General features: G+C 38.5%; 13 protein-coding genes, 1 long non-coding RNA gene, 1 other non-coding gene and 1 pseudogene across 17 annotated transcripts in view; 11 read left to right on the top strand and 5 right to left on the bottom strand.

The window, feature by feature from the left end:
* Positions 1 to 1,319: 1,319 nt before the first annotated feature.
* LOC140933125 (chondroitin sulfate ABC exolyase-like) lies at positions 1,320 to 7,854 on the bottom strand. Its single transcript, XM_073382639.1, has 3 exons — positions 7,788 to 7,854; positions 3,314 to 5,325; positions 1,320 to 2,744 (listed from the first exon to the last, which is right to left on the bottom strand). Exons 1-3 carry the CDS (start codon positions 7,852 to 7,854, stop codon positions 1,320 to 1,322), a joined length of 3,504 nt encoding a protein of 1,167 aa, XP_073238740.1.
* Positions 7,855 to 10,722: 2,868 nt separating this feature from the next.
* Positions 10,723 to 12,078, top strand: LOC140935047 (endoglucanase A-like). Its single transcript, XM_073384582.1, has one exon. The coding sequence runs from the start codon at positions 10,801 to 10,803 to the stop codon at positions 11,920 to 11,922; it is 1,122 nt and encodes a 373-aa protein (XP_073240683.1). The 5' UTR covers positions 10,723 to 10,800; the 3' UTR covers positions 11,923 to 12,078.
* Positions 12,079 to 14,605: 2,527 nt separating this feature from the next.
* LOC140933123 (chondroitin sulfate ABC exolyase-like) lies at positions 14,606 to 19,272 on the top strand. The gene is made up of 3 exons (XM_073382638.1): positions 14,606 to 14,690; positions 15,196 to 17,192; positions 17,593 to 19,272. Exons 1-3 carry the CDS (start codon positions 14,606 to 14,608, stop codon positions 19,069 to 19,071), a joined length of 3,561 nt encoding a protein of 1,186 aa, XP_073238739.1. The 3' UTR covers positions 19,072 to 19,272.
* A 9,673-nt stretch (positions 19,273 to 28,945) lies between these two features.
* Positions 28,946 to 32,947, top strand: LOC140934972 (chondroitin sulfate ABC exolyase-like). The gene is made up of 2 exons (XM_073384525.1): positions 28,946 to 30,578; positions 30,975 to 32,947. Exons 1-2 carry the CDS (start codon positions 29,082 to 29,084, stop codon positions 32,451 to 32,453), a joined length of 2,976 nt encoding a protein of 991 aa, XP_073240626.1. The 5' UTR covers positions 28,946 to 29,081; the 3' UTR covers positions 32,454 to 32,947.
* Positions 32,948 to 37,964: 5,017 nt separating this feature from the next.
* LOC140933120 (chondroitin sulfate ABC exolyase-like) lies at positions 37,965 to 43,046 on the top strand (annotated as a pseudogene).
* Positions 43,047 to 46,423: 3,377 nt separating this feature from the next.
* LOC140933118 (acetylcholine receptor subunit alpha-type acr-16-like) lies at positions 46,424 to 51,386 on the bottom strand. The gene is made up of 6 exons (XM_073382635.1): positions 51,186 to 51,386; positions 49,502 to 49,546; positions 48,658 to 48,767; positions 48,222 to 48,344; positions 47,464 to 47,619; positions 46,424 to 47,094 (listed from the first exon to the last, which is right to left on the bottom strand). The coding sequence occupies exons 1-6, from the start codon at positions 51,384 to 51,386 to the stop codon at positions 46,509 to 46,511; spliced, it is 1,221 nt and encodes a 406-aa protein (XP_073238736.1). The 3' UTR covers positions 46,424 to 46,508.
* Positions 51,387 to 55,196: 3,810 nt separating this feature from the next.
* Positions 55,197 to 62,488, bottom strand: LOC140935136 (uncharacterized). The gene is made up of 5 exons (XM_073384671.1): positions 62,340 to 62,488; positions 59,923 to 60,019; positions 58,250 to 58,282; positions 56,808 to 56,915; positions 55,197 to 56,332 (listed from the first exon to the last, which is right to left on the bottom strand). Exons 2-5 carry the CDS (start codon positions 59,962 to 59,964, stop codon positions 56,183 to 56,185), a joined length of 333 nt encoding a protein of 110 aa, XP_073240772.1. The 5' UTR covers positions 59,965 to 60,019; positions 62,340 to 62,488; the 3' UTR covers positions 55,197 to 56,182.
* Positions 57,004 to 57,076, top strand: Trnat-ggu (transfer RNA threonine (anticodon GGU)). Its single transcript has one exon. It is a non-coding gene; the product is annotated as a tRNA-Thr (tRNA).
* A 712-nt stretch (positions 62,489 to 63,200) lies between the features above and the next one.
* LOC140935135 (uncharacterized) lies at positions 63,201 to 68,589 on the top strand. Of its 3 annotated transcripts, none has more exons than XM_073384668.1 (4): positions 63,201 to 63,363; positions 66,685 to 66,748; positions 67,388 to 67,498; positions 67,727 to 68,589. In XM_073384668.1, exons 2-4 carry the CDS (start codon positions 66,710 to 66,712, stop codon positions 67,880 to 67,882), a joined length of 306 nt encoding a protein of 101 aa, XP_073240769.1. In that variant the 5' UTR covers positions 63,201 to 63,363; positions 66,685 to 66,709; the 3' UTR covers positions 67,883 to 68,589. The 3 variants fall into 3 exon arrangements, with proteins under 3 accessions (XP_073240769.1, XP_073240771.1, XP_073240770.1); XM_073384670.1 differs by lacking the exon at positions 63,201 to 63,363 and adding an exon at positions 63,551 to 63,574; XM_073384669.1 differs by lacking the exon at positions 63,201 to 63,363 and adding an exon at positions 65,536 to 65,598.
* A 71-nt stretch (positions 68,590 to 68,660) lies between these two features.
* LOC140933117 (uncharacterized) lies at positions 68,661 to 78,012 on the bottom strand. The gene is made up of 4 exons (XM_073382634.1): positions 78,001 to 78,012; positions 76,931 to 77,170; positions 75,745 to 75,858; positions 68,661 to 69,525 (listed from the first exon to the last, which is right to left on the bottom strand). The coding sequence occupies exons 1-4, from the start codon at positions 78,010 to 78,012 to the stop codon at positions 69,394 to 69,396; spliced, it is 498 nt and encodes a 165-aa protein (XP_073238735.1). The 3' UTR covers positions 68,661 to 69,393.
* On the bottom strand, positions 70,439 to 72,214 carry LOC140932779 (uncharacterized). The gene is made up of 3 exons (XM_073382291.1): positions 72,159 to 72,214; positions 71,184 to 71,563; positions 70,439 to 70,636 (listed from the first exon to the last, which is right to left on the bottom strand). The coding sequence occupies exons 1-3, from the start codon at positions 72,184 to 72,186 to the stop codon at positions 70,439 to 70,441; spliced, it is 606 nt and encodes a 201-aa protein (XP_073238392.1). The 5' UTR covers positions 72,187 to 72,214.
* Positions 78,013 to 88,893: 10,881 nt separating the features above from the next.
* On the top strand, positions 88,894 to 92,483 carry LOC140935480 (trafficking regulator of GLUT4 1-like). The gene is made up of 5 exons (XM_073385024.1): positions 88,894 to 88,986; positions 90,477 to 90,586; positions 90,798 to 91,057; positions 91,504 to 91,629; positions 92,108 to 92,483. Exons 2-5 carry the CDS (start codon positions 90,550 to 90,552, stop codon positions 92,261 to 92,263), a joined length of 579 nt encoding a protein of 192 aa, XP_073241125.1. The 5' UTR covers positions 88,894 to 88,986; positions 90,477 to 90,549; the 3' UTR covers positions 92,264 to 92,483.
* Positions 92,484 to 97,195: 4,712 nt separating this feature from the next.
* LOC140932670 (trafficking regulator of GLUT4 1-like) lies at positions 97,196 to 100,694 on the top strand. The gene is made up of 5 exons (XM_073382188.1): positions 97,196 to 97,296; positions 98,789 to 98,904; positions 99,113 to 99,372; positions 99,703 to 99,828; positions 100,313 to 100,694. Exons 2-5 carry the CDS (start codon positions 98,862 to 98,864, stop codon positions 100,475 to 100,477), a joined length of 594 nt encoding a protein of 197 aa, XP_073238289.1. The 5' UTR covers positions 97,196 to 97,296; positions 98,789 to 98,861; the 3' UTR covers positions 100,478 to 100,694.
* Positions 100,695 to 104,881: 4,187 nt separating this feature from the next.
* LOC140934979 (uncharacterized) lies at positions 104,882 to 106,464 on the top strand. The gene is made up of 3 exons (XR_012165147.1): positions 104,882 to 104,944; positions 105,556 to 105,653; positions 106,352 to 106,464. It is a non-coding gene; the product is annotated as an uncharacterized lncRNA (long non-coding RNA).
* A 2,666-nt stretch (positions 106,465 to 109,130) lies between these two features.
* Positions 109,131 to 120,697, top strand: part of LOC140934949 (proline rich transmembrane protein 1B-like) — a 12,463-nt gene continuing 896 nt past the window's right edge. Inside the window, exons 1-4 of the mRNA XM_073384506.1 lie at positions 109,131 to 109,193; positions 109,511 to 109,553; positions 119,278 to 119,354; positions 119,467 to 119,580. Coding sequence (XP_073240607.1) covers positions 109,529 to 109,553; positions 119,278 to 119,354; positions 119,467 to 119,580 — 216 coding nt within the window. The 5' untranslated portion in view covers positions 109,131 to 109,193; positions 109,511 to 109,528. The remainder of the gene's footprint in view (positions 109,194 to 109,510; positions 109,554 to 119,277; positions 119,355 to 119,466; positions 119,581 to 120,697) is intronic.
* On the top strand, positions 114,109 to 117,365 carry LOC140932778 (transmembrane protein 233-like). Its single transcript, XM_073382290.1, has 5 exons — positions 114,109 to 114,205; positions 114,533 to 114,578; positions 115,192 to 115,289; positions 116,114 to 116,224; positions 117,213 to 117,365. Exons 2-5 carry the CDS (start codon positions 114,551 to 114,553, stop codon positions 117,363 to 117,365), a joined length of 390 nt encoding a protein of 129 aa, XP_073238391.1. The 5' UTR covers positions 114,109 to 114,205; positions 114,533 to 114,550.

The raw sequence follows: 120,697 nt of genomic DNA, 5'->3' as shown, positions 1-120,697 counted from the left end.
ATGTCTCCAAGTTTTACTCCTGACGTCGCTGAATTCATTAAAATTAATAAAACAAAAATTGCTTTCAGGGGTCAATTTAATAAATCTTTTACAAGTGTACTTTACAGGTGTAGCTTTTGTCTTCAGGCTCTTTAACAATTATTCCTCTAGCCCGAATGGGCTCTGAGTCAATAGCCCATGAGGCCATTGACTTAGAGGCCATGAGGGCGAGAGGAATAATTGTTTTAGTAAAATCCAACTAGTTGGTCAAAAATATCGCGAATAAAAAATTTTTAGCTAGTCAAAAAGCCCGCGCTTTTCTCTACTAGTGGGCTATAACATATGGCCTAGTAGTAGCTCAACCAATCAGAATGCAGCATTGATAATAGACCACAAGTTAGATTTTACTAAAAAACAATAGCTGCACTTGTAAAAGTTTTATTAAATTGACCCCAGGTCCAGGCAGAGATCATTCGTTTCTTTATTTCTATTCCTCCAAGCCTCGATACCGGGTTTGAATTTTAACATATCTAAATTGTCTATTCCTACCCTTTTATATGAGTTTACTGCCTAGAAAATGGATTATTTCTTGCGCTCTATACTACTAATACCTATCTTCGAATTTTGTTTCTGACATGATCGGTTAATAAAGCGTCACAGAAATATGTTGGGGAGTTTGAACAACACTTCGACCCGAGAAAGTCCTTTGTCTTATCTATAATGGCCCGTCATCTCGCTAGCCCGCACCGCAGACGGAACTAAACTTCTAGTTAAGTCCGTCTGCGAAATAACACAGAAATCCTTGTTCTGGGCCGCACCTGTGTACCAGGATTTGAGTACGCGCCATGATTCCCCTTTTAAAAAAGCCAGTGTCGATTTGCCAACCAGGTTGAAGGGAAATTCGAAACGCATTCCCAGTAATTCGTTGCGTCTGTTTGGGGGGTGGGGGGGGGGGGGGGGGGGGCAGAGGTCAATATTTGGCAAGTCCAGATATCCCAGATATCACCTTCAATAAATGACTCTTTAGACAATGCTTCAAAGAGGCGAGATCTTGAAGGTGTTGGCAGGGCTTTGAGAGGTAGAAGATGCGAAACATATCAGTTGATTTTTAACCTTTCTAAGGAGGTAAAGCTATGGATCTTTGGGTTCACCTTCGGTAAATCATGTAGTAAAATTATTCTTAAGGAAGTCGCATGTAGGCGTCCCACGTGCTAGGTGTTGCGTGTTACTGGCAGCGCTATAACATGGTGTATCTCTAGATAGATATTGAACGATTCAGTTTGACACGTACGTTTAAGGTTTCAGTAATTTACTTTATTTCATGCTTTGCTTTCCATTTTTTACTTCAACATCAATTTTACCTCAACACTAAAACCATTTTTGAGATTTAAGAAGCGAACTGTTTTACCATCAGATAAAACCCAAACATTGGCTTTGTAGCACTTTGGATTTCCGTGGGTTTGGGCATACACAATGCTCTGCTGGACCGCTCTTCTCAGGGTCACCTCTAGTTGTCTCTCAGCACTTGATGCATGGTACAGCTCCTCTTGTCCCACATCGTCTGAGCCACGTAAAGGACCATTTTTAGTGGGTAGATTTAAGTCGGGAGAGCTTATACTGATGTAGATTGAATCCGCTGTTTTCTCTGCCATGATAAGACAATTTGGTCCACTCACCGCCTCTACTGGGCCATCAGGTGGGAGTGACGCTGAGGCTTCAAACATTGCATAACCTGTCACAGGGTTACTACGCACTACCCACGACTCGGGAGACTTCAGAAACTGGACTATATGGGCGACCTCATCTGTCTGCAAAACTTTGTAAACTTCCTTTCCTGCTGTCCGTTGGTCCGTTGTGATATTATTTAGATTTTCGTGGTACCCATCTGTAGGAATCAAAACAGCGTATTCATAACTCGAGGGGAACTTTCCATGTTCGATCCATGCTGTAGCGTAACGTGCAGATGTATCCTTATCTCCATCATCAGTCTTGGAAGGTTGATCTTTCACGTGGACTTTCAAGATTGATTTGCTGGGCTCCGGTATGTAGTAAAAGTTGCCCTTAGCATCAGTGAGAGATGTGTAACTTTTTCCAGAACCTGGTGTTAGTGCATCAAATTTATTGTCATGATATTTTTTAACGCCATCGATTGTGATAAACGATGACGTCACGCCGTCTAGAAGCCTGTCTTGGAACAGTGTCGTTTGCACTGACTTTCCATTTGTTTCTGCGGCCCGAATGTTGCTCCCTAAGCAAACTAGTAAGTTTTCAAAAAAGAACACCGATTTCTTAAAAATAAAACTGATGTTCTTTCGCCAGTCCTTAAAATCGTAGTTTGGTTGTTCAAAGTCCATGGCAAAGAGTCCGTTTTCAAGCTTGTTTGTACCTTTAAACGTCACCCCTCCAGCCAGAGGCCGCGGATTGTAAAACCTAGCCTTTTTCAATTTTAATTCATCAATGTCGGGTGTTCCTATGGCGATGGTTGTAGCACCAGGGACTTTGGCCCAATCCCACCCGTTCGCGACATCGTGGACCTCAAGACTCTTTTCACTGTTTGCAACGAGGAGAGCACCATGACTGGAAAACATTCCGAAGACATTTTCATCCTTAGAGCTTTCAAAATCCCAGAGAAAACTATTAAACCCTTTGGCAGTCACAGCCCAGTCTTTGCGTCGGTGAATAGATAGAGCTGCAAAGTTCTTGGACCAGTGACCTTGAGGGGAGAGCTCGGGAAATACACCTTGAGCGTCAGCAACGGTTTTCACCTAAAACAAATTAAGAATGGCTTTTATTTGTTTACGAGTATGTTTCTATTCATATTATTACTGCTTTGGGGTATACAGTATTGTACACAGGTAAAGGAGCGACATTGGAAAAAATGAAACACAGGAAAAAATAACGGATTCCCAGTTTTGGATATTTTTGGGTATTTAAAAAAAAACCCACAAAAATCGCAAATTTGGAAGAGTGAGACAAGTCCCAATCAGGGAACCTGGTTGGGAATTCCCTGGTTGAGACTTGTCTCGCTTTGCCAAATTTGTGATTTTTGTGGGTATTCTTTAAATACCCAAAAATATCCAAAAATGGGAATCCGTTATTTTTTCCCTTGAAAATGACGGTGATTTTAAACCCTTGGTGATTAAAATATTCATTTTACATTTTGGGACTGAATATGATGATTTTCATTTGGCTTATACAACTGACTGAATTAGTTGACGCAGTTTTACATTGAGGAGCTTTCATTAAAACGTGTATATCGTCCGTTAAGCATATCCCCATTGCCACGGACGTGCAGAGAAACAAAAATGTTTACCAAAAAAAGGAAATTACTTACTGCCTCCATGATGTCCAGGGATCCTAAACTGTTGAGATAGCACTTGGCTTTTTTAGGGCCTCCATCTGCTAAGTAACTACTCACGTCAGGATCGTCATACAAGCGTAAAAACATTTCCGCTCCACTCCCATTTGTAACTGTTATACTTGTTGACAATGCTGATAGCACCTTGGATGAATGGGAAACGCTGATGTAAGCATATCCCGGTAATACAGCCTTGATAAGGGCTTTGTTGTAGTAATGGGGAAAACGTCCATTGACACTGTTTGGCGTTGAAGACTTGACCGCTATTATGCGCAGCGTTTCAAGTCCTCGTCTGATGTTTTCGGTAGATGAAGCTGACAAAGCGAATTCAGTTCCTCCGAGAAGGTAGTGAACCAACGCTGCTACATGTAGGGCTTGTGGAACGTATGCGGATCCATAAAACGCTTTGTGGTGAAATCCTACAAAGTCTGGTTTGATGACTCCCCCAAGGCCTTCATTCACAGCCATTGCGTTATTGAACCACCGAACTAAAGCATCCATGTCCCGAATTTTGGCTTTGAGTTCGTCCTCGTTGCCGCTTGGCATCACCAGAACGATAATAAGTCTGTATAGCAGGAGCGTTATCATACGGTCAGCAGTTGTGCCTTTAAGTTCGAACTCTGGTAACTGATAAATCTCTCTAAAGTCGTTGTACCATTTGGCTGTTTCTATCAGGTCGAGCAATCTCGTTTTATTTGAGGGAATTCTCAAAGAGTCTCGGAGAAGGAACAACGTGTTCATGAATCCGGCACCGTCTCTGTTCCATTCATGATCTAACGAGCCGAAGCCACTGCCATCTGTAAATCCTTGTTGTTTTGCAAAATCAAGAAGATTGTTTATCTTGTTAAGGCGATCAAGGTTTAGAGTTTTTATCGCTTTTTCCACGTCTTCCTGTCTAAGTGGCCTTGGTTTTGGTAAATAGTCTTTAAAGAGCTTTTTCATTCCCTTATCTTCCCCTGCAATTGCATTATAAGCATTATTTTCCTTGTCATTGTCCCCAGAGTTCAGCTCCTCCAGATGCTTTTTGGCAGCCTCTGCTATTTCGTTAGGTCGTGATCGCAAGTAGTATTCCAGAGCCAAAGGAAGCATAATTTTTTCAAAGATAAAACCAAATTTTCTTGTGCTCTTGTCCTTTTTCGTTCCATATCTGCAGTCTCTGCAAAACAAAGGAGGACCTACGATCTTTCCGTCTGCATCGAAGTTCAGTTTGTCGTATTCTTTATGCGCGTGCTTAACAGTGCTCATGAGGGATTTCCATCTTTTGTCAAGGAAGGAATCTTTCTCAAAGTTGGAAGACGTTTTGTTCTCGTCGCAAAACCAATTTCTCATTCGAGCTGTGATAAGCTCTAAGCTCTTTACCTTTTTATCGTCAATTTTCAGGGGCAATGCAGGACACCGTTGCTGACTCCAGTGGTATGTACGTTGCCAGGTATTGCTAGCGTCATAAAGGTCTACACCACCGATCGGAGGAACTACTTTGTCCCGTGACTGCTTACCAAAACTTCCCTCGAATCCAAGTAAATCCATATAAATGGTGTCAGCGTCATTTAGAAAAAAAGTCACTTCATCGATTTCAACCGACTTTTTGCTCAGTGACTTACCTTTCACTTTACATTCTGAGAATTTGACCCAAATTCCTCTCCATCCTTGAAAGTCAAGATTCACTTGGAACTTTCCGAGCAGGTTTTGGGATTGTTTAAATTCTATGTCCATTGTTTTGTTTTCAGTAGGCGCTTCCTTGTAGAACCAAACTTTTACACCTCCTCGTTTCAGCCACTGATGTGGAATTTTAGGTAATTTCGGATGCTTCAGTTGGAGCGTGGATGGACCGGAGGTATTCCATTTTAGTGAGTTCTTTAAATGCTTGACGGTCAATGGGTTGATGGACAGTGATACATTCGCGTTTGCGTCTGGGATGGTTTTAAAGCAGTTTAATTGATTTGGATCCTCAAAATCAAAGATGTCATCGTGATGACAAGGAGGCTGAGCTGCAGCGAAAACAAGAGGTGAATAAGTCACTTTAAGCTGCAAAGTTTGTACTTCTAAATGTTTCGTAACTTTTGCAGACGGACATGTAAGGATGTACTATTTTGTCAAATGAAGCGTAGACTGATTTTCCTGAAGTTCTTTTCTGCAACAGTTTCCTATATTTCTGTGACATTTTACGTTAGTGAAGGACTTTTTGAAAGTCTACGTTCGTTCATGATCATCTGCTTCTCTTTAGGTTTTTACAATCTGTGTACAAATATGTATAGTAATTTTAATTTCCTTAATGATGCACATACTCTTATGAATGTTTGGACTACAATGGAAATTGAAAAACGGATACATCCTGCTTAGAGCCACTACGCTACGTCATAGGTCAGGGTAACGACAGAATGGCTGCAAGAGCCTTATTTGCATATTAACCCTTACCTACAAACGATGTCTCATGCGCAATGCTTTGAGGATTGTTAGGGAACATAAAGACGAAACCGTAAACACTTTTTCAAACAAATCCAATTGACAGTTTTTTAGTTATTATAAAAAGAGAGAAAATTCCACATTTTTGGCTTTTGCAAAAATTCTGTCTATACGATTTTTCTCTCTCTCTCTCTCTCTCTTAAAACAATTATTTCTTAGTACTGAATAAATCCTGAAATTTTCAGATGGGGTCGTACGGCTAGGTTTTAAGGTCAGAGCCTTTAAAGGTCTCGTTTCCAGTCCCCTTTTTGGATGCTCGGTCACTATATTTCGCTTTGTACTACCCAATGAAATGTTTTAAGAAGATAAAATGATAATTTACATGAATTGCAGTGATAAAAAGTTCAGTAGAGACCTTCAGCTGCTCAAAACGATCTAATCTGAAAAAGTCGATAGTTTTATCTGAAAACTGTAGTAAGCCACCTCAAGCAGTTGCGAAAAGAAAGGTTGAAAAAACTACGGCCTTGCCGAGATTGGAAACCTGACCTTTGCAGTACTGGTGCAGCGCTCTAACCAATTGAGGTAGCAAGAAAAACTGAGAAAGGCAATTAATTTGGATCGTAATACACCCGGGAAAGACGAAGATAAAATGAAGAATATAATTTTTAAACATTTGAACTGTGGAATGAAGAAATAAAAGAAGAGAAGATCATCACAGTTAAATAAGCAATTAATGCAATTGTGAAAAGAAAATCTGAAAAAATACAGGCTTGCTAGGTTCAGCACTCTCGCCAATTGCGCTAGAAGAGAAGATTAATAAAGGATACTGGTGCAGCGGGCAGAGTATACTACTCAAAGTATGCAATTGAAAACTCCTGATGTTAACAGCCAGATGTCACAAGAACAGCACATGGGAATCACTCAACACCAGCAAAGTATAAATTCAATGTTGTAGATCGAGTCAAGATCAGTTAGCATAAAAGAATAGTTGAGAGAGGTCTCTTGCCATCTTGGACGGGGGAGACTCTTATCATTGCTCAGCGATTTCACCGAGATCCAACAGTTTGTCGCCTGATGAAAGTAGACAGTGATTTAATCCAAGGGACCTTTTATGAATGAAAGCCACAGAAAGTGATGGAGACCACTTGTCTCGTACAGAAAAAGTTTTAGTGTACCGAGAAATAGGTTCAAAAGAAAGAAGTACTGGTCCACTGGGAAGGCTTTCAGAGGAAATCTGGGTCCCGTTTAAACAACTGGTAACATTGCAACAAGTGGGATTGAAGACAATGAGTTTACGTAACACTTTCTAGTACGCTAGCAGTATTCCAAGATCTCTTAACGTGCGGTACTACCTCAACAAATCTTTTTGAAAGACGGAGCAAAATAGGAGGTAGTTTGGAATGACTGAAAAGGAAAGGTTAGAGCCAATCTACGGCTCAAACTGCATTGAATGATCAATATCGACCGATCCTTCATCTATTTTGCTCAGGCCCATTTCTGTCGCCTCAACCTGCATCCCGAAGAGAGAGCAGATGTCTGTAAATATCGACCAGAGGTCGGGAAATCAAAATTATTAAAAATCCAAAAAAAAAAATTCTGTACACCACCCTAGGTATTCTAGTTATGAAAATATAAATTTCAGTTTCATTGGATCATTAGTTTGGCTATACGGCGACTGTCAAGTTCGGGCGATTGACGGCCTCCGAGAGGCCGCTTTTTCGGGCCCCGTAGACCGAGCTACGAAAAGACCTTATGATTTCAATAGAATTCAAATATCATTCAGCTCAAAAAGCTTCTCATCGTTTTAAAAGGGTTCTAGTACACATATTGAGTAGTCATTATTTTAAATTGATTGCAATAAGAATATTTTATGGATTTTTTAATGCTTACAAAATTGTAAGGATTTAACACGAGAAAAATATTGTCTTATTTTTAAGGGTTATTATGCTGAAGAGGACCTCGGAGGGGTTACCCTTCAGGAGCCTCGACATGTCACGAGTCAAGTGAAAGGTCGTTTTAGACTTGATAGCGATACGTAGCGTTTTACCTGAGGCAAAAGCTAACTTCACGTGCAGCAGCAGTAGACATGCTTGCAGTAAAACACCAAACAGCATATTTCGGTTTCTCTTCTTTTCTGTTCAGTAAAAATAGCACAATAAAAATGTCAAAAATTCAGTTCAAACGGTTTCTTTGGGAGCAATTTGATACTCAATTATATATGTATATAATTCAAGCGTAAGCTGGTACTAATTTTACCCATGTAACAACTACCTTACGGCTGGGCTTTGCGGTTTTGTTATCTTGATACGGGCCCCAGGGGTAGTCCCTTATATAAGCCATGTAAATATGTGCAGCCTCAAAGGGTATGTTTTTTGCGCTGTTTGGGTCTGAGAACGGGTATACATTTTGCCCATTTTGGTCTGGAATCGTGTATGGTTTTTGAGGGAGCTTCGGGAGTCTATGAACGTATTTGTCGTTTCAATTCAATTGAATAAAAAAAGAAATAGTAATATACGAATACGAAGTGGATTTAAGGAACTCTTTTATTTGGCGTTGTAATCTAAGTAATGATGACATAAATTCTTAGAGACTATAAACGAGTATGGAAAATGATATTTTTTGGTCTGAAAGAGGGTCAGGATTTGGAGAACCGGGCGGCACACCCCCACAAAGAATTCCCAAGAGTACTCTCAGGGACTGTGTCTGACCTTAGTGCAGTAAATTGCCTAAAATGTGAAGAGCCTACCAGCAGAAAGGTCTCAAGATAGCGATGTCCAGCAAATTTACATGATGCACTTAAGATTAATTCTGCAAACTTAAACTAAGAAACACAACACTCAATGGTCATAGTTGGTCAAAAATAATGATTAATAGTACTATACTTACGTTTTTCGAAGTTTTGAGAGCACTCTAAAAAAACTGCCCCTCAGAAGAACTGCCTTCTTGCTTTTCGAGGCGTGTTTTTCAATTTTTCTTACACTCTTACCCTTGATTTTGTTTCAATGAAAGTAATGAAATATAAATTACAAAATTTGTTGAATTTGAGGACCTGTCTAGATACTCACAACGTAAATAAAATAAGAGGATTGTCATTGGACGCTTGTAACAGAGATTTCTTTCTGTGATTCCTTCACATCAAGTATTAAATGGATGCAGCGTACGAGTATAAGTAAATGTTAAACCTGATATTCTACCACTACAACAAAATAGATCAAAGCATTATGTAAAAACTCACACCTAGCTGTGTAAGCAAATTCATTTAAAGTTCATTAAACCCAGGTTAACTTGATTAAGTTTAACTTTTCATAGATTTCGGCCAATTTTTGAAGAATGTAAAAACTGGTTTTTTAAGCCTTACAGAACTTAATATTTTACTAGAAAGGAAGTCCTTCCCACTAGAAATAGGAGAAAAGAGAAAAGCCAATTTAAAAAAATTATGTTTTCGAAGAGGAAGGCACCCCTTTCGCACCATACCTGCTTCGGGGAGTGGTTACTAGATGGGTACCAGAAAAAACAGGTCGGAGGATCAATACTTGCTTCAGCTAAAGTATAGTTTTGTTTGTTTTGTTTTTGTTTTTTTTTTACAAAAAATATTTATTACAACATTTGCTCTAAGAGCCTAAAGGACTAATTTAGAGAACTTTCGCTGTATTACATTTGAATATTTTAAAAATACAAATGCACGTCAAGATCGAACACACGCACATAAAAAAGCGAAAGAGTAATAAGAAAAAACAAAAATATATATATAAAAGAAAAAACACGTACACAGCAACTGACAGAAGCGATTTGATAGCAAAATAAACGACTGGACAAGCTGAAACAACCTAACGTTAATTTGAAAATCAGCCGCCGTGGTAGAAATACCGTTTGAAAGCCAATCTATTTTTTTCTTATCTGAGGCACAATGCCAACTATTTCCAAGTAATTGATTCATACCTGTAGACGGGTTAAATGTGTCATTTGAATGGAGTACGTCTCCAAATACTAGGCTCTAGTGTCTACCTCCAAGGTTTGAAAATCCTTAGATTGTGTCAAGAATTGATTGCTTTTCTGTCTCAACTGGAAATAAAGTTCTTTTGCAGTTCATAGTATCGTCAGATACTAATTTTTGTATTAATTCAATTCCGGCTTTACTTCATAAATTTTTTGTTGTTCTGTTTTAGAGGTTCAAAAGGTGTCATTAGCATTTCGCGTTTAGATTTTTTTTCACTTTCCACCCAATCTCAGTCTCTTAGAGGAAAATTTGATACAGTTCGAGAAATGAAATTTGTTCTATGTTTCCATCCCGTGCAAATGTTCAAGTTTCAGGTGATTTTGAGATTTGGAAAACTAGCAGGTAACTTGTTGGATTGACGTTGTTTGCAAACGAAACCATTGAATCTTCAGAAGGACACTTTAAGGATGTTCTTTTTGTCAGGAACAGCCCAATTTTATGTCACATCTTGAAGAATATAGTCTGTTTCAGGCTCCAAGAAATTGAGACCACGAAAATAAAATGGGAGGAAACTAGGGGCGGAGTTGAGTCCTTCATTGAGTCTTGTGGAAGAGGATCTCTTGACATGAAATGCATGTTACTGGGAGTTACCTTAAATGCAAATCGGAAGCGTGTGGTTTTCATTGAAAAATTATTTAATTGAAAAATTGACGCCATACAATGATCCTGTTACTGATGTCCGTTACTCAGAACGAGGCTCAGGACCCTACTAGGTAATATAGGCCCTCGATCGTTCTGTCGTATGGACCTCGCTGCGTTCCATTCATAGCACCACGACCATTTTTACCAATATTACCCAGTACGACCCTTACGCTTGGTAGGCCTTCTAGGAGTTAGTAATACCAGTGATACAACCCCAAGATGTGATTCGTCTTGTCAAATTTTCTGACATTTGGTACAATGTAAGATTTCTAAATTGTTTTGTTCGATTGTCATTACTTTAAGCCTTCATTGTAAACCGTTAGTTTATGACAGATACTCTTATAGTTCGATCTATGTGACAGAGAATTACAAATAGTTTAGTTTCACCGTTAACTCTTAAGTTAAATACGTATTTACAAAGATGTCCAAATTGCCGTCGATTTCAGTGGCTTCGGCCACAAAGTTTGTCATTCTACTTGCCATTAGTCTGCTCTTCGGCAATTTTCTTATGGTTGTACAATCTAATGCGATCTCCCCGAAACGATACCAAAAACTAATTGGTCCAGGATTTTCAACAAACTGGTTTAAAACAGCCGAGCCGATGGCGAAGTACAGTGAACAAAATATCATCGATGTCCGCAACAAAAACTTCTCTAACCTCAGATTACGATGTAGAGCAGATCTCTACTCGTACGATTACACGGCGATAAACTTCACTTGGTTTCTTGGAAACTTAACAACTGTCGTTGATCATTGTTTAAAAAACAAAGTGATCCCAATTATTTCGTGGATCCACCACCACGCTGAGGCATTTGCGTCTGAAGATGATCGCGTAGCTTACGTGGCTTGGTGGACGGCTGTGGCAAACGAATTAAAAGACAAGGACTATAAACTGAGTTTTAACCTCTTTACAGAGCTGGGAACAGATGATTGTGGAAACAATTGCGGCGAAAGTCTTCGTGAGAGATCAGACAAGTACAACAATTGGACTTCCGATGTGGTGAAGGCAATCCGTGCGACAGGTGGAAAGAACGATCAACGAATTCTCATCCTTGGATCGCCAGGAAAAACAGCAAAAGATCTGGAAAAAATCGAGCCTGAAATCTACGAAAACGACGACTATATAATGGCCGAGTGGCATATTTATGCTTCAGGTCCAAACAAAAAGCCTGGCGGGCAAAAATTTTGGAAGAAAAATGGGACCGATAAAGGACGAGATAATGTGAAACTTGCGATTGAACCTGCGACCAACTTTACGCGAGATAGGGGAATTCTGACCTATCTCGGTGCATGGATGCCACAAGACAACAAAAACGGAGACCTGAATCAGCAAGAGGTCATCAATTTTGCTCGCTATTTCGTGGAACAGCTTTGCAATGCAGGTGTACCGTGGTCTTTGAACGTCCTGGATCGTTATTATGATACCAAAGAGAAGAGGTGGTTGAAAGAAAAGCAGGATATAAAAGGACGGTCCCTTAACATGTCAGAAGTATTGGAAAACATACGCGACGTGATGCCAAAAGATCCGAAAGCATGTTATTGAAAACGGAAAGACCCAAAGATATTTAGGCTAAGTTCTTCTAGGTACTAGGAAAAGAGGACAGATGAAGTTTAAGAAAAGACAAGTGCAATGAAACAATAATAATATATATCAATGTAATATTTTCTGTGTTAGAATAATTGTATAGATTTAGCCAAGGCCAAGGTCACATAGTATCTTTTAAGAAATGCCTTTCTTCAGTAATTCAGTTATTGCCATAATCATGAAATAAAATGAATTCCTCCTGATAAAAATAATTTGGTCCTGCATTTAATTAAAAACCAATAACTGGTCAACGAAGAACTTTAAAAACACGGCGTAACCTCAAACAGTTGTGCACCTGAACCTACCGTACAGTCGTGTGACACTGGACGATCAGTCATGGCGATCGAGCAGACGCGTAATTTCCAGCTCTATGACACCCTAAATAGGTTTGTTACACATTTCATCCTTGAAATTTAGCTTCAAAAACTTTTAGTTATTCCAAATACCACCACTTTCTCCTGTAATGGATTGTCATTTACTTAACTCTTAGTTATAATTTATTCAAATACTGTTAAAACACAAGCATGAGAAAGAAATTTGCAGAAATAGACTTTAACTTATTGAAATGTCGCTGTTTTGAATAATCTTCACAATTAAAATTATTACTAGAGGTAATCATTGATTAGGAATCCCCGTTCGTCACTTACGGAAACGAAATCGACTTGAAAGGCGTCCAGTTTCCCGCCCGAAATGCCCCTGATAAAATTAATAGGGGAGGCTAATGGGCAGTCATCCGCGACACCTCGGAAATTTGTGGCTTTGTAGCACAGGAAAACCAAGATTAGGATGCGATCTGACGAACGGAAATTTTTCTTGTCTATTTTGTCTTAGGTCTTTGCATTTCTAAACGGAGATTTTCACAATACAGTCTCTTGCCCCAATATGTATATACCGGCTGAATCGACTTGGAAAAGACAATAGTAGACAATATATTTATCGTTCTATTCGCTTTGCTTTTATTTGTTGAGGAAGAGAGGACAACACTTAAATATAGAAGGAATAACAAGACACTCTGGTCAATTACAACGCAATTTTTAGTTTTTTGTAACTGATAATTCCATTAGATTACGATATAACTTAGAAAGAAGGATTCGTTTTGAATTTTTAAACCTAACAGTTTTTGGCGTCATGCTGTGACCCTACCAACAAGGCGCGGTTTGACATCGTCAGCTTTCACCCCAGAATTCACCTAAAACTGTCTACAGCCACCCCACCTTAAAGCCACCACCATTTTATCCCAACATGAAGCCCATTCATGATGAAGTACTACACCTGCAAACGCAATGGTATTGGTATTTAAGCAGGATGAAATTTTACGTTGTCCATAAATTATGACCTAAGGTCACAAAACTACCATCCAAAATTGGTACAGCCGGCACTTGCACTGGAGCGGATTTCAACCAAATGGTAAGTTGAGAGTCTTGAGGTATGGGGAACTTTTTGGAACTTACCATCATTGTGAGAACAAAGAAATAATGATTTTTAAAGTTTTTTTAAAGTTTGTTTGTCGGTCGTTTTTGTTTTTTCTCACATAAAATGAAACATGATCATCCCCTTTCTAGGTCTTGATTCATCGCTGCTGAAAACTCGATTAGACTCACTACCAAATATTGTCAAGTTAAGATTTGCCTTGTAACCATCTGTACCATCGGCGGAACCTCAGTCTTTTAAACTGAACTTCAGATCCTTATTTTTACCGCGTTTGGCTGTGCTAGCATTTAGATTAATTCTCAGACGTAAAGTTTTCCCAGTTAACGCAATATATGTTTATAAGAAGATGCTTATCGATATCGTAAAAATTAACAACGATTCAAACACACATCATTCTGTCCTCATAAAACAACAATCTAAACAAAAACTTTCTAATGCCTAAGGGCAAGGAAGAATGTATTCTTTCTATCTTGTTTAGGGTCGTCTGCGTTAGAAATGTTTATGACAGACCAATTTAAAAAGTTTGAAAACAACTCATCGACAAAAGATAAGTCAAGTTAGGTATTAATAAATCACAGGATGTCTTGAACTTGAACTTCAGCCGGCTTTTCAGGTTACGAACTGACAAGTTCCTGGACTGTATTTAATTAAGTGTTTGCTAGCCTCGTAGATAGCGTATTTTTCTTATTTTTCTGTATCAGTTAAAAGCTGTGAAATTGAAGTCCATTAAGAAATCTTCATCGTACCTTCTATTCTTTGTCCTCTTTTTTCCACACCAGTCACATTCATTGTTACTAAACAGGTCACACTGTGATCTGCCAGTCGAGTGGGAGAACACATTCTTTCAACTTGTGCTATGGCTTATTTCCACTAAGATGTCAAATTTAATAGAAACAAAAATGAGTAGAATAATAGCCAAAATTCAATAAAGAAATTAGAGCAGCATTATAATCTCTTTCCGAGGCCTGCTACGGCCTAGGGTTACTAACGCGACGTTACTTTCCAAAAACATGCCTATCCCTTTTGCACTTCTTCTTCCGTTTCGGTGGAAACCAAGCAGAGAAAATCATTCAGAGGGCAATTTCCCTTTCTCTCAAAGTATTTTCGGATTTTCAGCATGTTTTTTGTGCCAATTGTAAAAAGATAAAGGTGACTGAGGTTCCAGGTTTGTTAATTTATTACCCTATTTCACATCATTCTAGGTACAAGTATGAGACTGATCATATTGAAGTTTCTTGCTCTTCAACTGGTCTGCTTTGTCTGGTCTATCGTTCCGGCAACAAGAGCTCAACCCAGTAGGTACCTTTATATTAATCGGCGTAGTAGTAGCATAAAATCCTAACCCCACGAAAATTCTGCAATAAACGCACGTTAAACAAGTCTTCTTCACTGGCTTTTACTTTAAGACCATGCAATGAAATATGCCCTCCAATTGTTCACTGCGTAACACAACGACCATTTCATCCTTTGTCCTTCTTTTCTCAATTATAGTGCTGAACTTTAATATTAGCTGTTGCATATGTGTTCACTGTTTCCTTAATGTTGACATTAAGAATCATACGCATATTATGGTCTCTAAATATTTGGATTTCCCATACTCTCCTAATTTGGTTTAACATTTTTCTGGTCCAACTCACTGGGATAAATTACTTACTATGCAAATTACGGTGAAGAATAAAGAACAATTTTAGATTTGTTTGGTCCTGGAACTTTTGTGCACTTTTCTCAAACCGGACAATGTAATGTTGGTATCCACCCTACACCTGCATTAACCTGAGTGTGTTTCATTTTCTTTCCTAGGCCCACCCCCTTGCACCTACCGTTATGACAAGCTATTTGACTTTGAGACTGCATCAGAAGTGGCTTGTTTTCACGGTTCTCCTGGAACCGTGACGCAATCCGCTAAGACCACTAACCCGGTGACTGTCAAGCACGGAAGATATTCTTTAAAATGGGAACCTCGCAGTGGTTCTCTTGACTCAAATTTGAAACTAAAATTTTCATCGGGCTCAGAAATTCCAACCAATTGGCTTAGAAAGGGAGGAGTAAAAGTCTGGTTTTACAAAGAACGGCCATCAGTTGGAAAAACCCTAAAAGTAGAATTTAAAAATTCTGGCATTCTTGTCGCCACTTTCACGGCTCATTTGGCCTTTGAAGGGTGGAGAGGAGTTTGGGTAAAGTTTCAAGAATGCAAACTGACCAGTACTAGTTTGGATAGACCGGCTAAAGTTGATGAGGTGAACTTTGTACTTAGGGAGGCCGATACAATTTACATTGATTTACTCCAATTTGTCAAGAGCATGGCAAAACAATCACGTGACAAAGTTGTTCCTCCCATCAGTCCATTTGGCCTGGATCTGTACGATCCCAGTAACACATGGCAAATGACCTACAAGTGGAGCCAACAAACCATTCCACCCTCACCTCTAACAATTGACGTCTCTAAAAAAATAAGTTTGGAAATGATTAAAAGCCGTCTGAACAACTGGTACTGCGATGAGGCGAAAACTACTGTCAAATTTCCAGCTGGTAGCTTCCTTGAAAAGCGATGGAATTCGCTGTCAGGACCTTTTAGGAAGGCACATGAAGATTATGACGCTCTAGATTTCGATTCAAGTCATAGAGTTATTGGACCACCTCTCTTCTGCAGAGACTGTAGATATCCAAAGAAGTTTGGAGAGATAATGGAAAAAATCCTCTTTCGTTTATCGCTAGAATATTATATAAGGTCACGGATTCCAGAAATAAGAGACACTGTCGCTGCCTATCTGAATGATCTTAACAATCCAGCAGCTAAAGACAGTGCGTGCAGAGCCATTGCAGGGAGAGACAGAAATATGGTAAGCCAATTTAAAAGCTACCTTCCTGCGTCTGGACCCATTAGCTCAGAACAGGTAGAAAATGCGATAAAACAACTCAACATTCACCGTCTAAACAAGATTAACAACCTTCTAGATTATGTAAAACAACAAGGCCTTGCAGACGGAAGTGGTCTTGGATGTTTAGACCACGAATGGAATGTAGATGGTGCTGGATTTATGCACTCTTTGTTTCTTCTTAAAGACTCTCTGCGGAAACCAAAAAATAATGCTAGATTGTTGGACTTGATAAAGACAGCCAAATGGTACAACGACTTTGGAGAGATTTATCAATCACCGACGTTTGAAATCAAAGGAACGACTGCTGACCGCATGATCACGCTGATGTTATTTAGGTTGATGATTGTCCTGATAATGCCAAGTAACACTGATGATGATTTCAAAGCCAAAATTCGGGACATGGATGCTTTAGTTCGGTGGATGAACAATGCTCTTGCTGTGAACGAAGGTCTCGGAGGAGTCATCAAACCTGACTTTGTTGGGCATCACCATAAAGCCTTTTATGGATCCGCTTACGTGCCGCAGGCGTTACATACCGCAGCCTTGGTTCACTACCTTCTTGAAGGAACAGCATTCGCTTTATCGGCGTCGTCCGAAAACAACATCAGGCGGGGACTTGAAACTATGCGTATCATTGCAGTGAAGTATTCCACACCAAACAGTGTTAACGGACGTATGCCAAATTATGCTAACAAGTTAATTCTAAAAGGTCTTTTACCTGCCTTTGCTTATATCAGCGTTTCACATCCCCCTATTGGGCCTTCAGAAATAGCTGGTGGCTGTGTAGCTAGCGCCAATAAACCGGAAATGTTTTTGAGGTTATATAACGATCCATCCGCGAACAGTTATTTGGAAGATGGAGGTCACAAAGGGAAGTACTATTACAACAGTTTGGGCTCTCTGGACATCATGGAAGCGGTAAGTGCTAGCTCCTATATGTATTTTGAAATAGCTTTCGGCTCCCACATTAAGGTTAACTAACTTCCCAGCAAAGTTCAAAGACTTTTCTTTCATCCTCATTCCCTTGTATTTAGAAGCTGAATGAATATGATCTAAGTATTTATTTTGCACAATACATTCAGACTGTTGCTGGCTCAAAAAAGAGCAAATGTTTGGGAAAAGTAAAAAATATCCTGTGGTCACGTGTTGATGGACCTGTTCAGGCGACTATAATTCTACGAAATATCCACATACAAATCAGATATCCCGAATTTTTGCCGATGTTAAATTTATTGTTATTTCTGCAAGAGCAAAGGGTAGGGTAGAGTAGTTTTGACATGATATGTTTTAATATGCTCATATGATCCATCGAATGTAGGTAAAAACCATCGCGGAAAACAAAGGCATTACTCCCGAGTCCTCCCCTGAAGGTCACTGGTCCAAGAATTTTGCCGTTCTATCCATCCATCGACGCAAAGATTGGGCTGTAACAGTGAAGGGATTTAATAGTTTTCTCTGGGATTTTGAGAAAGCCAATGACGAAAATGTTTTTGGAATGTTTGGTAGTCATGGTGCTCTTCTGATCGCCAACAGTGAAACAAACCTTGAAGTACATGACGTTGAAAATGGCTGGGATTGGGCCAAGGTCCCTGGAGCAACAACTATTGCCTTAGAAACTGATCCTTCCTCGGGTACAAAGAACTTTGACGACTTAAAATTACCAAAGGGAAGGTTTTACAATCCAAAAGACCTTGCTGGGGGTCTGACGTTTAAGGGTACAAGCACATTGAAGAATGGCGTTTTTGGCATGGATTTTGAACAGCCAACTTACGAACTGGAGACAGCGGATTGGCGACACTCCGTAACTTTTGAATTTAAAAAATCAGTTTTCTTTTTTGAAAATTTGCTGGTTTGCCTAGGAAGTGACATTTCAGCATCAAACACTGATGGGAGAATTGTTCAAACAACGCTCTTTCAAGACAAAATTACAGGCGGGGTGTCCATTAAGATAAACGGTGCTGTAACGAGATCTGCTGCTGTAGTAACTCCTTCAGTCTCAGGACAACTTTATACAACACTCACTGACACCAAAGACAACTTTTACTACATACCAGATGGCAGTAAAGGTTTATTAAAAGTCCACGCTACTAATCAGGATTCCTGGCTAGAGAGCGGAGCAGCATCGAGCCCAACAACAGGGATATACGGTACTGCATGGTTTGATCACGGTGATTCGCCCTCTGGAACCTCATCTGAATACGAGTACGCAGTCTTAATTCCTACTACATCATATGATGCAACACCAACTGACCTTACAAATGCTCAGCAATCTACAGGATCGAAAGTTTACAAAGTTTTACAAAAGGATGACGTTGCTCATATCGTGCAGTTTCATAGGTCGACAAAGTCATCTCCCACATCCGCTCTCAGCCATTCTATCACTGGCTACGTCCTTTTCCCTTCAGTGGCACCCGTATCACTTACTAGCCTTGGTCCTTTGGCGGAAGTCAACTCGGGAGATTGCCTTATCATGGTCGAGGAAACGTCAGAGTTTATTCACCTCAGCATTAGCTCTCCAAGCTTAAATCTTGCAAGGAAGTCAGGGGCAACTCCTTTGACCAATTCTGATGACGTGGGGCAAGCGGAGTTGTACCAGTCGTCAAGCAGAGAGCGTGAAATTGAGGTTACCTTGAGAAAAAAGGTACAAAAAAGCTTCGTTTCCCTCCAGACTCACGGCAACCCTGATAGTTACAAACCAAACGTATGGGTGGATACCAGTGGCTTAAAAGTCACCTTTCCAAATCTCAAGAATGGTTTCAGTGTTGAGGTACAACTAAAGAAATCATCAGTGCCGTGACTCTCAAGTAGGCATTGGTTTCATCCGTCACATATAACAAATCATTTAAAAAGTGGTAAATAGGCTTCTGGTTTTGATTGGCTTATAATATAATAACTAATTGTTTAGAAAAAAGGAATCCGCTCACTTAAGAGACCAGCTCCACCCTTTCCGCTTTCACAATCTTAGTGTCGGTCACAAGTATTTCCTTTTGTCTAGCCTGTTTTTCCAGTAAAATTGACCAATAAAAAAATATATATGCCCTTGTCTTCCTCTCAGAACTAGTTATCAATGATATTCCTACTTTCAAGTACATCCATGTCAGCAGTACAGGCAGCACTATGTAGATCTTTTAGTCTTAAGCCAGGCGAAAAACAAGACATTTATCGAGCGAGAAACAACTAGCAAACCTGTCCAACGGGGCAAGCCACATCAGAAAAGACAAAAGGCTATGGCATCAACGACGTTACTGTATTCCTGCCCTCGTTAATGAGATTGCTCCCAAAAAAGTGATCTAACCGGTGCGCCCTATACTACTAATATTAGAATTAATTTCAAGGTTTTTAAATTTTACTCAACAAGTATTTACTATGATGTTTATTAAAGCCATTGCCGAAGCTCAAATTCCATGTATATTTTTTTTGTCTACTGGAAGGTTTGGGGAATCCAAATTTTGTTGTCCGTTGTCAGTTAAAAATTCCCGCCATTGTAGGTTATCGGTAAATCTCAGGTGAAAAATGCAAGTTAATTAGTCGACGGTGATATTTTCCTACTGGTAATCCCGTTTTTTCAGTAGTCAGTTGTATTTGCCCCCGTTTGTCGTTGGTCATGTAACTCCATTCCAGACTCTTGTACTGTGTTGAGATTAAGCATCTTGCGCTTTTGGGAAATCACAACAAACGAAATCGTAAATATACAGTCATCCAACTTTTGAACAACTGGTACCTGGAGTTCAAACATACCAAACATAATGGGTTTTCAAAGTCCCCCTTTTAAATCTCGAAGAAAGCAAAGCAAAGTATTTTCGTTCACACTGGCTTTTTTGCATATTTTTCACCTGACCACACTAAAACGGTTGGAGACGGTACCATCGAGCGAGACCTGGTATTATGCATGTGTGAAATCATTATCTCGACCCCAATTAATTAAAGCGTTGAAGTAATCATATGTGGTCCTTGGTAGGCTTTGTGCTTTTCCCCCTGCGCTGGAAAGCATTTGATTCTTAAAAGCAAAGATTATACTCAATGAAAACAAAATGTTCAAATTATCGTAGGATATTCGCTTCGTGTATTTTCTGGTAAATGTAGTTGAACAATAAATTCCCTAACGGGGCACAAACAAGGAAATATATCCTGTCTCAGCTCAACTTATTAGCTCTCAATGCAAGCGGTAATGTCATCTGCGAGCGTCTCACGGATCTAAAGAAACGATTTTCGTTGAGTAGCAGATTGGGTAGGATGTAGCTTAGGAAAGGATGCGTCCTCAACAATTCGAGTACTTGAGGAAAGGATTACAGCAGTGGCTTCCTTCGGCTGGCCCCTGACGGACTGGAGGCGGTGGCTATGGAGGTTTTGTGGCTCAAAGCTTGAGGGATTAAGTACATTAATCTTTTTCAAATGAATTTTACCACCAAAGAGAATCGACACGCACGCGCACTAGCACATCGAGATACCCCCGGCTGGAGAGTGAGCCTTTGGTCAAGGCTGCTTAAAATAGATTTATACGTCATGAGAAGAACACAAATAAATAGTAAGAAAAAAACTACTAGACGGAGGACAGGAGTGAGATTTGATGTTATTAAACTCACTATTATCCGATACAAACTTTCATGATACTCACTAAAGAGGGAAAGGAAAGTGGAGAATAAGATGGCTCTAAGTGGAGAATAACTTGGCTCTAAGTTTACGCTTAAAATTAAGAACAGAGTTGCAGAGTTTAAAGGAATTGTCCAAACTGTTCCACAGACTTACTTTACAAAATGTCCTTACCAGAATAAGGGAATTTGCAAAAGCTGAGGGCTTCTAGTCGTGCGACCACTTACTTCACCACGTGTTAGAAACTTCGATGGGATGTGGGAGCGGAGGCAGTCATTCACTTGAAAACAAGCACGGCGTGACTGAATTATTGTTGCAGTTTTTCCCTGCAAAACCAGGGAGGCATGTGCAATTTTAGTCATTGACTATAAATATCGATTTAAGAAACGGATTTATGCCAAAAAAATTAGTTCTTATTTTCAATGTTCTTAAAATCGAGCGGTCTACTCCTTGCTGTGTTGTTTAGATCGTCGAAAGCACGGTTTTTAAAACCGTTTCAGCCAAAACTCTTTTTAATTTTAGAAAATTAAAGGCCCCAGTTAGGAGAGAGTCGGGTAACTGACATTTATACCGCGATCAATAACTGTGACGCACGCTTTTTGTCTCGCTATGAGAGCGAAACAAAAGGAGGGGCATAAATAGAGCAATCCCTTTAAACTCCTAGCCGTCGCGCGATCATCAATTAGAGCTATAGATCACAAAAATCCTTCTTTAATTCCGCCGCCACCCTGGCTGTCTCCTTTGAAATCTGTACAGTTCTTGTATTAACTTTCCATCAACTCGATGGGCGTTTATGTATCCCCACCTTTGTGGAACGAATTATTGTGAGGTACCTGTCGTTACAGGAGCAGGTTTTAGAAGACAAAATTGTTATACCGTGCCTGTTTTATTCTACAAACCGAGCGTGCCGCAGACTCGCAGCGCACACATTGTATTTTCATCAGCTTGGTCGCGGTCTAAATAAAATTTGTTGACGGTTGACTACCTTTTTTTGTACACAATCCCGTCAAGCAAGGGGAAAAACGATAAAAAAAAGGGCATTATCACCTTTCATGGTTTTACCAAGCCAATACACTGCAATGTATTTTATTGAAAAGTTTCAGTACCTATTATTCTAAAAGCTTCGCGAAACTAAAATGTCTTTTTGCACATTGTCTTTGGTTTTGATATTTGACATTGAAAACGTGGTAGAGGTCATCATAGAGGAACACTGGTATCCTATACAAGATTGTAACCAGCCGGAGGGGGAACATCAGGTAGAAATCTACGAAAACGACGACTATATAATGGCCGAGTGGCATATTTATGCCTCAGGTCCAAACAAAAAGCCTGACGGGCAAAAATTCTGGAAGAAAAAGGGGACCGATAAAGGACGAGATAATGTGAAACTTGCGATTGAACCTGCGACCAACTTTACGCGAGATCTTTGCAATGCAGGTGTACCGTGGTCTTTGAACGTCCTGGATCGTTATTATGATACCAAAGAGAAGAGGTGGTTGAAAGAAAAGCAGGAAATAAAAGGAAGGTCCCTTAACATGTCAGAAGTATTGGAAAACATACGCGACGTAATGCCAAAAGATCCGAAAGCATGTTATTGAAAACAGAAAGACCCAAAGATATTCAGGCTAAGTTCTTCTAGGTATTAGGAAAAGAGGACAGATGAAGTTTAAGAAAAGACAAGTGCAATGAAACAATAATAATATATATCGATGTAAAATTTTGTGTTTATAAACTTTCATTATGAAAAAAGTCGTTTAATAATTGACAGAATAATTGTATAGATTTAGCCAAGGCCAAGGTCACGTGGTATCTTATGAGAAATTTCTTTCTTCAGTAATTCAACTATTGCCATAATCATGAAGTAAAATGAATTCCTCCTGAAAAAAATTAATTTGGTCCTGCGGTCACTTAAAAACCAATAACAGGTCAACAAAGAACGTTAAAAACACGGTGTAACCTCAAACAGTTGTGCACCTGAACCCGTCGTACGGTCATGTGACACTGGTCAGTCAAGGCAAGCAGACGTGTAATTTCCAGCTCCAGGACACCCAAAATAAGTTTGCACATTTCATCCTTAAAATTTAGCTTCAAAAACTTTTAGTTATTTCAAATACCACCCACTTTCTCCTGTAATGGGTTGTCATTTACTTAACTCTTAGTTATTCAAATACTGTTAAAACACAAACATGACAAAGAATTTGCGGAAATAACCTTACTGTGAAATTTCGCTGTTTTAAATAATCTCCACAATTAAAATTATTACTAGAGGTAATCATTGATTAGAAATCGCCGTTCGTCACTTACGGAAACGAAATCGACTTGAAATGAGTCCAATTTCCCGGCCAAGATGCCCCTGATAAAATTAATAGGGGAGGCTAATCGGCAGTGGTCGGCGATACATCGAAAATTTGTGGCTTTATACCACAGGAACACCAAGATTAGGATGCGATCTGACGAACGCGAAAATGTAAATTTTTCTTGTCTATTTTGTCTTAGGTCTTTGCATTTCTAAACGGAGATTTTCACAATACAGTCTCTTGTCCCAATATGTATACACCGGCTGAATCGAATTGGAAAAGACAAAAGTAGACAATATATTTATCGTTCTATTTTTGTTTTTGTAACTGATAATTCCATTAAATTACGATATAACCTAAGAAGGTTTTAAATTTTATGGAAGCAAGGATTCGTTTTTAATCTTTAAACCTAACAGTCTTTGGCGTCATGCTTTGACCCTGCCAACACGCACTGTTTCACATCATCAGCTTTCACCCCGGAATTCACCTAAAACTGTCTACAGCTATCCCACCTTAAAGCCACCTTCATTGTATCGCAACATGGCGCCCATTCATGATGAAGTACTACACCTGCAAACGCAATAGTAATGATATTCAAGCACAATGAAATTTTACGTTGTACATAAATTATGACACAAGATCACAAAACTACGATGAAAAATTGGTACAGCCGGCACTTGCACTGGAGCGGATTTCAACCAAATGGTAAGTTGATTGTCTTGAGGTATGGGAAATATTTTTTTAGAACTTACCATCATTTTAAAAACAAAGAAATTATGATTTTCAATTTTTTTTAAAAGTTTGTTTGTCGGTCGTATTTGTTTTTTCTCACATAAAATGAAAAATGATGATCCAAGTAAAACAATGCGCTTTTCTATGTCTTCATTCATCAATGTTTAAAACTCGATTAGACTCACTGCGAAATATTGTTAAGATTTGCCTTGTAACCAACTGGAACCGGCGGAACCTCAGTCTTTTAAACTGAACTTCAGATCCTTATTTTTACCACATTTGGCTTTGTTAGCATTTAGATTAATTCTCAGATGTAACGTTTTCCCAGTTAACTTACTATATGTTTAAAACAAGATGTTTGTCGAAATCGTAAAAATTAACAACGATTCAAACATACATCATTTTGTCCTCTTAAAACAACAATCTAAACAAAAACTTTCTGATGCCTTCATGGCAAGGGAGAATATGCTCTTTCTATCTTATTTAGGGTCGTCCGCATTAGAAATTTTTATGACAGACGAAAGTAAAAAGTTTGAAAACAACTTGTCAACAAAAAATAAGTCAGGCTAGGTATAACTGAATCACAGGATATGTTGAACTTGAACTTCAGTTCCTGCTCTTTTTCGAACCTTCCTTTATAACTCAAACTGTTGTCAAAGTTTCCGCCGTCTTTCCAGTTTACGAGCTTCAACTACAAGTTCCCGGACTGTATTTGATAAAGTGTTTGCTACCCTTGTAGATAGCATATTTTTCGTATGTTTCTGTATCAGTAAAAATCCGTGAAAGTGAAGTCCATTAAGAAATCTTCATCGTACCTTTTGATCTTTAACCTCTTTTTTCCACACCAGTCACATTCATTGTTACTAAACAGGTCACACTGTGATCTGTCAGTCGAGTCGGAGAACACATTCCTTGAACTTGTACTATGGCTTATTTGCTCTAAGATGTCAAATTATATTTAATTCTTCTTGATAATTTTTTCTGTTTCAAAAAATATTGAAACAAAAATAAGTAGAATAATAGACAGGGGTATTCTGACCTATCTTGATGCATGGATGCCACCAGACAACAAAGAGGAGGACCTGAATCAGCAAGAGGTCATCAATTTTGCTCGCTATTTCGTGGAACAGCTTTGCAATGCAGGTGTACCGTGGTCTTTGAACGTCCTGGATCGTTATTATGATACCAAAGAGAAGAGGTGGTTGAAAGAAAAGCAGGAAATAAAAGGACGGTCCCTTAACATGTCAGAAGTGTTGGAAAACATACGCGACGTGATGCCAAAAGATCCGAAAGCATGTTATTGAAAGACCCACAGATATTTAGGCTAAGTTCTTCCAGGTACTAGGAAAAGAGGACAGATGAGGTTTAAGAAAAGACAAGTACAATGAAATAATAATATATATCCATGTAATATTTTCTGTTTATGAACTGTGATTATGAAAAAAGTCGTTTAACAATTGTCAGAATAATTGTATAGATTTAGCCAAGGCCAATGTCACATGGCATCTTTTGAGAAATTTCTTTCTTCAGAAATTCAACTATTGCCATAATCATGAAGTAAAATGAATTCTTCCTGAAAAAAATTAATTTGGTCCTGCGATCACTTAAAAACCAATAACAGGTCAACAAAGAACGTTAAAAACACGGCGTAACCTCAAACAGTTGTGCACCTGAACCCGCCGTACGGTCATGTGAAACTGGTCAGTCATGGCGATCGAGCAGACGTGTAATTTCCACCCCCAGGACACCCAGAATAAGTTTGCACATTTCATCCTTAAAATTTAGCTTCAAAAACTTTTAGTTATTTCAAATATCACCCACTTTCTCCTGTAATGGATTGTCATTTACTTAACTCTTTGTTGTTCAAATACTGTTGAAACACAAACATGACAAAGAATTTGCGGAAATAAGCTAATTGTGAAATTTCGCTGTTTTAAATAATCTCCACAATTAAAATTATTACTAGAGGTAATCATTGATTAGGAATCCCCGTTCGTCACTTACGGAAACGAAATCGACTTGAAATGAGTCCAATTTCCCGGCCAAGATGCTCATGATAAAATTAATAGGGGAGGCTAATCGGCAGTGGTCGGCGATACATCGGAAATTTGTGGCTTTGTAACACAGGAACACCAAGATTACGATGAGATCTGACGAACGCGAAAATGCAAATTTTTCTTGTTTATTTTGTCTTAGGTCTTTGCATTTCTAAACGGGCACTTTCACAATACAGTCTCTTGTCCCAATATGTATACACCGGCTGAATCGAATTGGAAAAGACAAAAGTAGACAATATATTTATCGTTCTATTCGCTTTGTTTTTATTTGTTGAGGAAGAGAGGACAACAGTTAAATATAGAAGGAATAACAAGACACTCTGGTCAATTACAACGCAATTTTTTTTTGCTTTTATAACTGATAATTCCATTAAATTACGATGTAACTTAGCAAGTTTTAAATTTTATGGAAGCAAGGATTCGTTTTGAATCTTTAAACATAACAGTCTTTGGCGTCATGCTGTGACCCTGCCAACACGCACTGTTTCACATCATCAGCTTTCACCCCGGAATTCACCTAAAACTGTCTACAGCTACCCCACCTTAAAGCCACCTTCATTTTATCGCAACATGGCGCCCATTCATGATGAAGTACTAACCTGCAAACGCAATGGTAATGATATTCAAGCACGATGAAATTTGACGTTGTACATAAATTATGACATAAGATCACAAAACTACGATCAAAAATTGGTACAGCCGGCACTTGCACTGGAGTGGATTTCAACCAAATGGTAAGTTGATTGTCTTGAGATATGGGAAATATTTTTTTAGAATTTACCATCATTTTAAAAACAAAGGAATTATGATTTTCAACTTTTTTTTAAAAGTTTGTTTGTCGGTCGTATTTGTTTTTTCTCACATAAAATGAAAAATGATGATCCAAGTAAAACAATGCGCCTTTCTAAGTCTTCATTCATCAATGTTTAAAACTCGATTAGAGTCACTGCCAAATATTGTCGTATATTGTCAAGATTTGCCTTGTAACCAACTTGAACCGGCGGAACCTCAGTCTTTTAAACTGAACTTCTGATCCTTATTTTTAGCGCATTTGACTGTGTTAGTATTCCGATTAATTCTCAGACGTAACCTTTTCCCAGTTAACTTACTATATGTTTAAAACAAGATGTTTGTCGAAATCGTAAAAATTAACAACGATTCAAACATACATCATTTTGTCCTCTTAAAACAACAATCTAAACAAAAACTTTCTGATGCCTTTATGGCAAGGGGGAATATGTTCTTTCTATCTTATTTAGGGTCGTCCGCATTAGAATTTTTATGACAGACGAAAGTAAAAGTTTGAAAACAACTTGTCAACAAAAGATAAGTCAGGCTAGGTATAACTGAATCACAGGATATGTTGAACTTGAACTTCAGTTCCTGCTCTTTTTCGAACCTTCCTTTATAACTCAAACTGTTGTCAAAGTTTCCGCCGTCTTTCCAGTTTACGAGCTTCAACTACAAGTTCCCGGACTGTATTTGATAAAGTGTTTGCTACCCTTGTAGACAGTGTATTTTTCGTATGTTTCTGTATCAGTAAAAATCCGTGAAAGTGAAGTCCATTAAGAAATCTTCATCGTACCTTTTGATCTTTAACCTCTTTTTTCCACACCAGTCACATTCATTGTTACTAAACAGGTCACACTGTGATCTGTCAGTCGAGTCGGAGAACACATTCCTTGAACTTGTACTATGGCTTATTTGCTCTAAGGTGTCAAATTATATTTAATTCTTCTTGATAATTTTTTCTGTTTCAAAAAATACTGAAACAAAAATAAGTAGAATAATAGCCAAAATTCGATAAGGAAATTAGAGCAGCATTATAGTCTCTTTCCGAGACCTGCTAAGGCCTAGAGTTACTAACGTGACGTTACTTTCCCACAAACATGCCTATCCCTTTTGCACTTCTTCCTATTTTCGGTGGAAACCAAGCAAAGAAAATCATGCAGAGGGCAACTGCTCTTTCTCTTAAAATATTCGCGGATTTTCAGCATGTTTTTTGATGCCAATTGTAAAAATAAAAAAGGTAACTGAGATTCCAGATTTTTAATTTCTATTACCCTATTTCACATCATTCTAGGTACAAGTATGAGATTGATCATATTGAAGTTTCTTGCTCTTCGACTGCTCTGCTTTGTCTGGTCTACCGTTCCGGCAACAAGAGCTCAAAGTAGGTACCTTATATCACAGTTAGCCCAGTAGTAGCATAAAATCTTAACCCCAACTTTAAGGCCATGCAATGAAATTTGCCCTCCAATTGTTCACTGGGTAACACAAGAAGCATTTTCGTCCTTCTTTTTTGAATTGTTGTGCTAATAACTTTAATATCAGCTGTTGCATATGTGTTCAGTGTTTCCAAGATCTTGACATTGATAATCATACGGATATTATATGGTCTCTAAATTTTTGGCTATCCTTCACTCTCTTAATTACGTTCAACATTTTTCTGGTCCAACTCACTAGGATAAATTACTTACTATGCAAATAACAGTGAAGAGTAAATGACAGTTGTATATTTGTTTTGTCCTTGAACTTTTGTGCACGTTTTTCAAACTGGACAATGTAATGTTGGTATCCACCCTACACCTGCATTAACCTGTGTTTCATTTTCTTTCTTAGGCCCACCTTCTTGCACCCACCAGTATGATGAGCTATTTGACTTTGAGACTGCATCAGAACTGAATTGTTTTCAAGCTACCCCCGCAGCTCATGGAACCGTGACGCAATCCGCTAAAACCTCTAACCCAGTGACTGTCAAGCATGGAAGCTATTCTTTGAAATGGGAACCTCCTAGTGGTTCTCCTAACCCAAGCTTGAAACTAAAATTTTCATCGGGCTCAGAAATTCCAACCAATTGGCTTAGAAAGGGAGGAGTAAAAGTCTGGTTTTACAAAGAACGGCCATCACTAGGAAAAACCCTAAAAGTAGAATTTAAAAATTCTGGCATTCTTGTCGCCACTTTCACGGCTCATTTGGCCTTTGAAGGGTGGAGAGGAGTTTGGGTAGAGTTTCAAGAATGCAAACTGACCAGTACTAGCTTGGATAGACCGACTAAAGTCGATGAGGTGAACTTTGTACTTAGGGAGGCCGATACAATTTACATAGATTTGCTCCAATTTGTTAGGAGTATGGCAAAACAATCACGTGACAAAGTTGTTCCTCCTATCAGTCCATTCGGCCTGGATCTGTATGATCCCAGTAACACATGGCAACAGACCTACAAATGGAGCCAACAAACCATTCCACCCTCACCTCCAACAATTGACGTCTCTAAAAAAATCAGTTTGGAAATGATTGAAAGCCGTCTGAACAACTGGTACTGCGATGAGGCGAAAACTACTGTCAAATTTCCAGCTGGTAGCTTCCTTGAAAAGCGATGGAATTCGCTCGCAGGGCCTTTTAGGAAGGCACATCAAGATTATGATGCTCTAGATTTCGATTCAAGTCATAAAGTCATTGGACCACCTCTCTTCTGCCGAGACTGTAGATATCCAAAGAAGTTTGGAGAGATAATGGAAAAAATCCTGTTTCGTTTGTCGCTGGAATATTATATAAGGTCACGGATTCCAGAAATAAGAGACACTGTCGCTGCCTATCTGAATGATCTTAACAATCCAGCAGCCAAAAACGATGCCTGCAGAGCCATTGCAGGTAGAGACAGAAATATGGTAGACCAATTTAAAAGCTACCTTCCTGCGTCTGGACCCATTAGCTCAGAACAGGTAGAAAATGCAATAAAACGACTCAACATTCACCGTCTAAACAAGATTAACAACCTTCTAGATTATGTAAAACAACAAGGCCTTGCAGACGGAAGTGGTCTTGGATGTTTAGACCACGAATGGAATATAGATGGTGCTGGATTTATGCACTCTTTGTTTCTTCTTAAAGACTCTCTGCGGAAACCAATAAATGATTCTAGATTGTTGGACTTGATAAAGACAGCCAAATGGTACAACGATTTTGGAGAGATTTATCAATCACCGACGTTTGAAATCAAAGGAACGACTACTGACCGCATGATCACGCTGATGTTATTTAGGCTGATGATTGTCCTGATAATGCCAAGTAACACTGATGATGATTTCAAAGCCAAAATTCGGGACATGGATGCTTTAGTTCGGTGGATGAACAATGCTCTTGCTGTGAACGAAGGTCTCGGAGGAGTCATCAAACCTGACTTTGTTGGGCATCATCATAAAGCTTTTTATGGATCCGCTTATGTGCCACAGGCGTTACATACCGCAGCCTTGGTTCACTACCTTCTTGAAGGAACAGCATTCGCTTTATCGGCGTCGTCTGAAAACAACATCAGGCGGGGACTTGAAACTATGCGTATCATTGCGGTGAAGTATTCCACACCAAATAGTGTTAACGGACGTATGCCAAATTATGCTAACGAGTTGATCCTGAAAGCTCTTTTACCTGCCTTTGCTTATATCAGCGTTTCACATCCCCCTATTGGGCCTTCAGAAATAGCTGGTGGCTGTGTAGCTAGCGACAATAAAACGGAAATGTTTTTGAGGTTATATAACGATCCATCCGTGAACAGTTATTTGGAAGATGGAGGTTACAAAGCGAAGTACTATTACAACAGTTTGGGCTCTCTGGACATCATGGAAGCGGTAAGTGCTAGCTCCGATTTTTTGAAATAGTTTCCGGCTCCCACATTAAGGTTAACAAACTTCCTAGCAAAGTTCAATGACTTTTCTTTCATCCTCATTCCTTCGTATTTAGAAGCTCAATGAATATAATCTAGGTATTTATTTTTTGCATAACACATTCAGACTGTTGCTGGCTCAAAAAAGAGCAAATGTTTGGGAAAAGTAAAACATTTCCTGTGGTCACGTGCTGATGAACCTGTTCAGGTGACTATAATTCTACGAGATATCCCCATACAAATCAAATATCCCGAATTTCCCGATATTAATTTGATTTTTTTTTTTGCAAGAGCAAAGAGTAGGGAAGGGTACTTTTGACATGATATGTTTTAATATGCTCATATGATCCATCGAATATAGGTTAAAACCATCGCGGAAAACAAAGGCATTACTTCCGAGTCCTCCCCTGAAGGTCACTGGTCCAAGAATTTTGCCGTTCTATCCATTCATCGACGCAAAGATTGGGCTGTAACAGTGAAGGGATTTAATAGTTTTCTCTGGGATTTTGAGAACTCCAATGATGAAAATGTTTTTGGAATGTTTGGTAGTCATGGTGCTCTTCTGATTGCCAACAGTGAAACAAACCTTGAAGTACATGACGTTGAAAATGGCTGGGATTGGGCCAAGGTCCCTGGAGCAACAACTATTGCCTTAGAAACTGATCCTTCGTCGGGTACAAAGGACTTTGATGACTTAAAATTACCAAAGGGAAGGTTTTACAATCCCAAAAACCTTGCTGGGGGTCTGACGTTTAAGGGTACAAGCACATTGAAGAATGGCGTTTTTGGCATGGATTTTGAACAGCCCACTTATGAACTGGAGGCAGCGGATTGGCGACACGCCGTAACTTTTGAATTTAAAAAATCAGTTTTCTTTTTTGAAAATTTGCTAGTTTGCCTAGGAAGTGACATTTCAGCATCAAACACTGATGGGAAAATTGTTCAAACAACGCTCTTTCAAGACAAAATTACAGGCGGGCTGTCCATTAAGATAAACGGTGCTGTAACGAGATCTGCCGCTGTAGTAACTCCTTCAGTCTCAGGACAACTTTATACAACACTCACTGACACCAAAGACAACTTTTACTACATACCAGATGGCAGTAAAGGTTTATTAAAAGTCCACGCTGCTAATCAGGATTCCTGGCTAGAGAGCGGAGCAGCATCGAGCCCAACAACAGGGATGTACGGTACTGCATGGTTTGATCACGGTGATTCGCCCTCTGGAACCTCATCTGAATACGAGTACGCAGTCTTAATTCCTACTACATCATATGATGCAACACCAACTGACCTTACAACTGCCCAGCAATCTACAGGATTGAAAGTTTACAAAGTTTTACAAAAGGATGACGTTGCTCATATCGTGCAGTTTTATAGGTCGACAAAGTCATCTCCCCCCTCCGCTCTCAGCCATTCTATCACTGGCTATGTCCTTTTCCCTTCAGCGGCACCCGTATCACTTACTAGCCTTGGTCTATTGGCGGAAGTCAACTCGGGAGATTGCCTTATCATGGTCGAGGAAACGTCAAGGTTTATTCACCTCAGCATTAGTTCTCCAAGCTTAAATCTTACAAGGAAGTCAGGGGCAACTCCTTTGACCAATTCTGATGACGTGGGGCAAGCGGAGTTGTACCAGTCGTCAAGCAGAGAGCGTGAAATTGAGGTTACCTTGAGAAAAAAGGTACAAAAAAGCTTCGTTTCCCTCCAGACTCACGGCAACCCTGATAGTTACAAACCAAACGTATGGGTGGATACCAGTGGCTTAAAAGTCACCTTTCCAAATCTCAAGAATGGTTTCAGTGTTGAGGTACAACTAAAGAAATCACCAGTGCCGTGACTCTCAAGTAGGCATTGGTTTCATCCGTCACATATAACAAATCATTTAAAAAGTGATAAATAGGTTTCTGGTTTTGATAGGCTTATAATATAATAACTAATTGTTTAGAAAAAAGGAATCCGCTCACTTAAGAGACCAGCTCCACCCTTTCCGCTTTCACAATCTTAGTGTCGGTCACAAGTATTTCCTTTTGTCTAGCCTGTTTTTCCAGTAAAATTGACCAATAAAAAAATCAATATGCCCTTGTCTTCCTCTCAGAACTAGTTATGAATGATATTCCTACCTTCAAGTACATCCATGTCAGTAGTACAGGCAGCACTATGTAGATCTTTTAGTCTTAAGCCAGGCGAAAAACAAGACATTTATCGAGCGAGAAACAACTAGCAAACCTGTCCAACGGGGCAAACCACATCAGAAAAGACAAAAGGCTATGACATCAACGACGTTACTGTATTCCTGCCCTCGTTAATGAGATTGCTCCCCAAAAAGTGATCTAACCGCGCCGGTGCGCCCTATACTACTAATATTAGAATCAATTTCAAGGTTTTTAAATTTTACTCAACAAGTATTTACTATGATGTTTATTAAAGCCATTGCCGAACTCAAATTCCATGTATATTTTTTTGGTATATTTTTTTTGTCTACTGGAGGGTTTGGGGAATCCAAATTTCGTTGTCCGTTGTCAGTTAAAAATTCCCGCCATTGTAGGTTATCGGTAAATCTCAGGTGAAAAATGCAAGTTAATTAGTCGACGGTGATATTTTCCTACTGGTAATCCCTTTTTTTCAGTAGTCAGTTGTATTTGCCCCCGTTTGTCGTTGGTCATGTAACTCCATTCCAGACTCTTATACTGTGTTGAGATTAAACATCTTGCGCTTTTGGGAAATCACAACAAACGAAATCGTAAATACAGTCATCCAACTTTTGAACGACTGGTACCTGGAGTTCAAACATACCAAACATAATGCGTTTTCAAAAGTCCCCCTTTTAAATCTCGAAGAAAGCAAAGCAAAGTATTTTCGTTCACACTGGCTTTTTTGCATATTTTTCACCTGACCACACTAAAACGGTTGGAGACGGTACCATCGAGCGAGACCTGGTATTATGCATGTGTGAAATCATTATCTCGACCCCAATTAATTAAAGCGTTGAAGTAATCATATGTGGTCCTTGGTAGGCTTTGTGCTTTTCCCCCTGCGCTGGAAAGCATTTGATTCTTAAAAGCAAAGATTATACTCAATGAAAACAAAATGTTCAAATTATCGTAGGATATTCGCTTCGTGTATTTTCTGGTAAATGTAGTTGAATTTTTAATTCCCTAACGGGGCATAAACAAGGAAATATATCCTGTCTCAGTTCAACTTATAAGCTCTCAATGCAAGCGGTAATGTCATCTGCGAGCGTCTCACGGATCTAAAGAAACGATTTTCGTTGAGTAGCAGAGTGGGTAGGATATAGCTTAGGAAAGGATGCGTCCTCAACAATTCGAGTACTTGAGGAAAGGATTACAGCAGTGGCTTCCTTCGGCTAGCACCTGACGGACTGGAGGCGGTGGCTATGGAGGTTTTGTGGCTCAAAGCTTGAGGGATTAAGTACATTAATCTTTTTCAAATGAATTTTACCACCAAAGAGAATCGACACGCACGCGCAATAGCACATCGAGATACCCCCGGCTTGAGAGTGAGCCTTTGGTCAAGGCTGCTTAAAATAGATTTATACGCCATGAGAAGAACACAAATAAATAGTTAGAAAAAAACTACTAGACGGAGGACAGGAGTGAGATTTGATGTCATTAAACTCACTATTATACGATACAAACTTTCATGATACTCACTAAAGAGGGCTTTTCAGCGACAAATGAATACAATCATTACAGTTAAGCTAATACGACAACACGATAGTAAGTCTAAAAATTACAATGATACAATGTTTTTATATAAAAGAATAAGAAAGCTAAAAAATGTTCGCTAAAATTACAAGATAAAAACTTATAACGAAAAAAGTAGCTAAGACTGACAGGAAAGGAAAGCGGAGAGTAACTTGGCACTAAGTTTATGCTTAAAATTAAGAACAGAGTTGCAGAGTTTAAAGGAATTGCCCAAACTGTTCCACAGACTTACGTTACAGAATGTCCTTTGTCCAGAATAAGGGAATTTGCAAAAGTTGAGAAATTCTAGTCGTGCGACTACTTACTTCACCACGTGTTAGAACTTCGATGGTAAGTGGGAGCGGAGCCCGTCATAAACTTGAAAGCAAGCACTGTGTCATTGAATTATTGTAGCAGTTATTCCCTGCAAAACTAGGGACGCATGTGCAATTGTAGTCATTGACTATGAATATCGATTGAAGAAACGGATTTATGCCAAAAAAAATTTAGTTCTTATTTTCAACTTTTTTAAAATCGAGCGGTCTACTCCTTGCCGTGGTTTTTAGATGGTCGAAAGCACGGTTTTTTTAAACCGTTTCAGCCAAAAACCTTCTTAATTTTAGAAAATTAAAAGCCCCAGTTAGGAGAGAGTCGGGTACACAATCCCGTCAAGTAAGGGGAAAAACGATAATAAAGGGCATTATCACCTTTTATTGTTTTACCAAGCCAATACACTGCCATGTGTTTATTGAAAAGTTTCGGTACCTATTATTCTAAAGCTTCGCGAAACTAACATTTCTTTTTGCACATTGTCTTTGGTTTTGATATTTGAGATTGAAAACGTGGTAGAGGTCATCATAGAAGAACACTGGTATCCTATACAAGATTGTAACCAGCCGGAGGGGGACATCAGGTAGTAACTAGGTGGTTGCACAAGATAATTCTAGATCAATTATAGATACGTCTGAGTTTCTACTGATGTTAATTTGGAAAGGGCAAATGTATGAGGCTCCGAAAAAATACATACGTTTGTCAAACATTGTTTATTTCCGAACCCACTAAATCTAGTAAAGAAAAAAAAGACTATACCCGGGCATAGCCCCTTAGTTTATTTTGATGGATATAGTTGCAACCCCTCCGGCTGCAATTTAAAATTGTTATGGCCTCAAGCAGGTTTCGCGGCGATTTCGTTCTGCTCAGTTCCTTGAAAACCGATTAGCTCTAAAAATAACTTACTCAAATTCTAACCCAAAATTGAATTTTCTTATCGTAGGGCAGTGTAGTTTTAGTTCTTGAAACTAAGCCTCTTCGTAAAATCTTCCAATAGCAAGGTTTCCTAAGATTTTTGGCTTTACAATGGATTAAAATACAGATAATATACCTTACTCCAGAAATAGGGCTTCAGGAATACGTCCTTGTATGGATCGGATACCAAAAGGGAAAGCAACGAATAAAAATTCATAGCGTTAGCTTGTAAGTAAAGGCAGGCAATTTAAAAGCTACTGACACCACGATAGTTTTGAATGCTTAGCAACAGTGCTACGAAAGTAGGTAGCCTGGTAACATGGTTCCGGAAAACAGGAATACCAACTGGCGGTTGGTTGACCTAACAAGGGTTTTACAGAACGCATTTAAAATAGTATTCTTTTATACTCTGTTGACTGTCAAATAATTAAGAGATCAACTTGGAAGAAAGAAAAAAAATGGAATAAAAACCCAGTTTAAAAGACAAACTCCTCTTTGGACTGAATTGCGATTGTCCTCAAAACTAATGGCTATAAAATGGTTTTGTCATACCAAGTGGACATGCAGACCCATTAATGCCTACTGTAAGGGTTAGGGTTAGAAAGAGTTTTACTCAGTCACCGTGAGAGATATTGGAGCTATTCATTATAGAGTCGTGGTTACCATGTCTTTCAGAAAGGAGCAGACATCTGTTAAAACCTACAAAGTTACAAATAGATAAAGGGGTCCTGGATTATGCCAGAACAACAACAGGAAGCCACCAGATATTCTCTTCTTGTTCCAAGTTGATCACTTATCCAAGAGATTGGAAACAACAGCATTGAGCTACCACGTAATTTAACACGACGTAACTATTTTAAAAGGAAGTATATCATTTTAAAAAGGAACCATATTTGCCACAAGGTGTCTATTCAAGCTACATGTCGCCTTTAAGTGAAATGATATTAGTGCTCTAATGAAAGCAATGTACCTGTCAATGGAGGCGTGTTGATTTTGGAACCGTGGAAGGAACTTGTCTGTAATAAATATGAGATCAGACTAAGCTAGTAAGGTTGCATCTATAAAAACGTCAACAGATCGTATCAGCTCCACCTTCAGTCTCCAGCAGCACTGCAGAGCAAACTAGAAACTGCTTTGGGTAAGTTGAGTTTAATTTCTACCTTTTGTGATGAACATAAGTTCGACAGCCTTTCTTATACTAGGCTAGCTTCCTGGAACGATGTGATTGATCTGAACGTTGTTTGCCTCTGTTTCAGAATGGGATATTTAAAATTATGATAGAAAATTTATAATCAGTGTGAAGCGAATGGGAGCTTTTTAGTATTTTCAGACAGTCGTAGTTAATGAGATAAACCAGCGGCAAGGCCTTTTCCAGTTTTCCAAAAATCTGAAGAAAACTGTAACTGTATTTCTTATTCATACTCGTCAAGTGTATAATAACCACACTAACCATGATATCCCTTATCCCCTCGTGTGAAATATCCACAATATAATGACCAGACGGTCATTTTTTCCACTTTCTTTGGCGTCGGCCTTCGAACGAGCGCGCTCCCTTGAAGAAAAAATGATCCCAGGTTAACCATACCTGTGTTTTTAACTTTTATTTTTCCTCAAATTTCCGATATCACGCACGCTCAGGAACTGTCCATTTCTTACCTCTCGTAAATTAATGTTCTATCACTGATTTGTTTCAAACAAATCTACGCATTGCCAACTGGGATTAAATCAAGTCACAAAAAAGTTGAGCATTGAATATTTAGCATCCTAGACTTCAAGATAACATTATTCACTCCCTTTATGTTGAACGCAGGTGAAGGTTTGAGAAACATGTTAACGTTTCTCGTTGTTTCACTTTTGTACCACGTTTGGTTCATGGTTCCGTTATGGCAGGCTCAAGCACAGGGTAGGTATTAAACGTCTTGTTTGACTCGCCAGGCAAATGTAGAGTCAAGGTAAGTTTCCAGGAAGAAAGCAAAGCTCTATCTATCAAACACAGAACTTAAATAAAGTACTGTCGTCATTGCCATCTTCTCAAATTTCAATTTTGTCATATCACTTAAATCAATAAGGCTTCTTTCCAGGAATAAGTCTTCCGGCATACCTGGTACCTTCATTAATTTTGTTAACCTCTCGAGACCTGGTATAAAGCTTGTGATTGTAATTGCAAAATGCACGCTTGTTCACAAAGTCACATTTCGGGACCTTGTGTAAAAACTAAAACCTACAACTGTTATTCATTCAAAATATTTCTTCATTTCTGATAGTCTTTAATCCTCCGGCTAATTCGTAAAAACCAGCTGACGCTGATCAAATTAGAAAGACCCGATTAATTTGGAGCAATATACTATCGTTACGGTTGCATATTGCTCCAACATGCAATTGCAGCGCCATTGTTTTCCATGCTATGCTTTGATTTTGGTTTGTACAATGAAGCATGTGAAGAAAAACAAGTCATTTACATGAGTTTACCTTTTCTTCCGTTAGTTTCTCCTGCTTGTGTCTACAATAACGACAAGAAATTTGATTTCGAGGTTAAAGGCGAAGAAAATTGTTTCAAGCCTACTCCACCAGAGTCCGGTACCGTAACAAGATCCAACAAAATGGTTGTTGTCAAGCATGGTTCACATTCGTTGAAGTGGGTGGCTTTTAGTGCCTCTAGCCTGAAGCTGGAATTGAAACTTCAAACTCGACCAGGGTCCGAAATTCCAAATGATTGGTTGAGACGAGGCGGCGTAAAAGTTTGGTTTTACAAAGAAAGGCCATCACCAGGGAAAACATTAACTGTAGAATTTAAAAATTCCAGAAAACCTGTTGCCAGATTTCAAGCTAATCTTGACTTTGAAGGGTGGAGAGGAGTGTGGGTCAAATTCGATGAATGCAAAATTGATAGTGCCAGCTTGAAAAAACCGACTGTAATTAATGAGGTCAACTTTGTCCTTAACGGGGCGGACACAATTTATATAGATTTTCTTCAATTTCTGAAAAGTATTGGTGGCCAGTCCCGCGACAAAGTTGTTCCTCCTATCAGTCCATTTGGATTGGAAATCTATGGCATAGGAAACACCTGGCAGCAGACTTATAAGTGGAGTCAACAAGCCATTCCTCCATTACCTTCGACAGTCGACAAGTCCAAAAAAATTAGCCTAGAATTGATCGAAAGCCGTCTGATTAACTGGTACTGCTCAGAAAACAAAACTTCTCCCCACTTTCCAAGTGGCAGCTTTCTCAGGAGGCGTTGGAATTCCCTCTCAAGGATTATCAAAAAGGCGCATGAAGAGTACGGTACTCTAGACCTGGATTCGATCAGTGGTAAAGTCATAGGTCCACCTCTCTTCTGCCGAGACTGCAGAGGTTCTGAAAAGTTTGGTACCATTTTAGAAAAAATCCTCTTACCCTTATCACTTGAATTTTACATAAGATCTCGAAGCAAAGAAATAAAAGATACTGTCGCTGCGTTTCTGGGTGACCTCAACTCTGACGCCAAGGGCAATGCCTTAAAAGCCATAGCAGGTGACAACAAAAACATGATAAATCAATTAAAAAGCTACTTTCCCCCTTCAGGGCGTCTTACCCCTGACCTACTGAAAAAGGCAATAATTAAACTCAACCTTCATCGTCTAAACAAGATCAACAACATTCTAGATTATATAAAGCAACAAGGATTTGCAGACGGCAGTGGCCTTGGATCATTGGACCACGAGTGGAATCGAAACGGAGCTGGATTTATGCATAGTCTGTTCCTTATTAAGGACTCTCTTAAAAACAAATCCAAATTGTTGGACTTGATAAAGACAGCCAAATGGTTCAATGAGTTTGGAGAGATTTATCAATCGCCCTCGTTTGAAATCAAAGGAACGACTGCTGACCGAATTATCACGCTGATGTTGTTTAGATTAATGACTGTCCTGGTAATGCCAAGTAGCACTGATGATGAAATCAAAGCCAAAATTCGAGACATGGAAGCCCTAGTTCGGTGGATGAACAACGCTCTGGCTGTGAACGAAGGTCTCGGAGGAGTCATCAAACCTGACTTTGTCGGATATCACCATAAAGCCTTCTATGGACCCGCTTACGTGCCTCAGGCGTTACACACTGCTGCCTTGGTTTACTACCTTCTTGGGGGAACTGAATTCGCTTTATCGGCTTCATCAGAAAACAATATCAGACGGGGACTTGAAACGATGCGTATAATTGCGGTGAAGTATTCCACACCAAACAGTGTTAACGGACGTATGCCAAGCTATTCTAACAAAAAGATTTTAATTCTACTACCTGCCTTTGCTTACATCAGTGTTTCCCATCCGTGCACTGAGCAATCAGAAATAGCTGCTAGCAGTGCAGTTAGCACGAATAAACCGGAAATGTTTTTAAGGTTATATAACGACACAACCGTCAACAGTTATCTGGAAGATGGAGGTTACAAAGTGAAGTACTATTACAACAGTTTGGGCTCTCTGGACATCATGGAAGCGGTAAGTTCAGCTGCCTTAGTTTCTGAAACTGATTCGATAACTATTGTTATCATTAATTCAAAAGATTTCGCCGTTTCTGATGGGCTTGAAACCTCCGGCTAATTAACAATTATTCCTCGAGCCCAAATGGGCTCTGAGTCAATGGGCTATTGACTGGCGAGAGGAATAATTGCAGTAGTAAAATCCAACTGGTTGTTCAAAAATATCGAGACAAAACAACTTTAGCTGGTTAAAAATAGACTTTTAAATCCTTTTTTGCCGCTTGGGCTATAACATATAGCCTGGTAGTAGCTCAACCAATCAGAACGCAGCATTTATAATAGACCACTAGTTGGATTTTACTAATTTTCCATAACGAACTGACGTTGACCAAATTTGGAAGAAGCAAGCAATATACCTGAAAAGAAAAGATCTATTTTAAACTTTTGCGTATTTGATCCGTCAATCAAATCGTACGTTTTAATGGTTTCCTCTCTGATTTTGTTGAGATCTCTTTGTGTGTATATACTAAAACAATTATTCTTTTCAATCTCAGTGAATAGTGACTTTAGGAATATTTACCTCGTATGAAAGCCGAATTCATTAATTGCTTTATTATTCATTCAAAACAATTCCTAGTTTAAAAACAAGCCAAAACATGCTTACCTTCGTCAATGTTAAGTTCACCTCGATAGTGCATGTTTAGAAGATAAAGTGCTGTTCAGGTCTGCAAATATACTCCAAAATAGCAGATGTCCGTCCAGTTGTCTTCTTGCTATGTTTTTAGACAATATTTCGTCGTGAAACGAGTAAAATGTTCCGCCGACTGTTCGGCCCTTTTTCTTTCACAGCCAAAACAACTCAACCTCTTCCTCGGGTCTTCACGGTTAACGGTGCAATAACCTGCAACTGTGCCGCCTTTTTGACGCCATCGGTTGATTAATCGCAAAATTCTTCCAAATTTGGTCAACAGTAGCTGGTTATGGTGAATTATGCGTGTGCATTTAGCAAATCAGAAATGGAGAAATATTTTGAATGAATAATAATTAGCCATTATTAAACTCGGCTTTCGTATCATCTGAAGAATTATGAAGAACGAGGAGGGTGTTATCCGCCGAGGCCGGATAACACCCTCCGTGATAGGAAAGCCGAATTCAATAATTGTTTTATAATTCATTCAAAATAATTCCTAGTTAAAAAACAAGCTAAAACATGCTTACCTTCATCGATGTTAAGTTCATCTTCGATAGTGCATATTTATCGGCAAGTTTAGGAGATAAAGGGTTTTTCAGTTCTGCAAATACTCTTCAGATAGCAGATGTCGTCTGTCGAGTTGTCTTCTTGCTGTTCTTGCTATGTTTTTAGCCAATAGTTCGCCTACTCGTGAAACGAGTGAAATGTTCCGCCATTTGGTATCCTCTACCAAAACAACTCAACCTCGTTCCCAGGTCTTCTCGTTTAACCGTTGAATAATCTGGCAAATTTGCCTCACGATTGGCGTAATCAGTTCACATATCGCAAAATTCTTCTAAATTTGGTCGACAATAAATGGTCATGATGAATTATGCGTGGGATTTTAGGCAATCAGAAACGGAGAAATATTTTTAATGAATAATAATTTTCTTTGTATAAAGGTTAAAGATAATGCTAAATTGAGAGGCGTTTATCCCGAGTCCTCCCCTGAAGGTCACTGGTCCAAGAATTTTGCTGCTCTGTCTATCCATCGACGCAAAAACTGGGCTGTTACAGTCAAGGGATTTAATCGTTTTCTCTGGGATTTTGAGAACAAAAAGAATGAAAACGTTTTTGGCATGTTTGCCAGTCATGGTGCTTTGCTGATTGCCAACAGTGAAAGTTCATGACGTCGAAAATGGTTGGGATTGGACCAAAGTCCCTGGAGCAACGACACTCGCATTGGACCTTAATGCTTTGAAATTGAAAAAAGGAAGGTTTTACAACCCAAAGGATTTGGTAGGAGGTCTCACGTTTAAAGGTACCAGTATCTTGGAAAATGGTATTTTTGGCATGGATTTTGAACAGCCAAACTATAGTCTGAGCGATTGGCGAAAAAAGATAGATTTCGAGTTCAAAAAATCGGTTTTCTTTTTTGAAAATTTGCTAGTTTGTTTAGGAAGCGACATAGTAGCAAAAAACACTGGAGGTAAAATCGTTCAGACAACGCTTTTTCAAGACAAGCTGACAGAATCACTTTCCATAAAGATTAATGGGGTAGTAAAAAGACTCTCGACGTCTATTTCGAAATCAACACCGTCGAAACAAGGACAAAAATTTTCGACGCTTACTGACACAAAAGGGAATTTTTACTACATACCAGATGCCAGTAAGGATATGTTAAAGGTGCACATTAAAAATCAAATATCCAAAACAGAGGACGGGAAAACTCCTACATTCGGGAAGTACGGTACGGCGTGGCTCGAACATGTTGGCTTTCCTTCACAATACGAATATGCAGTCATAATTCCGACTCCAACATATTCTCCAACACCATATAAACTAGCATCCGCCCAGGAAACAAAAATGAAAGCTTATAACGTGCTGGAGAAAAGTAAGGTAGCTCATGTCGTTCAGTTTGTCATATTGCCTAAGACCTGGACCCCACTCAACCATCCCGTTACAGCCTATGTCATTTTCCAACCATCTACATCTCTTCCCACCAATGGTCCGGTAGCGGAAGTCAACAGAGGAAATATTCTAATCATGGTTGAGGAGACTGTGGAGTTTATTCACCTCAGCATCAGCTCCCCAAGTATAAATCTTGAAGTAAAGCGACGTTTAAATAACTCAGGTGACGCGAGGGAAGAAGAATTGTATCAATCATCGAGCAGAGAGCGTAAAATAACGGTCACACTGAAGACACCAGTACAGCGAAGTATCGTTTCCCTCATGGTCCATGATGACCCGGATAGTTACAAGCCTAATGTATGGGTGGATGATGCAGGCCAAAAAATCACCTTCCTGAATCTCAAGAATGGCTTCAGCGTTGAAGTGAAACTGAAGAAAAAGCCGTGAGTTTTCATTTTCTTGTCTTTGATTATTAAAAATATGATTTAGAATAACACGGTACATCTAAGTAGTTCTGCCTTTTTCATTTGTTAACTGCGGAAATTCAACTAGTTGTTAATGAATAACTGTGCTTTCGCCCGATGTAAGAATCAGGATGCCGGAATCCGAGAAATTATTGTTTGTGGAAACCGAAATCCGGGAAAATTTTAATGTCATCTTGAAGTGTTCCCCCCCCCCCCCCCCCCACCCAAAAGAAAAGGAGGGTTTTTGTGTGTAACTCTTGCAGGATTCGTCAAAATGTCAAAAATAAGGTATCGCTACAAAGATCTATGCTTGTTAAATTCGCTTCTTAACAGCTGAAACTTTAATGGGTCTAGAAATGTATAATCTGCTTGTTCTACAAAGGGGAGAAAAGGACCTCACCCGTCCAAAAGCATTAAAATGCGTGGATATAATGCGTATTCGTTTCCTTCAATTGCCTGTCTCTTTTACAGTTTTATGGTTGTAAAATGTTTTCGTATTGTATCGTCAGTACAGGCCTAATCAGTAGTCCAGTTTCGAATTCGCCGCGGCCGCTGAATAGAAGCACTGAAGACTCATTTACACAAGACAGCCTCGACCTAACGTAAAATGTTTACAAATACCGGCTAGCAGGTGCCTGAATTGAAGTTAAAAACAATAAACACAGTTGTAAACAGGTCTTATTCTGATTGGAATGAGTGAATATAGTTACCTTAGGTCGAGGCTAACCCTGAATAAATGAGTCCTCAGTGATTCCATTGAGCGGCCGCGACGAATTCGATCCCGATTGCAGTTCTAGGTTAGATCCTCGAATCTGTTGCCATCCATTTTACAAATCTTCTGTTTAGTTCTATGAACAATAAAACACTTGAAGAAAGACAAATCTTGACATGATCTCTCTTGTTCAATTCTGTTTTTTTTTCCTCTTAGAAAACAGAAATCTCCCAATGACTTTCCAGAAGCTGTCCATTGGTAGAGGCTTCTCCATGATTTCTGAACGCGGAAAATGACGGATCGAAAAAGTAGCTGTTTCAGCGACTGAACTGTTTCCCACTGTTAAGCACTCAACAAAATTCCGCTAAAGTAAACCGTAGAAGAATATTTAGTGATCTAATATATTGATTTGAATGGTTAATTAAAATCTGAAGTTATCATGATCGATATTGCATGAAAATTTAAAAATTATCGCGCGATAAATTGCAACTTATTACATGATAAACAGAAGCTGGAACGTTGCACGTGGAGAGATACAAACGACTATTTGCAGAAAACCGACACATACCGACCAATTACTAGACCAGTCTTTGCACAACCCGACCTCTCACAAGGCTACAACTAACCGGACTTTGACGAGACGAGCGCAACTAGTTTGCGACTCACCTGACAGCCTACAAGACGAGACTGATTATCTTAACAACGTTTTTAGTAAGAACAATTACAACACGGACTTCGTTAGACGGAATACTCACAGTAACACTGATTCCAACACTCAGACCAACGGGGCGGCACATATACCTATATGAGGGAGTACCGCCCCCGTCCCCCCCGGGATTGTTTTTATTGTGGGACACGAGGCCGGATGATTTATTCTCCTTATTTCATTGCACAATCTGAGAGGCATTTCGCAAGATTGATACGAATGAACTTCATGATATATAATCGTGATTTTACTCACCAGACTAGGCAAAGAGTAATTTATAAAACCTTAAAATATCCACATGATAAGGAGGACCGAGTCCAAACTCATCCAACGAAATGAGAAAATAATATATCCACCAGGGCCCTGTTCCTGAAAGGCCGATCTAGGATTAAAGTTTTGTTCTGTTTGATTGTATTTTACATTCCTGTTAGGGTATAACATGTTGTGTTATCATTACTGTAGTTTGTTGTTGTCGCGGGTGACTAAGCAGTCTAGAAAAGGTATCTTACCATTTTCTTCGATCTCCTTGGTAACCTGTATGTCCGCGTTCTGTCTGTTAAGGTGTTAAGGCGTCGATTCTTTCTTTGTGTACGGCAGTAAATGTGTCGTCAACGTAACGTTACCAGAGAGGTATAGCTGGGGCTTGTTCCTCGATGTTTGCATGACAATTTCTGCTACAACAACAGAATCTGGAGAGCCCATAGCTGTACCGTGTAACTGTTTGTAATGTCTGCCGTTGTACTGAAAGTACGTCGAAGTCAAACAGAGGTTGAGTAGGTCCATAATGTCGTCTGTAGGTAGTGGTAGTTCAACAGTAGAGTTCTTAATAGCGTTCTCAGTACAGTTTAGAACCATTTAAAGTGGAATACAGGTGAACAGTGGTTTCACGTCAAAGGACACTAGTTTGTGGTCGTCCGGTATATGTATTGTCTTAATGGCGTCAATAAAGTTCTTAGTGGACTGTAGTTAGTTTTGAAACTCCTCATAAGTAAGAAATTGTCCATTCTCCTGTAGGAGATCCTTTATTGAAATATTTCCTTTTGCAAACCATTCCCTTATAAAGAAAGGATTTCCATTTCCATGTTTTGTTCATTCTTTTGTTTAAGTTGACGTTTTTATTTGGACGAAGAACGACAGTATATCTGTATAAAAATAGGTAGTTTTGGGTGTAGATACCTTGGGTCGTAGTTGCATCTTAACAAAAAGTTGAGACCTCCCGGTTTAACTGCAACGGTGTGGAGCGATTCTTGGACCACTTTCCTAACTATACTGCTGTCTGTGTTTTTTTTGACATTAAGCTGCAAGCCTGAAATGTCTCCAAAATTATTTATGGTAACAAATGCATTTTCCACAGAGCTAATATCAGCACAGAGTAAATTAGTATCATCCGCAAATTGGCTTATTCAGCTTCATTTCCAAAAAAATAGATTCCTTTCATAAGATTGTTTTGACGAATTTTAGCAGCTAAAATTTGCGGCGCTGAGAACAAAGAGGTATGGGGAGAGTGGACACCCCTGTCTTACTCCTTTCGAGGGCTTAAACCATTTGGTTGCAAATCCATCATTTAAAAATTGCTGTTTCAATATTTACATAAAAAACGCTAATCCATCTTTTAACTCTCTCCAAAATTCAAAGTATCTAACATTCTATTGATATACGGCCATTCAAGAGTATCAAACGCTTTTTTAAAATCTAATGACAATAATATCCCTGATAGGTTTTGAGCTTTTGTATATTCTGTTATATCACTAATCAGCCTTATGTTCTCGCCAATATAGCGACCTTTAATAAATCCTTTTTTATCAGAGTAGATTATTTTTGGTAGCATTTGTTCGATTCTCCTTGCAACAGCTTTCCCTGCAATCTTGTAGTCGGTGTTAAGTAAGGTGATTGGCCTCCAGTATTTTCATGGAGGAAACAATTTTTCAAGAGTTTCATGGGTTCAATCTAAGTTGAAAGTTTGTTATACCTGTTTCGTATTTTCAAAAAGAAAAATTTTTGTATTTGGCACCATCGTCGTAATCGAGTCAGTGGGGAGCTTGAAAGAACATCGAGAGTGAAACAATAGTGATTAACAGTGCAAAGAAAACAATGAAGAATTTATCCAAAATACGGGCAGCAGTTTTCCATTCGTTTCTCTTTAAGATATCGTCACTTGTCATGATTCTCCGGCGTTTGCCAAATGAATTCCTTGATCCAAAGAACCTTCCGAGCCAGTCAAGAATAATTAAACGAACCCACATTGGCATCTCACCATCACCATGGTGACCGTAAGAGTAATTAAGCACTAGGCAGGTTGCTGCCAATGAGAGGGAGATTAGAACCATGGTGATAATATAGAACTTGCCCAAAAGAGGAGCGCCATCGGATGTAGAAGGGAGGTTCTGATAGACAAACTGTAAGAAAACAATCATAGCTAACAGCACAGTGATTCCAAGCTGCATTCTCTCTCCGGATTCCGGTGGAAGATAGAAGCCTATCAGGACCATAGTGGTGATGATCAAAGCAGGGATAATCAGATACAGTGTGTAAAACAATGACTTACGCCGAACGTGAATGGTGTAGGTAATGTCAACGTACGGTTTAGGGCAGCAGTCGTACAACTTTGAACTTCTGAAATGACAAATATTAGCACGCCTAAAGTCATTAAAGTTTTGCAAGTAATGTTTCCTTCTTTTGTGTTTCTTTCCCTTTTTTACAGTTTGTTTTTGTTGTTTCATTCGTGTCAATTAAAATCAATTCAGTAGCCGTCAACCGTAACCCACCTCGTTTTGTCTAGTTGTAAAATTTCCAATATTGTGAAGTGTATTTACATAAAGTAAATTTGTTATTGTAGTGAACACGTTTGTCGTTGTAACAGTTTTAAGACTGTGTAATTCGCTCGAAATTATTGGACAATAAAGTTAGATAATTTATTGCCAGACAATCATATACTATAAACAAGCAGACAACTATACACTATAAACTGTAAGCTACAGTCACCTTTTCTGTTCTATATTTAGTAGTTGCCATTCACCATGTTCTGTGTAGATGTCATCACTTGAGGCATTCGTAAGAATGCGCATGTCCAAGCGGCTTTCATCGTGAGTCCAGCTGCCAAATTTCATGGGACACTTTTGTTCGTCAAACGGGAAATATCTTACGAGGATATAAGCATGATTTTATGTTAACGTTATAAACAACATGGCCCTTACTTTATAAACTTAACAAGGGGAAAAAATCAGTAATGTCGTAATTATGAAATTGAACGTGATCTTTGCAGTAGAATGAACAATCCAAGCGGTTGAAAAAGAACCTGAAAAAATTCAGGCTTGACCGGGAATCGAACCCAATTGATGACTGGATGCAACGCTTCATTCATTGCGCTTATCAAGCCAACTGAAGAGCAACGGCTATTGTGAGTTCGTTATATACCTGATGGTGGAAATGACATGAAAAATTAATGCCATAATTGCAGGATTCTAGAGGGAAACGGGCATAGCAGTTACACCCATTCATTTCCTAATGATTATACCTAAGCAATGAATGATTTGTATTTTTCCTTCTAGGATGCTAGAAATTTACCAAGTGTTGGAACAGTCCATCAGACCATTGATTTGACAGCGATCTGGTCACTCAGCTTAATTCTAAAACGAGGACCATCCAAAAGGCGTGTTTTTGTAAGTTAAATAGATCATATTCTCATTTAAAGCTCTTGTCAAGCTTAACCTAATGATGACGTTGCTAACGCCAGTGTTTACCTGACGTCCAATCGGCAGACTGTCACAAACATTGCTGGAGCTAACCATATCGTTCGTCCATTTGAATAGATGACAACGTCTGTCTTGTACTTGTGTGTCCCTCCAGGAAATGTAAATTCCGCACTTAAGTTGCAAAGAAATTGAAAAGCAATTACCAGACTTAAAAATCAGTCTTAATAAGTAAAGTGAGTTCAAGTACCTAAATTGACCTTAAGGCAACCAAACATTAAGAAGTTCTTTTTATATCGTCTAGAAGTACTTTTTAATATACCTTAGAGGGAATGCTTTATAAAGACGGGCCGTTGACACATCCTTAAACTGCAAGGTGCTTTCCCCGGCCCCCACTTGAGCAGTATGTTAATCAGATACAACGTGTTCAGTAACAGGAACGATTTTTTATCCCTCTTGGACTGGATATGGTAGTTCGAACCAATACCTGTTATAAAGCACGATATCTGGAACCCACACTTTGGAAGCGTCTACATTGATCTCGTCGATACCACCGAAATCAGATGCATTCCACGTCAAAAGGGGGTTGATCCATTCCTGAAAAAATGTTGCGTACCATGATACTCTATATTCACCTAAATCTGACATTTTAAGCGAGATGGAAAGAACGTGACAAAGTTTCAAAAACGTAAATTCTTTAACAGCGATGTTAGGGACTTCGGAAATCGAGTAAAAGAGCCCAAAAATGACGCACTGCGCATGCTTGGAAATGACCTTTCGCTGCAGCGCCAAATCCTACAATGACCTGTCTTGTGGAGTAGTCGCTACTACGCGAGTTTAAAACTCACCTTTTTTCCCTAGTTTTCACAATCACTGGTTTTAAAATCTTTATCAAGAAAGTATTTGACACTTCTGGTTTTCCAATAATTACGTCTTCCCTGCGTTTTGTTGATTAACAGAGAAAGCAAATGAACGAGAAATCCCGTAGTCATTGTTTGGGCGCCGCTTTCTTAAAATTGAAATTTGGCGGGCTACGGTGACGTACTCTCCCCACGACTCTGCATCCACGACCGCCGTAGTAGAAGTAGCCGTAGCGATTTGTTTAAAGTCCCTAAAACCCCTGACGGCGACCATGTTTAAGAGCTGTCTTTGAACAACAACAACAACCCAGTTCGATTAGATATTCCCGTATTTGCCGTGGCACTTCTAAATGAACATACATGAGGTAAAACCAACAAAACGGTCAAAGAGTACAGGAAACAGGTTCTGTCTTCCACAGAGTTAACTGAAAAGTGTTATCGGGTTTAGATGTTGATAATTGCCATAATTACCTGATAGGTGTAGAGGATTACTTGTAAGAGTTGTTCATTGTCCTTCTAAACGGAATAAGAGTAAAACAGAGCGTGCTGTGAGGGCCTTAACGGCAGAATTGACTTTTTCAAATGAGTTTTCTTGACTCAATCAATTGTAGAATTAGTGGTAACGTTTAAAGTACACCTAATTGCAATAACGTTGTCATAGAAAAAAGCAAAAAGCAAAAAGCCAAATAGGAATAAATTAACCATGTGATTTACATCTGCGTATTTTAATTCAGTAGTTAACAATTATTTAAGAATTCATTCACAATAACAAGAGATAATTATGTAATTCCGCGCTGTAAGATAGACAGGCGCCATAGTCATTTTAGAGCCAACATTCTCCATCAACATGTACAGACGTCGCACAATTCGAAAAAGAAAAAGGTAAATTGACGCGAGCAATGTTATGTCTTAGTTGTCGCACTTTCAGTCGCCAATCTCTTATGTCCTAACAAACGAAGCTTGGTCTGTGGATCAGGTGAGGAACTGGCGGAGGACCCCCTTATCCTCTCCGCGATGAAAAGTCCTGCCTACGCCCCTGATTTGCTGCTTGAAAATTGTGATCAGATGGTGTTGTGCACTGCAAACCATACGCAGACTGGCTTTTCTATTTAGCACTAATCTAAAACACGCTTTGAGTTCCTGGAATTTACCCCAGGCTATATTTATTAAAAGAAAATGGAGCTATTATTTCTTTAGTAGTTATCCGATACACCTTTGTAATTCGAGCACGTTTGAAATTCAGTGGATGAATCAGCCTCGAAGAAGCCGGCTGATGCAAATGATTTCTCTCATATTACGCGATTAATATTCAGCTATAAGCTTGTGTGTTGTGAATGTTGCAAGCTATGATAATTACATGCTAATTAATTCCTATTTAACTTTTTGCTTTTTGCTTTTTGCTTTTTTCTATGACAACCTTATTGCAATTAGGTGTATCTCATCACTGGCTAGAATATTCTCACGTTAAAACTTTTAAAACTACTGCTACAGATGCATTTGCAGCCACCCCACCTACTTTTGAACTATGATACCATATTGAGGGTGTGATATAATTGCGCAGCCAAGTGTATTTCTAACAGACTTAAAGTTTGCTTGTTAGTGAGTAGGAATCGAAATGCATTTCCTGGAGAGGTTTGTTTTTAAACGGTATGTATATTTAACTCTATATTGTTACTGTGCTACGTCATAAATGATACGGGACATATACAGTGAACCTGAATCGTGTTTATTGTTTTTCTTTAACATACAGCGGCCACTTTATTCTATCGAATCAACAAACTAAAATTCCTTTAACTTATTGGTCGCTAATACAACTTGTGTTGGCGAATAATGCTTTAAATTATAACAAGTATGGGGATACTACTTACTGATAAGCTTTGTGAATATAAGGGAGGTATTACCTATATCTGAAAACCCAGCAGGTAAATACACGAACTTTCTCTCGCAATTTCATTTCGTTATTCCAGTTGATAAAAGTTATTTTCATTCGCATAAAAGTAAAATAAAATACAATAAAGTAATACTGTAGGCACCATCCTTGGGGCTTTTTCGTGACTCGCTTACCCTCGTTAGCTCTCATTTAAGTTTTTCATCTGTTTGCTATTCCAGTATCTCTAATTAATTTCATTAACACTTACTATTTATTCCTACTTACCAAATCTATTATCTGTTTGAGTTTTGCTCTAAATATGACGACCACTTGGGAATTTCTTTTGAGGACGGGTCGAGAAGATTTGCTGTAGTTTTGAAACAGGTTACGTAACAGTCTCTGTTCATCATTCAGTACAGCCGCTATTAAGAAAATGGCGGTTAATCGCTCAAACACGATGAACTTGTTAATCTTCAAATTATTCATATGATTACAGTTTATGACAAAAATATAGGATAACGAAGAGCTTGGACAAAGAGTAAATGAATATTAAAACAATTCACTTAATGATTTCGGTTCTGATAGGAAATGGGAAATTAAACAGAGCCAGAAGAGCGTAGTTGGTCTCAACCTGGTCTGTTGTTTAGGCGGATATTAAACACCCTTCTCGATCTACAAACCTTTTGGTATCATACTCTGCCTCAGCTAATAATTTTGAAATATTTTTATCAATATTAAATCAAACAAGAAAAAAAAAGAATATCTAGATACAGCAGTTTGCAAAAAGAGAATTTGAACACACTCCATTTTATATCATCAGCAGTTTTTTTAAAATCTCCTGACGTCGATTTGAGGGTTAAGGCAGTTACCGCCCGATTTCAAATGTTCCTATTCATTGGTAACTTAAAACATGGCTAAGAACTTTCGCTGTAATATTTTGAGTAACAGTACAAGACAAAATGATATTTTCGTAAACATATACAAGGGTCTCAATAGGGTAGAATCATTTACAGTTAACAGCAGATAGGCCCCTGGTCAGAGGTTATTATTATTCATTCAAAATATTTCTCTGTTTCTTTTTGGCTGAAATCCCCCGGCTAATTCTTCATAACCAGGAAGCGTTGACCAAACATAGAAGACGTTTACGATATCCGGTAAAATGACGTCAATAGTACAGGTTATGGTCAGAAAAAGTGACGGCAACGGAAAAGTATTATCTCGACGAGATTGCGCCGTTGTCTCAATTTTTTTGGTGGAGCCAACGACTAAAATTTTAGGCTGTTTTACGGCTAGCGGTCAACCCCACTGAGACCTTCATTAAGATTGATGAATCTTACTCACCACGTGTTCTAAAAACGAGAGCTGTCGACAATGTTATAAGCAGAGTGAGCAGGATTTTAGACATCTACAAAAGCAACAGAGACAGAAAAAGCGTAGTAATGTGTTAGATTTCTTTGCATTTTAAATTATTGCGTCCTGTTTTAAGCTGTTAAATGTAAAAATCGGAACGCGCTTGTCAAGTTGTTTTAATATGTGTATATAATATGAATACAGTCGACTCCCGATAACTCGAATCTTTAAGGGAAATCTTAAATAGTTCGAGTTAGCGGGAGTTCGAAGTAAATAACCGAAACTATAAAGAAATGGGATGGGGAATGAATTCAAGTAACATGCACACTTCAAAGCTTGATAAATACTCAGTGCTGGACACTGTGTTTAACCTGGACTGACCAAAAACTACAGACAGAGAATACGTGGACGGGTTGTTAAAATAAATTCAATGTTTCGGACTGCAGTGCACTTCTTTATTCGACTTGTCAGGCGCTCAAAGCATAGCTCGAGTTATCGAGGGTAAATTTATATAAATATGATCTGAAAGGAAACAAAACTTACTTCGACTATCGAGGGTTCAAGTTACTGAGGGTAAAATTATAGTAAATGTATGAAGGAAATCCAGGGGAAATCGATTTTGGTTCGTGTTTGCGTGGGATTTGAGTTAGCGAGGGTCCGCTGAATTATCGGGAGTGAACTGTTCAGGCCTTTGATGCTTTGACCGCATCACTTGATAAGATCAATTTTTTTGTACTGGAAAGATACTGATAGAAGTTAACATTTTTCAACACATATAATAAAATTAGATTATTTCATATTCATATTTTACTTTTGTTAGTAGAACAAATCACTTAAAGTCATTATGAAAGAAATTTCACATACATGCGCGACCTATTTTGTCTTTCTAAAACCTGAATGGACAGGATCGAGAAAAACGTTTTCATTTTTGTATGTTGTAGGGAAAGGACGTGAAAATAAACTTCCTAATAATATGCTTGAGGATTATTTTGTGGTACTTCATTGAAACTGACGATAGTTTCCTTGAGTAGTAAAGTACAGTTGAAAGTGTCTTTAATAAAGGCAGCGAAGCCTGCCATCGAAATTGAAATGGTCGTCCAAGTTTGTCACGTTAGCGGTACTTCGATGATCCATTAAATCTAGAACCTTCAACTTCTTTAGATTGACCGAAGAAGTTTTCAAAAGGTGTACATTCAGTCAGAAGTTTTTGTAAGGCCATTCCCCCCTTTTTTTTTCGTTTAGCGTCGAATGCGTTTCCTGATATTGGGTCGGTCGGTCGGTCGGATTAAATTCAATGTTCCTGTTTTGTTCCTGTTTTTCGCTATACTATTACTATGCTCATTTATCAGATTAAAAGAATTACTTCCACTGAAAAGTGGTTTAACTAAGTAGTTACTTTTTTTTTGAAAACGCCAAAAATTTGGGTCGGTCGGACGCTAAACGGAGTAAAAAAAAGAGGATTGCCTAGCTAATAGCATTGTCTTGTGTTCGGCCACTTAAAGTATCTATAAAACCCAGGAGACTTTGTGAAAAATTTTCGTTGCTTTTTATGTTTCAGCGTGTACCACAGGCCATTAATGACGGCATGAGACAAGTGCAACAAATATCGCAAGTCACCATACTATCATGACAGTGAATAGTTTACGTAGGACTCATTAAATTTTGATTTATACAGTGCATATTATCTTTGAGCCGATCACTGTTCTTTCTGGGGGACGTTTTGTTAGGTATGATCATGTTTGTGATCGGTGGATTTTGTGGGGTTGATCGATTTGTCTCATGCGTGAAATAACAGAACTTACCTCTGACATTAAATTGAATGACTTCCTTGTTAACAAAGCAGATGATTCCTTCTAACGGCACTAGTTAGATAAAAAATATTCTGCCTTTGGGTGAAACAAAGTTATTTTGGTTTTAAATCAGCGTTTCGAACGTTCAAACAAGGCAGAAACTGGACCGTATTATACACGGTATTTCAACAACTGTGATTAAAAATCACCACTAATCAGAAATACGTCAATGCATTTCTTTATATTCAGCTTATTAATTCAAATCACATTCAAACGTTAATGCAAATGTCTGTCTCCCTTAAAAAGTCGTTAATTATAACAACTTCTTAAAGGGTTTTCAAAAAGATGTCATGAAATCGCTAATTTTTTTAAAACTGTAAAGGAATATTTCCAGGTCAAAAACAGTAAAATTAAAAAGAACATACAATATTGTATCAGTTTTCTGAATTATAGCAGCAGAATAGACCACAGAGGCCTTAACTTAAATTGTAGCTTTTAAGTGCCATGTACAGTTTTCAGAAAAAGGTGATACAATTTAAAGTGGTAATAAATGTTTGATTTCTTCTGTTGTACGTTGAATATTACTTCTTGCAAAATTACCATGCACACTGCACGAAATCTTCTAATTGCTTTTCGTCAGTTATTATTTTATAAAATAATCCTCACTTTAATAGTTCAGTACAAATACTGTGGTGAGCTATCTGATTTTTTTTTCTGATAAAATAAGATAAGTAAATCACGGTAGCATACCGGAAAAACCTGTGATTGTGACTGAGTTATTGTCGCTATACCTTGAAGGATGCGATGGCGACCGGCTTCATTCTGATTCCTTTTCAAGATATTGACAGTTTGCAAATTACCGTATCTTGTTTTTCATGGCGTCTTTATGATTTAAGTTAAGTCTAACATGTCCCATGACTAGAAAAATCTGTATTTGTCCTAGTCGTGCAGTGGAAAAAGATACTTATTTTATAGTTTTGAGTTGAAGGTGTATTATTCCGCGTCATCGTTGCTTAAGCTCCCTAATATTAAATGTTGATTGTATTTGCGAAAGTTACTTGAGGGAGATATGCATCTTATTCTATATCTATCTGGCTAAAGTGGATAGATGGTTATCTAATGGTAATAAATGATTGGCCAGGCGATACGCAGTACATGAGGTTGTCAAGTTCCAGTATATTTTCAAATAATAAAATCGTGACATAAAACAATTGATTTGAATAAGAATAATTTTTGTTTATTGCATATAACGAGTCAAAAATATGTGTAAGTTGCTTTCAATTGATACACATGCCAGGATAGTAGACATACATAACAGTAAACGCGTACAAATATTCATTCAGAGCATCATAATCACAAATTCATAAACAATAATGACAATTTGGTTGAAATTTGCAATCAACTATAAATTATCAATTACTGCACAGTAGCTATTATGAGTACTCTGATTGCCTGAATCCACCTACAATTATTAGAAATAACTGATGCCATTATTCTAAGTTCAAAATTCACTTGAGAAACAATTAATGTTCTTTAGTTTCCGTGCCATAGTTGTGTTAACGATAGTTAAGAAAAGAACTTGAATATGACGGAAAAAATAAAAGGGCTACTTTTTGTACTGATATAAAAACTCTGACCAGATTTTTCATTCTTTTTCTACCTGTAGTGACCTGTCGTTGTGTAATGATTTACAGCTAGAAAATTATGCTGTTTACCTTTCTTATGTGATTTAAACCCGTTCAATCCATTTATGGGAAAACAATAAAATGGCACTCAAGCAGATGTCGTTTATTTGCCTAACGAGGCAAAAAGGATTATAAGGGTTGCTTACCATTTGCACAATAAACCACCCCGTTTAAAATCTCGTGCGTAAACATTCAACCACTATTATTAACTTTATAGAAAAAGAACACGCTACAAAATATATCGAAGCTTATATGCTCCACATTTCGTTCCATATCCACTTTCATCTTCCTAAATTATTATTATGCCAATTTTTTTTTTTCGATGAGTAGGGTCATGATTTTTCCAGCGCACTGAGTTGTCCGCTGCATTTTTTTTTCTTAACGTTAGTAAGGGGTAAATACTTGGGTTGAAAGTGGGCCGTGACTTATCTCATGCAATATAGCATTTTGATTGTTTCTACGCCAGAACTGGAACAATTGCAAATATAAAAATACAGAATAACACGATAGCAACTCCAAAGAAGATTGCCATTATTGCTGAAAACTTTGCATCTCTCGAGGCATCTTCCGCTCTCTTTAACTCATCTGCTTCGAATCGCTTGTTTGTCTGCAAGAAGTATGAATAGAAAATGATATTAAGTCACACTAGCGATACAGGGATTCGATCGTTTTTCCTTTTTTCTTTTCTTTTTCTTCTTTTTAAAATTGTTCTTGTAAGGCGCGGAAAAAAAAAAAATTCACAAGCTCTTACCAGTCTTTAAATACTCTCTGTCCTCACATTCACTCCAGACCTTTTTTTTAAAGAGTACTAGTGCCCGCAGGGCTCAAACCAACGCAAAAATAAGACTAAGAGACCCATCCCATCACCCCCTGCTTCCGCCGCTCGAGTTACGAAGAGGACTGAGGACGAGTCAGGCTGTTTTCATTTTGTCCAAAATCTATTGCGCCGCTAAAAGCCATGGATTGGTCAAGTGAAGCTAATTATTCTTGTTTATATTTTCTGTTTATATTTTTTATTTACCATTCTTTCAAAACATCTTATTCCAGTTTAAGTGTATACACTCTTAACCCGCGTTACTTACAAGATATGACATGACAAAAGCCAGCGAGCCAACCAAAGGACAAAAGAATATGGAAACTATGGCCAGTAGGCGGTAGTCATTTGGAGGAGCCTCTCGTAATGGCGCAAACTGAAAAAAAAAAAGAGTTGTCAGTTAAAATACATGATTAAAAATTGTAATCTAAGCAACGCAAATATTGACCTCACTCCCAGTGTGTGGCTTCATAGCTCAGTTGGTAGAGCAACGTACCGGTAATGCTGAGGTCACGGGTTCGAATCCCGTTGAAGCCCTGATTTTTTCAGGCTTCTTTTTTCCAATTACTTAAATTGGAAAATTTACTGCGATGATCATTCTTCACTTTCGCAAATATGCTTCGAAGAAAAACTTTTAAGGGATAACCATGAATGAATAAACTCAGTATACTCTCTGAATATTTTCTACTCAATTCTATTCTCAGTCTTCATTTTTGTTCCATCCATCCCCATTCGTTCACTGAGCCCATCGGTTAACTGTGGATTATAGCAGTAAATGCCCTTCGTTTCACGGTGGTTAAGGGGGATTTTTAAAGCCGCGAGCAGAGATATTCGCGTTTCACTGTGGTTAAAGAGGATCGTTAAAGCCGCGAGATATTTGCGCTTCACGGTGGTTAAAACGAGATCTCCGCGTGTTAAGGTGGTTAAAGAGGATCGTTAAAGCGAGAAAACCGCGTTTTAGGGTGGTGAGAACTGAGATAGCCGCCACAGAATTAAAAGGTTCTGAATTATCACTTATACAACGCTGCGACAAAATTTCATTATTCAAATGGTACGTTTTCCAAAAGCTTATAGGAAACCTTTTTCAACACTTGTTTTCTTGACTTTTTCTCTGGTTTATATAGCCGTGAAATAAGGAGACTGTACACTTCTCTAAGTGTTTCAGTTAACACATTAAAATATATATTCATTCTTAACTAACTTTATTGAATTCGCCACGTTGACTCAACTCGGTGACTGGGAATGAAACAAGACTTCCGTCCCTATTGATAACCCCTTCATTACCCACCCACACCACCGGGGTCTACGCCCCCTGCTCTTAACGAACAGCATTGTGGGTTCTTTACGTCCCACATGATCAGAAAAGTGAAAGAGCTGTGGGACAGGACCTACGGTTTTTCTTCCTTATCCGATAACTCTAGAATGTCTAATCATTTTGTAGATGTCTCAACAACGGCAGCACATTCTCCTCAGTTATTTAAGACTCTGAGTGTTGGTCCGGCCGGGGTTTTAACCAGCGACCTCCCACTCGGCAGACCGTCGCTTACCCAATTGAACTAGCCGGGCGGGCGGTTCCTCGGCTTGCAAAAGAAAGAGAAACAGAAAACATCAACATAGCAAAGGAAATTCAAGAACGATAACAGATTGATGATTTTTTTTTTTAATCAAGCTGTTATTGTTCTTGAAAGAAAGAGACATTTAATCACTCACGCGCTCTGCCTGCATGCTAAAACCAAGTGGTTCCTGAAAAAAGAAATTGGGCAAATAAATAATTTATGGAAGGAGTGACTAGCAAGATTTATTTCATACCAACATAACTGAAAAGAAAAAAGAATAAAGAATGTACAGAAATAACTGGTTCGTTTATACGCGATGCATCTTTTAAAGCTTCAAGAGTAAGGCCAGCGTCAAACGTTGAACTTCACATGGGACGAACCTCAAATGCTTTATGACCGAGAATAGTAGATTTTGAATCAGTCATGCAGTTTTGAGACTCCTTTTTTTTATTCGCAGATCATTCTTGTCTTTGCAAGTCTCCTCTTGTTTGTCACGTAAACGTCATTATCGTGGGGGGATCCATGTCAAATAATTCACGACCAGCGGTCTTGATCAGTCTAATTATTCGAACAATTCAAAAATTTTAAACAGGGTTGTCAAGAGTTAATGAAATAAAGTTGAGTGCGTCTTTTTTCTACAATTGTTGTAAGAGTCAGCATAAAGAAAACTGAGGATTTTTCATGCCACACCATCTCAACTAACGTATCTGACTTTTCCTGTGTGTAGTTCTTCTCTCCTTCCCCAATGTGGAGAGTCTCGTTTTTTGCAAATGGGCATGTCAATCAACATTGGGGAGGGCGTAACGGGACATTTGTCTCAACAAATGTGACGACTACTTATGGTGTTTTTGAACACGGAAATCATGGTAAGAGTTGATGGAATAGAAGCTTTTGGCTCAGTGTTAACTTTAAGACCTGGGGTAATGGCCAACACGTAACGGGCAGGCTGATCGCCCGAGAGGGATACCTTTTTCAGGCTTCCGGTATATCAAAGGGTAGGGATTTCACTAGGTAAGTTTATTCACACTTACTAAAAAAAGTACATAATTACAATAATGATAGGAAATGAAAAAGAAGCAAATCAGAGCTACTAATACATGTTACAATAAATATTACATTGGAAAAGTGCGTAGCAGTGGCCAAAGGAGCAAAGCTTTCGGGTGCTTTCAAGTATAGAGCGGTTTTCATTTGAGTGTCGAAAAGTAATTGGTTTTGCGCTTTCTACACGATGCGATTGGCTTAAAAGATTCGCGCCACCTTTTCATCCAATCAGAAGTAAAACCAAAGCCAATTGTGACGCGCTCGCATGCATTTTCCCGCGCTTTGCGTCAGCCACATGTAATTACTTCGAGTTTTGATTGGTTCAATGTATTGTCTGTGTCCTATGTGATTGGCCAGAGTAATTACTTTGGTTTTGGTTTTACGACACTCAAACGAAAACCACTCTATTGAAGGGAAGGGAAATCCGTGTCATTGTCGTCTGTGAAAGGGCTTAAATGGGCCAACAGGTTCATTTTAATGCTGTGAAAAAAAATAAGAAAACTTTCTGGTTTAGTGATTTATTCATATTTAAGAGACGGTGCATTTACAGCAGTTAAAAGTGATGCAACGTTTTAAACTAATATGGGTATCATGAATAAAAGGTATACGAAATGGGTACCTTTTCTGCCAAAAATGGTATATGAAAGGGTAAGGGGTTGGATCTCGGGGCGAAGCCTTCCTTCATAAAATCCGGGACTTTACGAGCGCCGAAGATTGGATCTGCATTTCATTTAACTCAATGTATCATTCACTGCATAGAAATACTGCATATTAAATAATATGTACCTGCACGCCTCCTTCATATTTGCCTGATTCGACTTCGTCCATTGAGACAAGGAAATTTCAGTAGTCCCAAATTTGCAATGACTACGAAGCAGTAAGACTAGAGAGAAAAAATCAGATGTTGTCACTCATCTTAACCTATGGAAAATGACCAAGAATATAGCGATTCTTCCAGGACCTATTTTAAAAAGGACCTCATACCCAATACATATATGTTTCTGGCGCTGCAAATATCCAGAAAAAAGGCCAAATATTCACTGATCCTATCCCTGAATCGACTTACCCAATGGATTCTCTCTGCAAGAATCTTTAAGACTGAGATTGGGGACCTGAGGAATTGCCCAAGTGCGACCATGCCGCTGAGATGAGGGCAAGGCGTTTATTTCCTCGCCATTTTCTGGTTCAACCTATCATTACAGCTTTATAAAAATACAACCAAAGAACTTATGAACTCTCTTAGGCCGAGCAAGAAACGTTTCTCACGGTCTAACCTGACATAAAACGAGTGTGTTTCAGGCGAGTTCAAGTCAATTTGAAAGAGACGGATTCCTTTTCTTCAAACCAGTGATATACAGAATGTATATCACATTTCCAATGGTTTTAAAAGGCCGTATATGTACTGTTCAGTCGCATTTCATAGGACAGCAAAGGCCTTGTAAACAATCAGCCCCTGGCACAGAACTAAGGCCATTACCTCCACACTCGGCTCTCGGATCGACTAGGTAACTCAAAAATAAAAATAGGAGACTGTTCTCTGCTTTTCTTGCGGACATGCAATGCTATCCGGTAGATAAAGAATAGAAGATGATCGAATAGTATCCCATGATGCATTTTTCCAAGAGCATCAAGCAATATCGCAGTCATGGCAGATTTCATCGGAAATAAGGTCGTTTTCTCGTCGGCTTATTCTTTTTTCTGCCAGTAGAGTACGAACTGCAACGGCACAGAACTGGAATAAGTCGTTTTAACGACACCGGAGTGGTTGGCCGATAGAGTTTGGTGCGCTAAATTCTGATTCATTCATTGACTTCGGTTTCAGTCGGGTTCGAGTCCTCACTCCTACTTATTACTTCCGCAACGGTCCGAATACCTGTTCATTGCGACAAAGAGTGGCAGAAACCTATCCGATATGTGACGACCTACTTTTAAGATCGGCGCAGCTTCGTTCTGTTTTGGAAATCGCGTCGAAAACACCGTCTTATGTGTGAACAGAAGCCTTATCCCGAATGGTTTTAGCCAGGTGGGTGGACTCCGCATATGAAAGGGGTGGGGATGCTCGTCGTCTCGCTTAGGGGCCGGAAAGGTCTTGTTTAAGGTTGTACGTGAAAAAATATAAAAATATAATATTGTCCGTGTTTTAACATGGTCTCTTTTAGGGGTCAAAAAAGCTTGGGCCACGCCCAGATCGGTCTCTTTCAGGGGTTTAATTCAAAATTTCCGACGAGTATCCCCACCCCTTTCATATGCAGAGCCCCCCCCCCCGGGGGTTTAAGCAATCCAGTATAGCGTGCACAAAACCTTAAACTGACTGACACTTATGTCACGCAGCTAATTATGGCTAGCATAAATTACTATATGAAGCAATAAACTCAACAGCATTTTTTTTAAAAAAGGCAAATCAAAATGAAGATGCACATTTGAAATGCCAGTGCTGACAATGAGAAATTGATCTGACTAAACGCTGTCACAGATGACGTATCAGGAATAGGTAATAGTTGAGGTGAGCGAAGAGACAAATGCCAGATTACTTCTGAGTTCACTGTCTAGCATGTATGTGTATAGAATCAATTTAAGAAAACAGAGCAACCAGTAAATATTTTAAATTGGAAACGTGAACGAAACAATGTTGTCAGCAAATGTTTGTAATACATGCATGTAGCAATGTGCCACAAACACAGTTGTGACCGTGAGCGAATCGAGTGAGCCACCCACCACCGTGAGGCATTTCGTTTGTTAGTGAGTCAGGGATGCTGCATGAGTCATAACTTCCTCTTCAAAGATAACACTCACGCTCAGTTTTTGTTTTGCCTTATTGTGCTGGTCCTCAGAAAGAAGCGAAATAAAACTGTAATAATCTATCACGAGAGAAAATGAATGGATCAACAGCTTGTATGGCAAAATCGTTATCGAGCGCTTGGCAACCATGGAGTGCCGTTATCTAGTTATCTCGTACTACTGGCTATATCAAATTCAGCTCAGCGTCTATGGGAAGTCATCGCAAGAATAAATTCGACATTTTGTTCCGCGAAAAAGTGTATTTGAGTTGCGTGCGTGCGTAACCTTGTTGTCGGTGATGCGAAACGTATTTTGTCTAAATATTACGGCAAAACTACTCTTGTTTAGAGACTCCAAGCAAGTGATAACCTGGGTTTATGCCATACTTAAGTGAATGACTAACGTGAAAGAAAAATAGTTTTTACCTTTAACTTGCTAGAGTGGCGTCGTCTCTTGTGGACATTTATTGATCACAGATGTTACTACGCCTGCTACGCACCCAAGAGGCACACATCAAATACAAGCGGACAATACATAATACACATTACTTGAATAGTTGTTTTGAAAATAAGGCCACCAAACCGGATCCACTAAACTTCTTATAAAAATCCCTGATCCAATATCAAACAAAAAAAAAGGATTCAATAGTGAGGGAGGGGAGGGTCGACATGACTGAAAGATTTACAACATTGGAAAAGACACATTTCGATCTTGCGGATTTATTTCGCATCAGTGTAAGTAATTATGCGCAGCTCAATGTTTACGGAGTGCATGTTTCAGTCGATTCGTTTTGCCAGTTCTTTCTTCCCTTAAATGTAACCAGGGTCTTGAGCATGCTAGCATTTTATGCATCCAATAGTATAAAGTACATTTTTCTGTTTTAAGATTTAATTTTCACTCGGTTTTCAGAGAAACGCAACACTTTGCCAATTTAACAGACACCGATATAGCTAAGGCAGTGGAAACCCAGCGAAACTTGAACGAACTTTTTGTACAAGAGTTCCGTTCAATATTGATTAGGGCTTGTTGTTGTCTTATTTAACAAAGTTTTAAGATTAGAGATTGGAATAAACTCCTTCCGTTCGACAGTTCACAAAATGTAAGTTTTAATTCGCGCCATTACTCACGCACTCATTCTTTCAAAGCACATTTTTTCTTCCACTTTCCACTCTTTCGGTCGGTGAAATGCCAAACAATGCTTCTATTATTAGTCATAGTACAATCACTTCCGTCTTTGTTATGCAAACCATCGGTACTTTAGCACATACCATTCATGCTTGATGCAAGGTCACGCTTGTGGTGAAGTCGAGCTGCGTGCGGGTTTTGCTCAAAACAGCTTTTCGCAACTTCTCCGAAGCTTTACAGCAAGAATTTCTTACTTAACAAGGAAATTGTGACAACGTGCAGTGAAGTCAAGTCCAGGAGGAACTACAGACACACTTTGTTAAGGTAAATCGTGAATTGCCCGCCTTCAATTTGCTTGCAGTTATGTAAAGCGTCTCAAGCGAAGAATACCCGAAATCCTTTTTTAACTTTTGCCTTTAGAGCTATAACAGCGTTAAAGCACGGTTTAGATTCTTTCCTGATCTTAATAGGTTATTGCTGCTTTCCATTTCGGTACAAGCAAAAACTCAACGGCATCTAAAACCCATTTCAAAAGCTATTTGTTTATCACTAGTGCGGATGGCTAGGATGCCATGCGTGAATAATTATATCCAAAACCCTAAGATATCCTTTCCGTATTGCAAATGATGGCATGGAAGTTAGACTCGATCAAGCTTTTGATATAGAAATGTAGTCAATCGGAAGTCAATTTGATTCTCCTGATTTCAAAGGTTTCTAATTATTGAATGACTAATATCAAAAGGACTTGGACATTTGACTAAAGTTTAGCTTTTAATAAATATAAACCCAGAAGAGAACTTTGTACTACACTGTAAAGGGATCCTAGGATGTATCTATTTTAAGACCACTTTCTCTCGAATTTCCTCCTCGATACCTTGATCACATTTCCTAATCCATTTCGTTATATCTAACTGAACCTCATCTCTGTGCTAATTCACTGTAACGTTTATGCCAGCGGGCAATATGATAATATTTTATAGGACGAAATATATGTTTTAATAGGGTACCACGTATTTGTAAGTCAACGTTTTTATCGGGACTTAATAATAATATAATAACGGTGAAACCTTTCAAAACTTCCGCTTGAAATAAGATAATAGTTGTGAGGATAAACTCATCCAAACCTAGACTAACGTTTATTTCGCAATATGGCACTTTGACGATTACTTGTCCATTCAACCGTATCCACCAGTCTGTTGTTTTTTTTCGGTTTTTGACACGAAATCTTACATAAGTTAATTCTTGCTTTGCAACCACGTGAAAAGGCGGCCATGTCTGCCGGCAAAATGATACACTTTTTGTTCGAGAATTTGCATGAAAAAAAGAGGGTGGATTCATTTGTTTTTAAGTTTAGATTCATTTGCAGTATATTATATTCATTATAGCCAAACCGTCCTCCGCCCCCTTTGTAGATAAGATAGTCGGTCAAGATGGCCACCTGAAGCGCTCCTTCTCGACCATCTTACGGAAAAATAAAGCACTGTGAGCAGTCTAACCCTTTGCGACATTGAGTGCTTCTGATGGGAAATTTTGTTTTTGATTTTAAAATTCGGATATCGGAAATGCAATAAAACATCTTATCCAAAATGGACTTCAAATCCAAGAAATCTGTTCTCAAGGTGGATTTCAGTCAAGAAGTCCAACTCCGGATTTCACTGAATTACTCGGTCTTTAATGTTATTTTTAGGAAATACGAAAAAGGAATTGCAAAAATGTTCTTGTGAACAGTGGTCTTTTTCTTCTTATTATAATACGCGTATCTTAAGACCGCTGTTTATGTGGAGAATAGTTTTGCCAATTTCCGCGGGAAAAGAGATGAAAGAAAAATCAATGAACCTCCGGACTTGGATTGCTGAAGGTGATTCTCTAGAAAACGAACCTGACGTAGATTTTCGGTGCAATTTGGTGCACTGTTGTAAGAAGTCAAGAGAACGTTAAAAGAGGTAGACTCGCAGTCTCTTATTTTTCTTTACAAATTTACAAAAGCCAAGCACGTGAACCGCTATAAACGAGTGCGCAAGCCCGAGAAGGAAAAAAATAAGAGACTGCTGACTCTTTTGTTCTGTCTGGGGACAACAAAGCTGTCAAGGTAATTAAACCCGAGTAACTTGAAACAAGTTTATAAATAGAACATAAACAACTGAAAAATTAAACTTTCTTCAAATCCGGTAAGATTGCTTTGAATTTCTTTCCTTGTGGAAATTTACAGAAATATCCTTAAACGTTTTAGTTTACAAGCGATTATCGCTTGATTCGTTATTGTTCGCAGTTGGTTGTGACGCGTGACTATTTTTTACCGCTTGCAACTCCACAGAGACCAGTCAATGATCTGTCAACAGCTGTAAATTTGACCAATCGGTTACTCCGTCTCTGGGCTGACGGAGGGCTTGTTTACTAGACTCCACAGTCCGTCTTTTCTCGTCTCGTCCTAAACCCTTATGTAACATACCGTCGTGGTTTCCAATCGCGCTGGCTGAGATAAGAACTAAACGGATTTTAAGAGAAAAGGCGAACTACCAGCAGTCTATAAAAGAGAGGGTCACCCTGCTCGTTTTCACGGTACAGTGCTGCTAAATACAGCTATTTAGACACCTTTGGTAATAACTGCACGCAGCCCAAAACTTGTAGACAAAAAGGCGCCATGATGATGCCTGTGCGTGATAAGGCACGCGCTTGACTTATCCGCTTAAGGGCCCCTTAACTTGCAAAAGGACGCAACATTGGTGGCTAACAACTCCCAACATTGTTGGATGTTACAGTTGCGTCCGTTTGCACACTCTGTTGCATGTTGCTGAGTGTTATTAAGAGTGGTTGTGCAAAGTTTGAAACCGGTCAAACGTTTGAGCCATCAACTCCCAACATTTCTTTTGTTCCGTATCTCCAAACCGTAACGCAACAATGTTGGATCCGTTTACACAGCTCTTCCAACTTTGTTGGGGCCTCGCACGCGCCAAAGATGGCTGTAGAATTCAAGTTTACTAAGTCTCATGGGGTTGTATCCTTCGCACTAAGCACTGCAGGTCCCAACATTGTTGGTTTTGTTGCATCCATTTTCACACCACTGAATTATGGACGCAACAATCTTTTTATTGTTGGCCCAACAACGTTGGAACTTGCTGCGTCCGTTTGCCAGAAGCTTAGCGTATCAGTCTTTTGATGCCTGTGTTTCTAGTTGACGCTTCAAAGTAGACTTAATATGTATGCCGGTTGTTCGACTCGTCACAGTTAAAACCTTAATTTGCCATTTAAAAATGATGTTTCTTTAGAAGCTCTCATTTTCAAATGTACCCGCCTGTTACTCTTAAGTACCCGCTTGTGCAAAAACTTATTGAAACCCCTGCACGCCGCTGTCATATGTACAGAATGAGATGCGCAGTGCAAAACTTACACTGACCTTAATTGAAATTGAACTTGAGGATGGATTTCTCGTCACTGAAATCCGTTTTTCGAGTTCAAGTTTGAATTTCAAAATCTAAATCCAGATTTCCCAATGACAAGCACCCACATAGTTCCGATCAGCATAATTTTGTACTTTTTCAAGAATCCATTGAAAATATTTTAAAAATATCTTATTAATAATTTGTCAATTTTTGGTCAACAGTTGCTGAAACGAAAAACTTACTTTCCCACTTGTTTATATCTTAGGAATCTTGTAATCTGACCGTGCAACATGGAGCAAATGAAGTTTGAAGAAGATCCAGCTTATCAGGTGTGCATCTAACTTTCAATTTAATTTTTCACTTTTAACAAATGAAACCTTCGCCTGGGATGGTGGGTAACTTCTTTAACACCAACCAGAGCGCATCTCAGTCCCCAGGCATGGTTTCAGAAGATCTTTGTTGTTCTAAAAGCAAGCTGTCCGACCACGCGACTAATCTGACACAAAGAGCAGTACAATAACACAAATTCCGATCGGATCACTATTTCTTTAAGCAGTTGAAACTAGGTTATATTAATTTTGGGGAAGATTGGTTCTCGTCCAAACACTCGCACAATTTTGAGGACCGCTCAAAACAAGAGCGTCAACAGTGCGGCATTTTCAATCTAGCGTCGAGCGATTTACCTCCACCGGTCCTTATCACCGCTCAGACAACTTCCTCTTGGATACATTTCGGTCGACTGAGTCACCTGTTTTTGGAAAAGACATCAGAATTGTAAACTAATGCAGCTATGAAGGACTCTTATATAGTTTACCACTGATTCAGGTATAAAAGCAAATCAAAGATAAACAGCTTCCTCGTCCAATCAAGGAAGCGAAAAGGTAGTGTTTCCTTTATTAATTCCTCTGATCAGTCCTCGAATCTAAAAGTGTAATAAACTTAGTCAAAGCATTTTGTATTCCCAACAGGAGGCTTGCAGGCGATTGTTGTTCAGTGATGGCACACGAACAGCTCTTGTTATTAGCTCTCTGCTGACGCTTTTCCCCATTGGAATAATTTCTTTGGTGTTTTGGATTCTGGTAAGCACTCAATTACATTGTTATTGGAAGCGCTGTTTTGAACATTTTCTAAAAAATGTATTCTTATTTGTCTCGCTTAATCAATTACTTACTCACTCAAAAATTAACCCAGCCACTCAACTCGCTCATACCCTCAGCCTGTTCATCCATCCATCCATCCATCCTTCTTCTTTTTCTGGGCACAGGTATAACGGATGCAAAACTAAATCTCTTTTTTTTTTCTTGTAGGCACGAAGGGCTGGGTCAATGGGACGCAAGAAGAAGGAAGCAGAAAACTTTCACGAGGCCGAAAACATGGCTCTGACGTCAATTTCGTTTGGATTGTGTGCCATACTAACTATTTTAATCTGCATTCCACAGTTAAAGGGCGCAGGTGTCAAGTGAGACGACTGTTTATAACGATTATTTGGGTTTCAGGTCAAAACGCACCAAACTGCACTTGTAATTCTTAAGTAAATTTTTCATGTAAACTCGGGGAAGACGAAGAAAAGTTTGCTATGTTTTTCCACTGCCATGTAATTCTTTAGACCTAAGCACCTTAACCCTGACTTTTCCTTAAAATACTGTTTGCACTTGTATAATTTCTAGTCTAGTCTTAAGGCCCATAATCATTATAGCACTGCAGCTTTTGACTGGATCTGACAGTCTTCATAAGCAACAACTGAGCTCTTTATGTGTATTTTTAGGTGGCAAAATGGGATTAAAATTGCGGGTGTAATGATAACCCCCTCTTCTAACTAGAGATAGCGTCGGACATGGATGGCCTATGTCCTGGTTAAGGATTTTGAACCCCTCCTAATCGATTTCAGGATTGGCCTTGGCGTTCCCAGATTGTTATTTGCTTCTGATGTTCGCCCAGCTTTCGCCCAGTCTGTTCTCTTGAACCCTAGCTGTCTTCCTGTGTAATACTGTTTGCAACTCAGTTCTTGTATTTGCAGTATAGCCAGCTAAAGTGCAGATTTGTGCGTTCCTAGTTTACTGAAAACCAAAACGACGTCCACGAGGACACTTTCTCGCTATTGTCTTTTTGTAGAATTGTTGTATAGGGTTTTGCATAAACTTTGTTAAATAAAATAACACCATTATAATAACGACTTCAGACTGTATTGCATTTATGTTTCTTAATCGGTTCTCCTACTAGACATCCCTTGTTAAGTTATGGGTTAAGATGCTCGTAATGGCTTTGAGGTCACAAGTCGTTCAAAAGGCATGGGTGTCATCGCGGACAAAAGCATTTTATCGATTTGTGACGTGTCTCAAGGATAAATCTGGATATTTTTCCCAAGAATTCTGGCCACTTTAGACCGCAAGGACAATGCTATTGCAAATTCTTAATCAGGCCGTTTTAAGCAGCAAAAATGAGGGTTCTTGTCGGAGTAGTTAGCGGAATTTAGAGCTCACTTTAGGACAGCCAACGAGTGTATGTATCTCTTTGTTGCTAATTGAAGACCAAGAAGTCTATAGTCCTTTTGATATCCAATCTGAGCGCCAATTTCCGAAAGAACGAGGACAAAAGCAGCAGAAAAGCTACAAAAGCAAAAACATTTATGTCCAAGTAGCGCCGCCCGCCTCCCATACCGTGCATTCCTGGTTCCCGCCCCTTTATTCATTGCTTTAGCCCATTTTTGATTGCGAAATATTAAGTATCGTTACAGAGCTTCCCCTTATTTCTCTAGCTTCCTGCATCAAGACTAAGGCTAATGGACATAGAAAATTAAAGAAAAAAGAAAAAATAATAACGTGGTCTATGAAGTTGGGTGGAGTTGTTCTTTAGAGAGGGGAAGACTTAACAGTCACAAAAAGAACTAATTAACTTGTGGTCTATAAATGACCATGTCATGTCTCAATGTTCTGTATTCCTTTAAAACTGAGCCCCAATTTAGCTTCCATATAAGCTAATATACTGCATAAAAAATAAATATCCACAAAGGTAAACCGGTTATTATGGCAAGCACATTTAGCCACATAGCAGCGTTTGAGTTTCTGACTGCTTCTTGGTGATCTCCTCTTTTGAGTGACTCGTTGACCTAAAACCGAACGTGAAACAAAGATTATGTGAGAAAAACTAGACACATTTGATAGTAAAGTTTAATCAGTTTACACACAATTGTTAGCGGATTCAATTCATCGTGTATAGGTTGCTATAATGAATTTATTACTTTTTTAGCGTAACTTAATATGAAAGGAGTGTCAGTTCAGGGTAAAGAATAATTTAAAAATTGTACATTAGTTTTCTAATTTGCTGGAAATGATGACTACATTGGAAATACGTGTACGCGTCCTCTGGGATACGCAGAGGATCTAACATGGCCAGGGGAGCACAAGATCAGTAAGAGAGCCTGTACCAACTTCTTGCTCCTTTTTGCGATTTCTGCTGCTGAGCTTTACTTTCTGGTGAACACCACTACAATTTCCTAAAAATACTATTTGCCTACGACATGAAAAAAATAAAACTTACGAGGGTTAGGGTTAGGATTAGTCGTAGGTCATAACTAAACAGACCGGTAGGCAAATGCAAAGTAACAATGGCCGAAATTATCTTACCAGATAAGAAAACACAAAGGCTATTATTCCAAGTGGCATACAAAATATGACAGAAAAAATAGATAGTGCCATCCAAATTGAAGGAGCCGGAGCCACTACAACAGGTCTCTAAATTTAGATATACAGAAGTAAATATTAGTAGTGTACGTGATTAGATTTATACAAGCAAGTTATCTGCTGTTAAAACAGCTTTACATTCTTATTCGTTAAGCCGTTTATTACGATACCAGTGACAAATCGTCAACCAAGTTTCAACTCTTGTAGTGAAGCCAGCACCTTTTAATTTCTGTTGGAGAAAAGTGTTCTCAGATTCTGGGGAGGAGATTCTACTTGCGAGATACAAAGAAACCGAATTCGAACTTCGAAACACATCACATAACCGCGCCACGTCAATGATTATATAAAACTGTAAAATACCTGCTGCATTTGTGCAAGCTGAGCTGTCTGCACAGGTAAACCATTATGCATGTGTGTCACTTGTGGCACAGGTGGCCGATTTGGTGTAGTAATTATAGTTGCTGCACCACTGTAAGGAGGCTGCTGAACGGTGACAGGTGGGGCATGGTACGGCGGCGGTTGATCTTGGTAACCGTGCTATCATAATCGCCACAAAGCAAAGCACAAAAATTAAACACTGTTTTATCACTGTGCAATCTATCATTAAGATCCATTAAGGTTTGAACATAATCAATGAGCTTTTGATTTAAGAAAACATATCTGTTAGGAAGTTTAACGCAAAAGCAGAGAAAACAAAATACCACGCGAGATCAGTTTATTCGTGTGCTTTTGATGAAAAGAAACTTTTTACTCTGAGTAGATTCCGAGAAAAATGAAAAAAATTGGCACAACTAAGTACCTTTTTTTAAAGAATATCCCTCCCTATTTTTTAACTTCATGGTAGGTGAGATGTAACTACTGGTCACGCCTTCTACTTTTTACAGCGGTTGCGCCGATGTTTACTCCGGCCCCAAGTAAAAACATTAAGGCCAAATAATATAAGAAGCGTATGTCATCAGTGCATCGACATTTCGATGAACATTGGGAAAGAGTACCTTATTTCTCCAGCTTGTGATAATTTTTATTTCTTTTTGCCTGTTGGCGCATTAAAAAACGTTACAATGGTGTTAAGACATAGTCTTACATTGGTATATGACGTAGAAGAAACTTGGACTGATTGTTGACCAGTAGGTGGTGCTGTATGAAGTGGGACGCCAGACTGTGCCAACACAACACCACCAAAGTTCGGTCGAGCCTGAGAATTTCCTTGAAGTGGGACGCCAGGCTGTGCCAATACAACACCACCAAGGTTCGGTCGAGCTTGAGATGTGCCTTGAAGTTGGACGCCAGGTTGTCCCAACACAACACCACCAAGGTTCGGTCGAGCCTGAGAAGTTCCAGACAGTATCTGCCTTGCTTGTCGATTAGGAAACTGAATCTGACCCAAATCAATTCCACCAGTGTCGCCTCCCAGGTTAAGCTCTAGATTTGCGTCAATGCTTAATCCGCCATCGCAGCTTAAACCTTATGACATAGGTTTCAAGTTCAAGAGTTAAGTTTATTGTTTTGCGATAAGACGTGCGAGGCAGAAGAAGTTCTTAATATTTTACAAGCTAATGGCGAGGAGGCCCAAAGGAAACCACCATGCTTAAAAGGAATAGGCTCCTTCAAATAATTATTATAACGAAGTAAACTGAGAGGTATACATGCCGTAAAATCAATGAAAGATCTACAGTAAATATTAAAACATATTATTAGAGAATTAGTTCGGCGAAAAAATGTCAAGCGAAGATAATAAGGAAAAGATCCCTATTCCGTTTACGAATTAGAAACATTTCTTTTGCCCCCATGTAAGGCGATCCAAGACAGTCTTGGATTATATTCTGAATTCCACGTTGTGGATTCCGGAGCTACTGGATTCCGAATTCTTTGTCAGTGGAACTTGGATTCTGGATTACAATTGTTTGCGGGATTCCGGATCCGGATTCCACAAGCAAAAATTTCCCGGATTCCGGAATCTGCATTACCTTGCACGAGGCAATTTCTTCAGAGGCCGATCAGTCAATTCGCTGCACTATTTCCATACAAATATACAAAAAAACCTGTTAGCTCTTGTTACCTGAGAAGTCGAGTTGCAAATCCTCCATGATTTACCTTGCCTGTATCACTGGCACCCTTCAAAGGTGATTAATATTCTGTAAGCTGTTATTTGCAAATAAACTACTGACACATAGATTTACACAGGGACAATATCAACAATAAAAAAGTATTGAACTTGTACATATAGTGCAAGTGCTTGTTTTATGCCTCATTCTCTTTAATGTTTCCGCATAGCGCCTTTAGATTGCCATGCCTGTGTCTCAGCTTTGAGTTGCCCCCTCTGCCTCATTGACGGAAACTGCGTTCTACCATTTCATCCACTTTCTTCCCAGGCTTATGAAGGCCCCCCTTTTTTATGGGAAGAAATTAACTATGTTTTTGATCTTCTGCTGCGTGACCTCCAAAATCATGCCTTGTAGATTTTTTTTATGGAGAATTGATACCGCCATCTTCGCTTAATTAAATAAGTCCCTCCGTCTATTAAGCCCCCACCCCACCCCCGTAAACATGCTTGAAATAAATAAGCGTCCTAGGGGGCTTAATACTGGAGAAGATTCACGGTAGGTCACATGACAAGCATTATTATCTTTTCTGCAAACATAAACCATTTTTCTATTTTTTAAAAAAGCTTTAAACATTATTTTCAACAAAAATTCGAAAAACTCTGTGGTTTCTGCTACAAATGACTTGACGCTAACCATCAGTCGACAAACATGTGCCAAGACGAAAAAAGGGACCGCTTTTAAAAATCAATAATTTTGAAAAAAAAACAAGGAAAAAAAAAACAAAAACAAAAATTTTTAGGGGTTGTTATCAACAGTACGTTCGATAAATTTGGCTCTTAAAATTCACGCAGATATGGATCCAACATGCTTGAACGCAGTAACGTTAGTTATATTGACTGAGTACTTTAACCACTGAATTTTTAGTCGAATTACTTCCTTAGTCCATTCGTCCTTTTAAGCTGCTTTTGCAGTCATGTCCCAGTGGCGCCGTAAACAAAAAAAGGCGAGTAGTAATAAATTTTAACTTGTTTAAAAACAGAATAACTGGAAAACTAGAAAGATCAAGAGCTACAGAAGCACTGATCTGTGCGGCTCATCCCGATACACCAGCCGTTATGTAGCTTGGCCATATTCAATGTTGCCTTTGTGGCGATCGATTGGTCTTTCCATTTGATTTCACAATGCCTTCTTGAGACTAGATGGCGCTTATGCACAAGGACGGCCAGTCCGCAACTTGTGCCGCAAGGAATATTGGCTGTGAGCGCTGAACGTTATTCACAACACGATGGTTTAATCCCACGTTAGGACAGAAAATTCTTGACGAGCTTCGAAGAATCGAACTTTCGCTGCAATAATGAACTTTATTGAAGCGAAGCGATGAGACGTTAAAGATGTTAAAAAGAAGCGATGCGTGGCAAAGCGGTGAATAGGCGGTGTAGACGAAGAAAGCGGTTTACAAAGCGGTTTCGAAAAGTAAGAAATAAATACAGCGAAAGGTATAGTTAGATTAACCAGAAAATACCTTTTAAAACTACAAAAACAAACTTTGAATTTCATGAATACGATGCAAAAAAAAGGCTTTATAAAACGTAACATGCACAAAGTGAAAAAACTTACTTCTGTGTCCGCGTTAGGGATTTCACAGCGTTGACGTTGAGCCTTACTTTGATCTTAACACGATGACACTTTGACTAGAACTGAAAAAGTTTTCTGAGCACGTTTGACAATGCTAACTAATACAAAGGATGATAGATTTCTTTGTTTGTAAATCATACGTAGGCAAGTATATCCATGGCAAAAACCACAAATACTATAAGATAATAACGCAAAAGAAACTACAAATGGTTCGAAAGGAAATACTAAAAACCAGAAAATATTTGGCAGTAACATTCCCGGTCTCTTAAACACTACAAGTTGTTTAACACTATGAAAATCAGGATATATACAGAAAACTAAGCAGACAGTTTAACTAAAACATAAATTCAGTTTGTAGCTTAAACTTTATCATGCATTAAATGTTCAAATAATGTTCATTTGTTTACTGTCTGTGTAAAATTGTAAGCAACTTCTTCCGTGTCTTGAGTAGCATCCATCCGTTCCTCTGCGGTCAGCAAAAGGATTAGCTTGTTAACCGGTATATGCAGCTCTGTTGTGTGCTTTCTAAGGACGACACTTCTGACGAGACCTTTAGAATCTGGCTCTACTCTGGTTACCACGCTCATAGGCCAAACATTGCGAGGTGCGTTTTCATCTCTAACTAGAACGACGTCGTCGACCTTCAGGTTGCCCTTTACTTTGTTCTACTTGGCCCTCTCCTGAAGCGTTGGTACGTAATCCCGTTTCCATCGCGACCAAAACAGGTTGCAGAGGTACTGAACACGACGCCAACGTCGGCGATTGTAGACGTCACTGCGTTGGAACTTGCCAGGCGGTGGCAGGACAAAGCATGTCTTCATTGTCAGGATCTGGTTTGGTGATAGAGGGTAAGGGTCCTTAACATCGCTGGAGATAACAGTCAGAGGTCTTGAGTTGATGATAGATTCAACTTCACACATAAGGGTCTGTAAGGATTCATAATCTATACGACTTCAGTGTTCACGTAATAGAGTATCAAGAATTCGACGTGCCCGTCCGCATTTGTCTTTCCCAGACCTGCAGCAGGGGGATTGAATTTCCAGTCTATGTTTTGCCATGTGATGTCTCAATGCTCCGTATTCCTTTATTACTGAGCCCCAATTTAGCTTCTACATAAGATAAAATATTGCATAAAAAATAAATATGCACAAAGGTAAACCGCTTATTATGGCAAGCACATTTAGACACTTAGCAATGTTTGAGTTTCTGAGTGCTCCTTGGTGATCTCCTCTTTTGAGTGACTCGTTGACCTGAAACCAAACGTGAAAAAAGATTATGTGAGTAAAAAATGGACAAATTTGATAATAAACTTTTTGGACGCTAAAGTTTAATCAGTCTTGAACTTTTTACATACAATTGTTAGCGGATTAAATTCATGTGTACAGCTTGCTGAATGAATTTATTATTTTTTTAGCGCAACTTAAGATAAAAGGAGTGTCAGTTCAGGGTAAAGAATAATTTAAAATTGTATATAAATTTTCTAAATTGTTGGAAATGATGACTGTATTGGAAATACGTGTACGCGTCCGCTGGGATACACAGAGGATCTAACGTGGCCAGGGGAGCACAAGAACAGTAAGAGAGCCCGTATCCACTACTTGATCCTTGTTTAAGAGGTAATTCTTCTCCCAGAATTAGTAGAAACAAGTCTACCATGAGGAAATATAATATCTGTTAATGAGGCAATAGCCAGTAAGGTATCAGGGTTAAGTTTTTCTTCTGATTTTGACGCAATGTCCTTATTGACTATTTGCGATTTCTACTGCTGAGCTTTACTTTCTGGTGAACACCACTACAGTTTTTTGAAGATACTATTTGCCTACGAAATGAGAAAATTACAACAGATTCACTCTCACACCTCCTGTATTCCCAAACTTACGAGGGTTAGGATTAAGATAAGCTGTAGCTCATAAGTAAACAGACCGGTAGGCAAATGCAAACTAACGATGGCCGAAATTATCTTACCAGATAAGAAAACACAAAGGCTACTATTCCAAGTGGTAGCGTACAAAATATGACAGAAAAAATAGAAAGTGCCATCCAGTTTGAAGGAGGAGCCGGAGCCACTACAACAGGTCTCTAAATTTAGATATACAGAAGTAAATATTAGTAGTGTATGTGATTAGATTAATACAAGCAAGTTTTCTGCTGTTAAAACAACTAGCTTAATTCTTATTCGTTAACCCGTTTATTATGACACCAGTGACAATATAGCCAACAAAGCTTCAACTCTTGTAGTGAAGCCAGCACCTTTTAATTTCTGTTGGAAAAAAGTGATCTCAGATTCTGGGGAGGAGATTTTACTTGCAAGATACAAAGGAAAAAACTCTGAACCTCCATGCGAATTCGAACTTCGAAACACATCACACATAACCGCGCCCCGTCAACGATTATATAAAACTGTATAATACCTGCTGCATTTGTGCAAGCTGAGCTGTTTGCAAAGGTAAACCATTATGCATGTGAGTCACTTGTGGCACAGGTGGCCTATTTGGTGTAGTAATTATAGTTGCTGCACCACTGTAAGGAGGCTGCTGAAGGGTGACAGGTGGGGCATGGTACGGAGGCGGCTGAACTTGGTAACCGTGCTATCATAATTGCCACAAAGCAAAGTACAAAAATTAAACATTGTTTTATCACTGTGCTATCTATCATTAAGATCCATTAAGGTTTGAACATAATCAATGAGCTTTTGATTTAAGAAAAAATATCTGTTAGGAAGTTTAACGCAAAGACGCGAAAAATACCACGCGAGTCAGAGGGATATTTATCAAAATCAGTTAAATTCGTGTGCTTTTAATGAAAATAAAGTTTTTACTCCGAGTAGATTCCGTGAAAAATGAAAAGATTGGTACAACTAGGTACCTTTTTTTAAAAAAGAATATCCCTCCCTATTTTTTAACTTCATGGTAGGTGAGATGTAACTACTGTTCAAGCCTTATACTTTTTTACGGCGGTTAGCCGATGTTTACTCCGGCCGCAAGTAAAAACATTAAGGCCAAATAATACAAGAAGCGTGTGTCATCAGTGCATCGACATTTCGATGAAGATTGGGAAAGAGTACCTTATTTCTCCAGCTTGTGATAATCTTTATTTTTTTGCCTGTTGGCGCATTAAAAAACGTTACAATGGTGTTAAGACATAGTCTTACATTGGTATATGATGTAGTAGAAACTTGGACTGATTGTTGACCAGTAGGTGGTGCTGTATGAAGTGGGACGCCAGACTGTGCCAACACAACACCACCAAAGTTCGGTAGAGCCTGAGAATTTCCTTGAAGTGGGACGCCAGGCTGTGCCAATACAACACCATCAAGGTTCGGTCGAGCCTGAGATGTGCCTTGAAGTTGGACGCCAGGTTGTGCCAATACAACACCACCAAGGTTTAAGCTCTAGATTTGCGTCAATGCTCAATTCGCCATCGCAGCTTAAACCTTATGACATAGGTGTCAAGTTTAAGAGTCAAGTTTATGGCTTTGCCATAAGATATGCAAAGCAGAAGAAGTTCTAAATATTAAAAAGCTAATGGCGAGGAAGCCCAAAGGAAACCACCAGGATTAAAAGGAATAGGCTCCCTCAAAAAATTATAATAACGAAGTAAACTGAGAGGCAAAATCAATGAAAGAGCTACAGTAAATTTTATAATTTATTTTTTTCTAAGCTTGCGAGCGGGCGGAATCCTCCATATCCTGCAATCTGAGTGGTTGCGAGAGCAGGCGGCATTTTACGATCTTGCCCGCTAACCCCCCTTAACCCGGGCGGAATCGTTGGCAGTTTCATTTACAAGTTTGTTTGTTGTTTGTGAACGAGAAAAAACCGTCATTTTCAAACCATTTTTCTCTTAAAACTTACATTGTTATTAGCATTAGTTAGGGAAAATTGAATTTTGGTATTCAGACAAAAAATCTGAATGGAGAATCAAGCAAGTCAGCCACGAAAATCGCTAAAGAAGGCAAAACAGGTGGCTCGTGAAGTCGCTTCACTAGCTTTATAACCGCGCTGTAAGTTCTGCAATCTTGCTTTTATGCACCGTTTATTGGACATGTTTGCTCTGTTTGTAGTTTTGTTTTCCATTTTTCCTGTATGAATCTACATTGTATCTTTTTTCATTGAATTTTGCCTCACTAGTTTTCTACTTATCAGAAAAGGTTGTTGTCAATGATTGCATTTAGCTTCCAATCTTAAATAAACAACACGAATCAATTTTTCAGCAGTCCATTACCGTAGTTTTCATTTCTTTCAATAACTTGTTACTCAAATCGCCTTCTTTTATTCGAATTCAATTCAAAACCTTTAAACTGGTAGGTGCAATTAGGTCCTTTGTGCAGTTTTCATCCTGCTCGATTGAACTAATTATCTTAAGCAATTTTTGAATTTATTAAGCCGAAGAAAATCCTTGCTTTTTTTTCCTGGGGCTTTTAATATCAAGCTCGTCAATTCTTTTATCCTTGTTTGACACTTAGCCTGAATTGTCTAGCAAGACACAAAATCCTTTCTTTATTCTAAAAGAGAGCAGTATAAAGTGCCATAATATAAATTACCGAGCTAAAAATCGTGTTGCAATGTTTTGTTTTGGTTTGCAATCGATCGCACGCTTCATCAACGAACTCGCCCTACTTCAACACATATAGGTTGGAGAGTGAAGTAAAATTTTTTTGAAACTTTTAAATCTCAGTACGAAAAAAATAAAAATGCTTTTCACCGGCCTAGGTCGGTACTTAATGGGAGAAACTGTGCCCTCGGGCGGTACTCAAAACCTCGGGCACAGTTTCTCCCAATACGGACCTCCCAGCCGCTGAATAACATATATATTATTAGATAATTAGTTAGGCTAAAAATGTCAAGCGAAGATAATAAGGAAAAGATTCCTGTTCTGTAAACCAATCAAGAACGTGAACATTTCTTTCACTCCAGTGTAAGGCGATCCAAGACAGTCTTGGATTATATTCTGAATTCCACGTTGTGGATTCCGGAGCTACTGGATTCCGAATTCTTAGTCACTGGAACTTGGATTCCGGATTCCGGATTCCACCAGCGGAAATTTCCCGGATTCCGGAATCTGCATGAGGCAATTTCTTCAGAGGCCGAGCAGTCAGCTCGTTGCACTATTCCCATACAAATATACAAAAGGATTTTTTACCTGAGAAGTCGAGTTGTAAATCCTCCATGATTTCCCTTGCCTGTATTGTTGGCACCTTTCAAAGGTGATTAATGTTCTGTAAGCTGTTATTTGCAAATAAAATACACATAGATTTACACAGGGACAATATAAACAATCAAAAAATTATTGAACTTGACGCTACTTATGACTTCGCATCTCTTAACTATAGCAACCATCAGTCGATAAACATGTTCCAGGAGGGAAAAAGGGACCGCTTCTAAAGATAAATAATTTTGAAAACAAAAAAGAAAAAACATTCTTTAGGGGTTGTCATCAACAATACGTTCGATAAATTCGGCTCTTAAAATTCACGCAGATGTGGATCCAACATGCTTGAACGCAGTAACGTTAGTTATATTGACTGAGTACTTTAACCACTGAATTTTTAGTCGAATTACTTCCTTAGTCCATTCGTCCTTTTAAGTCGCTTTTGCAGTCATGTCACAGTGGCGCCGTAAACAAAAAAAGGCGAGTAGTAATAAATTCTAACTTGTTTAAAAACAGTTTAAAACAGAATAACTGAAAAAAAGAGAGAGATCAAGAGCTACAGACGCACTGATCTGTGCGGCTCATCCCGATACACCGGAAGTTATGTAGCTTGGCCATGTTCAATTTTGCCTTTGTGACGATCGATTGGTCTTTCCATTTGATTTCATAATGCCTACATGTCTTATAATTCTAGATTTTCTTAAGTCTGAAAAAAGCAAAAACTGAAATGACTACTTACCAATAAGACTTAGCTGGCAGGGACAGTCCCTTGAGACTAGATGGCGCTTATGCACAGGGACGGCCAGTCCGCAACTTGTGCTGCAAAGAATATTGGTTTTTAATGAAATTGCGGCCAGGTTACATTAAAAGCTAGCCATATTACTGCTGTCGTTACAGTATTCTTGCTGAAACGACGGTGGAACGCAGTTTACGCAGTTGAGTAACATAAATAGACCTTTAAAAATAGCAGAAAGGCCACCTCACAGTTCCGGGTCTTCTACGAAGGGTCATCATTTTTTTGGAGTGGCCGGCTGTATAATTTTTTTTTCTACGCAAAGGAAATTGTTTTTAGCACAGTCAGTTGTCATTTGTTTGTTAAAGAACTGCACCTTTGATATCTAAGTGTTTTTTGATATGTTTTTTTTTAATATACGCAATAGCTTTACAACGTCGAAAAAACTTGTTGTCTTATAATATTTATGATATTACGATCCTATGATTTAAGCAATCAAGTTATCCGGTAGCAATAATGATCTAAGTGGAACTTTTCATATCCAACCCAGCGGTTGCCTTTGTGTGGGACATTTTTCGCATTATAATGACACCGTCGGTAATACCTTTTGGTGACCAATCCATTTAAACCCACTATAAGCCCACTGAAACCTTTTAATGCACACACTTTACCTCGTGCCACCCTCCGGGGGTAAAAAGAGGCTTCATTAAAAAAGATTACTTAGAACAAACTCTTCAAAAACGACATTTGATGAGTGTCTTGCGAACTTTAAACAACGCCTCGAAGCACGCGGGTACCCTATACAAAATATAGAAAGATCGTTGTCAGAGGTCAACTTTGACCAAAGACAATCGGCGCTAAAACAAATGCAAAAAAGTAAAAAGAGACTCTTTCATTTCGTTACAACATATCACCCCAGCGGTACAAGATCTTTAAAAGACATTGATGGCAAACTGGAGCCGAATAGAAAATCAGCCTCTGCTGAAAACAATTTTTAGAAGACCTCCGATCATATCCTTCAAAAGAGGTAAATCTCTGAAAGACATGCTTGTAAGAGCAAAAATGTAACTCGAAGGCATTTGATAATGCGACGCAACCACAAAAACCACATTGGGAGTCGTGCAGGTCTGTCTTTGACTTCCTTTTATTGTTCAGTAATTAATAGCTTGGGACCAGGCTCCTTAAGAGTGTGTCCATGAGAAAACCAGGCAGAACCAGGCAGGGGGTGATAATGCTCAAATCACCGATTTCGCTCAAACTTGGTACAAATGTTAGGTATCAGGAGTTAGCTTATGTGACAGAATGTCAGGTCAAAATATTAAATTCCCTGGGAGATCCGGGCTCCCCCTGTAAAAATCGCCATTTTGCCCGTTTATGCATAATTAATTAGCTAACTTTACGATGCCAGTGCAACAAACAGAAAAGCCACCTGGAACTTAAATGCACTGAGAGATAATCTGACATCATAAGACTTTAAGCACAATAAACTGTTTAAAGTCGCCGATTCGATTTCCCCCTCTTAGCCCCCTTAAGTTGGGTCATCATTTCCAAGTTTTGAGTAAGACGTAAATCAGGGTATTTTATTCCCAAATATCTCTGATGAGCAACCGCTTATCTTTATAACTTTTGCATGAGTAGTTAAAGCCATCACTTAAGTTGAGAAAAAGATCATAAAAAGTTTGGGCAATTCACTTTCTTCCATGTGTTGACATAAACTGTTCATGTGACTGAACGACTTTTGCATATTTCATCAAAATTCAGGCCCTCACAATATACGTGTGTTTGCCTTTGAATGAGGAGAAATCGAACAAAAAAACTCATCAGACAATGATTTAACATTAATAAGGGTAAAATCATAAAAATTGTTGTGCAAGAAACGCTAACGATGATTTTTGATAGCTATATACGCGATCTTTTCAAGTAAAAACAACATACAAAGATTTAATTCACAGTTCTACTTACTTTAACAATTTCGCCCTAAAAACAATATAAACGATCAATAAAATCCATATACGTATCTCTTAGATGTCTCAACTGCTAGTTTGTGGCCGCTTTGATTTGTTCTGCATGCCACCTTCGATGTCCAGTTCAGCGTAGTTCAGCGTCGTGACTCGCTGTACGACTAAAATTCCTTAGCCATCAGTTTACGCACCAAAATCCAAATCAAGTTGTTTTAGGACAAAACAATACGCAAGGTAAAAAGCCTATTCTTAACCCATTGAAAGAATTATTTCTGCCACTGTTGTAACTCAATTCACAAGTTGCAAACGTCCGACATCTTTGACATTAAATGGAGCCCGCACTTTTAAGCAGCGGTTGCCACCACACGGAAACATCGTATCGGGAGTCAGGAACCAGGCGCCAGGAGCCAGAGTTCAGTGAACAAAATGACATTCTCTGAGATTATTTTATTGTTATTGTATGGTGATAAATAATTTAGAATTCCAAATCTATTGGCAACTTTATTCAGACCATGATTATAAATGATCCCATGTCTTCTCAAACTCGGAGATAGAAGTCGTTTTGTCTTCGTGTTTTGGAAAGAACTATTTTTTCTATTTTAGTTGCACGTGAAATAGCAGCGAAGTGAAGCCGGATGTCGGTGCAGACCAGTTCAAAGAGACAAATAAAAAGCGTGAGACACGTCCAGATTGGCCTGCGACAAGAATTCCATTTTTTTCATACTGGAATCCCTTCTACCCGGGGGAGTGTCCAATTGCCTTCCCTGCTGGCACCAGATTTGACTGTCATAAACAGTGAATTTTTTTATTTCGCACGGTCTTTTGGGGGTCTTATAAAGCCTAACTGTGGCACTAATGTTCCCAAGTAGAATTCAAAATACACCACACTTTCACATTGAGTTAGATATTTTTCTCAAACAACCTCTTCCATATGTTTAACACCCTTCCCACATTCCCTCCGAGAGATACTTCAACTGTAATACTTCGATTTCAAGTTTCTCACCCTACCCAGGTAAGGTCAATTTTCTCGTCCTAGACATCGATCTCGGAAGGGCCTTTTTGCGTACTCTTGGGCACCAAAACCAGTTTAGTGCCCAGCCGTACTGCAGGAGGTCTTTAACGAGGAAAAGTGCGGACACATCTACTTTTTGGAGTGAATGTACTGCATGCAATTTTTAAGTTACAATATACTATAGATAAATCTAATTTGTTTCTAAAGTTCCTCTCATACTCCGAGTAGCTTAGGACATACAGGGAACGCAGAGATCAGACCATTGCATCATGGAAAATTCTCAATCAGACTGTCATCGTAAAAAGTGGTCGCGGTCGTTTACCGGATGCGGATGTGTTCGTTTACAGGAGGTTCCAACTACAAGCGCTTTGACTGGATAATATTTGGTGTGTTGAATAAGTGATCGCTTATTGGGAAGTGGTCACTTAAGTTGGGTGGTCGCACGTAGGTTCGACTGTGCCTCGTTAAGAAAAAATTTGTTAAACTGTAAGAGAAATCCTAAAATTGTAATACAGTGGAAGCTCTCGTACGAGGGCGCCCTCGGGACGAGAAAAAGGTGTCCTTAACTGGGTCTGGCCGCTTACAAGAATGAATCTCATATACAGCATAGTTATGCAAGTGGAATTCAGCCACTTTAAAAGTGGTGTAAAGGCCGCTTACGGAAGCTCCTCCCAGCTACAAATTAACACTGGTAATAGCAAAGAGCTGTTTTTTAGTGTATGGTTACGCTGATGTTCTTGCCTAGTTATAATTTAGCTAAAAGCATACAATTCAGTTTGTATTTTCAAGTGTAACCGGACGAGTATGTGAAAAAACGGTAACTCTGAAACGGATATATAAGAATGATTCATAACAGTGACAAACAGCCATATGACTGTGGACATGATATGAAAAAAAAAAAAAAACAACATTCAGAGGCGGATAAGATTTCTTTCGAGTGTCTGCTTAGGAGAGCTTTAAATCAAAGCTAACATCTAATTCGCCGGTAAACCCTTTAAGTGTCCGCGGCCGCCTACGGGAATGTAAAAATCCAGAGTTTGTGTGGGAGTTGAAACGGGATTTTGTGATGGCGGTCGTAAGTAGAGCTATTCGCTATATACGAGAGTGTCCGTTAAGAGAACTTAATCTACTGTATGAATCCGCAAATGACAGCTTAAATAAGAAGTGAATATAGTGTATTAGTCTGTGTTCAAGAAACTGTTCTCTTACACCTTCCTTATAGCCAAAGAAGTCTAGCCGACTTTTTTTGCAATGTATTAGTGCCCCCTTTTGGGTCTTTTGTATTCCTCAGAAGTTTTTCCTCAACACGTTTAAAAACGGTTATTATTATATTTTTGTAGTCAATAATATACCCAGATACAGATACCAACCTGTATAGTTGTAAGACTACGAGGATTAAAATACAACTAAGTAAGTAATTATACCCAGTGGCAAGTCATTAATTGTCTAAAACTTGCACGGCGCGGTCTGACTACAAAAAGGGCTATTATGGACCATTATTATCATGTTAATTCATGTCAACATCGAATAAACTCAAAATTTCAAGTAACACGACTTTCACAACCTATTTTCAACACACCAGTTATAACAGGATATTGGCGCGTACAACAATAGATAGCGTATTCCCCATTCCGGAGTCCGGTAGTCCGGCGTCACAGATTCCATCTTTTTGGCAGAGTCTAAAGTCAAAGATGGAGGGTGTTCGAGCAGGTGGTTGTTTTCTGTAGATATAGACGGATTGTCAGTGATCCTTCTTGTCCTTTGAGAATGATTTTGTTCTTTCTGACTACAACTTATTTCAAAGACTTCGAATGTTCGGTGAAAAGCCGACACTTTTAATTCTGCAATGTTTCAAGATGTTTCGATTTCATTACCTCGTCACGAAGTAACGCCACAAAGGACCAGACGAAACTGGAGCAGCAAATCTGGACTAAAGCACCTGAGAGACGTGTATGTAACATTTATTCACTATCTTTTATCCTTATTGGGTCTTGTTTCACATACAAGTTGGACCGATCGAAGTTTTGAACTAACTCTTTTGCTCCTTGTGTTTACTCAAGCGTTCCATAAAATATCCATCCAAACGTCCATAAATAACACAGAAAACATGCCTCAGGTGACACGTTCTAACAATTCCGCTATTAGTATCGATAATGACGTATCTGATTTGTGACTTCTCGTCAACTCTGTGCTATTTTTGTTTAAAAAAACGAATGTTACGTTTCTTCCAATTTTGGTCAAATGACAAATAAGCGTCAAGTCAGATGTACATAATACGTCATTATTGATAAAGTATGAGATTGCCCAAATATTTTATGGTTGATTTGATAACCTTAAAGATGTCTTTCAAAGAATATGTGAGAATTAAGTACATAGGTTGTTGCTCATGGGAGATGTTAGTCACTAAAATACCTTAAATTTAGGGTTTGGTCAAAACAGTGAGAAGATGTCCTTACTTTAGGCTAAATAATAGGAAGAGATCGAATTAGAGAGTAAAAATAAATTACTGAGCATTAAGTTTGATAAACATTGAAGATGATAAAGTTGATTAGATTTGAAGTTGTCTTTTCTTCTTGTTGAACAGCCAAACCAAAGTCAGCTAATTAAATTATGCAAAAATGAGTAGATTTTGTCGTTTTTAGGGGGGGTCCCTGTAAATCCCAGGGAATTCAATATTGCGACCTTATTTTTTGTGGAGGTTAATATCTCACCACACCCATCAATTGTGCCAAGTTTGAGCGAAATCCGTGATTTGAGCATTATCACCTCCTGCCTGGTTCTCTCATGGACACACTCTTAAATGGAAAAAGAGTGAATAACGGAGCAATCGCGAAAGAGGCAAACCGAGGGAGGGGAAGTAAGACAAGTGACGCCACACTACCCCAGTTGCCACTTGTTTTTCCCAAGTGCCAGTGGGAGAGTAAAATGCTATCTAAGATTCATCACCCCAGACAAAATGTTTTTTTTTTTTAAGTTTGACCACTAAGCTGCTCAATTATTCTAATAAGAGCTGCCAGTCAAAACATCATTCCAGAAATCCGAAGTGAGACGCTGGAATATATATATTCAGTGGTTATAGGCTCCTGATATAATGTTTATAGTTAAGGTAACAAAAACACTGCAAAAACCGTGTACGAACAATCTTGCTCAACGTCGGATCCGATATATTTTGCTCCGAATATATTTTGCTCATGAATCAATTAGTGTATCATGATTTATAACTGAACTTGCTACCTACCAACCTTTTTATTTCTCCTTCATCGTCTGCTAGAAATTTACTTGGGTTGTTCGCTTTTGCAAACTTTGATGTATTATCAGTACTCTGCACTTCTTAAATCTGCACGTGTGAATTATTATTCAAACCTAATTGATCAGTGTCAGGGCGACTCACGTAAGCTATATATATTTCGTGTGGTTAATTCTTTGTCCAGGGAACCACTTGAGACGGCTCTCCCAGAGCACGATGATCCCACTAAGCTAGCAAACGAATTTGGAACCTTCTTCCTCAAAAAAAAAAAGGAAATCATTTAGGAAAATTTTGACAAGTGTCAAGTTCAAGAACCTCGACTTCTTCCTGTTACTCCTAAGGAGAATCTAAAGAGTTTTCCTCGCCATCCATAGAAGAAGTGTGTAATATTGTTCAAAATCCTCCATTGATGAATCTTGTCGGTTGGATCAGGCTGTTCCTACATGGCTAGTGAAGTCTGTCTTGATGTATTAGCGCCCTCTATCACTGAAATGGTTAATCTCTCTCTTCTCAGTGGAAATTGGACAACCGCTATTGTCATCCCTCTGTTAAAAAAAAAACCTGCATGGACTTGATTTGGTCTACAAAAATTTCCGTTCAGTCAGTAATCTTCCATTCATTTCTAAGGTAGTGGAAAAGGCTGCACTTCAACAACTCCTCGTCCACTGTGAAAAAAATGCTCCTCTTCCTAAATTCCAGTCCGGCTCCCGTAAGTTTCACTCGACAGAGACTGCTCTATTAAAGGTTCAAAACGACATCTTGATGAGTATGGATAATAGTGACACTTCACGTACTCTTGGACCGCCTTAGTGCTGCTTTTGATGGCATTGAACATTCCATTCTTCTGAATATCTTGCACCAGGATTTTGGAGTCGTCGGGTCTGCTTTAAATTGGTTCGATTCATTTTTATCTAGTCGCAAAGAACGTATACTTGTTGGTGATAAGACCTCTCACGACTTTAATCTAAACTGTGCAGTCCCCCAGGGCAGTTGCATGGGGCCTATTTTATTTACTCTCTACGTCTTCCTCCTTTTTAACATTATTTCTCAATATCTCCCTTCCATCCATGGTTATGCTGACGACACTCAGATTTACCCCTCTTTCCGAACTCCCTCTATCCATTCGGATATTAGAGCTGTCTCTGTGATTGAGAAGTGCATTGCTGACGTTCGCTCCTGCTTCATTGCGAATCGTTTAATGATCAATGACGCAAAAACTGAATTCTTAACCATTGGCACCCGTCAAAAACTTGAAAAAACATCTATTGAATCTATTACCATTGGTAACAGTCATTAAAACTTTAGAAAGCGTCCGGAACCTTGGGTACTACTGGTTCAGTGCACATATGAATGTTCATATAGGCAAGATTTTTTATTTGTAGCAGGGCTTTTCGCGGACTATTCAGCATAAGACAGATCAGAACATTCCTCACCGTGCAATCGACAAAGACACTGATCAATGCCTTTGTATCTTCGCACCTTGATTACTGTAACGACTTCTTTTTGGTTTACCTAAACTATCAACTTGATCGTTTACAGAAAGTTTAGAATACCGCGGCTAGAGTGATTTTTCAGATTACTAAATTTGATCATATCACACCCACACTTATCGACCTAGAATTCCAGTAACGTTCCGAGCTCAGTTCAAATTGCTCATTTTTGTTTACAAGTCCCTACGCAAACAAAGTCCACCCTACATTAAAGATCTTTTGTCCATGAAACCAGCTGCTAATTATGCACTTCGCTCGTCTGCACAATCTCTCCTGTTCGTTACTAAAGTAAACTGCTCTACACTTGAGGATCGGGCCTTTGCTCATGTTGCACCTGTTTTATAGAACTCGCTGCCATTAACTATTAGAACAAGTAGCAGCCTCGCCATTTTAAAACATTTCTTATTAGGAAAGCTTATGATTTATTGGAATAGCTATGAATGTTTAGTGCTTTGAATATTTTAATTTTCATTTTGTATAGAATTTTAGATTTTCATTTTTTAGATTTTAGCATGGAAAGGAAATTTATTATTATTATTATTGTTGTTATTAGCTTTTCAGGATTTTTTTTAATGTAAGGCGCTTCTGAATACTTTATAGTTCTAGGGCCATACAAATTCATTATCGTTATTACTCACCCCTCCCCCACCCCCCCCCCCCCCCCCCCCCACAGCCTTCAAAACGACATTACAGTCAGTTTCCTATTTTGCGCAGACAAAAAAAGATGTTGCTAGTGCTTAGCCAAATTAATGGCATTACAAGATAAACATGTACCGGTATTCTCGACTTGTCCTAATCTCGACCGTTCTAATCTGGACCAGCTTCAGGTGAAAAAAAGTTCAGTTAAGCGACACTAGTTCTTCCTTTAGAACGCAGATCCCCATGCAGAGCTCAGGACCATGCTGTTGTACCGCTTCCAGAAGCTTCCAATTTTCAAGCGTGTTCAAACTCAAGGATACGCCACGTCTACGGTGTTGTGTATTAGGACCCAGACTCCCCCGGAGTAGGGCATTGGAACGCCTGACTACGGGATTAGGAACCACGAGTCGTGTAGGCGAAATAAAGTCATCGTTCAAGGTTGAATCCGTTGTAATCTTCCATTATTTGCCGACTAGATCGGTCACAACATACGGTACAGTTAAGTCTGAATTGTCTTCGAGTTATTGTGAAGGCCCAATTAAACAACCGTTTTATCTCTACAAGACTTATTAATCCTCTGCTCAGATTACTCCCCTCAGAGGAAACAAAACCAAACCCAGATGATCAGATAACACCCGTCGTTCATTGAAAAGCAGGTCTAAATGCTCATCCAGGGAAAACAATTTGAAATTCATACACCGTTGATTGTAAACCAGTTCTAATTTTTATTCACGCTTGATTTTTATAATTAGTTCAGGTTGGTCGGGAATATGGTCAGTTGTGTCTTTGTTGGGTGCTCTGAATATTAAACAGTTCTGGATATTGGTCAACAACAAAGGACATCAGTAAAAAACCTGGAGTAATGCATAACGGATAAGGCTGTACTTCCTTTTTAATTTATCAACCGCACCCAGTAACAGCTTTATTTCTTCATTTTTAGACTTCAACCAAAGCTCTTCCGTTTAAAGTGTTAACAGGTAAGAATTCCTGATGGTCCTGTCCGTAGAGGGCTAATAAGAATGCGCGTCTAGTATATTGTAGACCAGTTACTACGAATATTAGAGTTCTCACTATTTAAAGACAACAGCTTGTATAATCGGCCATGAGGCATCACAAGTGAAAAAATAAAACCAACTTTCACGACATCTATAATATCAAACTCTGCTACAGTATTGTACAAATATTTGGGAAAATGATAATTGTTGCCCTGGATAAGCTAGGATGCCAAAGACAGCCCTTAATATTATGAATTTAAACGACAAAATATAAATTTATCATTAATCTTTACTTTAAACGGTCTGTCCATTTGGTTATTTGTCGCCGCTAGCTATTACTCTGACAACCTATACTGATCTGAAATCTTGCGCATCTGAGTAATATACTAGTAAGAGTTAAGGAAGAATACTAGTAAGAGTTAAAACGATTCGTGTTACGTTTAGTGTTGTTTGCTCTGCTTTTTAAAGAAGTGTGCCGAATTCCCACTTGACTCCGAAACTTCATGGGAATTCATAATTCTGCTTATTCAGAACTCCTGTCTATAGAACGGCTTAAATCCCATGATGTTTTTAATATTTTTGCTTTTGTTTTGCATGCAAAAAAAGAGACTCTATCTCAGAGCCACTTCCGTTTACGCAAGGGAAGATCGAAAACGCGACGCTTTAATAGAGATGAATTAGTGACTTATAGATATTCAGTAGTATTGGTGGAGGTACAGAGTGGCATAGCTTTGCAATTATCCCAACATTTTCACTAATTTTTGTAACTGAATAGAATCAATGTGGTATTTCCAAGAGAGATTCTGATTATTACGAACGCCCAGGTATTTTATGTAAACTAGTAAGACTCGAGACGAACATATTTATTCTTTTCATTATCAAACATGCAAAGTTTTGGTTGGTAAGCAAGTCGCTTTTGGTAAGGATGAAAAATTACAAAGGTGGATTTATTAAAGTTAAGAGTTAGTTTGTTGGCTGTCAACCAGTTATAAAGGTTTTGTAGCTCATTGTTTACTATTGTCTCAAGAACTTTCAGATTTTTGTCCACATAGAGAATGTTAGTGTCGTCTGCAGAGAGATAAAACCTAAATTTATTCGAGCATCTGTGGATATCATTGACATATAACAAAAAAAGCAATGATCCAAGAACTGATGCTTGACAAACACGACATCCAACGACGGCATTATCTGATTGTTCATGGCCTAATTGCGTTGATGAGTGCGATTTTTGAGATGTGAGGAGAACCAATCATTAATTATTCCACGAAAGCCATAGTGATTGAGCTTATCAAGCAAAATGTCGTGATCGACGGTTTCGAAGGCTTTTTTAAGATTAATGAATACTCCAAAAGGAGTAGTAGTTGTCCTGTTTATCATTAATACCTTCATGAATTTCTCTGAGGAGGATACAAAAAGTCTCCTCAAGACGTTCATGTGCGCAGGGCTAACGTCATCTTCTTTGTCCACTTCAGGAAAAATCCCGGCTGAGCTCAAGTCATAAACAACTGGTTACTTGATGAAAGTTGTTTCTATGATGAGCTAGGGATGGCCAACACAGAGAAAGTTGCTGCTGTTCCACAAGGTACAGGTGTGATTTATTCTCCGATCAGTTGTTTTATTCCTCGAGTCGTTGCTCTTCAAATTAAAGAGAAATAAGCAGGAAACACATCTATACCTTTTGGATGATGGCATTCCTCTTTATCACAACGCAATTAACCCAGTAAATATAATGCATTATTTATTGTTAATAATATCAAATATTTCTATATTTCTGTATATATTCTATTTTCTAGATGAGGCCGCTGCGCCACCACCCTACGCCGAACAACAAATGGGTGGAATTCCGTCAGGTTCCCAAACGCAGCCGGTTTACCCAGCTCAGTTACATTTTCCTGCAAGCGAAGGGTACTTAGGACAAGCTACTGGGCATTATCCTGAACAACAGCCCAGTTATACTGCGCCTACTCATCCATTTGCAGCTTCTCAGCCTACGTATCCTCTTCAAACTCTTCAGCCTGCTCCGGTGCATCATACATCCACTGTAATAATGCCTGTACGTTTTTAAAATTTGCTTTCTATTCACCTAAGCAGGCAAAGAAACCAAGTTATAATATTGTATAAACACTGAATGCTCCATTTCGATTCCGTTCTAAAAACGGCTTGCAGGCGTTCTCATTAACCAAATAAGCGTTTGAAAAGCACCTCTTTAAACTCATACACTCGGAAATGCTTATCTTGGAAAAATAAATTCACTGGTTTTTGAAAAAAAAAACTACCTAACAGGCTTTTTTAACTTGGCCATCTCTGTTACACTAGTTTGTAAAATATTGAACGGTGTCATTAAAAAGCGCATAAAGCTCAACCATTAACTGACATATTTTCTGCAAAATAAACATCTATGCGGGATGAACACTCTGAGATATGGGCACCGAATTTTTAAGACTCTGCTTGAGTAACTAAGTTGTCTGAAATTTACTCTTTATTTGCCTCTCCTATCAGGCCACGCAGACAGTCATCTTACCATCTGCTCCACCTCGTCCATCAACGTGGCTTGGTTTGTCGATATTTACCTTCCTGTTCTGCGCTTGGCCTATCGGATTAGCCGCTATGATCTTCTCCTGCATGGTAAGAATTAAAAACCACTTTTACTAGACCTATCTTCGAAAATTAATCTTTCTTTTGGCTGTTTTGGACCCTTCTGATCAGTTCCCTTGGCTCGAGGCTGATGGCTTGATGGTGCGGAGTCGAGTCCAGAGATTAAGAAAATCTGCAAGCAGGCCGGGGTAGGAGTGCAAGTATCTAACAGTTAGGAACACATTTCTACGATCATGATGGTTATGTATACTGTAGTATTAGACCTCTGATAAAAGCCTTACAACTTATTTAAACTAGCTAGGAACCCTCTCTACAGGGTGCGAGACAACCGTTCAAAACGAAACTCGTTCGGTGCCGTTGGGAAACATTAAGCCCAGACCGATATCAGTAACGCTAGCAGTCACGCCCAGTTGTATGAACAATTTGACTATTATTCATTTTTCACCTCTAATTTACTAAATGGGTATTTAACCTCTGATCTTGCTTGTTTTAAAAATACTTTTGACAGGTGGACAGTTCATATAATGGCGGCGACTATGAAGGAGCCAGAAGAAATTCCAAGATCGCTATGTGGCTGAATATAATTGCCCTCCTCAGTGGTGTTGGAGTCGTAACATTTATAGTTATTCGTTTTGCTATCTTAGTGAACTCAGCTGTTAACTAAAGCATTTAAATTGTATCCAAAGAAATTTAATTTGATTTTTCCTAATAAACCTGATGAAGACCGGTATTGTCCGGTCAAAATATTGTAACCTCAGTTTATTCACGTTGTTTTCTCAATTCTTGTAGTTTATTCAACTATGTACTCCTTTGCCATGTTTTCTTGTTAATTGTTGCAAAATAATTATATATAACGTTAATAAAACAACTATTCCCATTCGTAATATGTATTTAATGGGAGTTTAATTTATCCTTCAATATCGCCATATATAGCCTTTCGTTTGGTCTACCTGGGCTGCCTCGCAGTTTAACATGGTTCACCGTGTTTTAAATACTGCAGCAAGGTTTGTGGGTTACGCCCCGCGTTCATCATGACACCATTGATGTATAAGCTACATTGGGTTCTGTTAAAGCAGCGCATTCATTTCAAGATTTTGCAATGTGCATTCAAGGCTGTTCATAGCATAGCCCATCCATAATTATATTGAGGACCTAGTTTCTCTGAAATCCGCAGGCGCATATAATCTCAGATAGTCTGGTGGGATTTTGCTAGCGTCGCCAACAATTAGAACCAAGGTTACACTAGCTGATATATGGGTCCTTTCAGGTGGCTCAATCAGGGCCCAAGTTATGAAATGCTTTACCGCGTCATCTTCGCGACATTCCTCACTTGCCTACGTTTAAATTTTTCATGTAATGCGCATTTGATCAATTTTATAATATAACTGAATAAATTATTTAACAATGAATGAATGAGGCTGAGTAACACCCTCCTCGATCTCCACAATTCTTCATATGATAATGTCTTATAATATTTATGATATTACGATCCTATGATTTAAGCAATCAAGTTATCCGGTAGCAATAATGATCTAAGTGGAACTTTTCATATTTAACCCAGCGGTTGCCTTTGTGTGGGACATTTTTCGCATTATAATGACACCGTCGGTAATACATTTTGGTGACCAATCCATTTAAACCCACTATAAGCCCACTGAAACCTTTTAATGCACACACTTTACCTCGTGCCACCCTCCGGGGGTAAAAAGAGGCTTCATTAAAGAAGATTACTTAGAACAAACTCTTCAAAAACGACATTTGATGAGTGCCTTGCGAACTTTAAACAACGCCTCGAAGCAAGCGGGTACCCTATACAAAATATAGAAAGATCGTTGTCGGAGGTCAACTTTGACCAAAGACAATCGGCGCTAAAACAAATGCAAAAAAGTAAAAAGAGACTCTTTCATTTCGTTACAACATACCACCCCAGCGGTACAAGATCTTAAAAAGACATTGATGGCAAACTGGAGCCGAATAGAAAATCAGCCTCTGCTGAAAACAATTTTTAGAAGACCTCCGATCATATCCTTCAAAAAAGGTAAATCTCTGAAAGACATGCTTGTAAGAGCAAAAATGTAACTCGAAGGCATTTGATAATGCGACGCAACCACAAAAACCACATTGGGAGTCGTGCAGGTCTGTCTTTGACTTCCTTTTATTGTTCAGTAATTAATAGCTTGGGACCAGGCTCCTTAAATGGAAAAAGAGTGAATAACGGAGCAATCGCGAAAGAGGCAAACCGAGGGAGGGGAAGTAAGACAAGTGACGCCGCACTACCCCAGTTGCCACTTGTTTTTCCCAAGTGCCAGTGGGAGAGTAAAATGCTATCTAAGATTCATCACCCCAGACAAAATGTTTTTTTTTTTTAAGTTTGACCACTAAGCTGCTCAATTATTCTAATAAGAGCTGCCAGTCAAAACATCATTCCAGAAATCCGAAGTGAGACGCTGGAATATATATATTCAGTGGTTTTAGGCTCCTGATATAATGTTTATAGTTAAGGTAACAAAAACACTGCAAAAACCGTGTACGAACAATCTTGCTCAACGTCGGATCCGATATATTTTGCTCCGAATATATTTTGCTCATGAATCAATTAGTGTATCATGATTTATAACTGAACTTGCTACCTACCAACCTTTTTATTTCTCCTTCATCGTCTGCTAGAAATTTACTTGGGTTGTTCGCTTTTGCAAACTTTGATGTATTATCAGTACTCTGCACTTCTTAAATCTGCACGTGTGAATTATTATTCAAACCTAATTGATCAGTGTCAGGGCGACTCACGTAAGCTATATATATTTCGTGTGGTTAATTCTTTGTCCAGGGAACCACTTGAGACGGCTCTCCCAGAGCACGATGATCCCACTAAGCTAGCAAACGAATTTGGAACCTTCTTCCTCAAAAAAAAAAAGGAAATCATTTAGGAAAATTTTGACAAGTGTCAAGTTCAAGAACCTCGACTTCTTCCTGTTACTCCTAAGGAGAATCTAAAGAGTTTTCCTCGCCATCCATAGAAGAAGTGTGTAATATTGTTCAAAATCCTCCATTGATGAATCTTGTCGGTTGGATCAGGCTGTTCCTACATGGCTAGTGAAGTCTGTCTTGATGTATTAGCGCCCTCTATCACTGAAATGGTTAATCTCTCTCTTCTCAGTGGAAATTGGACAACCGCTATTGTCATCCCTCTGTTAAAAAAAAAAACCTGCATGGACTTGATTTGGTCTACAAAAATTTCCGTTCAGTCAGTAATCTTCCATTCACTTCTAAGGTAGTGGAAAAGGCTGCACTTCAACAACTCCTCGTCCACTGTGAAAAAAATGCTCCTCTTCCTAAATTCCAGTCCGGCTCCCGTAAGTTTCACTCGACAGAGACTGCTCTATTAAAGGTTCAAAACGACATCTTGATGAGTATGGATAATAGTGACACTTCACGTACTCTTGGACCGCCTTAGTGCTGCTTTTGATAGCATTGAACATTCCATTCTTCTGAATATCTTGCACCAGGATTTTGGAGTCGTCGGGTCTGCTTTAAATCGGTTCGATTCATTTTTGTCTAGTCGCAAAGAACGTATACTTGTTGGTGATAAGACCTCTCACGACTTTAATCTGAACTGTGCAGTCCCCCAGGGCAGTTGCATGGGGCCTATTTTATTTACTCTCTACGTCTTCCCCCTTTTTAACATTATTTCTCAATATCTCCCTTCCATCTATGGTTATGCTGACGACACTCAGATTTACCCCTCTTTCCGAACTTCCTCTATCCATTCGTATATTAGAGCTGTCTCTGTGATTGAGAAGTGCATTGCTGACGTTCGCTCCTGCTTCATTGCGAATCGTTTAATAATAAATGACGCAAAAACTGAATTCTTAACCATTGGCACCCGTCAAAAACTTGAAAAAACATCTATTGAATCTATTACCATTGGTAACACAGTCATTAAAACTTTAGAAAGCGTCCGGAACCTTGGGTACTACTGGTTCAGTGCACATATGAATGTTCATATAGGCAAGATTTTTTATTTGTAGCAGGGCTTTTCGCGGACTATTCAGCATAAGACAGATCAGAACATTCCTCACCGTGCAATCGACAAAGACACTGATCAATGCCTTTGTATCTTCGCACCTTGATTACTGTAACGACTTCTTTTTGGTTTACCTAAACTATCAACTTGATCGTTTACAGAAAGTTTAAAATACCGCGGCTAGAGTGATTTTTCAGATTACTAAATTTGATCATATCATACCCACACTTATCGACCTACAATTCCAGTAACGTTCCGAGCTCAGTTCAAATTGCTCATTTTTGTTTACAAGTCCCTACACAAACAAAGTCCACCCTACATTAAAGATCCTATGTCCATGAAACCAGCTGCTAATTTGCTCTACAATTGAGGATCGGGCCTTTGCTCATGTTGCACCTGTTTTATATAACTCGCTGCCATTAACTATTAGAACAAGTAGCAGCCTCGCCATTTTAAAACATTTCTTATTAGGAAAGCTTATGATTTATTGGAATAGCTGTGAATGTTTAGTGCTTTGAATATTTTAATTTTCATTTTGTATAGAATTTTAGATTTTCATTTTTTAGATTTTAGCATAGAAAGGAAATTTATTATTATTATTGTTGTTATTAGCTTTTTAGGATTTTTTTAATGTAAGGCGCTTCTGAATACTTTATAGTTCTAGGGCCATACAAATTCATTATCGTTATTACTCACCCCTCCCCCACCCCCCCCCCCCCCCCAGCCTTCAAAACAACATTACAGTCAGTTTCCTATTTTGCGCAGACAAAAAAAGATGTTGCCAGTGCTTAGCCAAATTAATGGCATTACAAAGATAAACATGTACCGGTATTCTTGACTTGTCCTAATCTCGACCGTTCTAATCTGGACCAGCTTCAGGTGAAAAAAAGTTCAGTTAAGCGACACTAGTTCTTCCTTTAGAACGCAGTTCCCCATGCAGAGCTCAGGACCATGCTGTTGTACCGCTTCCAGAAGCTTCCAATTTTCAAGCGTGTTCAAACTCAAGGATACGCCATGTCTACGGTGTTGTGTATTAGGACCCAGACTCCCCCGGAGTAGGGCATTGGAAAGCCTGACTACGGGATTAGGAACCACGAGTCGTGTAGGCGAAATAAAGCCATCGTTCAAAGTTGAATCCGTTGAATTGTAATCTTCCATTATTTGCCGACTAGATCGGTCACAACATACGGTACAGTTAAGTCTGTATTGTCTTCGAGTTATTTTGAAGGCCCAATTAAACAACCGTTTTATCTCTACAAGACTTATTAATCCTCTGCTCAGATTACTCCCCTCAGAGGAAACAAAACCAAACCCAGATGATCAGATAACACCCGTCGTTCATTGAAAAGCAGGTCTAAATGCTCATCCAGGGAAAACAATTTGAAATTCATACACCGTTGATTGTAAACCAGTTCTAATTTTTATTCACGCTTGATTTTTATAATTAGTTCAGGTTGGTCGGGAATATGGTCAGTTGTGTCTTTGTTGGGTGCTCTGAATATTAAACAGTTCTGGATATTGGTCAACAACAAAGGACATCAGTAAAAAACCTGGAGTAATGCATAACGGATAAGGCTGTACTTCCTTTTTAATTTATCAACCGCACCCAGTAACAGCTTTATTTCTTCATTTTTAGACTTCAACCAAAGCTCTTCCGTTTAAAGTGTTAACAGGTAAGAATTCCTGATGGTCCTGTCCGTAGAGGGCTAATAAGAATGCGCGTCTAGTATATTGTAGACCAGTTACTACGAATATTAGAGTTCTCACTATTTAAAGACAACAGCTTGTATAATCGGCCATGAGGCATCACAAGTGAAAAAATAAAACCAACTTTCACGACATCTATAATATCAAACTCTGCTACAGTATTGTACAAATATTTGGGAAAATGATAATTGTTGCCCTGGATAAGCTAGGATGCCAAAGACAGCCCTTAATATTATGAATTTAAACGACAAAATATAAATTTATCATTAATCTTTACTTTAAACGGTCTGTCCATTTGGTTATTTGTCGCCGCTAGCTATTACTCTGACAACCTATACTGATCTGAAATCTTGCGCATCTGAGTAATATACTAGTAAGAGTTAAGGAAGAATACTAGTAAGAGTTAAAACGATTCGTGTTACGTTTAGTGTTGTTTGCTCTGCTTTTTAAAGAAGTGTGCCGAATTCCCACTCGATTCCGAAACTTCATGGGAATTCATAATTCTGCTTATTCAGAGCTCCTGTCTATAGAACGGCTTGAATGCCATGATGTTTTTAATATTTTTGCTTTTGTTTTGCAAAAAAAGAGACTCTATCTCAGAGCCACTTCCGTTTACGCAAGGGAAGATCGATAACGCGACGCTTTAATAGAGATGAATTAGTGACTTATAGATATTCAGTAGTATTGGTGGAGGTACAGAGTGGCATAGCTTTGCAATTATCCCAACATTTTCACTAATTTTTGTAACTGAATAGAATCAATGTGGTATTTGCAAGAGAGATTCTGATTATTACGAACGCCCAGGTATTTTAAGACTAAGACTCGAGACGAACATATTTATTCTTTTCATTTTCAAGCATGCAAAGTTTTGGTTGGTAAGCAAGTCGCTTTTGGTAAGGATGAAAAATTACAAAGGTGGATTTATTAAAGTTAAGAGTTAGTTTGTTGGCTGTCAACCAGTTATAAAGGTTTTGTAGCTCATTGTTTACTATTGTCTCAAGAACTTTCAGATTTTTGTCCACATAGAGAATGTTAGTGTCGTCTGCAGAGAGATAAAACCTAAATTTATTCGAGCATCTGTGGATATCATTGACATATAACAAAAAAAGCAATGATCCAAGAACTGATGCTTGACAAACACGACATCCAACGACGGCATTATCTGATTGTTCATGGCCTAATTGCGTTGATGCGTGCGATTTTTGAGATGTGAGGAGAACCAATCATTAATTATTCCACGAAAGCCATAGTGATTGAGCTTATCAAGCAAAATGTCGTGATCGACGGTTTCGAAGGCTTTTATAAGATTAATGAATACTCCAAAAGGTAGCAATCCCTGTTTTATATTTGTCCTGTTTATCATTAATACCTTCATGAATTTCTCTGAGGAGGATACAAAAAGTCTCCTCAAGACGTTCATGTGCGCAGGGCTAACGTCATCTTCTTTCTCCACTTCAGGAAAAATCCCGGCTGAGCTCAAGTCATAAACAACTGGTTACTTGATGAAAGTTGTTTCTATGATGACCTAGGGATGGCCAACACTGAGAAAGTTGCTGCTGTTCCAAAAGTTACAGGTGTGATTTATTCTCCGATCAGTTGTTTTATTCCTCGAGTCGTTGTTCTTCAAATTAAAGAGAAATAAGCAGGAAACACATCTATACCTTTTGGATGATTGCATTTCTCTTCTTATTACAACGCAATTAACCCAGTAAAAATAATGCATTACTTCTTGTTAATAATATCCAAATATTTCTATATTTCTAAATATTTTCTATTTTCTAGATGCGGCCGCTGCGCCACAACCCTACACCGAACAACAAATGAGTGGAATCCCGTCACGTTCCCAAACGCAGCCGGTTTACCCAGCTCAGTTACATTTCCCTGCAAGCGAAGGGTACTTAGGACAAGCTACTGGGCATTATCCTGGACCACAGCCCAGTTGTACTGCGCCTACTCATCCATTTGCAGCTTCTCAGCCTACGTATCCTCTTCAAACTCTTCAGCCTGCTCCGGTGCATCATACATCCACCGTAATAATGCCTGTACGTTTTTAAAATTTGCTTTCTATTCACCTAAGCAGGCAAAGAAACCAATTTATTACATCGTATAAACACTGAATGCTCCATTTTGATTCCGTTCTAAAAACGGCTTACAGGCGTTGTCATTAACCAAATAAGCGTTTGAAAAGCCCCTCTTTAAACTCATACATTGGGAAATGCTTATCTTGGAAAAATAGATCACTGGTTTCTGAAAAAAAAAAAAACTTCCTAAAAGTCTTTTTCAACTTGGCCATCTCTGTTACACAGTTTTGTAAAATATTGATGAGTAACTAAGTTGTCTGAAATTTACTCTTTATTTGCCTTTCCTATCAGGCCACGCAGACAGTCATCTTACCATCTGCTCCACCTCGTCCATCAACGTGGCTTGGTTTGTCGATATTTACCTTCCTGTTCTGCGCTTGGCCTATCGGATTAGCCGCTATGATCTTCTCCTGCATGGTAAGAAATAAAAACCACTTTTACTAGACCTATCTTCGAAAATTAATCTTTCTTTTGGCTGTTTTGGACCCTTCTGGTCAGTTTCCTTGGCTCGAGGCTGATGGCTTGATGGTACGGAGTCGAGTCCAGAGATTAAGAAAATCTGCAAGCAGGCCAGGGTAGGAGTACAAGTCTCTAACAGTTAGGAACACATTTCTACGATCATGATCATGGTTATGTATACTGTAGTATTAGGCCTCTGAAAAAAGCCTTACAACTTATTTAAACTAGCTAGCAACCCTCTCTACAGAGTGCTAGACACCTAGCTGTTCAAAATGAACCTCGTTCGGTGCCGTTGGGAAACATTAAGCCCAGACCGATATTAGTAACGCTAGCAGTCAAGCCCTGTTGTATGAACAATTTGACTATTATTCATTTTTCACCTCGAATCTACTAAATGGGTATTTAACTTCTGATCTTGTTTTTTTAAAAATATTTTCGACAGGTGGACAGTTCATATAATGGTGGCGACTATGAAGGAGCCAGAAGAAATTCCAAGATCGCTATGTGGCTGAATATAATTGCCCTCCTCAGTGGTGTTGGAGTCGTAACATTTATAATTATTCGTTTTGCTATCTTAGTGAACTCAGCTGTTAACGAAAGCATTTAAATTGTACCCATATAAGTTTAATTTGATTTTTCCTAATAAACCTGATGAAGACAGGTATTGTCCGGTCAAAATATCGTAACCTCAGTTTATTCACGTTGTGTTCTCAATTCTTGTAGTTTATTCAACTATGTACTCTTTTGCCGTGTTTTCTTGTTAATTGTTTCAAAATAATTATATATAACGTTAATAAAACAACGATTCCCATTCGTAATATGTATTTAATGGGAGTTTTTATTTATCCTTCAATATCGCCATTTATAGCCTTTCGTTTGGTCTACCTGCGCTGCCTCACAGTTTAACATGGTTCAGCGTGTTTTAAGGTGGCTCGACTGGATTTTTTTAGGGGGATACCTCCCAACTTTGAGACTTAACTACGTCGGCATGAGTAAAGATATGGAAAAAAGGTTACCACAACTGTATTACATAAAGATGAAAATTTCTTATGATCTGGGTTTTATTGCAATCGGAGTCGCCATGGCAACGTTATGACGCCATTACGTTTTTCATTTATCTTTGTGTTTCTCTGTACCAGGAGTTTTTTGAAGAAATCGCTTAAGGGAGTATGTACCTGCCATAATTGCCTCCATTATGGCAAAGTTTGAAGAAATTCTATGAGAGCGTTTTCGAAATATTTTGAAATGCAGTTTTAAGAATCATAAAAACATTGAAATAGCATGCTAGCCGCACAATTCGCTAATATTTTAAAAAAATGATAAGTTTTGGGAACGCGGCTTCATCTCATAGTGGATTGATTCCATTGAAAACTGCATACAAAAAAAGAAGGGAATTGCTTTGGGCGATCGCGAGTAAGAAGGGTTTTATTAACTTGCATTCAGACGCTTTTGATACAGTTTTTGGAGGTAATTTGGTCCATGCCTACAAATTTCGCATTTTTCCGAAAACCGCTCGATAGATTTTTTTATAAATTCGACAATCCCGAGAACAATCGTCAAGATATATTCCCTGCAGATTTTAAGAACATTGAAAACAGGGAAGGCTTTAAAATAGGGCCTCAAATATAGCCAATTTTCCCCACAGATTTTGTGTTTACAATCGAGCGTCCTCATTATTCACTGGCATTGTTTTCAAGTTTCATATACACGTGCACATTTAGCAAAAAGATAGAATTTGCATCAAAAAGGACCCTCGGTTAAATCTCCGGGATATGCTAATTACCGGGTAAAGAGGTTAGTGATACATTATAACATCAGAGCAACTCTTTGTGATAGTTTCTGTGATTTTATAACCCGAGTAAGATAATTAAGTATTGCATCCTACACGATGAGCCGTGACGTTCACCGTTTCGGCTCTCACTGCTATCTGTGACGACAAGCCAATTATTAGCATGTACCGGATATTTCTTCGGAAAGTAATCGAGAGTTCTTTTGTATGCAAATTTATATCTTTTGCTAGTTGTGCACGTGCATATGAAACTTGAAAACAATGCCAGTGAATAATGAGGACGCTCACTTGTAAACACAAAATCTGGGGAGAAAATTGGTTATGTTTGAGTCCCTATTTAAAAGCCTTCCCTGTTTTCAATGTTCTTGAAACTTGCAGGGAATATTTCTTGACGATTGATCTCGGGATTGTCGAATTTATAAAAAAATTTATCGAGCGGTTTTTGGAAAAATGCGAAATTTGTAGGCATGGACCAAATTACCTCCAAAAACTGTATCAAAAACAGCTGAATGCAAGTTAATAAAATTCTTCTTACTCGCGATCGCCCAGAGCAATTCCCCTCTTTTTTTGCATGCAGTTTTCAATGGAATCAATCCACTATGAGATGAAGCCGCGTTCCCAAAGCTTATCATTTTCTTAAAATATTAGCGAATTGTGCGGCTAGCATGCTATTTCACTGCGTTGATGATTCTTAAAACTGCATTTCAAAATATCTCGAAAACGCTCTCATAGAATTTCTTCAAACTTTGCCATAATGGAGGCGATTATGGCAGGTACATACTCCCTTAAGCGATTTCTCCAAAAAACTCCTGGTACAGAGAAACACAAAGATAAATGAAAAACGTAATGGCGTCATTACGTTGCCATGGCGACTCCGATTGCAATAAAACCCAGATCATAAGAAATTTTCATCTTCATATAATACAGTTGTGGTAACCTTTTTTCCATATCTTTACTCATGCCGACGTAGTTAATGCTCAAACTTGGGAGGTATCAACCCCAAAAAATCCAGTCGAGCCACCTTAAACACTACAGCAAGGTTTGTGGGTTACGCCCCACGTTCATCATGACACCATTGATGTATAAGCTACATTGGGTTCTGTTAAAGCAGCGCATTCATTTCAAGATTTTGCAATGTGCATTCAAGGCTGTTCATAGCATAGCCATACATAATTATGTTCAGGACCTAGTTTCTCTGAAATCCGCAGGCGCATATAATCTCAGATAGTCTGGTGGGATTTTGCTAGTGTCGCCAACAATTAGAACCAAGGTTACACTAGGTGATATATGGGTCCTTTCAGGTGGCTCACTCAGCGCCCAAGTTATGAAATGTTTTACAGCGCGATCTTCGCGACATTCCTCACTTGCCTACGTTTAAATCTTTGATGTGATGTGCATTTGATCAATTTTATAATATATCTGAATGAATTATTTAACAATTAATGAATGAGGCTGAGTAACACCCTCCTCGATCTCCACAATTCTTCATATGATAAGAAAGCCCAATTCAATAATTGTACTATTATTCATTCAAAATAATTCCTAGTTTAAAAAAATAGCTAAAAAAATGCTTACCTCCATCGATGTCACGTTGATCTTCGATAGTGCACGTTTAGGGTTGTTCAGATCCGCAAATATTCTCCAAATAGCAGATGTCACTCTTTGAGTGGTCTTCTTGCTTTTCTTGCCATGTTGTTAGCTATTATTTCGCCCAGGTCTTACTCTTGAAACGAGTGAAATGTCTTCCATTTTTGTTGTCACAACCAAAACAACTTAGCCTCGTCCCCAGGTCTTCTCGGTTAACGGTGCATTAGCCTGTAAGAAAGCTGGACTTTTGACGTCATCGGCTGATTAATCGCAAAATTCTTCCAAATCTGGTCATCAGTTGCTGGTTATGGTGAATTATGCGTGTGCTCTTAGCCAATCAGAATCGGGGAAATATTTTGAATGACTAAATTCATCGATTATTATTATTATTATTGAACATTCACTTTGTTATTTCAATTATTTGTGTTAGTTTCACAGACCGGCGGCAGTTTCTTTTTCATGTAGAGTTTAGTTTAACCTCATTTAAATCATGTTTATGTAAGCCATTAACAACAATAACGAGGTTGCAATAAAGACGTTCATTTTCTATTGTAAGAAACAAAAAGAATACTCAAGAATTATTATTATTAATAAAAAGAGAGTAGTTGGACACCCAAAATAACTGTAAAGCTAGACAAGCTGGGTGACCATCATTAATCATAATAATTGAACTGACAAAGTTAGGAGAGAGGCCTTCGAACGCCTCTGACATTTGCTGACATTGCTGATCAAGACTGTCACCAATTGTCGTTTTCTGTTTCGATTTTTGCATTCATGCACCTTCGCTGCCATTAATGGAAGTTATTAAAAACATGTATGATGTACATCAAATGTTTTCACTTCCTTTTTAACGCACTTTACAAAAGAGAATTTGTGACAAAAGACATACCATGCTGGTTTTTCATTTGTGATTACTCATGCTGAAGCCCAAAAAGAGGAAGGAAAAAGAAAATCCCGGAGTCATCACTGTTTGACTATAAATGCTCCACATCCCATTCATTCAACGTTTCATTAACAAGTATTTTCTGGTTTCGGGGTTCCAGCATTAACAAGAAAAGATTGCATTTTATTTATGAGATCATTTAAAAAAGCTACTAAAACTCTTTCACCATTTACGAACTTTAGTTATACCATTGTGAAATACTTATTTAAAATAATAAACATTTGAGTTGAAACAAGCTATCAGCTAGCCAATCACTTTTCGTATGATTCAGTCAGTGAAAATCAATTACGATAATAGAACTAAAAATGATTCATATTGTTAAATCTGCTTCAGAGAATTCTAGTCTTTAATACCAGTGATCTTTAAAGCCGTTCTCAGGTAAGCATAGACTTATATTTATTTTCAGTCAGCTTTTGCCTCTTTGCCTTTACCTTTCTCTTGATTACATTCTTCAGTTTTGTATATCCGTCAAATGTAATTAGCTTAGTGTTGAGTTTTAGTTTCGAAAAATTTTATTTTCGTTGTTAAGAAACATAATTACATCACATCTTCGTGTCGAAGGGTAATGCATTTTTCAAAACTTATGATGTAGAATTGCTAGTGTCCACTAATATCAGAAGCCGGTCCACTTGGGCAAATCTAAAATTCGTAACAGAACAAGTGATTTAACTCAACTCATTCCTTCTTGTTTTTTAAAATCTTCTTTCAGCTACAGCAATTAACAATTATGAGCTCAAGGGAAAACATTGCCCAAGGTACCTTCAGGCTCATATCTAATGTGCCAAATTTAAAAACCATCAACAAGTTAGCGGAGTTGTGTTAACAAAGATCTTGGCTGAACCTATTACATATGTTAAACTTCTATAAATCTAGTGGAACTTTCACAAAATTGTAGTGATTTCCCAACATTTGAAGATAACGGATTGGAGTAAGGGAGGGACAGGTCATTGGCCTTTAACACTGTAAATGAAAAATATGAAGGGTCTGGGAACAAGTATAGCATTGTCGGGATTAAGCTCGGTAAAACAAATACTCAGATTTCTCAGATTGTGTAACTTTGCTATTGATTGACGCAGTACGAATCCAAGATCATAAAAAAAGAAATGCACTCTATCTCATTTAATGGGTGGTACAAAAGTCTCCCAGTGCCTTCAGTCAAATTTGAATAGAGAAAAAAGTTTAAAATGAAAGCAAACTGAATCCACAATAGCTTTCAGAAAAACCAGTAAATTTGTCAAGAGAGCATTCTTAAAGACTTCTCCCTTAATTTTCATTTGGCCTGGGCATCAGATATTGGGTAATGAAATCTATACCCTGCTTTTAAAAAGTATAGAAGATACTAAAGAGAAAAGTTATGAATACATAGCTCCTTCCAGAAATCCAGACTTTGGACAGCTGGTATATCAACTGCAAACATACTCACCAGCCCAAGGACAGCAACATGCCATTGATGAAGCTTTGCAAGTGAGTATTTAGACCAAATGGTAATAAATTCCGTAATTTCCTAATTACTTAATTCTTCATGGCTTAGTGACATCTCTTAGCCAGTTTTAAGATCTCTAACTCTACACTGCTTCTCAGGTGTGTGACTCCAGTCGTGTATTATATAATATTTTTTTAGCTTGGAACACATGACATTATTATAAACTTTCAAAGTTTGTCAGCTTTTTATTAAATGATGGATTAAACCAATCACAAATTGAGAAATGGTTTTTAAATGAATAAATCACAAATTTATCAGATATTTATCACCACCTGGGCCGGGTTGTTCGAAGATAATCCAGGGTAAGTTTAAAATTTGAACTTTGATATATAAGAGCTTAAAAAACAAATTGAGTTTAATTCTCTTTGCCTACAATTTGATAACTGGATACTCTAAAAAGAATAGGGAAAATTATCCGCGGAAGTACTTTTTGATAAAAGAAACGCAGGTTAGCACTAACCGGCTCTCTATTCACTGGGCCCACTGGGCCCAGTTAAAAAAAAAAGGAATTAAACTGAATTTACTTTAATTTTAAGCGTTCAAATCTGAATTCAAATTAGCCGTGGGTTATCTTAACCCAGCTTTAGACAACCCGACCCTGAGCATGAAAATTGCCAACCTTCCTGATATTCAACTCTCGACCTGTTTTTTTTTTATTTTCTTCTTTTTATTTTACCAGCCTGTCCAGATACAACCTCCTCGTCCCCAGAATTACGAGCATTTAACCATCGTTACCTTACTATTCTGTTGTTTTCCTATCAGTGTAGTCGCCATGGTCTTTAGTTGCTTGGTATGAACACTGTTAAATATAGCATCTTGATTTTATATATTTTTTTAAAAAGTCCAATCAGCATCTTACTCCCATCATGCATGCTTAAAGTATAAGGTAGGCGCACGTTCCGTCGCTTGCAGAGTTTCGTCTGAACCCGTTGGTCATCCAACGGGGTGGGGAGTGGGGATTAAAGCCTTTGAATATGCTGGCTGCTGCTGGCGTTCTAGATGCCAATTAATAAACATTTTGACGTCATTGGAAAAAAGCACTTTTATATGTGTTTTTTTTTGGCAAAATATTGCCTTGGGAATCATGGTATCGGAGTTATACCTTACGAAAATATTAAGAAAATTTGACCAACGTGTCTGAAGATTTTAAGAAACCATAATTAATTGTAATTTGTCAGACTGAAACCGGGGTCAAAATTGATGGGATAAAATGGAGGTATTGGCATCTAACTTCCCCCAACAGTTATTACGTGGGAGTATTCAAGTATTTTTCGATCAAGATCGTATGAAATAACAACTGTAAGTTAAGCAAAGCAAATTCCAACAAACTACATTGTAACAAACAAAAAGACATCCGCCAGCAGTATAAATTAAAAAAAAAAAATGAAGAAAGAAAACAACAAATTTGCATCTTTAACATTTACTTCATCAACATACGTACGTGTAGCAGCACCTTTCAAAATGATATTTTTAACCAAGGACATTTTTAAACCTATATTTCCTCCACTTGGAACTGAAGAATTTTCTGGTCACTCTTGCAAACCTGCCCTGGGATGTTTTTAGTCAAGGACAACACTGTCTTTAGCACATTAAAATTTCATCTTTCGAAGTTCAGGCATCCACAGAAGGCAAAATTTGGGGTTTAAAATTGAAACTACCGCGGAGTTTGGTAGTGTATCTCCTTGCTGAATTATGGGCTTTTCATGCATTTCACTATTAAAGTCTAATACAGCATCGCTAAGTTCTTAAACTTAAAATAATCAAAAATCAAAGTTTTGAGATTTCCTGAATGGTGTCCGATTGAAACGTGGTGCATGAAATTATGGTTTAGAATGCGTTTAAAGTCTTTTAATTTTTCAGCACAAATTTAGTATTAAATATTTAAATTTTTGAAAAGTTGTTTTTACATGGCATGATATATCTGATCTACTTTTAATGTTTTACTATACCAGGTGGACAAAGCATATGACGCAGGAGATTACGAAAGGGCAAGAAGACTCTCAGCCATTACCAGACGGTTGAATATAGCTTCTTTCACCTGCGGTTTAATCATTTTTGTTGGTGGAATTATTTGGTATATATTGGCTTATCTCGCAATCTACGAGTTTCATCGCTAACAAAAAAAGCAATTTTATTAAAACTACACGTTCAGGTGAATTATCAACTAAAAATCTATTTTAAAATTTTAAATACATGTATAGTACAAACATAACATTCTGAATTTCGGGTCCATCTTTGAGTTTACTTCACTTGTGCGGTCAAAAGTTACGGTTTGCTGCCCTTACAATGTTCCTCTTTTTGACTCATACATCCGAGAGGGCCGTTCTTAATATTACTTCAGTTCCTGCTTTTCAAAGTACGTGCTTTGTCCATCTTTAAGTAACTTGCACGCATCGGGTTCGGGCTCTGCTAATGTAAGGCAAGAAAATAACACTCAGCAACACTAGGGCTTGACAAACGTATACTAAGATTAAACAAGTAAAATTATTAGATTTAGCCAAGACTAAAAGCGAAGCCTCAGTTTATACTTATAATAAGAGCAATTAAACTCTAAACCACTACAAAGAATCCTCCTTATGATGGAGGGAGTGGGTGATTAAGAACAAATACCCCACAAACAACACTTGAAATGAAAACTCTCCAATCATGCAAGCTGAAGGTCTTAATATGTTTTGTTTACAGCAAAATCAAAAAACCGCTTTAATGCGCAATACTCCGTTCGGTAGCACCAAATTTCCAGGTTACGATTTCTAGAGTCAATATTTCTGTCTAAAGTAAAGACCGCAGAGAAAAATCGGGCTGACTTGGTAGGTCATTGATTCATCTTTTTCACATTGCCCATAATACGCCAAGCGTTAAGCGCTAAATATTTGTTTTCCAATTTCTCCCGGGTGTTACAGTCGTCTTAAGAGAAACATGAACGTGATTAACATCAATTTGGATTATTATGGACATGCTGTGAATATAATGCTGAAAGCGAGGTTCACGAAAAAGCATGGAACACAAAATACTACCCTGTTGCACTACAACCACCATCGCTGGCATCAGCTCGTGTAGTCGTGGTATTCGTTCTCTCTGATAAATAAGATTTACTCCGCAATATATGTGATTTATTGTACAATAATCTAAGTTCGTGTAGACTTTCCTGTAAAGGAAAATAATCACACCAGCTTTATTTAGATTGCGTTTGAATATGGTTGCAAGGAAGTAACAGGAAGCCGTGGTGTGATTTTACTTTACAACACAACAGATAGTTTCCACCTTTTAGCTAATAAATGAACTGTGACAATGAAAAATTCCGCTATGCAGTTATATTATTGGTAAGAACAAAAAATACGTATGCAAAGTTGTAAAGTAATTTTACTTAAAAGGCATTGAGAAATCTGATGACGTCACTGGAAAACCGCTATAACAGGATGAGATAGCTGTTGAAAAAGTCATCCATATCGAGTAAGCAGGGTTTGAGGTTTAAACTTTTTTTGCAAGTCTGTGCATATTATTTCTTCTTGATCTCTTCTCAGGTAAGAATGAGTTTTTACTTTTGACATCATCATATTAGCTAACTTAGCAGATAATTTTAAGTGATTAAACTTAAAAAGCTGTGGCTATATAGCCGGTAACCGGTCAAGGTTTTCAAAACACTAAATGACCGGCAGTCCTGTCTTTTCTGTAAATTTCACAAATGGAAAAAACCAGCTAATCTAAACTATCTTTTGTCGATTCAGAAAAGTCAAGCGATTCTCAAACGTTTACGTTCTTTCGAGCTTAGCAACCTCCCGCGTGCATCCATAACTCGATGGTTGCACACGGCACGTTTTCCATTTCTTTGTACTTTCAGCAATTTTATATTCAAGCAATGGCCGATCACAACGATACTCAAGGTACGTAAGAATATCATTTACCCTTGATAATTAAAATTAAGCACTTGATATAAACATTTTTTTTCAATACTGATTTTCCTCCTGGCTCAGTATTGCTTTGCTATAAATACATATTATAACACAATCATCGTGAAGAGTCAGCGTACGAGCCATGATACTAAATACAAACGCTATTCCATAGTTCCCCCCAGATATCCCGGCTACCCGATACAACCGTACCCACAAGAAAGGCCAACTTCCACGAGTGTGACTTTGCAAGTAAGCTCTTCATTAAGTTAAATTCAATAATTTCTTTGTACCTAACAGCAACGTTTTTATACAATCAAAATGCCTAATCTTTCTTTACTCACCACTATTTTCGTATTTTCAGCCCAATTCAACAGCTTAGCCTCCTCGTCCATGGAATTGGCTGGCTGTATCAATTTTTACCACCTTGTTCTGTTGCTTACCATGTGGTGTATCAGCAATTGTCTACAGTCGTAAGGTAAGAAATAACCTTAAGTTGTTTTGTTCCCTCCACCAAGTTGTGATGGGTCTAGGTAAGTGCTACACGGGAGGGATTTGGCGCCCTGTTCATTAAAGGCCCATGTTCACCCTAAATGCATTGCGCGCCCTGCACTCCAGAAAAAAAAAAAAATTTCGCGTAGTATCGTCACGCAACGCTCCTCAAAAGTGGAAGCCAATCAAAACACTACATCCTTGACAAAAAAATCGTTACAAAACAAAAACACAAGCGCGCAAAGCCGTTTGGGTGAACATTGGCCTTTAAATTCAAGCCTAGCAGTTGTTTTAGAAAACAAATCAGCGTACAAGAAAAGGCTAATTTTTTAGTATATAGCTAGTTTAGAGCAGACCCTACCTTTACTTGAGCTTTGTACGTTCAAAATTATACTACACATTGTTGCAGAAAACGTCTCGAGCCGTCACTTACGAACCGCGGCACATAACACCCGTAAAGTATTTTAGGGGAGTAACCCTGGCAGACAAGGTCAAAGACGGTTCGTTTAACTTAGCTACAATTTATGAAGTTTAACTTACCAAAACAAACCAGCAAAAACAAGTAATAGCAGAAAAATCTTACTGAGGTACTGTATTTGTTGGTTCTCTCCCTTGCTCCGAAAGGTTTTTCTCTGGGTACTCCATTTCAGTTGACCGAAGAATCAGGTAGACGAATGGCTGCTTGGTGGATGTGCTACCTCTAAATCGTTATTAATTATTTTTTTTTAGGTGTATATTGCATAAGATACGAACGAAAAATTTAAGTCATGGTTGCCTCAGATCTATATTGGCTACGGGTTCTGACAACACTTTAAAAAAGCCGAAAAAACTCAGTAAAAATGCTGGGGAAACAGTCGTTATTATGCTAGTTCACCTATGCCCCTTTTGGCTTTCCTATTCTCGTTTACGCTTGCACAATTATTTGGGATAAATTTTCTTTGACTAGTTGACAAGCGCTGAAATTACCAGATATTGCCACGTGACCTAGCCCCTATTAGAGCGTTTTAGCATCGACGACGGCGACGACTGCAAAAAACGTAACTTTTAAAACGAATTAGCGTCCTTTCAAATTCGCTGAAAATATCTGATGTAGGCAAATTTGCCTGGAGTTGATTTCCTGGGGGCCGCACTCAAATTTTAGAAAGAGAAAGAAAATTCTGTCGTAACTTGTTTGCGTCCTCCATGAAACGTGAAATTAGGCATTTTCACGTCGTAGTCGGGCAGCAACGGCAAAGAAATGTGCAAAAAAGCGTGAAGCACATGATAGACATAAACCTATTTCTGTTCCAACGTCCTCGTTGCCGGCGCCTATTAGCTGGCCCGGTTCAGACGCCAGACTTTTCATGAGCCGAACCTATAAATTCGAATAAAGGCCGACTCAAATTGTTTAGACTGGCTGAATTGATTCAGGCGCCTTTGCAGTTGAGCTAAGTTCAAAAGGCGAAAAATGCTAATTTCCAGGTCAAACTGCTAACAAAATACGTTATAATAATTTATGCATTAGGTTCGGTACATGAAAAGTTCGGCCTCTGAATCAAAGCCGTTCCCGAAAATCGTTCTCTCTCCCCTCCACGTGTCGCCTTTTCTCGCGTGGGGTGATTTTCACGCGCGCTCTCGTTTCGCTCGCTCTACTATCCCTAAGGAAAAATGGGGGACTACTCGTAGTCTAGGCTATGCGAAAAGAACGGCTGCGCCGTTCCAAATTGAAACAGGCGTTCCTAATTAATTCAGCGCCGCACTTTCCACGGATAGACTCTTGTCACGCGGCGGTCATCCCAAGAGATTAAAAGAGCTTTGTATTTGCACGGCTTTCCTCGTTCTCAATGCGAGGCTAGCCGTGCAAAAACAGGTTAACATTAGATCCTTTCGACCTTAGCCCCTTCGGACACCTCATGAAATTTACACAACATAGTTTTCCTTAAAGTGGTAGTAGTAGTTAAGCACTGCCTTTACCGATTAGGGTGAAGCACTGCCTTTTCTGATTAGGGTGACGCACTGCCTTTTCTGATTAGGTTTAAGCACCGCCTTTTCTGAATAGGGTTAAGCACTGCCTTTTCTGATTAGGGTTAAGCACTGTTTCGCAACTTGCTAAGTTCTTTTTTGGTTTGGGGTTGATGCTATACGTAATTAAATTATTTCCCTTCCATCCATCAAATCCTCAGTGGTCTAGTGGTTAGCATGGTATACTCGGTATATTGCTATTCCCAACAATTTTCTTTCTTTAAAATTGAATAGACTTGCACTTTCATGAACATTTCCTACTTGAAATATCACCCGAGTGTGATATATACAGCTATTTTGAGAAAGGTTGTCAGAAAAAGTACACGCGACAATCCTGAAAGGTATTGTCGGTGGTTTTGATAGATAGATAGATAGATAGATAGATAGATAGATAGATAGATAGATAGATAGATAGATAGATAGATAGATAGATAGAAACTTTATTAAAGTGTCAAAAGCCGTCTAGCCAGGGAAAAAAAGAATCCCTTACTAATTTGGGGACACCAATTAGGGGAGAATATAAAAGGTAAAAACTATATACAGTAGTAGGTAAAATATCTATAGTTATCTTTGTTCTGCAAAGACATTTGAGAGAATGGCACGAGAGACTTATAGACGTATGTTTGCGAGTGCTAAAGGAAAGTGACAAAAGTAGTTTTGACAGCTACAGTGTCAGGAACTGAGTGAATTGATCGTATCCCATATTACCTTTCGGGATTGTCGCGTGCACATTTTTTCCGACAACCTTTCTCGAAAGAGCTGTATAAAAGCAGAAAACAGTTCTACCTTGTATAAACTTCGTGAAGTAAGGGAGAAAGAGGCTACGGCCGATGGGATCTAATGCTGACCGCAAAAACAATGTTTTTTTAATCTCCTGGGACAAAATGACCACGGCGTGACAAAGGTCTATTAGGTTCGGTAAAGTTCAGCATCTGAACCGGGCCTTAAACTGTGAATGACCGTTTCACATGAACTGGTACTGGAAATGTCTGCAGTGCCGGGAATGATGTTTTTATGATTACATAATTTATGCTCGTATGATTTTCTTTCTTTTTCTCTAGGTGGATAGAGCATACAATGCTGGAAATCACGAAGAAGCGGAGAAAAACGCAAAAACTGCTAAATCGCTTAATTTACTTTCGGTCATATCTGGTCTTATCTTCATCCCATTAATAGTCTATTTGCGTGTGAAAGCGATACAAGAACAAGATAATAGTTTTTAATTAATTGAGTTACTACCGCAAATTCCGCTTTACAATCCGAGAATAATGGGCAAATTATTCTCTTGGCTTTACTTCATAAAATTCGTCAGTTTGTAATTATTGATAAGTGTTTAATAAAATGATGTGCGGAGAAAAACGAAACCAGACTAATGAATTCCAGATCATACAATGAAATTCTCCAACTTAGTACCTGTGAACTTTCTACTCAAGAAATATAATTATTAATAAAAAAAGAGTAGTTGGACACCCAAAATAACTGTAAAGCTAGACAATAATTGAAGTGTACAAAGTCAAGAGAGAGGCTTTCGAACGCCTCTGACGTTGGCTGACATTGCTGATCAAGACTGTCACCAATTGTCGTTTTCTGTTTCGATTTTTGCATTCATGCGCCTTCGCTGCCATTTATGGAAGTTATTAAAAACATGTATGATGTACATCAAATGTTTTCACTTCCTTTTTAACGCACTTTACAAAAGAGAATTTGTGACAAAAGACATACCATGCTAGTTTTTCATTTGTGATTACTCATGCTGAAGCCCAAAAAGAGGAAGGAAAAAGAAAATCCCGGGGTCATCACTGTTTGACTATAAATGCTCCACATCCCATTCATTCAACGTTTCATTAACAAGTATTTTCTGGTTTCGGGGTTCCAGCATTAACAAGAAAAGATTGCATTATATTTATGAGATCATTAAAAAAAGCTACTAAAACTCCTTCAGCATTTACGAACTTTAGTTATACCATTATGAAATACTTATTTAAAATAATAAACATTTGAGTTGAAACAAACTATCAGCTAGTCAATCACTTTTCGTATGATTCAGTCAGTGAAAATCAATTACGATAATAGAACTAAAAATGATTGAGATTGTTAAATCTGCTTCAGAGAATTCTAGTCTTAATACCAGTGATCTTTAAAGTCGTTCTCAGGTAAGCATAGGCTTAAATTTATTTTCAGTTAGCTTTTGCCTCTTTGCCTTTACCTTTCTCTTCATTACATTCTCTTGTTTTGTATATCCGTCAAATGTAATTAGCTTAGTGTTTCGTTGTTAAGAAACATAATTACATCACATCTTCGCGTCGAAGGGTAATCCATTTTTCAAAACCAAGAGAGAATGAGGTAAAACTTATGATGTAGAATTGCTAGTGTCCACTAATATCAGAAGCTGATCCACTTGGGCAAATCTAAAATTCGTAACAGAACATTTAGTCATTTACCTCAACTCATTCCTTCTTGTTTTTAAAATCTTCTTTCAGCGTCAGCAATTAACAATTATGAGCTCAAGGGAAAACATTGCCCAAGGTACCTTTAAGCTCATATCTAATGTACCAAATTTAAAAACCATCAACAAGTTAGCGGAGTTGTGTTAACAAAGATCTTGGCTGAATCTGTTACAATAATATGTTAAACATCTAAAAATCTAGCGAAACTCTGACAAAATTGTAAAGATTTTCCGACATTTGATGAAGATAACGGATTGGAGTAAGGGAGGGACAGGTCATTGGCCTTTAACACTGTAAATGAAAAATATGAAGGGTCTGGGAACAAGTATAGCATTGTCGGGATTAAGCTCGGTAAAACAAATACTCAGATTTCTCAGACTGTGTAACTTTGCTATTGATTGACGCAGTACGAATCCAAGATCACAAAAAAAGAAATGCACTCTATCTCATTTAATGGGTGGTATAAAAGTCTCCCAGTGCCTTCAGTCAAATTTGAATAGAGAAAAAAGTTTAAAATGAAAGCAAACTGAATCCACAATAGCTTTCAGAACCTAAATTTGTCAAGAGAGCATTCTTAAAGACTTCTCCCTTAATTTTCATTTGGCCTGGGCATCAGATATAGGGTAATGAAATCTATACCCTGCTTTTAAAAAGTATAGAAGATACTAAAGAGAAAAGTTATGAATACATAGCTCCTTCCAGAAATCCAGACTTTGGACAGCTGGTATATCAACTGCAAACATACTCACCAGCCCAAGGACAGCAACATGCCATTGATGAAGCTTTGCAAGTGAGTATTTAGACCAAATGGTAATAAATTCCGTAATTTCCTAATTACTTAATTCTTCATGGCTTAGTGACATCTTTTAGCCAGTTTCACGCTCTCTAACTCTACACTGCTTCTCAGGTGTGTGACTCCAGTCGTTTATTTTTTTAGCTTGGAACACATGACATTATTATAAACTTTCAAATTTTGTCAGCTTTTAATTTAATGATGGATTAAACCAATCACAAATTGAGATATGGTTTTTAAATGAATAAATCACAAATTTATCAGATATTTATCACCACCTGGGTCGGGTTGTTCGAATCTGGGTTCAGATAATCCAGGGTAAGTTTAAAATTTGACATTTGATATATAAGAGCTTAAAAAACAAATTGAGTTTAATTCTCTTTGCCTACAATTTGATAACTGGATACCCTAAAAAGAATAGAGAAAATTATCCGCGGGAGTACTTTTTGATAAAAGAAAAAGAAACGCAGGTTAGCACCAACCGGCTCTCGATGACCCACTGGGCCCAGTTGTTTGAAGGCTGATTAGCGCTTAACCGCCAGGTTTAATTTTATCCCGGGTTTCTTTTTCTTTTGTTGAAATGCATTTTCTCGGGTAATTGTCTCTGTTTTTTTTAAAAGCATCCAAACATCAACTTGTCGAAAAAAAAGGAATTAAACTGAATTTACTTTAATTTTAAGCGTTCAAATCTGAATTCAAATTAGCCCTGGGTTATCTTAACCCAGCTTTGAACAACCCGACCCTGAGCATGAAAATTGCCAACCTTCCTGATATTCAACTCTCGACCTGTTTTTTTTATTGTCTTCTTTTTATTTTACCAGCCTGTCCAGATACAACCTCCTCGTCCCCAGAATTACGAGCATTTAACCAGCGTTACCTTACTATTCTGTTGTTTTCCTATCAGTGTAGTCGCCATGGTCTTTAGTTGCATGGTATGAACACTGTTAAATATAGCATCTTGATTTTATATATATTTTTAAAAAGTCCAATCAGCATCTTACTCCCATCATGCATGCTTAAAGTATAAGGTAGGCGCACGTTCCGTCGCTTGCAGAGTTTCGTCTGAACCCGTTGGTCATCCAACGGGGTGGGGAGTGGGGATTAAAGCCTTTGAATATGCTGGCTGCTGCTGGCGTTCTAGATGCCAATTAATTGATGGGATAAAATGGAGGTATTGGCATCTAACTTCCCCCCACAGTTATTACGTGGGAGTATTCAAGTATTTTTCGATCAAGATCGTATGAAATAACAACTGTGAGTTAAAATTCCAACAAACTGCATTGTAACAAACAAAAAGACATCCGCCAGCAGTAACAGAAATGAATTAAAAAAACAACAAAAATGAAGAAAGAAAACGACAAATTTGCATATTTAACATTTACTTCATCAACATACGTACGTGTAGCAGCACCTTTAAAAATGATATTTTTAACCAAGGACATTTTTAAACCTATATTTCCTCCATTTGGAACTGAAGAATTTTCTTGTCACTCTTGCAAACCTGCCCTGGGATGTTTTTAGTCAAGCACAACACTGTCTTTAGCACATGATGCTAATTAAAATTTCATCTTCAGAAGTTCAGGCATCCACAGACGGCAAAATTTGGGGTTTAAAATTGAAACCACCGCGGAGTTTGGTAGTGTATGCTCCTTGCTGAATTATGGGCTTTTCATGCATTTCACTATTAAAGTCTAATACAGCATCGCTAAGTTCTTAAACTTAAAATAATCAAAAATCAAAGTTTTGAAATTTCCTGAATGGTGTCCGATTGAAACGTGGTGCATGAAATTATGGTTTAGAATGCGTTTAAAGTCTTTTAATTTTTCAGCACAAATTTAGTATTAAATATTTTCATATTTGAAAAGTTGTTTTTACTTGGTATGATATATCTGTTCTACTTTTAATGTTTTACTACACTAGGTGGACAAAGCATATGACGCAGGAGATTACGAAAGGGCAAGAAGACTCTCAGCTACTACCAGACGGTTGAATATAGCCTCTTTCACCTGCGGTTTCATCATTTTTGTTGGTGGAATTATTTGGTATATATTGGCTTATCTCGCAATCTACTAGTTTCATCGCTAACAAAAAAAAGCAATTTTATTAAAACTACAGGTTCAGGTGAATTATCAACTAAAAAGCTATTTTAAAAGATTAAATACATGCATAATACAAACATAACATTCTGAATTTCGGGTCCATCTTTGAATTTACTTCACTTGTGCGGTCAAAAGTTACGGTTTGCTGCCCTTACAATGTTCCTCTTTTTGACTCATACATCCGAGAGGACCGTTTCTTAATATTACTTTAGTTCCTGCTTTTCAAAGTACGTGCTTTGTCCATCTTTAAGTAAACACGTATCCTTCATTTTTCTAAGTTCGGGCTCTGCTAATAAATGTAAAGCATGAAAATAACACTCAGCAAAACTAGGGCTTGACAAACGTATACTGAGCTTAAACAAGTAAAACTATTAGATTTAGCCAAGACTAAAAGCGAAGCCTCAGTTTATACTTATAATAAGAGCAATTAAACTCTAAACCACCAAAAAGAATCCTCCTTATGATGGAGGGAGTGGGTGATTAAGAACAAATACCCCGCAAACAACACTTGAACGGAAAACTCTCCTATCATGCAAGCTGAAGGTCTTAATATGTTTTTGTTTACAGCAAAATCAAAAAACCGCTTTTATGCACAATAATCCGTTCGGTAGCACCAAATTTCCAGGTTACGATTTCTAGAGTCAATATTTCTGTCTAAAGTAAAGACCGCAGAGAAAAATCGGGCTGACTTGGTAGGTCATTGATTCACCTTTTTCACATTGCCCATAATACGCCAAGCGTTAACCGCTAAATATTTGTTTTCCAATTTCTCCCGGGTGTTACAGTCGTCTTAAGAGAAACATGAATGTGATTAACATCAATTTGGATTATTATGGACATGCTGTGAATATAATGCTGAAAGCGAGGTTCACGAAAAAGCATGGAACACAAAATACTACCCTGTTGCACTAAAACCACCATCGCTGGCATCAGCACGTGTAGTCGTGGTATTGACGACGTTCCCTCTGATAAATAAGATTTACTGCGCAATATATGTGATTTATTGTACAATAATCTAAGTTCGTGTAGACTTTCCTGTAACGGAAAATAATCACACCAGCTTTATTAAGATTGCGTTTGAAGACGGTTGCAAGGAAGTAACAGGAGGCCGTGGTGTGATTTTACTTTACAGCACAACAGATAGTTTCCACCTTTTAGCTAATAAATGAACTGTGACAACGAAAAATTCCGCTATGCAGTTGTATTATTGGTAAGAACAAAAAATCCGTATGGGAAGTTGTAAAGTAATTTTACTTAAAAGGCATTGAGAAATCTGATGACGTCACTGGAAAACCGCTATAACAGGATGAGATAGCTGTTGAAAAAGTCATCCGTATCGAGTAAGCAGCGTTTGAGGTTTAAACATTTTTCCAAGTCTGTGCATATTATTTCTTCTTGATCTCTTCTCAGGTAAGAATGAGTTTTTACTTTTTGACATCATTATATTAGCTAACTTAGCAGATAATTTTAAGTGATTAAACTTAAAAAGCTGTGGCTATATAGCCGGTAACCGGTCAAGGTTTTCAAACACTAAATAACCGGCAGTCTCTCTTCCACTTCCTTGGAGCTTAGCAACCTTCCGCGTGCATCCACAACTCGATGGTTGCACACTGCACGTTTACCATTTCTTAATTTGTACTTTCAGCAATTTTATATTCAAGCAATGGCCGATCAGAAAGATACTCAAGGTACGTAAGAATATCATTTACTCTTGATAATTAAAATTAAGCACTTGATATAAACATTTTTTTTTCAATATTGATTTTCCTACTGGTTCAGTATTGCTTTGCTATAAATACATATTATAACACAATGAGTCATCGTGAAGAAACAGTGTGATCTAACTAATACGAGCCATTATACTAAATACAAACTCTATTCCATAGTTCCCCCCAGATATCCTGGCTACCCGATGCAACCGTACCCACAAGAAAGGCCAACTTCCACGAGTGTGACTTTGCAAGTAAGCTCTTCATTAAGTTTAATTCAATAATTTCTTTGTACCTGACAGTAACGTTTTTATGCGATCAAAAAGCCTAATCTTTCTTTATTCACCACCATTTTCTTATTTTCAGCCCAATTCAACAGCTCAGCCTCCTCGTCCAAAGAATTGCTTGGCTGTATCAATTTTTACCACCTTGTTCTGTTGCTTACCTGCTGGTTTATCAGCCATTGTCTTCAGTAGTAAGGTAAGAAATAACCTTAAGTTGTTTTGTTCCCTCCACCAAGTTGTGGTGGGTCTAGTTAAGTGCTACACGGGAGGGATATGGCGCCCGGTTCTTTAAAGGCCTATGTTCACCCTAGATGCATCGCGCGCCCTGTACTCCAGAAAAAAACATTTCGCAGAGTTGAAAATCGCTGCCTTCAGCGTGTAGAGTCAATCTTTGTTAATCTTCCACAGTTCGCTAAATCTGATTTAAAAGAAAGTCTAAACAGATTCTTTTGGTATTTTTCTTTACATCTTTTTGGATATTTTGGTGTGCCTTTCTGTTTCTGTTAGTGTTTGTTTCACTGCAGCATTTCGATGGCGGCGCCATCGAAACATACGGTTAGAAGACCGCGTCGACGGAGGTCGTCGAAGTACATTCGTCTCCGTGAATCCGTTTTTTTTAATCTCTGGAGAGATGGGAAAGAAGCTCTTGGCTGTAAATACTACAGACAGCGTGTTTTCCGAGTTCCTTCTACATCGAATGTTCAATTGTAAAAAAAGGTCCCGTTGAAAGCAGTTGAAAGCAAAACAAGCGAGTCAATCTAACATGAACAATGCTTTATTTAATTGAATTTATGAAGCGAGTGATATCCTCAACGTAAACTTATCGTCTGGCGTATCACGATTAAAGCTCTAAAGTAGCGAGAACTATTTATTAGCAAACAAATCCTTAGCAAAACCTAAAGAAAGTGTAACACAGCGATTACAGCGACAAGACTGTACGCAGTGCTGATTCGGCGCTTTGCAAACACAACTTCTCGCTTATTCTTTCGAGAACACATACCTAAGTTTCCCAAGAATTAACACAAAATAATAGATTGAGGAATCAAAACATTTCACAGTCGAATCGGGCTTCAGGAAAATCTCACCTGGTGCTTAGACGTTTCGCAATTTTGTGACCTTCATTCATCATTGTGTTCATCGGATTCGACAAAGCATCCATACGCATTCACTACCAGTTTAAATTTTGAACTGCTTTCTGCGGTGCCATTTAACGAAGTCGGCGATATATCTTCCTCCATTTGGAAAAGAATTAAAGTCTTACTGGCCTATTTGATACTGTCTCTGTATCGTCACGCAACGCTCCTTAAAAGTGG

This window comes from Porites lutea, chromosome 4 (genome assembly GCF_958299795.1).
Source record: "Porites lutea chromosome 4, jaPorLute2.1, whole genome shotgun sequence".
Lineage (NCBI taxonomy): Eukaryota > Metazoa > Cnidaria > Anthozoa > Scleractinia > Poritidae > Porites > Porites lutea.
This window is presented reverse-complemented; position numbering and strand designations above follow the sequence as displayed.

Bases quoted from the DNA above. Each gene is read 5' to 3' on its own strand.
- LOC140933125 (XM_073382639.1), bottom strand. From the start codon at position 7,854: ATGCTGTTTGGTGTTTTACTGCAAGCATGTCTACTGCTGCTGCACGTG. The intron at 5,326-7,787 runs GTAAAACGCTAC...TTTTCGCTGCAG, and splicing joins GAAGTTAGCTTTTGCCTCAG to CTCAGCCTCCTTGTCATCAC. The intron at 2,745-3,313 runs GTAAGTAATTTC...AATTTGTTTTAG, and splicing joins CCCTGGACATCATGGAGGCA to GTGAAAACCGTTGCTGACGC.
- LOC140935047 (XM_073384582.1), top strand. From the start codon at position 10,801: ATGTCCAAATTGCCGTCGATTTCAGTGGCTTCGGCCACAAAGTTTGTC.
- LOC140933123 (XM_073382638.1), top strand. From the start codon at position 14,606: ATGAGACTGATCATATTGAAGTTTCTTGCTCTTCAACTGGTCTGCTTT. The intron at 14,691-15,195 runs GTAGGTACCTTT...TTTCTTTCCTAG, and splicing joins GGCAACAAGAGCTCAACCCA to GCCCACCCCCTTGCACCTAC. The intron at 17,193-17,592 runs GTAAGTGCTAGC...CATCGAATGTAG, and splicing joins CTCTGGACATCATGGAAGCG to GTAAAAACCATCGCGGAAAA.
- LOC140934972 (XM_073384525.1), top strand. From the start codon at position 29,082: ATGGCAAAACAATCACGTGACAAAGTTGTTCCTCCTATCAGTCCATTC. The intron at 30,579-30,974 runs GTAAGTGCTAGC...CATCGAATATAG, and splicing joins CTCTGGACATCATGGAAGCG to GTTAAAACCATCGCGGAAAA.
- LOC140933118 (XM_073382635.1), bottom strand. From the start codon at position 51,386: ATGAATAATTTGAAGATTAACAAGTTCATCGTGTTTGAGCGATTAACC. The intron at 48,768-49,501 runs GTAATTATGGCA...ACATTTTTTCAG, and splicing joins TAATCCTCTACACCTATCAG to GAATGGATCAACCCCCTTTT. The intron at 47,095-47,463 runs GTGACTGTAGCT...TTGTCATTTCAG, and splicing joins CTAAATATAGAACAGAAAAG to AAGTTCAAAGTTGTACGACT.
- LOC140935136 (XM_073384671.1), bottom strand. From the start codon at position 59,964: ATGGACGAAGTCGAATCAGGCAAATATGAAGGAGGCGTGCAG. The intron at 56,916-58,249 runs GTGAGTGATTAA...TTTTTTTTTCAG, and splicing joins TTAGCATGCAGGCAGAGCGC to TTTGCGCCATTACGAGAGGC. The intron at 56,333-56,807 runs GTAAGTAACGCG...TACTTCTTGCAG, and splicing joins CTTTTGTCATGTCATATCTT to ACAAACAAGCGATTCGAAGC.
- LOC140935135 (XM_073384668.1), top strand. From the start codon at position 66,710: ATGGAGCAAATGAAGTTTGAAGAAGATCCAGCTTATCAG. The intron at 66,749-67,387 runs GTGTGCATCTAA...TATTCCCAACAG, and splicing joins AAGAAGATCCAGCTTATCAG to GAGGCTTGCAGGCGATTGTT. The intron at 67,499-67,726 runs GTAAGCACTCAA...TTTTTCTTGTAG, and splicing joins CTTTGGTGTTTTGGATTCTG to GCACGAAGGGCTGGGTCAAT.
- LOC140932779 (XM_073382291.1), bottom strand. From the start codon at position 72,186: ATGGAGGATTTGCAACTCGACTTCTCAG. The intron at 71,564-72,158 runs GTAACAAGAGCT...CTATGTCATAAG, and splicing joins TTTGCAACTCGACTTCTCAG to GTTTAAGCTGCGATGGCGGA. The intron at 70,637-71,183 runs GTAAGACTATGT...CGATTATGATAG, and splicing joins CTTCTACGTCATATACCAAT to CACGGTTACCAAGATCAACC.
- LOC140933117 (XM_073382634.1), bottom strand. The intron at 75,859-76,930 runs GTAAGACTATGT...ATCTAAATTTAG, and splicing joins CTACTACATCATATACCAAT to AGACCTGTTGTAGTGGCTCC. The intron at 69,526-75,744 runs GTAAGATAATTT...GTTCGGTTTTAG, and splicing joins CCTTTGTGTTTTCTTATCTG to GTCAACGAGTCACTCAAAAG.
- LOC140935480 (XM_073385024.1), top strand. From the start codon at position 90,550: ATGGCCAACACAGAGAAAGTTGCTGCTGTTCCACAAG. The intron at 90,587-90,797 runs GTACAGGTGTGA...TCTATTTTCTAG, and splicing joins AGTTGCTGCTGTTCCACAAG to ATGAGGCCGCTGCGCCACCA. The intron at 91,058-91,503 runs GTACGTTTTTAA...CTCTCCTATCAG, and splicing joins CATCCACTGTAATAATGCCT to GCCACGCAGACAGTCATCTT.
- LOC140932670 (XM_073382188.1), top strand. From the start codon at position 98,862: ATGGCCAACACTGAGAAAGTTGCTGCTGTTCCAAAAGTTACAG. The intron at 98,905-99,112 runs GTGTGATTTATT...TCTATTTTCTAG, and splicing joins TGCTGTTCCAAAAGTTACAG to ATGCGGCCGCTGCGCCACAA. The intron at 99,829-100,312 runs GTAAGAAATAAA...TATTTTCGACAG, and splicing joins CTATGATCTTCTCCTGCATG to GTGGACAGTTCATATAATGG.
- LOC140932778 (XM_073382290.1), top strand. From the start codon at position 114,551: ATGAGCTCAAGGGAAAACATTGCCCAAG. The intron at 114,579-115,191 runs GTACCTTTAAGC...ATGAATACATAG, and splicing joins AAGGGAAAACATTGCCCAAG to CTCCTTCCAGAAATCCAGAC. The intron at 116,225-117,212 runs GTATGAACACTG...TTACTACACTAG, and splicing joins CCATGGTCTTTAGTTGCATG to GTGGACAAAGCATATGACGC.